We start from the raw sequence: 144,179 nt of genomic DNA on the forward strand, positions 1-144,179 counted from the left end.
GCCACTAAAACAAAAGTGGGTATACGGTTTATACCTGCGTATACCCTCCATTACACCCTTTTGTGTTTTATAAAAAAGTGCTATCCTACATGAGTGAGCTGGTATTGCGGTTGCTGTCCTTTCAGAATCACGAACCTGTCACATACTGAAGGCCTATAGGTTCGCCACTGCGCAAACATGTCTATAAAATATATAACGGCTGTTAAGATAATGTTTATGTTTTTCCTCCCCAATTTCGATTTTGTCTTATCGCTGTAACTGCCCACCAGACATTAAAATAATATTTTAAGAAAGGAGTGCATATATGGTCTGGCGAATAGGTTTAATGCGCTAACTGAATGGAGGCTGATAATCATGAGTTTTTTACTCGGCTGGTCTCGGGAAGAAATTACGAGTCCTGACTGTCCCGAGATCGAGTCAAGCCGAGCACAAATGTATCCGACACCGAGACACTCAATATATGGTCTCGAGACCCTGGAGACCTCTAAACCTTTTTTGATAACTCATAAACCAAGTACAGTCTTCTACAAGGGTTCTACCCACTCTGATTTGATACATGCAAGCCGTTGATTTAGATGAAGGTTGGGCACCCCCCTGTGGATATAAAAAATATATATATATTTCACCTTTTGCAGTTGTATTTTGCTTCGCATAGGACGTGTACTAATAAGGAAGCGCAGTGTAATTTTGGAGCAGTTAAAATATAGTACGCTCTTTCATAGTTTCAAACAACATTATTACATCCCCATTTACATTGTTTAGGATGATTTCAAGTCAGCCATTTTAGTCGCGTTGCTCACTGGGGATGACGTCGGATCGTCACTAGTTACCACATCCACAAAGTCAAAATAGGCTATATCGTAAAGATTCATTAAAATAAAAATGTGCTTTTTGGTCTTAATTTAATGTTAAGGTTAGGCATAATGTTAGCAGTTTGGTTGCGGTTTGGTTTAAAATCATTATAAAAAGAGACATTGTAGAAATAGGCGGGGTTTAGCCACAATTATGACTCTGTGACTGTAATAATTAGTGACGACCGTGACGTAGGGCTAGTTCAGAAAACGCGCCTACCGCTTGCCGGGGCAGGTTATGCTCTCATACCGAGGTTCAGACAGTCATGAGCTAAGCTGGCAACAGTTTTCCCACATGGTGATGAACAGGAATTACGGTAATATGATGGCCTTTTAATTGTTATTTTGGATAATCAAATAACGTGTTTTGATGTGTAGTTTAAAAAGTTTACTTAGCTAGTTGCCCGACGAATTTATTATTAATAACATGTTTTTTGAACTTTTTCTCTTTATTTAGCTACAGTAGTTAGCTAGGATGACGTTAAGGTTACTTCACTTGACAAGTTTTGTCACAAACATCTGCAATTAATATATACCTCGGTTATGTATATAGTTAAGTTTTTGTCTGGGTTTTGTTGATGGCTAACACAGTTAGCCAGCTATGAATGATTGGCAGTCACATGGCTAAACGGAAGTATTGCATCACAGCGCGCCTTTCTGGAAGATGTCCCGCCAGACTGGAATGTCGTTTGGATTTAACAATGGTTAACCCACTAAATTAGTTGAATATTTACTTTCAACGAATTATTGTCAGCTTGTATTCTGTTGCTAGGTAGGCTTTGCTTGCTACATAGTTCATGGATTTTGGAGATTAATTGATGGATGAAACCGCTGTTTCTAGGCTATTAACTTGTTTGTGAATTTACTGTTTCTGGTCAATTTGTGCTACTATTTCCAGAAGTTGGACCATCGTTACAGCACATCAGTGAAACATGATGAAAGAGATTGCAGCAGTGTTGTTTTTCCTGAAAAGACTGATCAAGAAGGTGGAAAGGTTGGATACCCAGAAAGTGGACTTGTTTGTGGAGCGGTTGACTGTTGCCCTGCAGGAGAAGTTCAGGGGGCATTGGTATCCTGACAACCCCAGCAAAGGACAGGCCTTCAGGTAACTAACTATGGATCAGATGCCTGTCTGTGGCCTTGCTCCCCCTATCTTGATTACCATATCAGTAGCTTTATCAACCTCTAGTCTAGGGCATCATGCCCTATGAAGAATAGGGTATGTTTTGGATATGCAGTGATTTGTATGATTGGAGTTATTGAAGGTCTATTGCATACTCTACTACTTTGCAGGTGTATTCGAGTGAACAGGTTGCAGAGGGAGGATCCAGAGCTGCTGCGGGCCTGCCAGGAGAGTGGCGTTCAGTACAAGGACCTTGGCCTGCCCAGAGAACTCACCCTGTGGGTGGATCCAGGGGAGGTGTGCTGCAGGTCAGTCTTATTTAAAACCATTGAATTGGTGTAAGCATTGGCTGGAGGGAGTGCACACTTTGGGAGATGGGCAGTCGCAGGGTTCGCACAAGGTGCTCGAAGTACTCTGAAATTCAAGTACTGGAATATCTTGAAAATCAGACATTTTCTCAAGTTGGTACTTGAATAAAAATGAGAGCAGGAAATCTTAAAATATGTTAATATGAATATTATTACATGTATTGGTCTTAAGAATTAATTTCCAGGCGTTTTTTTCCGCTCATGTGATTTGCGCTCAGGTTGCCAGGCGAGTTTGATCATTCCACTCACACTGCCACTCAACCAGGGAGGTACAGAGCTGACTGATGAGGCTCTGCCAAAAGGTCACATCGACAGCTAAAATGCCGGGCAAATATAGATTAAATTGTGCCTGGCAGGATATTGATGTTTTATGAATGGGTTTTGCCAGACCCAACCAACCCACATCATGCAAGGTGTGAAAAATGCATCAAAGATGTTGCCATTGCGAGCATGGGTGAATCTGCCCCGAAGAGCCACATGAAGGGGGAAAGACATAAAGCTGCAGCCCAGGCTGGCACCAGTTCTACATTGTGACTTTTTCTCTGCAACAACCTCCAGAGCTTTAGCAGCAATTGCACAACCAGACCAACCGGTAAAGAAACGTTTCAAACGTGAATTACTTCTGTTAGCTACATTTGAATAATGGAAAGAGCTAGCTAGCCTACTAGCTAACGTTAGCAAGCTAGAGTTTACCAGCTAGCTAGTTAGCTAATAAAACTAAGTGAACTGAAGCTGGAGTATTACAGAATTTATAGATAACTAGCACTTTATCTATGCCTCGTTCAAGGCTGTTGATATGGGATATTGAGTGTTGAATGATTTGGGCACAATGATGTTAGCCAACTTGGCTAAAATAGTGAGCTAACTAGCATTGAGTAGTCTGTTTGCAAGCTAACTAGCTGGCCAAATGTTTGCAAACTCTACCACTGTTAATTTCTAGATACAGGACTGTACATTTTTCCATCAAAGCCAGCCAAGATCTGCTGAACTAGGCATCATCATTCAGCACCATTGTTGCTGAAAGTAGTTTCTACAGCTGCACCTAATGGCAAGCTATAACGTTAGTCATTTAATACATTTATCTTTAAACCATGGTTTTCATTACCATTGTTCTATATGTTTGTTTAATGTCTGTTCGAAGGTAATATAGCTACAGGCATTGGTTTGAAGGGGACATTTAAAATGTATGTAGCATAGGCTATGTGTTTAAGGGTTGAAGATTAAATGTAAGAGGTAGTTGTATATACACTGAGCGTACAAATCATTAAGGGCACCTTTCTACTATTGGGTTGCACTACCATACCCGTTTCAAAGGCACTTATAGTTGAAGTCGTAAGTTTACATACACCTTAGCCAAATACATTTAAACTCAGTTTTTCACAATTCCAAACATTTAATCCAAGTAAAAATTCCCTGTCTTAGGTCAGTTAGGATCACCACTTTATTTTAAGAATGTGAAATGTCAGAATGATTTATTTCAGCTTTTATTTCTTTCATAACATTCTCAGTGGGTCAGAAGTTTACATACACTCAATTAGTATTTGGTAGCATTGCCTTTAAATTGTTTCACTTGGGTCAAATGTTTTGGGTAGCCTTCCACAAGCTTCCCACAATATGTTTGGTGAATTTTGGCCCATTCCTCCTGACAGAGCTGGTGTAACTGAGTCAGGTTTGTAGGCCTCACACACGCTTTTTCAGTTCTGCCCACACATATTCTATAGGATTGAGGTCAGGGCTTTGTGATGGCCACTCCAATACCTTGACTTTGTTGTACTTAAGCCATTTTGAAACTACTTTGGAAGTATGCTTGGGATCATTGTCCATTTGGAAGACCCCTTTGTGACCAAGCTTCGACTTCCTGACTGATGTCTTGAGATGTTGCTTCAATATACCCACATAATTTTTTTACCTCATGATGCCATCTATTTTGAAGTGCACCAGTTCTTCATGCAGCAAAGCACCCCCAAAACATGATGCTGCCATCCCCGTGCTTCACGGTTGGGATGGTTTTCTTCGGCTTGCAAGCCTCCCCCCTTTTCCTCCAAACATAACAATGGTCTTTATGTTCAAACTGTTCTATTTTTGTTTCATCAGACCAGAGGAAATTTCTCCAAAAAGTACGATCTTTGTCCACATGTGCAGTTGCAAACCATAGTCTGGCTTTTTTTATGGCGGTTTTGGAGCAGTGGCTGCTTCCTTGCTGAGTGGCCTTTCAGGTTGTTATGTCGATATAGGACTCGTTTTACTGTGGATATAGATACTTTTGTACCCATTTCCTCCAGCATCTTCACAATATCCTTTGCTGCTGTTCTGGGATTGATTTGAATTTTTCGCATCAAAGTACATTCATGCTCCTTCCTGAGCAGTATGACGGCTGCGTCCTCCCTTGGTGTTTATGCTTGCATACTTTTGTTTGTACAGATGAACGTGGTACCTTCAGGCGTTTGGAAATTGCTCCCAAGGATGAACCAGACTTGTGGAGGTTGACTTTTTTTTTTTGAGGTCTTGACTGATTTCTTTTGATTTTCCCATGATGTCAAGCAAAGAGGCAGAGTTTGAAGGTAGGCCTTGAAATACGAGTTTGAAGGTAGGCCTTGAAATACGAGTTTGAAGGTAGGCCTTGAAATACGAGTTTGAAGGTAGGCCTTGAAATACGAGTTTGAAGGTAGGCCTTGAAATACGAGTTTGAAGGTAGGCCTTGAAATACGAGTTTGAAGGTAGGCCTTGAAATACGAGTTTGAAGGTAGGCCTTGAAATACGAGTTTGAAGGTAGGCCTTGAAATACGAGTTTGAAGGTAGGCCTTGAAATACGAGTTTGAAGGTAGGCCTTGAAATACGAGTTTGAAGGTAGGCCTTGAAATACGAGTTTGAAGGTAGGCCTTGAAATACGAGTTTGAAGGTAGGCCTTGAAATACGAGTTTGAAGGTAGGCCTTGAAATACGAGTTTGGTGTTCGCCAGAAGGCATGTGGGAGAGTCCCCAAATATATAGACGGTACTCTGGTCAGACGTGACTAAAATTTGATCTTTTTGGCCATCAAGGAAAACGCTATGTCTGGCACCAACCCGACACCTTTCATCACCCCAAACACCATCCTCACAGTGAAGCATGGTAGTGGCAGCATCATGCTGTGGGGGTGTTTTTCATCGTCAGGGACTGGGAAACTGGTCAGAATTGAAGGAATGATGGATGGTGCTAAATACAGAGAAATTCTTAAGGGGGAAACCTGTTTCTGTCTTCCAGAGATTTGTGTCTGGGACAGGGGTTCACCTTCCAGCAGGACAATGACCCTAAGCATACTGCTAAAGCAGCACTTGAGTGGATTTAAGGGGGATCATTTAAATGTCTTGGAATGGCCTAGTCAAAGCACAGACCTCAATCCAATTGAGAATCTGTGGTATGATTTAAAGATTGCTGTACACCAGCGGAACCCATCCAAATTGAAGGAACTGGAGCAGTTTAGCCTTGAAGAATGGTCAAAAGTCCCAGTGGCTAGAGGTGCCAAGCTTTTGAGATATACCCCCAAGAGACTTGCAGCTGTAATTGCTGCAAAAGGTGGCTCTACGAAGTATTGACTTTGGGGGGGCGAAAGTTTATGCACACTCAATTTTGTTTTTTTGGGGTCTAATTTCTTGTTTCACAATAACAAATATTTTGCATCTTCAAAGTGGTAGGCATGTTGTGTAAATCAGATGATACAACCCCCCCCCCCCCCCAAAAAAAAATCTATTTTAATTAATTCCAGGTTGTAAGGCAACAAAATAGGAAAAATGCCAATGGGGTGAATACTTTCGCAAGCCACTGTTGGTACTTGAATTAAAATGAGAGGAGAATAGATAATGATGAAATGTTTTAAGAAATATTTTAGAAAAAATGTGTTGGTCTTGCAAATTATTTTCCTGTCAGACTACAGTTTTATTTTCCTTGTGTTTTTCACGCTGTGGTTACCAGTCGAGCTTGCGTATTCCATCCATACTGCCACTCAGCCAGGCAGGTACAGCACTGACTGATTAGGTGCCGCCAAACGTTACATTGATAGCTAATATGCTGGGCAAATTTAGATTCAATCCAGTCTTGTGCATATGGAAAATATCTTATTTTATTTCAGCACATGAAACACTACTTGTTTTATATTTGTGTTCAGTGTAGTTTATCTACTTTTTTTACCACTACATCACTGGACCCAAGCAACCCACACTGTAAGGTGCAAAAAATGAGTCAGACTTTGACATTGGAAGCATGGGTGAGTTGGCCCTGAAGAGCCACATGAAGGGGAAAAGACCAACGCTGCATCTTGCGCTGGCTGCAGTTATGCATGTGACTTTTCTTTTTCTCTGCAACAACCTCTAGAGCTTTTTTGCCGAATGCCTCATTCATGGGTGCCTACGATGTTCCGCTTTATCAAGTGGCAGCCATGCTCCTGCCGTTTACATTCCGTTTTCCTCACGTTGCCCATCCGACCGACACTGCTGCCAGTCGGAAGCAGGATGCTTTTTCGTAACTATTAAGTAGTAGATTCCCAAATGCCCAATAAAGTCATTGTGCTGTACTTGTGTTGAAATGTGAATAGGAAATGTGTTCACCACTAGGCAAAATCATCAGTATTGACTTACCACTCATGGTAGTGAAACAACATATTATTGAGTACAACTTGTAAGGTAGTGATGAATACTACGTTTTTTCCCCCATGAGGCTACTGCCAGCTGGTGACAACTAGAAACAATTTCATAGTAATATGAACTATTACAAACTAATGGGCCTTGAAAATAAATATTAGTGCTTGAAAAAATACGTAAGTCCTTGAATTTGACTTGCCACTGTCTGTACGAACCCTGCTCCAAGCAAAACAGATTTTCACATTTGTAGCCAAACACATTCAACGGTACCTTCAAAACTACCAAACTGACAGTCCCATTCCTGACAGCATACAGGGCAGACCTATTGACAAATGTCATGAGCAGAGTCTTTAAGAAAGAGGTGTGACACTCAGACTCCCTGAAATACACTGTGACAGAGGATGAGGCCATGGGCCCCTCCAAAGTTGACATTGGGTTTTCAAAATGTAAGGTGCTAAAACGAGTGTCTAGCAAAGTGAGTGGGAGAAGGATTTTTGCATTTGAGTGACAAAGTGCCTCTAGGTGTTGAGGCTGATTGCTCAAAACCCCAGTCAAGTCCAGTTTTGTGACGAAAGGCTACTTGTCTTGTCCCACAACAGATGACAAGGACTCCTGAAGCACGTGAGCGCAAATTCAAACGTCTCCTCACACTTAGTTGACCTGAAGAGTTTTTCTGTGGCATGTGACGACGCCCTGAGGCAGTTGAAGTTCTTCATACAGCAGGAGGTGTTGAGACATCACTGTCTGTTCAGTGAGTATGATCTGCAGAGAACTGCTCTGGACACCTTTTCTTTTTAGAGCGTCTGAAGGGTATAGAAAACAACGGAGACCTGTGGCCAGTAACTCAAATTGTCCTTGTGTTCTCCCATGGACAGGCCTCGGCAGTCAACTCCGCTCTCACTGTTGTCAAAAAAAAGGCGCAGTCCTCCACAGCACAGACTGGTGTATGACTCTTTTAGCGAATGCAGGAGGACTAAAGAATGTCAACATAACGCCACCAATTATCTTTCTGCAAATCAGCAAGGCAGAAATATCAAGACTACCTAGATGCACAGCAGGACCACGAAAAGGGAGAGAACAAGAGATGCCTGGAAAAGGACACAACTCTTGCAAAAATACATGGAAAGGGTAGCTGCAGAGGTGGAGACCTCAGTCCTGAGAATGCATAATCAAGTTCAACAGTTTCCAAAGTTCAATAGAAGATAAAAAGGCTGTGCTTACTGGACTGTTGTAAGCACTCACTTGCTCAATGAGTATGTTTACATGCACATAATAATGTGATTGTGGCTAGATAGTCAGCTTTATAATAGTTTGATTAAAACGTTTACATGCTTTGTAAGAATAACTTTCCATAATCTTGTTTACATGGACATATCTGAAGTCAGGCTACCTGATGGCACACTGATAAATGCAGAAAATCGTAATTCAAAATAAATGTTCTACCACAGAGTACGTTATTTTTGGGAAGCATATTTGATTGAGTTTGAAGACGATTTTGGTCTGTCCTACAATAAAGTAGTTTTATTGTTGTCATAGTTTAAAACTTACTCAATCATGTTGATCTCATTGACTCCTGATCTTTAATCCATAGCTCAATTTTTTTATGAATTTGATTTCTCCAGCAATTTGTGGCTTCAAATTATTGCTGCTACAGTTTATAAATAAAACGATTCACATATTGTGATATCAATTAAACATTGTGACATGGCATCTGTAAAGTTCTTAAGTAAAAATAACTACTTAAGTAGTACTTTAAGGTTTGGGGAGTATCTGTACTTTTATATTTCTGACAACTTTTACTTCACTACATTCCTAAATAATGTAATTTTTACTCCATTTTCCCTGACACCCGTTGACAGAAATGGTACAATTCACGCACTAATCAAGAGAACATCCCTGGTCATCCCTACTGCCTCTGGTCTGGCGGACTCACGAAACACATGCTTTGTTTGTAAATTATGTTGGAGTGTGCCCCTGGCTATTCGTCAATTAAAAAAAAATATATATATATATTTGTGCCCTCTGGTTTGTTTTTAATATAAGGAATTTGAAATGGATTATACTTTTACTTTTGATGCTTAAGTACATTTTAGCAATTCTATTTACTTTTGATACTTAAGTATTTGGTTTTAAGTATACTAAAGGCTTTAACACAAGTCATATTTTACTGGGTGACTTTCAATTTGACTTGAGTCATTTTATATTAAGGTATCTTAACTTTTACCCCAGTATGACAATTGAGTACTTTTCCACCACTGTTTCCACAACTAGAAAAAATTGCGTAATAGGAACTATTACAAATGCATGGTCCTGAAATAAATATTAGTGCTTGGAAAAAGTACTTATTCCTTGAATTTGACTTGCCACTGTCTACAAACACAGAGTCATTTTGAAGCCTTGTTGTTCCATTGTTTACCTCTTAACTACACCATTCATGTTAAATCCCTCTGGGTTACCAGTCGAGGCACTAAATTGTTAATATACATTCAGTGACAAAGAATTGTCTTGTTGGCTTCTTTTCCTCTCGTGCAGATATGGAGAGAGAAACCTTGCTTTCACTGTTGCCAGTTTCTCTGGTGACGACAAAGAGGATGTGACTAAGAAGGTGACCAGCGCTGTCGAGAGGGTGACATCTGACTACCACTCCTGTTCCTCCTCAGACGAGGATAGTGGCCTCAGAGAAACCCGTCCTCCACCTACCTTCCCTCAAAATCGCCATAAATACCAGGTACAACCAGTAACGAACATAGTCGTGTTCCATACAGTCTTGTCTGAATACCTCCTTGGTCGGCTCTGACAATGGGGGAAATATAATTGAAATTGACCCATGTTTTATTGTTCAAAGGTGATCTACCCAGCTACTCCTTTGTGGCGTCCTCCAGTGCCCAAGCAGAAGATGTGGCCGGGTAAAGGATATAATGGACGTCCACGTCCTCCTCACTATGACTTCAGAACCCAAGGTAGACCCACCCAGCCCTTCAGACACAACGACTGGGCCCCACCTGGCCACAGAAGGTGGCACGGATACTGGGGTGGCACTCCAGGCCTGGCTCACTGTTAGGGACCACTGTAGCAAGTGTTGCTGTTAGTGTTAGCCTGTTCCAGGTTCCCTGAGCTGTGAAAGGGTGACCACTAGAGCAAGCAATATAGTTCTTGTTGGAGGAGAATGAGAGGGCAAACTAAAATTCACTAACATGACTGACCACATTTTAAAAAACTATTTTAGTAGTTTAATAGTCACTCTGGAAACTCTTGAATTTGTTTAATTTTTGTTTGTTTGATAAGAACATTAACTCTTTGCACTTTAGACCATTTGTAATCGTGTGAGTAAAGGAATCTACAGTTGTAATGGAGAAGGAATTTGTATTTTCATGTATTTTATAGCTATGAAGATATATGTACTGTATTTATATTTGATGGATAATTGTCTGTTACCTACTGTACTGTCCATCAGTTATGTTCTAATGAGAATTTTTTATTTATACAGTTTACTCATGAATTGTGCCAACCTTAAATTATGAGACATTAAACAAATTTTCAAATCATACTCTGTTGCTGTTTTGAAATATTTTACTGCAGTGTAATTTGAATGCTTGTTGCCTTAATCCCATAGGCTTACAGTAAACACCATATTATATGCAAATACAATATGATTGTCTATGGCAGACAAAAATATTAATGTACATATTTGTATTACACCTGTTATTCAGATGTTCTGATCAAATGTGCGCACTGTCATTATAGACCTACATTGTAAAGCTTTTCACAACTATATTTTATAGCTTTAGCTTGTCTTGTTCTGTGTTTCAAAGTTGAACAGTAAATGTACTATTTCTATAACCATTGATTAGGAAGCTGTGTCCATTCAGTGTTGTGAACGCATGTAATACGACAGGGGGCGTGAGTGTCTTCGAAAACACGACTTTGGTACCCTCCGGAAATCACGTGTCTAGACTCCAGCTCTCCTAAATGCACCTGCTGAGGCGTAGAGGGATCGGAGAGTTTTGATGCTTCGGGAGAGTGCTCTGACAGTCGGAAGCACCGCATAAGTTTATTTTTCACCTGTGTTTTGAAAGAAAATTATTGGAATAGACCGAAAGTTATGGATTTCACGATACCCCACCTCTGCTGTGTATTGATTAGTCTTATCGCAGGTAAGTTTGGCGTCCACCGGCTACTTTAAAAAAAAATCCTACATTTTCATAAGCGCGGACGAAAATGGGAGTGCTGACGACGAGCAACATGCTAAAAAGTTAGATGTTTGAGAATAAAAGAACGAACTGGTTGTCTGTTCTATTGAATAACATGTAAAATAATGACTTTAGATTATACTAATTTGCTTACGCATGTTTTTACTTATAATATTGAAAATGGCTAGCTAGTTTACCATAGGAATTCAAACTAGCGTCAGCTAAATAACACTTGTCAAAATGTGATGACACAAATTATGTCCTTGAATTCTGGAATCCCAAATGTAGGCGCACTGTGCTTAAAGTAACGTAGATAGTTATTATTGAAATGACTGGAAATGCGTTTGACTTGAATAACGTATATGTTTCAACACATGGCTTATTGAACTCACATATTATGGATAATATGCTAGAACAGTTTACATTTTTTTTTACAGTAAACATAGTTGCTAAATTGATATAGGTTGCATCGTGGTGAGAATGTTTTTCCCTACACGCTGCAAAGCATTTTTTAACGCTACCTAGTTGTTTTTGTTTTGCAACTGGTAGTTAACACTCACACAATAGCCTGATCCGCCTTAAAACCTGTAAAGGGCTTCAAAGTGCTGCGTTTTCTGTCTGCCATCTGCCAAGACAATTTAAACTGTATTCCCCCCCCCGCAGGAGTCGAAGGTCTTTAAATGATTTGTAGGTGCTTTCTAAACCCAGACAGAAATTAATCTTAATCACATGTTGGTCGCTGAGTATCGACCAGATTTATGTCCCTGAATATATTGTTACTGTATGTGAGTGGGAACTTTTAGACCAACAGTAAGTGTAGCCCATTTGGTATTAGTTTTCTTTTAGTCTCATGGATGGAAAACAGAGGGCCTAATTAGTTTTAATTCACAATCCTTCACCAGTTATTTGTTGAGGACTCATGTAGGTGGCTCTGATTGAGGCGTGTTAGATGCTATGGTATCATAAACGCTGCTTGAACTGTCTGGGAACTGTTGAAATGCTTTTTGGCTCTCACATCATCTAGTTGGGATGGAAATCACCCTCTTATCAGCAGGTCAGGAGATTCAGATGGGTTGTTAACATTGATTACCTATAAAACTAAACAATACAGCTAAAACGTTTGTCAACTGGGATGCACTTTAGACAGTGTGTATTATTGCTATTGGGGAGCTCACTGCTACAGGGGAATTCAGCACTCCTATTATTATTTGTGTGTAGCTTGTCGCTCTCCTGGAATTTCCACTGAAACCAGCCCCTCCCTCTCTCACCACAGAAGTGAAACTATGGTACTGTAGATGGATTGTGTTACTGTTAGTATCAGCCTGTGTTCTGTAGCTCAAAGGTTCCCTGCTCTTTTAAAGTGTAGCTGCCACTGCGGATGGAGCCATGGTTAGGGCAATGATATTCCGCACCACTGGTTACTGATAAACCCTAGCAATAATGAATTGCTTCGTTGACACAGGCAGGCACAACTCTTTCTGCTGTGTTAAAGCCCTGGCACAGTGAGGGTAATGTTTAAAGGTCTGGTTAGGGCTGTTGTTATACTTGACCACCAGTGCATTTTTCTGTAATGCAATACGTTTTTGTACATGAGTAGAGGCTCATTACCATAATAATGGCTTCATGGGCTGATCATTTGGGGCGATGTCCTCTTCCCAATGGGGCGCATTTGGGGCGCTCATCCTCTTCCAAATGGGGATTCAATGCAACTAGGACATTTCTAGCCTATATGTTAAACTTCATGAAACTTTCATTATTTTATTAGGTCGACCTAAATGCTTCAACAAAAACATTTACAAGTAAATATCATACTATATAAAGCAAAGGATGTATAGCAGGTTATAGTTAGTTTCTGGAGATGTGATGTAACGGTTTCTTAAAACCCTTCATATAGACTAGCTTTGCCTACTGAAACAAATAAGCTTTTACAGGGAGCTCAATGTCAAAGGTGATTCTCCTCTTTCCGAGGCTTGTGTCAAGACTGTGTCCAAGGCGCTTCTGTGTTTGTCATGTCAGAGACACATTCTCTATATCTTCTCCATAGTCCTTGACAGCCCTGTCTAGTCCAGGCTGCATTAAGCAGATGCCAGTAGACATCCTCCAGCCAGTCAGCACTTTGATGTTTGTGTGGGGCCTGGAGTTGTGGGGCCTGGATGGTTATTTTCTCTGACACCTGAGGAGGTCTCCTGTAGAGCCAGCTCTGGTCCTCCTCCCCCTTCACCCCTGGCCTACTCTACCCCCCTTCATCCCTGGCTGTGGACTGGTCAGCGCTGAGTGAAGCTTGGGACATAGGGTAAGGTAAATGCAGAGCAGTGACTCAGAGTTCAGCAGACCAAGCATGTTGTTGTTACCTGATAAGCTTGCTGCACTCCACTCCCCTCTGGGAGCTCATTGCTAGGATACCTTTTCTAAACGTGCAAATCAATTATAATTTGTCACATGGTAACACAAAATAGTAACACAATAAAATAACAATAATGAGGCTATATACAAGGATTACCGACACAGAGTCAATGTGCAGGAGTACAAGGTAGTTGTAGGTAGAGGTAAAAGTGACAAGGCAATCAGGATAGATGATAAACAGAGTAGCAGCAACGTATGTGAAGAGTGTGTTTGTGTGGGGTTTTCTATTCTTGTGTTTGCGTGTGTGTGTTGAAGTGTCAGTGTAATGTGTGTGGGTAGAGCCCAGTGAGTGTGCAAGAGCCAGTGCAAAAAATGTAATTAACAGGTCAGTACTAATAGTCTGGGTAGCCATTTGATTACCTGTTCAGTAGATCCTGGGGCTGTCTCTGTTTATATTGGTCTGTCTGAAGGGATTCCTTTTGAGTCACTCATCAAATCAAAATTCTTAGAAACAAATGCATTTTTTAATGTTCACTTAGTCTATTGTTCGCTGATCATGACCAGGGTGAGATTCTTTTGACCTAACTTAAACTCACCCTTTCCGGTTTCGACTCAGAAACAAGCATATCATAATGTAGTATCTCTAAAAGTATTATGGGGTTTCAGGCATCCAGCCAGCCTAGTTTTCAGTTCTGCTGTCTGAAAGAAATTGAGATATATTTGTTCAGGTAATAACACAATTGCACAAGAACATATCATTTTATATTTGATGGTTTGGAAAGTCAGGCCCTTGGACAAATCTAGAAAGCGACACGGTAAGAGCGATAAGAGAAGGCATCTCGTGTACTGTTCAACCTGCGCTATTGTCATGCATGGACCCAATGTAGACAAGCAGCTTTGGCTTGAGGTCATGATTTCACATTCAGTTCTCGTGACATGGCTGAAACAGTCCCATCCCTCCTCTCGCTTCAAATACGCTCTGGTAGCAGCCAGCTTCCCCTCCAAACCAAAATCTGCCTGCCCGGCCCCACTCACTCGGCCCGAAGCCCCTTGCTTTATTAGAAAATAAAGCAAGAACACGTAGAGTCAGATTGCGCTCCAGGGACACCGCTGCTGTGTCCTCCACAATCGAATGATGAGAACAAAGGCACATGAATATTCAGAGACCCAGGCGGACCCTAAATATTTTAACATGCCGAGTCGTGCAGGCTCCTTGTCGAGTGACGACTCTTGTTTACTCGTCTGCATGGGAGTGTGAAACGATGCTGATCCCTTAACCTGAACACATCCGCTAACCCTGTTCCTTTTTCAAAAATATAATACATTTTCGATTTAGAGAGCGAGTGGACCATTTGAAGGTGTGCCGATTGCATTCCGGACAATGATAATGATTTAATAGTAGCTTGTGTTTTCAAGCTCTGTTTTTAAAGGCTGGTGGTGAGGCCAATGTTTTCTGAGTTATTCCTTATTCACAGGTACTGGGAGCAAATAATGCTGCCTGCCACTGGGCCGGCATCCGAAGCACTACACAGAGATGTTGGTAGCCCTTCACTTGAACCCTCCTGGTCATTTTATATTAACAGATGGTGTTAGTAGTCATACCAAACTTGTTTGAACTTCTGGCCAATTATTGAAGAGTTGGTCGTCTTGACCATCAATGTTTTAATGAGGGCATAAAGTGATGTGTCACTGAGATGTGATTGGTAAGAGAAGGTGAGATTGGAATGGGGTCGTGCCAGGACAACAACCTCAACGTGAGCAAGACAAAGGAGACGACCGTGGACTACAGGAAACGGTGGGCCGAACACGTCCCCATTCACATCGACAGGGATGTAGTTGAGCGGGTCGAGAGTTTCTTGCTGTCCACATCGCCAACAAACTATCATGGTCCAAACACACCAAGAAAGCCATGAAGAGGGCACGACAACGCCTTTCCCCCCTCAGGAGACGGAAAAGATTTTGCTTGGGTCCCCAGATCCTCAAAAAGTTCTACAGCTGCACCATCGGGAGAATCCTGACCGGATGCATCACCACCTGGTATGGCAAATGCTCGGCATCCGACCGCAAGGCGCTACAGAGGGTAGTGTGTACGGCCCAGTACATCACTGGAACCAAGCTTCCTGCCATCCAGGACCTATTATACTAGGCGGTGTCAGAGGAAGGCCCCAAAAATGGTCAGACTCCAGTCACCCTCCAATCACAGACTGTTCTCTCTGCTACCGCCAAGCAAGCCATACCGGAGCGCCAAGTCTAGGTCCAAAAGGCTCCTTAACAGCTTCTACCCCCAAGCCATAAGACTGCTGAACAATGAATTAAATGGCCACCCGGACTATTTACATTGACCCCCCCACCCCCTTGTTTTTACACTGCTGATACTCACTGTTTATTATCTATGCATAGTCACTTTACAAATGATCTCAACTAACCCCCACCCCCTCACATTGCCTCGGTACTGGTACCCCCTGCATATAGCCTCATTGTTATTTTATTGTGTTACTTTAGTTTATTTAGTAAACATTTTCTTCACTGCATTGTTGGTTAAGGGCTTGTAAGTAAGCATTTTGTGGTAAGGTCCTGTTGTATTCAGCGCATGTGACAAATACAATTTAATTTTATAAAACGTACTGAAATAGGGAGGGACTACCTGGACTAAAATAATCAGTCCTTTTATTTTTTGTAAAACGTTTATTGCTTGCCTAACGATCAAAATCCAGATGTGCTAAGTTGGTGGACGTGCACTTGTGAACGGACCAGGAGGCAAGAATTCTCCTGCTCTCTCCCCCTCCCATAAATAACAACAAGGCCACGGTGCTGCTGGTTCTCTCCACTCCCATCAGTCATCATCAGGCCGTCGGTCCGTTAAGACCATAAACACCCCACCACATGACTGGGCCACTCGATGTTCACATATGCACAGCCCCTCAACGCCCTCATCCCCTAATGAGGAATAATGGTCACCCTGACGGATAAATGGCTAACTGTGACAGAAATGGGATATTTCAAATAAATCTCTTTTGATATTTATCACACAAACTGCCCTACTGTAGATGAATGAATAGGCTAAAGGACCCAAGGAGCTTTCTCTTGCAGAACTTCTTTGCCAAATTTGGGCCATCTTTTGTTATCCACTTCTCTTTTATTTAAAGATGGCGCATGGATTTACTGTCAATGGCAGAATCCTGAGGTCAAATGTGCAGGTCTCTTAAAACCTTAAATATATCTGCCTATTTTTTCCTTTTATTCATTGATAGAATTTATGGTAGATTTTATCAAAGGGTGGGTCTAATGCTGATTGGTTAAAAGCGCATTCCAGCAGGTGTCTATTCCACAAGTTACCACCGGCGAAATCAATGGCGTTAATATGCCTATTTACTCTGTTCCATCTGACTGCGCAATCCACTGTCTCATCTGCCCAGGTAGGGAAGTTATAAACTTCATCTCCACTATAAAAAAACATCTAGACATTATCTCACATTTCTTTTCGACTAACATTTTTCAACAGCAGAGATTTGTATAAACCTTGCTGTCTCTCTCCGAAATTTCCCACAATGTTTCAATTCGATCTCCAACTGTCCCATAGTAATGAACGTGTAGGGGTCGGGACGAGAGGCAGGCATGCAGCGTTTCTCAGCCAGTCGAAATCATGATTCAGCTAGCATAATATTTATGGATATATACAAAGAAATGTCAATTGGAAAAAAGGTAAAACGAAACGAAGTGCAGCTAGTTTGCAGTCTTTCAAGCTTCAGTTTGACGTTGTTGTGTCCTAACTAGAGGTCGACAGATTATGATTTTTCAACACCGATACCGATTTATTGGAGGACAAAAAAAACGATACCGATTAATTGGGCGATTTTAGATTTTTTTATTATTATTTATTTATTTATTTATTTGTAATAATGACAATTACAACAATACTGAATGAACACTTATTTTAACTTAATATAATACATCAATAAAATCTATTTAGCCTCAAATAAATAATGAGACATGTTCAATTTGGTTTAAATAATGCAAAAACAAAATGTTAGAGAAGAAAGTAAAAGTACAATATGTGCCATGTAAGAAAGCTAAAGTTTAAGTTCCTTGCTCAGAACATGAGAACATATGAAAGCTGGTGGTTCCTTTTAACATGAGTCTTCAATATTCCCAAGTAAGAAGTTTTAGGTTGTAGTTATTATAGGACTATTTCTCTCTATACCATTTGTATTTCATATACCTTTGACTATTGGATGTTCTTATAGGCACTTTAGTATTGCCAGTGTAACAGTATAGCTTCCGTCCCTCTCCTCGCTCCTACCTGGGCACGAACCAGGAACACATTGACAACAGCCACCCTCGAAGCAGCGTTACCCATGCAGAGCAAGGGGAACAACTACTCCAAGTCTCAGAGCGAGTGACGTTTGAAACGCTATTAGCGCGCACCCCGCTTACTAGCTAGCCATTTCACATCGGTTACACCAGCCTAATCTCGGGAGTTGATAGGCTTGAATTCATTAACATCAGAGCTGCTGGCAAAACGCACGAAAGTGCTGTTTGAATGAATGCTTACGAGCCTGCTGGTGCCCACCATCGCTCAGTCAGACTGCTCTATCAAATCATAGACTTAATTATAACATAATAACACACAGAAATATGAGCCTTAGGTCATTAATATGGTCGAATCCGGAAACTATCATCTCGAAAACAAAACATTTATTCTTTCAGTGAAATACGGAACCGTTCCGTATTGTATCTAACGGGTGGCATCCATAAGTCTAAATATTCCTGTTACATTGCACAACCTTCAATGTTATGTCATAATTACGGAAAATTCTGGCAAATTAGTTCGCAACGAGCCAGGCGGCCCAAACTGTAGCATATACCCTGACTCTGCGTGCAGTGAACGCAAGAGAAGTGACACAATTTCACCTGGTTAATATTGCCTACTAACCTGGATTTCTTTTAGCTAAATATGCAGGTTTAAAAATATATACTTCTGTGTATTGATTTTAAGAAAGGCATGGATGTTTATGGTTAGGTACACGTTGGAGCAACGACAGTCCTTTTTCGCGAATGCGCACTGCATCGATTATATGCAACGCAGGACACGCTAGATAAACTAGTAATATCATCAACCATGTGTAGTTATAACTAGTGATTATGATTGATTTATTGTTTTTTTTTTATAAGATAAGTTTAATGCTAGCTAGCAACTTACCTTGGCTTCTTACTGCATCCGCGTAACAGGCGGGCTCCTCGTGAGGCAGCTGGTTAGAGCGTTGGACTAGTTAACCGTAAGGTTGCAAGATTGAATCCCTGAGCTGACAAGGTAAAAATCTGTCGTTCTGCCCCTGAACAAGTCAGTTAACCCACCGTTCCTAGGCCGTCATTGAAAATAAGAATGTGTTCTTAACTGACTTGCCTAGTTAAGTAAAGGTGTAAAATAAAAATCGGCTAAATCGGCGTCCAAAATTACCGATTTCCGATTGTTATGGAAACTTGAAATCGGCCCTAATTAATCCGCCATTCCGATTAATCGGTCGACCTCTAGTCCTAACGAGAGAACACATTTTCTATGCCAGGCGAAATCGTGCCCTATTAGCTCATTGTTATGGATGTATCCAAATTAATGCCTCCAGAAAACAGCTTAAACAAATGCAGCTACTGTTGTTATTGTCTGCACTGTTTGATGTGACTGTAACGCTTCGATCACACCGACAGCGTCATTGCATTTTGGTACACCAGAATTACATTGATTTCCAATAAACGCTGCGTTGCAGCATTGCGTTGCAGAGGCAGTTGCGAACCAATAGAACGAACCACCAGCCGGCTTGGGTAGCAACCCTAGATTTGTGTCGGGACTTTATCTTGTGGAAGGATGAAATAGGATGAATAATGTCAGTCATATGTTGGTAACCCGTTGTATAAAAGTGATAATGCCCGAGAAGCCGGTGTTTGGAGGATATATCGACTTTGTCTCTGGCCTAACAACACCTGTGCCACTATATCCTCCAAACACGGGCTTCTCGGGCATTATCACTTAAAGGTAGGCCTACACAATGGATCTGAAACTTAAAAGATGCTGTTAATAGCTTGTGGAGTGAGACAAACATAATCCTTTCTAGATTGTTTGTGTTCAGTCTGAGAAGACGGCAAACCTCAAGACAACACACAATGTACAGGTAACTGCCAACATAATGGAAACACTTGAGTAAATGAGGGATACAACATATATTGAATGCAGGTGCTTCCACACAGGTCTAGCTCCTGACTTAGTAAGTAATTAACATCCCATCATGCTTAGGGTCATGTTTAAAAATGGTGGGCAGGCCAATATTTTGGCAAGAGATGACAATGCCCCCATCCACAGGGCATGAATGGTCATTGAATGGTTTGGTAAGCATGAAAACGATGTAAGCCATATGCCATGGCCATCTCAGTCACCAGATCTTAGCCCAATTGAACACTTATGAGAGATTCTGGAGCGGCTCCTGAGACGGCATTTTTCACCAACAAAACACCCCTCCAATAGAGTTCCAGACACTAAGCCATAGACAAGTTGCATTGAAGCTGTTCTGGCTAGGGGCCCAACACCCTATTAAGATACTTTATGTTAGTGTTTCCTTTATTTTGGCATTTACCTGTACATTATTTTTGCCTATGAGAGGAGTGCTTTCACAAGCAAACAGATCAGTGAGGTCCCCAGCTGGCTGTCATATTAAGGCTCTTTGTGTTTGTTTAATCCTCTCAGGGAATGTTGCTTTTCTGAAGATGACGTTCATCAGTCCAGATGAAGTGTCTTCAGATGAGTAAAAGGAACAGGACTCACTTCTTTGGACAGGGTTAATTTCTAAACATAACTTCAGCCCAAAAGCTAAGGACAGCCCTTCCCGATCCGATTATTATGTAAACCATCATTCTTTCTTTGGTTTAACTGAGGTTATTTGGCTTATTAAGGACATTCATGTACATGATTCTAGTATTCTAGGTTAATACAGGTCTCTTCCTTCGCTGTGCATGTTGGACCACCTCAGTGTGATGGTACACAATGCGACAGGTCTTGCCCCAGGGTTCTGCATCTGCAGGTGTTTGTGAGCAGTCAGCTGCTCCCTACCTGCAAGCTAGATCCTGACCAGGTCTCTCTTGCTCAAAAAAAGACTAACCAGGAAAAATAAAGATGGAATAAAAATATAATAAAATAGGTTCCACAGAAGACTACCTCTAACTATTCCCTGGCATATTCAAAGCAAGAACCCCAGCCATGCAGTCATTGAGCAGCCTTTTAAGGTGTGTGTACTATTGTTAACATGTCCACACATTGTCTTTTACACAGCATAGGCTATTATATATAATATGATAATACTCTCTTCCAGCGGTAAGCCCCTCTCCCACTAAGAACAGCTAATTGCAAGTCTAATCTTAAAATATGGCTCAGAAAATAAGCAGCACAGGCAGGTGGGGCTGGATTAAAGAGGGGAAGGGGGAGTCGAAGCAGCTGTTGGAGGAGCCATTTTTAGCGCCTGTATCTCATTGAGAAACATTATGCATTGTTGACTGGCAGCACACGAGGGAGAAAGGCAAATATGCACAGACTAGGTCAAAAGCTTCTTCCTTGATTCAAAGCTCCCCCTCTACTCCTACCCTCTGGCATTGGTTTTCAAGTCATTTCTTGTCTAGTGTTAAATCGATGCAACGTGTATATATCTGTAAATGACCCCTGTTTTTATGCGAAAGTGATTTGTTTTCCCCAGATGACTTTTAATATGCTCACATTTCCTTTTTTGTCCTTTATTCTGAATACTTTCCACAAGTATGATTGCATTCACTCTTTAGCTGTGATTGCACAAAGCTGGCTAGCTGTATCATGACATTTTACAGTATAACCTTTTGTTAAGACCTCTAATCTGTTCTGACTTGGGAGTATAAATAAATCAGGCAGAGCTTTCATGTTCTGTCATCAAAGAGCATTACATTTCAATTTCTGATTTCTTGAATTCAAGGGAGGTTAGCTTTAGTGGCAGAGTGAGCGTGGAAGTACAAAGCCCTGGTATAAATGCTTAATTTCACCTTTTAATGGGTGTTCAGTGCATTTAAACAAGTTTCACTCGATTATATTAGTACTCTATGACCTTAATCACTTGCATGTTCTCTTGTTTTGTAATCCTAATAGTAATACATTTTATTGCAGACACTTGTCGAACACGACTAACTGTACAGTGAGTATGTGATCACTATGGAAATAAGACCTTGGCGTTGGTAGCGCCACACTCTTACCAATTTATCCACAATGTAATATGAAGGCACAAAGAGGTGACTGGGTGGGAAACTTAATGTGTGACTTAGCCTATGGAATTATTTACTGGAGTTGAGGTCAGAACAGAATTTGGTATATTCCAATTTGCTGGGGACCAAATGTTCACTCGCATCAAAACTAAAATGTTATTGTTCTTGGAATTCAGGGAGTTGCTATCGCAACATGGAACACTGTTTATTACGGTTAAATGCCAACCATGAATAAGGAGTATTTGACAGATATTTCCGTGAGTAAACTCAGTGTATCACTTCTGAAATGGGTAGAGACACATTCTTTTAGAATGTTTTGTCCATGTATTTATACGTGGGAAAAATAGCCAAGGTCAACAATACAATGGCTGATTACATGTGTTACACAAACATCACACGTGTTACACATACGTTACATTTCTTTAGATTGTCCAGGGTAACGTTACATAGTTTACAGAACATTGATAAAACAACTCGTGTTTGTTACATTCGGTAGCTACAGTGCTTTCAGAAAGTATTCACATCCCTTTACTTTTCCCACATTTTGTTGTTTCAGCCTGAATGTAAAATTGATTAAATTGAGATTGTCACACAATACCCCATAATGTCAAAGTGGAATTATGTTTTTAGACATTTTTGCTAATTTATAAAAAATGAATTAAATTGCTTGAGTCAAGTATTCGATCCCTTTGTTATGGCAAGTGTAAATAAGTTCAGGAGAGAAAAATGTGCGTAACAAGTCACATAAGTTCTCTGGACTCACTCGGTGTACAATAATAGTGTTAAAATGGTTTTTGAATGACTAACTCCTCTCTGTACCCAACACACAATTATCTGTAAGGTCCCTTAGTCGAGCAGTGAAATTAATACACAGATTCAACCACAAAGACCAGGGAGGTTTTCCAATGCCTCGCAAAGAAGTGCATCTATCGCTAGATGGGTAAAAAAAAGAAGCTGATATTGAATATCCCTTTGAGCATGGTGAAGTTATTAATTACACTTTGGATGGTGTATCAATACACAGAGTCACTACAAAGATACTGGCGTCCTTCCTAACTCAGTTTCCAGAGAGGATGGAAACCCCTTGGGATTTCACCGAGGCCAATAGCGATTTTAAAACTGTTAGAGTTTAACGTTTCTTGCCCAGGGGTTCTGCTAGCGGAACACCCACAACATTCCGCTGAAAAGGCAACGCGAAATATGTAACTTTCACACATTAACAAGTCCAATACAGCAAATGAAAGATAAGCATATTGTTAATCTACCCATCGTGTCTGATTTTTAAAATGTTTTACAGCGAAAACACAACATATATTTATGTTAGATCACCACCAAATCCAAATAACACACAACCATTTTTCCCAGCCAAAGATAGTCACACAAAAGCAGAAATAGAGCTAAAATGAATCACTAACCTTTGATAATCGTCATCAGATGACCCTCATAGGACATCATGTTACACAATACATTTATGTTTTGTTCTATAATGTGCAAATTTATATCCACAAATCTCGGTTTACATTGACGCTATGTTCAGAAATGCCTCCAAAATATCCGGCGTAATTACAGAGAGCCACGTCAAATAACAGAAGTACTCATCATAAACTTTGATGAAAGATATATGTTTTACATATAATTAAAGATACACTTGTTCTTAATGCAACCGCTGTGTCAGATTAAAAAAAAACTTTAGTAAAAAGCACACCATGCATTAATCTGAGACGGCGCTCAGATTTAACAAAATTTCTACGCCATGTTGGAGTCAACAGAAATATGAAATTACATCATAAATATTCCCTTTGATCATCTTCATCAGAATGCAATGCCAGGAATCCTAGTTCCACAATAAATCGTTGTTTTGTTCGATAATGTCCATTTACTTATGTTCAATTAGCAACTTTAGCTAGCATGTGTAGTACACGTGTCCAAACGCTGGCGCAGATGCAGGCAAACATCGGACCAAAACTTCAAAAAGTTATATTACAAGTCGAATAAACTGGCCAAACTTAGTAGAGAATCAATCTTCAGGATGTTGTTATCATATATATCCAATAACGTTCCAACCGGAGCATTTCTTCATGTCTGTATAAGTAATGGCACACATGGCCATTCCATGACTAACGCGCTGACCAGGAACTAGCATTCTGCCAGACCACTGACTCAAATAGCTCCCATCCGGCCCCACATCACACTAGAGGCTTCATTCCACGATCTACTGACTGTTGACATCTAATGGAAGGCGTAGGAAGTGCAAACAGATCCATATATTACATGGAATTGAATAGGCGATGACTTTCACATCGACCCTTCTCAGAATTCTCACTTCCTGTTTGGAAGTTTGCCTGCCATATGAGTTCTGTTATACTCACAGACATAATTCAAACAGTTTTAGAAATTGTTGTTTTCTATCCAATAGTAATAATAATATGCATATATTATCATCTGGGACAGATTAGGAGGGAGTTCACTATGTGTACCAATTCATCCAAAAGTGAAAATTCTGCCCCCTATCCCAGACAGGTTAAAGGTGCTACACACTTTTTGCACTGTAATTTCAGAAAATATCCATCGTATATGCTGCTAGTAACAGTGTTTCACAGTATTACTTACCTGCCAGTGAAGTGATTGGCTGCGATATTCGCCTATTTGATTTTTTGCATTTTAGTTTATGTAAGGAAACAAACACTGAATAGTGTAGGTAATCATTGTACCATCTACATTGCTGTGAAATATATTTTCAATAACACAAAATATTGTTTTTACAGATGTTTTGAAGCTGATGGATCAAAACAAAAGATAGACCTAAAGAATATTTGCGTTCTTCATTTCCCGTCACACAATATTTCATTATGAAGCTTACCCATAGTCCCCAGTCACGTGGTGTTTGTTTACAAGCAGACAACAACAAGAGACCAGAGTCTTGTCAGTCACTCACTGTTGTGTAGCACGCTCCAGATGATCTTATTGAATTACGGAATTCACAACTAAATGTTTGCCAGCTAGATATTTTATAAGTAAAAAGTTAACTGTCTAAAATGTGCTAAATGCGCTGCAGTTGTGCATTTGGTTTGCTAATTTAGTAGCTAGTTAGCGCTCTAGCTAAGTGGTTAGCTTCTTACAAAAAGTTCATTAACAAATACAAAATCAATCTTATTTTGGTAACAGCAGAGAATCCCCTCCTGGGTTGAGCCTTGCTGTCTAATATTTGTTTTGTGTGTGCAGCAAACTGAGTAGCATTTTTAAATTACTTGTATAACTTTGAGCTGGGATGTTGGTCCTGCAAGTACTTTAGGTCAGAACTGTGTAATCTCTGCAATGCGCTAGTTAGCATTTTCTATGGGATTTTACATGTACTTTATAGCACTGCTAACCTTTGGATTCCAGAGGCTGTGTGGTTTCAAAATAACACCCTTTGTGTTCAGTGGCAGTATTACAGAATATCCCGGCAACAAGGTTGTTATGAAGGTATGACAATCTGTATACCGTCCAAGCCTAGTGGTGGCTGCATCATGTAATGGGTATGCTTGTCATCGGCACGGACTAGAATTTATTTTATTTTATATAGGATAAAAGAAACAGTATAGACCTAAACACAGGCAAAATCCTAGAGGAAAACCTGGTTGTCTGCTTTCCAACAGACACTGGGAGACAAATTCACCTTTCAGCAGTACAATAACCTAAAACACAAGGCCAAATATACACTGCAGTTGCTAACCAAGACGACATTGAATGTTCCTGAGTGGCCTAGTTACAGTTTTGACTTAAATTGGCTTGAAAATCTATGGCAAGACTTGAAAATGGCTGTCTAGCAATGATCTACAACCAACTTGACTGAGCTTGAAGAATTTGTGCAAAGCCTTTACAGACTTACCCAGAAAGACTCACAGCTGTAATTGCTGCTAACAGTGATTCTAACATGTATTGACTTGGGGGTGTGAATACTTATGTAAATGAGAGATTTCTGTATTTCATTTTGAATACATTTGCAAAATTTTCTAAACATGTTTTCAGTTTGTTTTTATGGGTTATTGTGTGTAGATGGGTGAGGAAATAATCCATTTAATCCATTTTGAGTTCAGGCTATAACACAACAAAATGTGGAATATGTCAAGGGGTATGAATACTTTCTGAAGGCACTGCTACATGCTCTCCTCATACAGTTGTATAGTATGTTTATGCTCCTTTCCTACCTGATAACTAACTTACCAGACTGACCCATGGTGCTCTATAATCAGTGTAGTGTTGTCTGTCTGGACCACTCACGGCTCAGTCCTTTAAGATGTCATTAGACCAGGAGAGTTACCAGATTGTCTGGGAGTGTTGTGCTGTGTGCACCCAATGTTAAAGTAAAGCACTCATACCTGGCTGCTAGATTTCTTCTATAGTTTCAGATTGAGGCATAAAAATTCAAGGTTGATAGGTTAGCTGCACTGACCATGCGAATTTTGTTTCTGTTGTTGCTATCTAAGCTTAGGTATTTCATACAATGGAGTTTTTCTGCCTTGATTGATGAGTAGTAGGCTAACATTGTTGAATTGTGTTGGACAACAATGACCATCTCAGTGTGTGTTCCCTGGGATGTTTGACAACATTTGGCTAGTAGTAATTCAGGTCATGGCGGGTGTATTTTTAGTGAGTAATATTTCACTGTGAGGCTGTGAAAGATCAAGATTAGTTTTTCTTGGATAATGCAGCTTTGTCAGGCCATTGCATAGCCTATCCCTAGGTATGTCGTCACTTTCTAGGTCTGGCGACAGATTTTCATGCAAAATATTTAAAAATCTGCATAAAAATGATTTTCTCGTTTTCCTACCAGTGGTGTTTCCACCAAACAGTCTTGTTGCTGATAAAAATCAGTGTGTGATGACGTAGTGCACACCATGTATGTTTTCTCTTAAATTTTCATATGCCGAATAAAAATGTCAGGGTGTTTCCATCGCATTTTTAACTCTACCGATAGCTTTGTCACAAATTGTTGCGTTAAATGGCAAATATACCTACTGTGGTTTTGGCATGTACGCTCTAGCAACCGCTTGCAGATACAGTGTGGGTATAGCCTACTTGATGACACTATTATGGTAAAAAAAAGTAATATTTTTATTTGTCAAACGGCAGCCAAGCATCGATCATCATGTCACTAGAATAAGACCCTCGATATTCATGGGAAAGGAGCATCAAAATCACTATGCACTTTCACCACCCTGTGAAGTTCATAACTTATTTCATCTGTAGCCTAATAAACTGCATGGTTTCCCGAGTCGTAGTCGGAGGACCACACACCAAGTTTACTTCAATATGATGGTAATTATGCAGTGCATTCGGAAAGTTACCAGACTTGTTCCACATTTGTTAGGTTACAGCCTTATTCTAAAATTGATTAAATAAAAACAAATCTTCATTAATCTACACACAATACTCCATAATGACAAAGTGAGAGAAACAAACCCAGATACCTTATTTACATAAGTATTCAGACGCATTGCTATAAGACTCAAAATTTGAGCTCAGGTCCATCCTGTTTCCATTGATCATCCTTGATGTTTCTACAACTTGATTGGCACATTCAATTGACTGGACATGATTTGGAATGGCACACACCTGTCTATATAAGGTCTCACAATTGACAGTGCATGTCAGACCAAAAACCAAGCCACGAGGTCGAAGGAATTGTCGAGGCACAGATCTGGGGAAGGGTACCAAATTTCTGCAGCATTAAAGGTCCCCAAGAAAACATTGGCCTCCATCATTCTTAAATGGAAGAAGTTTGGAACTACTAAGACTATTCCTAGAGCTTGCTGCCCGGCCAAACTGAGTAATCGGGGGAGAAAGGCCTTGGTCAGGGAGGTGACCAAGAACCCGATGGTCACTCAGACAGAGCTCCTGAGTTCCTCTGTGGTGATAGGAGAACCTTCCAGAAGGACAACCATTTCTGTAGCACTCCACCTGTCAGGCCTTTTATGGTAGAGTGGCCAGATGGAAGCCACTCCTCAGTAAAAGGCACATGACAGCCCGCTTGAAGTTTGACAAAAGGCACCTAAATGACTCTCAGACCATAAGAAACAAGATTCTCTGGTCTGATGAAACCAAGATTGAACTCTTTGGCCTGAATGCCAAGCGTCACGTCTGAAGGAAACCTGGCACCATCCCTACGGTGAAGCATGGTGGTGGCAGCATTATGATGTGGGGATGTTATTCAACAGCAGAGACTGGGAGACTAGTCAGGATCGAGGGAAAGATGAACAGCGCAAAGTGCAGAGAGATCCTTGATGAGAACCTGCTCCAGAGCACTCAGGACCTCACACTGGGGTGAATGTTCACCTTCCAACAGGACAACGACCCTAAGCACACAGCCAAGACAATGCAGGAGTAGCTTCAGGACAAGTCTCTGTATGTCCTTGAGTGGTCCAGCCAGAGCCCGGACTTGAACCCGATCGAACATCTTTGGAGAGACCTGAAAATATCTGTGCAGCGACGCTCCCCATCCAACCTGACAGAGCTTGAGAGGTTCTGCAATGAAGAATGGGAGAAACTCCCCAAATACAGGTGTGCCAAGCTTGTAGCGTCATGCCCAAGAAGACTCGAGGCTGTAATTACTGTCAAAGGTGCTTCAACAAAGTACTGAGTAAAGGGTCTGAATACTTACGTAAATGTGGTATTTCAGTTTTAAAAAATTATCAATTCTAATCCTGTTTTGCTTTGTCATTGTGGGGTATGGTGTGTAGATTAATGAGGGGGGAAAAACAATTGAAACAATTTTAGAATAAGGCTGTAACTTAACAATGTGGAAAAGGCGTCTGAATACTTTTGAATGCACTGAATACGAATATTTGCGCATAAAGGCGTTTCCACTGACATTTCTGACACTGACATAATAAATTTGACTTTAATGGACAAAAAATTTGATTTTCTTTCAAAAACAAGGACTTTTCTAAGTGACTCCAAACTTTTGAATGGTAGTGTATATTCTACAGAGACTCATGCCCAGAAGGTGTTGCACTTCCAAATGTATTAGATTTTTTAGGCTTGGGTGCTTCACCTTTTTCTCCTTCCTTTATCCACTAGACTAGTGTCAGTTCTGCTTTGCTAGATCATAAAATGGCATTTCTACAGCTCCTCATTTCAGAGGCAATTCTAAGCAAATTTCATGCTCTGGAGTCCATTTGAAATGGCTACTGAATGTCAATGTATATTACTTTCTGTTTATTTGTCATGGAATATGTTGCCCCCTGCGGCTAAAGGGTAATTGCCAGCCTTTTACAGGGTTTCCACAGCGAGCCACTGGGATAGGACCGGCTGACCCTATAAAGTTTGTCAAGACTGGGATCAAAACCACAACCTATAACCGATTCACCGGTCATATCCTGGACCCTTGTGCTCCCTTCAGGCTCTGAGTTCTGCGGCTTTAAGGGTCTTACTGCATTTATCTCTGCCTTCCAGATTCTCCCGTCTCCTCTTTATATCAGTCTGACAAGCCTCATCTCACACACGCTGTAATACAACGCAACATCAAGAATAAATACCTCCAAGACTAGATGTCATGGCAGAATCACAGAGGGAGGGGGGAGCGGACAGTGGGTAAAAATCTTTAGCAATATCGCTTTGTGCAAGATTGCTTAATTAAAGCTCTTGCTGTTAAGATTGTTTTTCTTTCTCTTGCTTCTTGTCACTCACTCACTCACTGAATAAGCCAGGCAAGGGGGTGGGGGGTGGTACATTCAGGCTTTCTCATCATGTTCAGGCCGACAATGAGAGCTGGAGGAGGGATGAATATAACCAGTGGGCTCATCTATAATGGAACCGGACAGAATCTGTGGCTCTACGTAATGGGCCTGAACACTCAGGTGTGTTTAGTTTAGTCCACCTGGCTGGCTGGTGCCTTGAAGTCCACAGAGTGGGGATACTACGGTACTCAATAGCGTAACGGGAGCTTGAGTTTCCCTAACTGTGAAGAGAGAGGAAAGGGATACTGCTGGAGTCATAATGATTATCAGGACGGCATAAAGCGGGCCTGTTATCTTTTGACAGAGCTTATCTTGATGTCCTGTTGTATGTCGTCTCCTCACAGAGGACAGGAAGAGGGGGTCTTTTTAGTCCAGGTCCAAGAGCATGCATCCTCCTTGGTGGAGAGAGTCTGGGAAAGACCGGATGAGTGGGCTTTGAGAGGGAGGGATGCTGCACATCCATTTTGAGGTGATATTGATCTTTTGTGGTTACTAGGTATTTTATCAATAGACCATTTGCCAAAGCCCCATCATTGGAAATACATTTTTTTAATTGAATTGTGTAGGGGCCATTTCCATCTTAAAGGACCCATGAGAACCACCATGTGAAGTAAATAAGAGCATGTCAAATAGCAGAGTCTATATTTTTGAGAAATTAAGGCATATTTACATTTTCTACCATTTTCCATCCAAATAATTATGAATCAGGCTTTGATTTTTGGTCAAACAGATGGAAACAGGGTCTTAGACAACATCTACCAGAAAAAGTATTTAAAAGGTATTAGAAACGCATCAAAGCATAATAATGTAAGTAAAGACACATATTTGGTTTTGGAGAAATTATTTGCCTTCTGTAAGAAACATTGCCTTGTGCCTTGTAATTCTGTTACCAAAAACCGACATCTTAAAAGTAGGTACACCTACCAATTAGTTAGTGTTTTTACTGATATTGTTTATGAATTAAGTGATTTAAACTCATAATTATTTTACAAACTCGGTAATGGAATTACAGAAGAATCTGTAACAGAATTACTGCAGTTGAATTGTCATCTGGTGGTCAAAGCAGGACTGTTTTTCAGTCGGGACAACTCCATCCTCTCTCTCACACACGCTCGCTCTCTTGCTCTCTCTCTCTCTCTAACAAGCATCCTCACCCCCTGAGCACCGGACATCCATGGATGTAGAAATTTGGTCAGTCCGCCCTTGTCGGACGAGCTCTGACCCAATCATAGACATCTATCTATATTTCACAAGTTTGGAGAGTACAGTAGAACACATTAGACAACAGCACAGTGTACTGTACTGAATTTATGTGCTGTGATGTCCAAACGTGGGAAACAGATTACTATGATTTTGTCTGATCCGGACCAACCAAATGTGATCTTGTTTGGGGGCATTGTGCATTACAATAATAATGTGTAGGATAATGGCCAAATATGCAAAAGGTTATTGCATATTTCTGCCTTTGTGTATACATATTCACCATGAAGAGAAGGTTATTCATATCCATATTTATGCATTTCTGTATAGTACAGATCAGGGGCCCATGATGTCAAGTCTGTTAACGTAATTCCATTGCCAGATGTAAATCCACTTCACCTACTGTAGGTCAATAACAAGCTTTTTCCCCCCTTTTTTTAAACTAAAGGTGTCGTCATAGCTGACACCCCATTCTTTCTGCAGACATCTTTGATTCTTAATTCGGAGCAGATATTTAAGAGTTTTTGGAAAACGTGGTCGCCTAAAAAAACGATGGAGATTTTCCCTTAATTCTGTTTCCAAACTTTGCGCAGTTTCAGTAAATGTGTTTATCGCGGAATTGCCCTAGGCTATATGTTGCCAATACTAGTCGTAGACTACCTACCTAGCCTACATCACATGGACACACACATTCATGATGTTGTGTGTATTTTGTCTGAATATGTCCAGAGGACCACCATGCAACAACCTGGGGTGTGGACCTATATTTAGACCAGAATCTGGGAGGGGGGAAGCATGAGCAAGACGGACTCATCATTGACTGCTGCTAGCGAAACCAGCTGACAGTAATGGATGCTCCTGTGCGGTGTAAAAATAGGTTACTGTGTAAAATATGCATAGAATAGATGTTAATAGCTTAATCTGCATGAAATATGTACATCTGTGTTTTAACAACATGAAACAAATAAGATTTCTGTTGCCCTAAATATTATATAAAATTTAAATCAATTTCGTTAGACACCCTGGACCCACTCCAGTTCGTAAACTGCCCCAAGCAGATCCACAGATGGCTCTGTTGCACTCCACACTGCCTATGTAAAAAGGCTGTTCATTAACTACAGTTCAACATCATATTCCCATCCAAGCTCAGGACCATGGGACTGAACACCTCCCTCTGCAACTGGATTCTGGACTTCCTGACACGCTACACGCAGGCGGTGAGGGTAGGCAACAACAAATCCACCATGCTTACCAACACTGGGGCCCCTCAAGGGTGTGTGCTTAGTCCCTCCTGTACTCCCTGTTCACCCACGACTGCGTGGCTGCGCATGACTCCCAACACCATCATCAAGTTTGCTGATAACACAACGGTGGTAGGACTGATCACAGATGACGATGATGCAGCCTATAGGGAGGAGGTCAGAGACCTGGAGGTGTGGTGCCAGGACAACAACCACTCCCTCAACATCAGCAAGACAAAAGAGATTATCGTGGACTACAGAAAATGGAGGGGTGAGCACGCCCCCAAAGACATTGATGGGGCAGTAGTGGAGCGTGTCGAGAGCTCCAAGTTCCTCGGTGTCGACATCACTAATGAACATGGGCCACACCCACACAGTTGTGAAGAGGGCAAGACTGAGCCCAAGCATGTCTCTTCTTCTTTTTGGCATTCTTTAGTAGTGGTTTCAGTTGATGTTGAGATGTGTCTATTACTTGAAATCTGTGAAGCATTTATTTGGGCTGCAATCTGAGATGCAGTTAACTCGAGTGAAATTATCCTGTGCAGCAGAGGGGTCTTCCTTTCCTGTGGCGGTTCTTGAAATTTTCCGGATTGACCGACCTTCATGTCTTAATGTAATGGACTCTCATTTCTCTTTGCTTATTTGAGCTTTTCTTGCCATAATATGGACTTGTTTTTTTCTAAATAGGGCTTTCTTCGGTATACCACCCATACCTTGTCTCAACACATCTGATTGGTCAAACACATTAAGAAGGAAAGAAATTCCACAAATTAACTTTTAACAACGCACACCTGTTAATTGTAATGCATTCCAGGTGACTACTTCAGGAAACTGGTTGAGCGAATGCCAAGAGTATCTTTTTATCTTCAACTCTGCATTGTTGAAAAATGACCTGTAGTAAGCATTTCACTTTTAGTTTTTACTAAGCATGTGACAAATCAAATTTGATGTAAAAAAAAAAATGTCCTGGAAAACTGAAGTTCCATGTGTTCTTTAAAGATAGAAGTGATCCTGCCGTAGTTGTCTCTAGTTGAAGATTCCTCTTCTCTTCCCTTAGGGAGTATCCTTGTTACCTAGTAGTATTTGGATGGAACCAGTTGTGCTTAGTACATCAAGTCTTTGCATACCTCTGTATGGCACTCTTCACATAGCCTAGGCCTCCCATCCTTTGTGTTTGGCAACCAACCACCACCGTCTTTACCCCTCCCTTTGTTTGTGTGTGTTGACTTCCTCATAACTGGGCTTAAAGGGATACTTCGGGGTTTTGGCAATGAGGCCCTTTATCCACTTCCCCAGAGTCCGATGAACTTGTGGATACCATTTTTATGTCTGTGTCCAGTATGAAGGAAGTTAGCGGTAGTTTTGCGAACCAATGTTAACTAGCGTTAACACAATGACTTGAAGTCAATGGGTATCTGCTAGCATGCAGATACCCATAGACTTCCAGTCATTGCGCTAATGCTAGAAAATTCAGAAGTATCACTTTAAGTCAAACTGTAGGGTCTTAGTGGACACATGTAACCTGAAAGCCCTGTCTATAAGTATGCGTCATCTAGACAAACACTGCCGGCATGCCTCAGTTTCTATCATATCACGTAAAGGGAAAAACTAATCTCAAAAACTGACCTGCTCTGCTCTAATAGGCCTGATGCAATCTAACCAATTGCCTTTTTGCTGCTTGTTCTATCAGAGTAGATACCGTGGGGATGAGTAAAGGAGTTTGACTCATTTCAGACATGGCTGACCTGTGTCTGAGCTGCGGAGATGTCTGAGGTTAAGCCGAGACCCCTTTTCAGGCCAGCCAGCCCGTCGGTCTGTCCCTTTTTTCCTAAACTCACGTTATTAATAGGTTTGACAACCAGGCTTGTTATGGGTGCTAGCGAGGACTCTTAATCCTTAATTGAGCCCTGCATTGCAAGGATGAATGTTCTGGTATGATATTCACGCTTCGTCAGTCTAAGTTGGTTACGTCTGTTCTGCACCCTCCTCCCTTCGCCAACATCATTAGGGACTGTCTTGAGAAACGTTTTTCACAGCATTACATTTTCAAATGAACCCACAGATGGCACACTAAGTTTAATAGAAACCTATTCCTCTAAAGGGGTTCCGGAACACATTCTTAACCATCTGTACACTACAAATTGACCACAAGTAATCCCAAAAATATATTTCAAATACTATAATTTCATATCTTGATTGCATTGAGACACAATCACAAAAAGAACATGGAATCGGATATTTCAAGTCACATTTCAAACCACTTTTGTAGGTTGCTTGAAGTCAGATACAAATCTGATTCCTGGACATATGACTTGTGGCTGAATGGTCAAATCTGATTTATTTCCTCTTAAGACTGTTATTTGACATTTTTTGTTGCTTGCTAGCTGCTCTGTTGACAGCTACCGCATTCTTGTCAAACTAACTAGTTTCATTGTTTACAAGCAAATTAGTGAATGAGCTAAACACCTAGCTAGCTGGATCATCTTGTCCTTTTAACTATTCTTACACTATGATATTGAACATTCAGAGCAACTGGGAAACGTCTATGACAGGCATTGTTGTCACCTTAGCTTGCTACATAACTTCTGAGTCATAGTAACCACGAGCACCACCACCAATCAGTCTACACTACCCGTCATGACTATGACAACTAGCGTAGCCATATGACTGCTGTCGGAACACACACACATCCAATTTGGTCACTTGTAACATGCTGTTTAGACGGTCAGTATTCCAAAACCGATTTGAAAAACAAAACTGATTTGAGACCTGCAATGCGCACAAAGCTTTTGTCGACTGCCTGTTATTTTTACATCTCCCTGTCTGTTGTCTGCGTTTCCCTCTCTGATGTAGCGCTATGTTGTGTGACTCCATTGGCCTTCTGTCTGAATGAAGCGGCTGCGGTCAGCAGTATGGCTCTGTGTTTGAACAGTGACGCTGTCCCCCCCAATCAAAGGGGCATTGTGCCCTAAGGCCCGGACAAAGGCTAGGGGATAGAGCTGAAGGAAAGGGCTGGGGTGCAGAGAGTGACAGACCTGGGCCCTATCAGGGACTATTTGTTTTGGGGGATGGGAGGTAATCTAGGGTGAGCAGGGGAGGGATCTATTTTACCCCCTCTCCATAGCTCTTCCTGTGTCTGGAGAGAGCTATGGGATACAGGCCAAAAACACGTGGCTCTCATTTCTGCCCTAGTTTGAATTGTTGAAGCATGAGTCAGAAGGTGTCTCACCTCCTGGAAATTCTCTCTCTGCCAGCTTCCACTTCCCAAAAGTTGGTAGCCATGGATGCTAATTCTCTTGCCCCCTGTCTCTTTCACTCTCCTTTCTTTTTCTTGTTTTAAAAAAAAATCTCCAATAAAAATGGGATCCTTTACCAAACTTATACTGAACAAAAATATAAACGCAACAATTTCAAAGATTATATATATATATATATATATATATATATATATATATATATATATATATATATATATATATATATATATATATATATATATATATAATCTTTGAAATTGTTGCGTTTATATTTTTGTTCAGTATATATATATATATATATATATATATATATATATATATATATATATATATATATATATATATATATATATATATATATATATATATATATACAGTATATCACAAAAGTGAGTACACCCCTCACATCTTTGTACATATTTGACTATATCTTTTCATGTGACAACACTGAAGAAATGACACTTTGCTACAATGTAAAGTAGTGAGTGTACAGCTTGTATAACAGTGTAAATTTGCTGTCCCCTCAAAATAACTCAACACACAGCCATTAATGTCTAAACCGCTGGCAACAAAAGTGAGTACACCCCTAAGTGGAAAAAGTCAATATTGGGCCCAATTAGCCATTTTCCCTACCCGGTGTCATGTGACTCGTGACTGTTACAAGGTCTCAGGTGTGAATGGGAAGCAGGTGTGTTAAATGTGGTGTCATCGCTCTCACACTCCCTCATACTGACTGGTCACTGGAAGTTCAACATTGCACCGCATTGCAAAGAACTCTCTGAGGATCTGAAAAAAAGAATTGTTGCTCTACATAAAGATGGCCTGGGCTATAAGAAGATTGCCAAGATCCTGAAACTGAGCTGCAGCACGGTGGCCAAGACCATACAGCGGTTTAACTGGACAGGTTCCACTCAGAACAGGCCTCGCCATGATCGACCAAAGAAGTTGAGTGCACATGCTCAGCGTCATATCCAGAGGTTGTCTTTGGGAAATAGATGTATGATTGCTGCAGAGGTTGAAGGGGTGGGGGGTCAGCCTGTCAGTGCTCAGACTATACGCCGTACACTGCATCAAATTGGTATGCATGGCTGTCGTCCCAGGAGGAAGCCTCTTCTAAAGATGATGCACAAGAAAGCCCGCAAACAGTTTGCTGAAGACAAGCAGACTAAGGACATGGATTACTGGAACCATGTTCTGTGGTCTGTTGAGACCAAGGTAAACTTATTTGGTTCAGATGGTGTCAAGCGTGTGTGGCGGCAACCAGGTGAGGAGTACAAAGACAAGTGTGTCTTGCCTACAGTCAAGCATGGTGGTGGGAGTGTCATGGTCTGGGGCTGCATGAGTGCTGCCGCCACTGGGGAGCTACAGTTCATTGAGGGAACCATGAATGCCAACATGTACTGTGACATACTGAAGCAGAGCATGATCCCCTCCCTTCGGAGACTGGGCCGCAGGGCAGTATTCCAACATGATAACGACCCCAAACACACCTCCAAGACGACCACTGCCTTGCTAAAGAAGCTGAGGGTAAAGGTGATGGACTGGCCAAGCATGTCTCCAGACCTAAACCCTATTGAGCATCTGTGGAGCATCCTCAAACGGAAGGTGGAGGAGTGCAAAGTCTCTAACATCCACCAGCTCCGTGATGTCGTCATGGAGGAGTGGAAGAGGACTCCAGTGGAAACCTGTGAAGCTCTGGTGAACTCCATGCCCAAGAGTGTTAAGGCAGTGCTGGAAAATGATGGTGGCCACACAAAATATTGACACTTTGGGCCCAATTTGGACATTTTCACTTAGGGGTGTACTCACTTTTGTTGCCAGCGGTTTAGACATTAAAGGCTGTGTGTTGAGTTATTTTGAGGGGACAGCAAATTTACACTGTTATACAAGCTGTACACTCACTACTTTACATTGTAGCAAAGTGTCATTTCTTCAGTGTTGTCACATGAAAAGATATAGTCAAATATTTACAAAAATGTGAGGGGTGTACTCACTTTTGTGATATACTGTATATATATATATATATATATGTTTATATATATATATATATATGTGTTTATATATATACACACACACACAGTTGAAGTCAGAAGTTTACATACACCTTAGCCAAATAAATATAAACTCAGTTTTTCACAATTCCAAACATTTAATCCGAGTAAAACTTCCCTGTCTTAGGTCAGTTAGGATCACCACTTTATTTTAAGAATGTGAAATGTCAGAATGATTTATTTCAGCTTTTATTTCTTTCATCACATTCCCAGTGGGTCAGAAGTTTACATACATTCAATTAGTATTTGGTAGCATTGCCTTTTAAATTGTTTAACTTGGGTCAAATGTTTCGGGTAGCCTTCCACAAGCCTTCCACAATTTTGGCCCATTCCTCCTGACAGAGCTGGTGTAACTGAGTCAGGTTTGTAGGCCTCCTTGCTCACATGCTTTTTCAGTTCTGCCCACAAATTTTCTTTAGGATTGAGGTCAGGGCTTTGTGATGGCCACTCCAATACCTTGACTTTGTTGTCCTTAAGCCATTTTGCCACAAACTTTGGAAGTATGCTTGGGGTCATTGTCTATTTGGAAGACCCATTTGCGACCAAGCTTTAACTTCCTGACTGATGATTTGAGATGTTGCTTCAATATATCCACATAATTTTCCATTCTCATGATGCCATCTATTTTGTGACGTGCACCAGTTCTTCCTGCAGCAAAGCACCCCCACAACATGATGCTGTCACCCCCGTGCTTTACAGTTGGGATGGTGTTCTTTGGCTTGTAAGCCTCACCCTTTTTCTTCCAAACATAACTATGATCATTATGGCCAAACAGTTCCATTTTTGTTTCATCAGACCAGAGGACAAAAGTACAATCTTTGTCCCCATGTGCAGTTGCAAACCGTAGTCTGACTTTTTTATGGCAGTTTTGGAGCAGTGGCTTCTTCTTTGCTGAGCAGCCTTTCATGTTATGTCGATATAGGACTTCACACGGTCCTTTGCTGCTGTTCTGGGATTGATTTGCACTTTTCGCACCGAAGTACGTTCATCTCTAGGAGACAGAACGCATCTCCTTCCTGAGCGGTATGACGGCTGCGTGGCCCCATGGTGTTTATACTTGCATACTATTGTTTGTACAGATGAATGTGGTACCTTCAGGCGTTTGGAAATTGCTCCCAAGGATGAACCAGACTTGTGGAGGTCTACAATTTTTTTTCTTCTGGGGTCTTGGATGATTTCTTTTGATTTTCCCACGATGTCAAGCAAAGAGGCACTGAGTTTGAAGGTAGACCTTGAAATACATCCACAGATACACTTCCAATTGACTAAAATTATGTCAATTAGCCTATCAGAAGCTTCTAAGCCATGACATCATTTTCTGGAATTTTCCAAGCCGTTTCAAGGCACAGTCAACTTACACGGAACTCAAACCGGCTGCGCGCGTGTGCCATCGTGCATAAATTAATTTTGTCCACCTTCACCAAACGCGATCCCGGCACGCAGGTTAAAATATCAAAACATACTCTGAACCAATGACATTAATTTGGGTACAGGTCGGAAAGCATTAAACATTTATGGCAATTTAGCTCATTAGCTTGCACTTGCTAGCTAATTTGTCCTATTTAGCTAGCTTTGCTGTTGCTAGCTAATTTGTCCTGAGATATAAACATTGAGTTGTTACCTGAAATGCACAAGGCCCTCTACTCCGACAATTAATCCACACACAAAACGGTCACCCGAATCGTTTCTAGTCATCTCTCCTCCTTCCAGGCTTTTTCATATTTGAACTTATATGGTGATTGGCATCTAAACTTTCATAGTATCACTACACCGACCGGCAACACAGTTTGTCTTTCAATCACCCACGTGGGTATAACCAATGAGGAGATGGCACGTGGGTACCTGCTTCTATAAACCAATGAGGAGATGGGAGAGGCAGGACTTGCAGCGCGATATGTGTCAGAAATAGGAATGACTTCTATTTTAGCCCTTGGCAACGCAGATGATTGTGAGCAGTGTGGGTGCAATAATTGAATAACATAGATTCATAATTTTATTTTGCAACGCTCGCGCATGCGATGCGAGCGTTGTGGTCAGCCTGTTTAGTGTATGTAAACTTCTGACCCACTGTAATCGTGATACAGTGAAATGACCTGTCTGTAAACAATTGTTGGAAAAATTACTTGTGTCATGCACAAAGTAGATGTCCTAACCGACTTGCCAAAACTATAGTTTGTTAACAAGAAATTTGTTGTGGTTGAAAAACAAGTTTTAATGACTCCAACCTAAGTGTATGTAAACTTCCGACTTCAACTCGTGTGTGTGTGTGTGTGTGTGTGTGTGTGTGTGTGTGTGTGTGTGTGTGTGTGTGTGTGTGTGTGTGTGTAATCTCAGTCAATTTTTAAAAATTAATTAGGGCCTAATCTATGGATTTCACATGGCTGGGAATACAGATATGCATCTGTTGGTCACAGATACCTTAAACGAAAGTTAGGGGCATGTATCAGAACCAGTCAGTATCTGGTGTGACCACCATTTGCCCATGCAGCGCGACACATCTCCTTCACATAGAGTTGATTAGGCTGTTGATTATGGCCTGTGGAATGTTGTCCCACTTCTCTTCAATGGCTGTGCAAAGTTGCTGGATATTGGCGGGAACTGGAACCCGCTGTCGAGCCAGAGCATCCCAAATATGCTCAATAGGTGATATGTCTGAGTATGCAGGCCATGGAAGAACTGGGACATTTTCAGCTTCCAGGAATTGTTTACAGATCCTTGCGACATGGGGCCGTGCATTATCATGTTGAAACATGAGGTGATGGCGGCGGATAAATGGCACGACAATGGGCGTCAGGATCTCATCACGGTATCTCTGCATTCACATTGCCATCGATAAAATGCAATTGTGTTCTTTATCCGTATGCCTGCCCATACCATAACTCCAACGACCACCATGCCGCACTCTGTTCACAACGTTGACATCAGCAAACCGCTCGCCCACACAACGCTATATTCTCTAAAACAACATTTGAGGCGGCTTATGGTAGAGAAATGTAAAATTAAATTCTCTAACAGCTCTGGTAAATGTTCCTGCAGTCAGCTTGCCCAATTGTACGCTCCCTCAACTTGGGACTTCTGTGGCATGTTTGTGTGTCAAAACTTTTTAGAGTGGCTTTTTATTGTCCCCAGCAAAGGGTGCACCTGTGTAATGATCATGCTGTTTAATCAGCTTCTTCATATGCCACACCTGTCAGGTGGATGGATTATCTTGGTAAAAGAGGAATGCTCACTAACAGGGATGTAAACAAATTTGTGCACAACGTTTGAGTGAAATAAACTTTTTGTGCATATGGACCATTTCTGGGATCTTTTATTTCAGCTCATGAAACACGGGACCAACACTTAACATGTACTTTTTACCCCTTTTCTCTCCTCAATTTTGTGATATCCAATTGGTAGTTTCAGTCTTGTCCCATCGCTGCAACTCCCATACGGACTCGGGAGAGGCGAAGGTCGAGAGCCATGCGTCCTCAAACACGACCCTGTCAAGCCACACTGCTTCTTGACACACTGCTCGCTTAACCTGGAAGCCAGCCGCACCAATGTGTCAGAGGAAACGACGTACAGCTGGCAACCAAAGTCAGCGTGCATGCGCCCGGCTTGCCACAAGGAGTCGCTTGTGCGCGATGGGACAAGGACATCCCAGCCGGCCAAACCCTCCCCTAACCTGGTACGACGCTGGGCCAATTGTGTGCCAGTCATGGGTCTCTTGATCGCGGCCGGCTGTGACCCAGCCCGGGATCGAACCGGGTCTGTAGTGACTCCTCAAGCACTGTGACACAGTGCCTTAGACCGCTGCGCCACTCGGGAGGCCAACACCTTACATGTTGCGTTTTGTATTTTTGTTCAATTTAAAGATCAAAACACCAATTCTAAGAAGAATCGCTGCTTTAGCTGCAACTTTGCGTGTTTGGGAAGATTTTACTGTAGCCTATGTGGACAGATGTGAAGCCACAGGCTAGTGGTCAGCATCTACTGACCTTATACATTCAGCGGCTGCAATCTCCCAGAGGGAATGTGAAGATTTACAGCCTCATAAAACAGCCATCTGGGGTCTGTGCGTGTGTGTGGTTTTACTATCCTTGTGGGGACATTTCTCTGGTCCCCACAAGAACAAAGGCTATTTAGGGTTAGGCTTAGGGGTTTGTGGTTAAGGGTTGGGGTTGGGGTTAGGGGAATAGGATTTTTAGTGGGAATCAATTGTTTGGTCCCCACAAGGATAGTAAAACAAATGTGTGCGTGACACCATCGCACCGATCTCATAATGCCCCAGCCTCCACAGGACACGGTGTCGTTCTTACGCTGTTCAACTCCCCAGTCTTGTGACGTATTCACTCAGCTATTTCTAATGGGAATGTGAGATAACAAGTTTCCAAGACACCTGACCGACTGCCATTTTACCACTCCTTGTCAGTGACGTTGACCACTATGGAATGTGCTGGAGCCTGCTTACTAAAGTTATTTTTAAACTAACTTGCACCGTTCCACACTATTAGTTAAACTTTAACTCAAGGATCTATACCACTCCTCTGATTTTAAATGTAATTTGTGCCCTGCTTTCCACCAGCTTGAAATGTACTGAAGCGTAAAGCATTGTTGTAGTTTGAACTACTTCGACACATTCCATTCCATTACGATTCTTTTCAATCCATCCCCAGTTGGCGTTGTGTGTTTAGTAATCTGTCACAGGGAACTGTTTTTCACATTTTTCACAGGAATGAAGATGACACAATTTAGTAATTACTTCAGCAGTTAGCTCCCCTGACTGGAGAAAACACTCAATGTGTGTATGTTTTGTTTGCACCCCCTCTGCCTCCAACTAAATCTACAAAGACTTGTTTTTTCTAAACAAGGTAACATACTGGAGTCTCCAGAGATGCCTCTGGATGCTTTCATAATTAAACCCGCTCCTCTCCTTTGTCTTTTCCTCCTGTCCCCCACTGGCTGTTGTCTGTGTTTGTGGTTCCCATGGAGGTGTTATCAGGGCTCCCTGGGCTGGCCTGGCCTGCTGCCTATCAGCTCGTCTCAGAGTCTGCCTCCCCGTCCTGTCGCCAGCACACGGCACACACTGTCCCTAAGGTGTGTCTGTCTGTGTGTCCAATGAGAGCACAGGGGAGGAGGGACATGAGAGGGGGCGCTGTTATCTGACTGTCCAGGGTGTTTAGATAAATTAACTCACTTCTTTTTCCTCCCTATTTCATGATATCCAATTGGTAGTTAGTCTTGTCCCATCGCTGCAACTCCCCTATGGACTCTGGAGAGGCGAAGGTCGAGAGCTATGCATCCTCCGAAACACGACCCTGCCAAGCCGCCCTGCTCCTTGACACAAAGCTTGCTTAACCCCGGAAGCCAGCCACACCAATGTGTTGGAGGAAAGACTGTCCAGCTGGCAACCATAGTCAGCTTGCAGGCGCCCAGCCCGCCACAAGGAGTCGCTAGAGTGCGATTGGACAAGGAAATCCCGGTCAAACCCTCCACTAACCCAGACGACGCTCGACTAATCTTGCGCTGCCTCATGGGTCTCCCGGTCACGGCCAGCTGTGACACAGCCTGGGATCAAACCCGGGTCTTTAGTGATGCCTCAAGCACTGCGATGCAGTGCCTTAGACCCCTACGCCACTTAGGAGGCAAACTCAGATCTTCAAGGGATGGCAAAAGGAGAGAGGGATGGAGAGAGGGTGGGTAGTTAGGTATTGGTATTTTATTAGGATCCCCATTTAGGTATTGCAAAAGCAGCAGTATGTAGTGTTTTATCTCCAGAGCAGAGACCGAGGGGTAGACGAGCAGCAGCTGTTGAAAGCTGGCCAAATTGTAAGATGATAATGCAGAGTAGCTTATAAATAAGCATCTATTCCTCCCAGGGACATGGTTTTAGGGAGTCAAATGGAGTAAGCAGTCTTTCGCCTTTTGATTACTGGACCATTAAGGGAGTGTGTGTGTGAGAGAGAGGGCTAGAGGCGTCTTGTACTTTTCACTGCTTATTTGCTCAGCATATGCCGTTATCCAAGTCTGATTAGCATATTACCCCTTAACAAGAAAAACAGAAAACGTATTCTTAAGTGAATTAGGCTACATACGGCCGTGGCCATGCTACTACTTTATTAGCTACTGCTACTAGGCCTTCTTCAACACACACACACACACACCTATTTCTCAGGGCAGCAGATGGGCTGTTAATAGTAATAATTCCAGGCTCCTTGGTAAGGCAGGTCAAGGCTGTCACAGCTGAGGTCAGTGTCATGATGATGTCCTCCTAATGTCTCATTGTCAGCCCTGTAACGTAACCCTGGAAACATTGTCTGGATGTCTTTAATCCAGTGGGACTAAATGCATACACTCCCATAGGCATGCGTTCCTCAGTGCTCTGTTTAATCTACTGTAGTGGGGAAGTAAAACATATGTCATTTGTCAATTATGTCCAAACAGCCTTCAGGTCATTCACTCTGAGAATTGATGACATTGCCATGTTGGTACCTGACTAGCTGAGTTTCAGCCTGCATTATAGTGCATTGTGTATGAATCACCAATTAGCCAACACAAAACAAACCACAACCCACAGAACACTGAACACATGCAGATATGCTACAAATTGGATTGGCTTCACTCGCTGGGGAGATGTTTGGCGGTTGGTGGAGCAGCGTTCACGTTCAACAGTTCTAGTGCCATGAAGTCATGTCCGTAATGCACAGGCCAGGCGGAGGAGTTGACAGGCTTCAACAAGGTCACAGAGGGTCTGTGAGCACAGCGTTAATGGAAGAAGTGTTATCAGTAGCTGTTTAATTTGTTCGCTACAGGGGCCCCAGACTGCCATGAGAGCTTAATCCCAGCAGAGCAGCAACAGAACAGACTCAGCCCACCCAGGAAAAATAATGTGCCGCCAGCCACGCTCGCTATTCAAAAGTTCTGTCACTGAGGGCTCTGCTCAGCTCAGAAAGGAAGAAGCTCCTATCTATTGCGGCCCTAAAATAACTCCCTCTTTTCTTGAAAATGTTTCTTTATAAGAACGAAGACCAAATCTCAGTGTTTTTTAAAGTTTTTTAAATTACAGGCTCGTTAATTTCCCAGGCGGTATCTTGCTGTCTCAGCGTGAGGAGCAGGATGTTGTCTTCCTACCAGATCCACAAACATATTCCCCCTCCAAACACACACACTTGTTTGTTGTCAGTCACCCACTTTTCTTCTCAACAGAAGAATTGTAGCTATACATTTTTTCTAACAAGACCTCTCAAAGTAATACAGCTTTAACTTGGTGTTTTTACATAAACGGACGACATGTTCTTCATGAGACACTTTTGCAGACATACAAAGGCTACCTCAACAAAAGTAAACACATACTAGCAAACACTCTCTCACCCTGCCTGGCATGCTTCCGTTCTCTACATGCTTGTTTCCGCATCGTTAGCCATGGAGCCTGAAATAGCCTGGTCCTAGAGACCTATAGCCTCACAGTCTATAAGACCCATATACACACACTGAGGCTCTTTTGGGTCAAAAAGTGGGTTGAGAAAGAGGCTTATTGTCTGTGGTGGCCTCAGCCAGACAATGCAGCCAGCGGTTAATCGGAGGTCTTTATCTTGGCTAGCAGAGGCAGAGCAGGGCAGATAGAGAGACTGTCGTTGGGCTTTAGCCTCTAGGGTTTATTAGTGTCTGTTGGGTCTAGTGTTGCTGCTGCTACTCCCATTGCTGCACTGCTTCAACTCACTTCCTACTCTAAGACCTCTCAGGATCAAACCGGTGCAGTGACTTACAGATGCCAGCCAACGCCATTCTGAAATATTGTAAGTCGATAAGGAGGATAAGAGAACAGAACAATGTTACACCACTGATAGAATGTGTTCTACGGTGAGGACATGATGCTGCTCCAGTCATATCACGCCGAGACACTGGCATGTGTTGTCTCAGTATTTTATCTGTGTACGTGTGTAGGCACTGACAATGTGTGAGAATGTTATCTGTGCTAGAAAATGGTTTTCTTAGTATAGTAGCTAGCTGTGTAGAGTGCATAGGCACAGAACATCTGGAATATGCTGAATAATAGTCGCCACTTGACTGACATTATTTTCATCATGAATATATTTGAAGGACAACTGAACAACATGGTTTTAGTTGTTGTCACTGGCACTTCAATTTGTGGTTGCTTTCATTGGTCTCTATCCTCCAGGCCCCTGTTTAAGATCTCAGTTTTAATAAAGGCATCTCCCTCCCTTGGCTGGATTCCAGCCGATGATTCTTCCTTCCTTTTACCACAAAGATAATAAACCTCTGTGCAACATGTCATTCTTTTACAAATCCCCATTCTTCCTTCCTCCCCCTGCTTAGCCTTTCTCTCTTTCACCTTCCCCCTCTCCTCTGTCTCTCAAGTGTCATAGCGGCAGCAGCATTCTCGGAAGGATCAGTTGCCAGGAGACAGGATTCTCTCCCCATTGTGCTGTGATAAAGGGGGTCTACAATCAGCACGACTGGGGAGAATCTGGGGCCCTGGGGACCTACACTCCACTTTCAGGGGTGTAGGTGGGAGGACTGCTGAGGAGTGGAGGGGGTGTACAGGGTGGGGTTGGGGAGGCTCTGACACACAATTCCCATCAGCCAGTGCTGGTCGCCATGTAATCCTGCTGGGATGTGCTCTCAGACGGACACAATTTGTGGGGGAGAGGAGCCAGTCACATGGAGGGAAGCAGGCATGAATAGTCATTCGAATTGTTTTTAATTAGCTAATCAGTGTACCTCCGTTCCCACTGTTCGCTTCCCTCCCCCTCTACACACACACTCAACACACCGCAACAGGAGGCAGGCAGTTCCCAACTAATGTGGTCACAATTTTGCAAGGATTGTGTGTGCATTTACCCACATTTACCAACAGGTTCATCTTCATAGTGGTCCTTTTCTTGAGACTGTAGTAATAGATTCTCTGATCACCCTCTATTTGCCGTTAGAGACCAGAGTCGTTTCCCTGAGCCAGGCTGCCGTTACTCTGAATACAGACAGAAGGAAATCCCATATTATAAACTTGGTGGTTCGAGCCCTGAATGCTGATTGGCAGACAGTCGTGGTATATCACACCGTATACTACGGGTATGACAAAGCATTTATTTTTACGGCTCTAATTGGTAACCAGTTTACAATAGCAATAAGGCACCTCAGGTGTGTGTTGCGGTGTGCCTGGATACAGCCGCTAGCCATGGTATATTGGCCATATACCACACCCCTCGTGCCTTATTGCTTAAATATAACCCATTGATTACGTGCACACACACACACACACACACACACACACACACAGAGCACTAACTCACTGGGCCTCAGTCACAGCACAGTGGAATAAAGGCCATTTCCCAATCACTTGCCTGTGTGTGTTCAGTGTTAATCAGTAACCACCAACCTCCCTGTCTGTCTGTGTCAGTGTTATACAGGGTAGGCTGTTTTGTTATTCTGGTGTAAGTGGGTGTTGTAGCGAGGTGATTATAGCTTTGACTAATTATATTGAAATTATGTTCCAGCTGTTGGAACATCCACATGTCATAGAACCATAGAACGGTTCTCTCTGGCAGCGCTGGGTTCTACCTACTTAGTAAGAATTGTTGTCCTTCATTGTTATGGCTCTAGTTGCCGCGTGAAAGGATCTAGCATAATCTATCCGCCACTACTTTCATTGTCCATTTCCCATTTCGCGTTTCATCGTTATTTACTTCCCAGGAATTGATTTCCCATCGGCTTATCTAGCAGATCATCTTTGGTCAGAGCTCATTGTCATGCTACACCATGTGATGCCAGTTAATTCCCATTCTATTGTTTGTTTATTCAAATGATTGTTTAGTGTGCTCATATCTCCAATCTCCATTACAGTCATTTGAATAGTCTATGAAAAGCCACAGCCATCTGGGTGTTTTATATGTAGTGTGAAAGATGTCCTGAATGTCTTTTCACTACATTAATTAATGAAGGGACTTGAACAGTGGAGAATACAGATTGGCTCATAACCCATTAGCTTCACTTGCATTTTTATGTGGCTATTACTGGCTAATCAAAAATCAGACATGTCCCCCGCCTTTCTGCCCAATGGTTTTAAGTGGAGTTCAAAGTGTCTGTCTGGTGGTTGAGCGAGAGGGGGGGGGTGAGACTTTTTAATGTCAGTTGACTACTTTCCTTTTTACTTCTGTAGTTTGAGGGTACTGTATAGGCTCGTTTTCGAGCACTGGGAGTAGGCTATTACCCAAGGGAGAGGGGAGAAGAGAAGGGGAGAGGTAGTGGAGGTAGCATACTTATCAGAATTGCCAACACCGGGTATATCCGGTTTTCAGGGATACAGCTAATTCAATCTAGATTCCTTTTCCGCTGGAAACCTGATGTGGGAACTCCGCTCAGGCTTTTTCTTTTACGCCTGCTACGTTAGGTTAGGGAGCTAGTGTTGGTCATAAATTTCACTGCACTTTTCTCATCTGAACCCTCATAACATGAATGGCAGATTTACTGGAAAGCTTAATTGTGATCAGATGATGGCATGAAATATCACTTTTCACCTAGTGTGCGTGTGTGTGGTGGTTGAGGGGGAGAGACGTCCGTGAGTATCAACTGTAATAAAGACAAAAGCAGCCCAAGGTCATCGAGGTCCCAGACTCATCAATTAGATAAAATTAAAAAAAACATTGGTGCCCCCTGATAAAACGTCAGAGAAAACAATTCCCTGATAAACAATTCCAGGTGAATGGAATTTGTTTTGAAAATGTAATTTTCATTTTTTGCATGTAGGCTGTTTCTCTGGTATTCACCGATGCCTGACGATAAATTCATACATAGCTCTGTCACATAGACGTCAGGCTCTCTGTGTTGACTTTGATAGACATTCATCTTACTTTGTTTCTATTGCTCTCATTTCACTGGCGTTGTTGTCTGCTGCTCAGGGCTGTGACTGAGTCGCTGTGAACAAGGACGTCTGTCAGATCCAATGGACAACAGAATCAGCTACCGCAGCAATGTGGGGTTCATGGCTGTTAGACCTTAGTGTTCTGTGACCATATAAAATGCTCGGAGGGCCTTCTCGCTCTCCACAATAGCGGGTGTGACTGAGACTGGGCTGTGTGGTGTGATCCCAGACTGTCATGCCCCAGAGGGAGGTGAGGCGACGGGGTTGGAGACTGAGATGATGAGGGTCTTGAGAGCAGTGAGGGCGGTGCACCTGTATCACTAACTAGGCCTAACCTCCAGGACTCGACAAACAACACTCTCACCACAAACACAATGTGTCTTCAGTTCAAAGAATGACACAAGGGATGTTCCAAGGGTAATTTAAGGGAATTCCACTCCTATTTGCATTGTGCTTTTCATTCTTGTTCAACCTCCTGTTGATTGTGAACCATTATGTAATGGGGACTATACAGTATTTGTGTGTGTGTATATATATGAATGCTTTATGATGAGAACTCTAGTTTTCTCATCACCATGGAAATTATAATTTGGGAGCTTGTGTATGTGTTATGATATCCTTTGGCTGTCTAGGGTGGAGAAACATCTGCAACACACAACATCCCTCCACATTGCAGACAAACGAGGGGAGAACAGAAAACGGACTTTCAGCATAGGCTTCATAAAGCATTCATATAGGCTTCATAAGCACTGCATACATGGGTCACAAATCATCTGTAACCATATTTCATGCTCTATAAAAGATGAATAAATGTGAAAAATGTATTGATGGTTGTCACATAGTTATGCCACATGAATCTTTATAGAGCGTGATATAGTTATAGGTTGATTTGTGAAGCATCGATGTAGTGCTTTATGAAGATACCCTTCAAATAAAGCAGGACTGAAAATTCTGTGTCTTATGTCTTCAGTAGGGGTTTTTGGATGCTGCGTGCCCCCTAGCACGACAGGCTCCTACATTTATTAAAGTGGCCTGTGATTCCACATTTATGTAATAAGGGCAGCAGCCTCTATGGTGCAGGGTTGAGTAGCTGGGTGGTAGCCGGCTAGTGATGGCTATTTAACAGTGGCCTTGAGATAGCTGTTTTTCAGTCTCTCTGTCCCAGCTTTGATACACCTGTACTGACTTCTGGATGATAGCGGGGTGAACAGGCCGTGGCTCAGGTGGTTGATGTTGTTGATGATCATTTTTGGCCTTCCTGTGACGACAGGTGCTGTAGATGTCCTGGAGGGCAGGCAGTGTGCCCCCGGATATGTGTTGGGCAGATCGAACCACCCTCTGGAGAGTCCTGCGGGTGGTGCAGTTGCCGTACCAGGCGGTGATGCAGGCCGATGGGATGCTCTCAGTTGTGCATCTGTAAACGTTTGTGAGGGTCTTAGGGGCCAAGCCAAATTTTTTTCAGCCTCCTGAGGTTGAAGAGACGCTATTGCGTCCTCTTCACCACACTGTCTGTGTGGGTGGACCATTTCAGATTGTCCGTGATGTGTACGCCGAGGAACTTGACGCATTCCACCTCCACTGCGGTCCTGTCGATGCGGATGGGGCGTGCTCCCTCTTCTGTTTCCTGAAGTCCACCATCAGCTCCTTTGTTTTTACGTTGGCACCACTCCGCCAGGGTCCTCACCTCCTCCCTGTAGTCTGTCTCGTCATTGTTGGTAATCAGGCCTACTACTGTTGTGTCTGCAAACTTGATTGCGTTGGAGGTATGCATGGCCACACAGTCATGGGTGAAAAGGGATTACAGGAGGGAGCTAAGCATGCACCTTTGTAGGGCCCCTGTGTTGAGGATCAGCAAAGTGGAAGTGTTTCCTACCTTCACCACCGTCAGGAAGTCCAGGACCCAGTTGCACAGGGCGATGTTCAGACCAAGGGCCCCGAGATTAACGATGAGCTTGGAGGGTACTATGGTGTCAGTGTTTGGCTTCTGTCTATTTGAGCTCATCAGTCTGTTGGTAATCCTGTCGAACGCGGCGTGTATTGTGTAGTGGAGCTGCATACCGGTTGCTTTCCACTTTCTGGCGGATCAAGTTTTGAAATCAGTGGAATTGGAGTATGTTAGCTGAAGAGATGGAGAAAACACCAGTGCACATTGAACGTGGTTTGTTAGCTCCCAGCACTGTGGCATTGTTGGCACTGTGTTTGTTGTTTAACTATCTAATGTTAGCTGACTGGCTCGTTAGCTAACATTACGTGACGTGTGTGAACTTACACTTTGTTTACTTAGCTAGGTTCATTGTGAACCTAGCTAGCTTATGTCTTAAGCTATAGTGTACTGTTAGCTAGGTAGCTAACATTAGCTGGCTGGCTCCCTAGCTGACGTTATTCGTATCCCATCTTGTTACTTTTCTAGTTACAGCCTAGCTAGCTAACATTGAACCTGGTTGGTTAGCTCCCAGCACTGTGGCATTGTTGGCACTGTTCATTGCTGTTTAACTAGCTAACGTTAGCTGGCTGGCTCGTTAGCTAACGTTACGTGATGTGTGTACAACACCCGTTGAATATGGCCGGTGTCAGTAAACGTCTGCAAAAAGAGTCATGAAATTGTTGCCAGCAGAGCTGGTAAGGCTGTTTTCATGTTATCAATGGGTAAATAAATCATTGGTCAGAGCGTCAAGTGCGTGCTCCGAGAGCGTAATGAGATGGGTGGGGCTAAAGCTTAAGAGAATGATGCCGAATGGGTGTAGATAAAGAATAGCTCTTCACTAGATACCAAAACATTCAAAGGCCATTTTCTCAAAAGGGAGTTTACAAGTTCATCAACTTTCAAAGTAGAATTACTTTCCCATTGTTCCTCAAATGCAGTGTGTGATATACTATTTTGTAGTCTCTACTTTTATCCAATGTATTAAAAAAAAAACACAATTTCAAATTTTGCTACATTTTTTAATTTATTTTTATTTATCCGTTATTTTACCAGGTAAGTTGACTGAGAACACATTCTCATTTGCAGCAACGACCTGGGGAATAGTTACAGGGGAGAGGAGGGGGATGAATGAGCCAATTGTAAACTGGGGATTATTAGGTGACCGTGATGGTTGAGGGCCAAATTGGGAATTTACATAGGCCGAATCCAGGTGGTTAGTCACAATTGCTCTGGGGGGTATGAACAAAGAATCCAATTCAGGGAAATTTGTAATGCTGGTGACTTACTGCCGCTCTGATATCCCAAAGTTATTACCGGCTGTATGTAATAACACAAAAAACATTCTGGGCTAATAATGTAAGAAATAACACAAAAAATACTGCAAAGTTGCTTAGGAGCTAGAAGCAGAACAGCCGTGTCTGTCGGCGCCATCTCCTTATCTCCCTACCACCAAATGACACACAGATTACTTTAAAACATTGGGCTGGCAGAACATGCAGCAGAGGCGTACGTACGATTGATGTAACTCACTCTGGGTCTGAACTGCCCATGGCCCGCATCCAAAACCTGCTCCAGCTCCCTGCTTACTTTTCGATTACAGAATGCAGTTTCAACCCAGGCTCTGGTCTTGTGTGTGTGTGTGTGTGTGTGTGTGTGTGTATGTATGTGTGTGTGTGTGCGCGCCTGTGTGTGTGCACAAATTCAGATTTGTTTCACCAGGTTGTAGTAAAAATGTATTTTCTGTACACAGTATCATTTCAATGCTATTGAATTATACACAAATAGTAATCTGTGAGCTACATCGAGGGGATATAGCCTAGCAGACGAGTTTTAAAAAAGCTGCATTTTTAGTTTTGACAGTGGAAGGCGACTAACTGTCAAAAGGATTTTTCTATGTGGCGGCAGCATGTGACAACTCCATTCTCTATGGACTGTGGTTCCATGCTGAGGGTTTAAAAGCTCTTATTGAATTGAATGGAGAAAATCTTTAGCTCTGTTGATGTCACCAGGAAAATGTTTATTCATTCTAAGAATAACTCCTTGAGAAATATGATGCTCCATTTGGGTGATGAGCAGAGCTACACTTTATTTTTATTTTTTTATACATAACCTATTCGGTCTGCTTTATTATAAACCTCTTCCCTGTGTAGTTCACATTTTACAAAGATGTGTTTTGCCTTTATTGAAGTAGCTCTTGACCTCATAATAATATGTCATTTTATGAAGTCTCTGTTTCAAAGATTTGAAATAATCCAGTTAACCAAAATACTGATTTTAAACCTTAAAGATCTGACTTTTTAAATGTTATTATTCTGTTAACTCATATACAAATAATGTTGTTTTATCATCCTATACTCGTATTTGTGGCCAAAGCATAAATTGGCGAAAAACCCTACCTCAAAGTAGGGCTGGGCGATACGGCCTAAAACTCAAATCTCTATTTTTTTTCAAACCGTCATGATATATAGCTCGTTTAAATATATATATTTTTCACTCTAAAAAAGATTTGTTGTACAATTTAAAGGTCAAATAGACTACATTTAAAACAGTCAGCAATAATCGAATGAATTTAGGGTTTGTGAAATTATACCTAGACTGAATATACGCTTCCCACAACCATAAGACTTTTACATTTGAGTCATTTAGCAGACGCTCTTATCCAGAGCGACTTATCATTTGTTTTACCTGGTCAGCTCGGGGATTCGAACCAGCGACACTTTGGTTACTGGCCCAAAGCTCTTAACCACTAGGTTAAATAGTTGTACCTGCTTTTTTTACAATAATCACTGATCTGGCTTTCGGGTCTGTCTATAAAAATGCCGTTTTTTGTTACAAATTTAACCAGAACCATGCATAATGCACATTCATTAATAATGTAGCAGGTATTATAGAAAATGAACACAGGTCTCATAAACAATCTCTCAAGCACCATCCCTCATGCTAGTAGTGTTTTCTCTGCTTGTTTGAGGAGATGAAATATGAACTTCTCTATTACAGTAAAATAATGTCTCAATGTGTTTTGGTGTCCATGTGAATGATTCTGTAAGACCGAACCTCAAATGCAGATAGCAATTTGAAATCGCTTGTCAGAGACGAATAAGTGATCTCTCATCTTTGTTGTGGTAGAGGGAGGGGCTTTGGGTGTGTATGTAAACCATAGAGAAAGAGACAAAACGAGAGGTTTCTCTCACCAAAATATGTCCAAAATAACCCCAATGCGTTTCTATGTGCTTATTTTGAACATAAGCTTGTCGCTTGCCTTCCTGCCTTTTGGGACAACAACTCCTATTGTTAGGGTGGAGACATGAGCATCTCGTCATTATATACAGATCTCTGGTGTAAATGGTAAGGTGCACAGTACAGAAGGAGCAATCGAGACAACCAAAAAGACAACAAGTGGAAATAAATGCTAATAAAAACAAAAAATACAAAAAACCTTGATTTTGAGATAAAGTCATTTGGAATAACGCGAGAACATTTTAATTAATTTTATGTATCGCCCAGCCCTACCTCAAAGTTGCATCTACATTTTAGTCATATAGTAGACACTCTTATCCAGAGTGACTTACAATTAGTTAATTAATTTGAGACACACATATCAGTCGTAGCAAGTATATTTTCCCCCTAAAATAGTTAACAGCAAAGCCAGTGCTCTTTTTGTTTCTTTTTTTTTGTGGGGGTGCCGTGGGATTCATTTAAGATGTTTTCGGAAGATGGGCAGCGACTCTGCTGTCCTAGCTTCAGGGGAAACCTGGTTCCACCATTGGAGTGCCAGGACAGTGAAGAGCTTTGACTGGGCTGAGCGGGAGCTGACCCCCATAGAGGTTGGAAGGCCAAGAGACCTGAGGTGGCAGAACGGAGTGCTGTGGTTGTGGAGTAGAGTTTGAGCATATAAAAAAACTAAATGAAAAAAGTGTATCTCAAACAGAGCATTTCAAAAAGGCTTGCTATTTCCTCAAATAGGATGTCATCCTTGTGAGCAGGATGAGCTGGCCAATCGGCGGTCTACTCATATTAATATTTCTTATGACTGGTATACGCCCAGACAATTGTGTTGGGGTACGATGACACCATTCCAAGACACGAAAAGCTGCTTTTTTTTAACATAATTGAAAAAAATATTTCACTCGTATTATGATTAATTATAGATCATATTTCATAGAAATCTGGTAACACTGGACAGTTACTTTTAACTGAAACATAAGATGGAATCCTGATTTGTTTTAGAAGTAACATCATAGACTTAGTCATTCTAATTCGATCCCAACCATGAACCAAGGTGCTAATGAAGGGAATGCCATGCAATCAGTGTGTTCTATGAACTTCCTCTCCCTCCCTCTCTGTGTCCAGGTGTAGCCCATGGCCTGGAGATCACGTCCCAGGGACCCACGTCCATAGAGAAAGCCAGCAGTGAGAGTGTCAAGCTGGATTGCCAGTTTTCTCTGGCCCCCGTGGACTCTGGCCCCCTGGACATCGAATGGAGCTTGCTGGCCTCCGATAACCAGAAAGAGGACAAAGTGGTGTGTGTTTAATGGGGTCCTTCCGAGTGGTGTTTGTTCTTTCATCCATGAAAAAGGGTTTGGGGGTTATTCCTGCTTTTGCTATGTCATAATTCATCATATTGTGTCGGAACTATCCAGTGTTTCAACAGAAGTGTTATGTGAGAGCTGGGACAATAAACCAAAAATTACCGACATTGGCTTCCTTTTAGAGAAGTAATTTTAGTTGATTTTGCTACACAACGTTCCTGTAGATTATTCTAAAACCATTATTTGGTCAACAGTAATAGTCTATGCATTATGTTGATTCTGCTATGAATGTATCTGCCTGTCCCTCTTTCACTGTCGGCTGCTGATTCTCACTCCCCCTCCCCACTGTGTGCACGGAGGAGGGCGAGATGCATTCTGAGAAGCACAAGATGCTATTGAGGGAAAAATACTGTTCTCTTTACAGAGAGGAGAGTCGCAGCTTTCTGTCAGTGTCTGTATATATAATGTATTTCTCACCTCTGGTTTTGATGCGCCTGCGGACCGAATAGGCCTACATCAACTAGCCTAGCAATGGAACGTCTAGCTAAGTGTTAGGAATTCCCACTTCCTCAGGTGGTGAGTAATGTAGCCTATAGTCCAAATGCACAAAGATGACGGCAAATTCTCTGAAGAGCCAAAAATATATCTGATCATTCTGGATCCTATTTTTTGACAGGTTGGACATCAAAATGCATGTATTTCCTGGACATGTTCGATGAAATACTTTTGGTCATGTATTGTATGTGGCCACCTGCTCGTCGAACATCTCATTCCAAAATCATAGGCATTAGTATGGAGTTTATTCCCCCTTTGCTGCTATAACAACCTCCCCTCTTCTTCAAAGGCTTTCCACTAGATGTTGGAACATTGCTGCGGGGACTTGCTTCCATTCAGCCACAAGAGCATTAGTGAGGTTGGGCACTGATGTTGGGCGATTAGGCATGGCTCACAGTCGGCGTTCCAATTCATCCCAAAGGTGTTCGATGGGGTTGAGATCAGGGCTCTGTGCAGGCCTGTCAAGTTCTTCCACACCGATCTCGACAAAGCATTTCTGTATGGGCCTCGCTTTGTCCATGGGGCATTATCATGCTGGAACAGGAAAGGGCCTTCCCAAAATTATTGCCACAAAGTTGGAAGCACATAATCGTCTAGAATGTCATTGTATGCTGTAGCATTAAGATTTCCCTTCACTAGAACTAATGGGCCTAGCCCGAACCATGAAAAACAGCCCCAGACCATTATTCCTCCTCCACCAAACTTTAGAGTTCGTACTATGCATTTGGGAAGGTAGCGTTCTCCTAGTATCCGCCAAACACAGATTCATCCATCGGACTGCCTGATGGTGAAGCATGATTCATCATTCCAGAGAAGGCGTTTCCACTGCTCCAGAGTCCAATGGCGTTGAGCTTTACACCAAACCAGCCAACATTTGGCATTGCGCATGGTGATCTTGGCCTTGTGTGCGGCTGCTCGGCCATGGAAACCCATTTCATGGAGCACCCAACAGTTATTGTGCTGACATTGCTTCCAGACTTCGTTTGGAACTTGGTAGTGAGGGTTGCAACTGAAGACAGATGATTTTTACGTTCTTCAGCACTCGGCGATCCCATTCTGTGAGCATGTGTAGCCTGCCACTTCGCGGCTGAGCCGTTGTTGCTCCTAGACATTTTTACTTCACAATAACAGCACTTACAGTTGACCGGGACAGCTTTGACGAACTGACTTGTTGGAAAGTTGGCATCCTATGACGGTGCCACGTTGAAAGTCACTGAGCTTTTCAGTAAGAACATTCTACTGCCAATGTTTGTCTATGGAGATTGCATTGTTGTGTGCTCAATTTTATACACTTGTCATCAACGGGTACGGCTGAAATAGTCAAATCCACCAATTTGAAGGCGTGTCCACATACTTTTTTATATATATACAGCTTTAAGTTTACATACACTTAGGTTGGAGTCATTAAAACTAGTTTTTCAACCACTCCACAAATTTCTTGTTAACAAACTGTAGTTTTGGCAAGTCGGTTAGGACATCTACTTTGTACATGACACAAGTAATTTTTGTTTACAGTTTACATTTTTGTTTTTGTTTACAGACAGACTATTTAACTTATAATTCACTGTATCACAATTCCAGTGGGTCAGAAGTCAACATACACTAAGTTGACTGTGGCTTTAAACAGCTTGGAAAATGACAGAAAATGTAATGGCTTTAGAAGCTTCTGATAGGCTAATTGACATCATTTGAGTCAATTGGAGGTGTACCTGTGGATGTATTTCAAGGCCTACCTTCAAACTCAGTTCCTCTTTGCTTAACATCATGGGAAAATCAAAAGAAATCAGCCAAGACCCCAGAAAATAAATTGTAGACCTTCACAAGTCTGGTTCATCCTTGGCAGCAATTTCCAAACGCCTGAAGGTACCACGTTCATCTGTACAAGAATAGTACGCAAGTATAAACACCATGGGACCACGCAGCCGTCATACCGCTCAGAAAGGAGACGCGTTCTCTCCTGGAGATGAACGTACTTTGGTGCGAAAAGTGCAAATCAATCCCAGAACAACAGCAAAGGACCTTGTGAAGATGCTGGAGGAAACAGATACAAAAGTATCTATATCCACAGTAAAACGAGTCCTATATTGACTTAACCTGAAAGGCTACTCAGCATAAAAGCCACTGATCAAAAACCGGCATAAAAAAGCCAGACTACGGTTTGCAACTGCAAACCATTGGGACAAAGATCGTATTTTTTGGAGAAATGTCCTCTGGTCTGATGAAACAAAAATAGAACTGTTTGGCCATATCGACCATCATTATGTTTGGAGGAAAAAGAGGGAGGCTGGCAAGCCGAAGAACACCATCCCAACCATGAACCACGGGGGTGGCAGCTCCATGTTGTTGGGTGCTTTGCTGCAGCAGGGTCTGGTGCACTTCACAAAATAGATGGCATCATGAGAAGGACAATTGTGGATATATTGAAGCAACATCAAGACATCAGTCAGGAAGTTAAAGCTTGATTGCAAATGGGTCTTTCAAATGGACAATGACCCCAAGCATACTTCCAAAGTTGTGGCAAAATGGCTTAAGGACAACAAAGTCAAGGTATTGGAGTGGCCATCACAAAGCCTTGACCGCAATCCTATAGAAAATTTGTGGGCAGAACTGAAAAAGCATGTGAGCAAGGAGGCCTACAAATCTGACTCAGTTACACCAGCTCTGTCAGGAGGCAAATAATTCACCCAACGTATTGTGGGAAGGTTGTGGAAGGCTACCTGAAATGTTTGACCCAAGTTAAACAATTTAAAGGCAATACATTAAATTAGTATTTGGTAGCATGTAAACTTCTGACCCACTGGGAATGTGATGAAATAAATCATTCTCTCTACTATTATTCTGACATTTCACATTCTTAAAATAGTGGTGATCCTAACTGACCTAAGACAGGGAATTTTTTACTAGGATTAAATGTCAGGAATTGTGAAACACCTTAGCCAAATACATTTAAACTCAGTTTATGTGAACTTCTTACTTCAACTATATATATATACATATATCTCATCAAAAAAAGAAGCGTCCTCTCCCTCTCAACCAGATACTATTTTCTGCAAACTTAACATGTGTACATTTTTGTATGAACATAAGATTCAACAACTTAGACATAAACTGAACAAGTTCCACAGACATGTAACTAACAGAAATAGAATAATGTGTCCCTGAACAAAGGGGGGGTCAAAATCAAAAGTAGCAGTCAGTATCTGGTGTGGCCACCAGCTGCATTAAGTACTGCAGTGCATCTCCTCCTCATGGACTGCACCAGATTTGCCAGTTCTTGCTGTGAGATGTTACCCCGCTCTTCCACCAAGGCACCTGCAAGTTCCCGGACATTTCTGGGGGAATGGCCCTAGCCCTCACCCTCCGATCCATCAGGTCCCAGACGTGCTCAATGGGATTGAGATCCGGGCTCTTCGCTGGCCACGGCAGAACACCGACATTCCTGTCTTGCAGTAAATCACGCACAGAACGAGCAGTATGGCTGGTGGCATTGTCATGCTGGAGGGTCATGTCAGGATGAGCCTGCAGGAAGGTTACCACATGAGGGAGGGGGATGTCTTCCATGTAACGCACAGCGTTGAGATTGCCAGCAATGACAACAAGCTCAGTACGACGATGCTGTTACACACCGCCCCAGACCATTACGGACCCTCCACCTCCAAATTGATCCTGCTCCAGAGTACAGGCCTCGGTGTAACACTCATTCCTTCGACAATAAACACAATGCCGACCATCACCCCTGGTGAGACAAACTGCGACTCATCAGTGAAGAGCACTTTTTCCCAGTCCTGTCTGGTCCAGTGACGGTGGGTTTGTGCCCATAGGCAAAGTTGTTACCGGTGATGTCTGGTGAGGACCTGCCTTACAACATGCCTACATGCCCTCAGTCCAACCTCTCTGCCTATTGCGGACAGTCTGAGAACTGATGGAGGGATTGTGCGTTCCTGGTGTAACTCGGGCAGTTGTTGTTGCCATCCTGTGCCTGTCCCGCAGGTGTGATGTTCGGATGTACCGATCCTGTGCAGGTGTTACACGTGGTCTGCCACTGCGAGGACGATCAGCTGTTCGTCCTATCTCCCTGTAGCGCGGTCTTAGGCAGTATGTACATTGCAATTTATTGCCCTGGCCACATCTGAGGTCCTCATGCCTCCTTGCAGCATGCCTAAGGCACATTCACGCAGATGAGCAGGGACCCTGGGCATCTTTCTTTGGTGTTTTTCAGAGTCAGTAGAAAGGCCTCTTTAGTGTCCTAAGTTTTCATAACTGCGACCTTAATTGCCTACCGTCTGTAAGCTGTTAGTGTCTTAACAATTGTTCCACAGCTGCATGTTCATTAATTGTTTATGGTTCATTGAACAAGCATGGGAAGCAGTGTTTAAACCCTTTACAATGAAGATCTGTGAAGTTAGATTTGTAAAAATTCAAATTTCTTTGAAAGACAGGATCCTGAAAAAGGGACATTTCTTTTTTTGCTGAGTTTATATGTAGCATTTAATCACAGTCTAAGACTACCATCTGTTGTCTTTCTTGGCACTGGAAAAAAAACTGTCTAGCCAGGGTTAAGCAACTAGATTCAGCCGCGGGACGATTGTTTTATTCTTGATTGGATGGTCGGGGGGCCGGAACATAAATAAAATCACTGGCTGCCAGTTGTGGAACCCTGGTCTAGAGCCCTGCCGCTAATGTAAAGTAATCTTCCATTAAAACATTTTCTTTGTTGTTGTATTTGTTATCTTCATCACTTTTTGTCCATATCGGCCAGCTCTAGCACCCCCCTACATAATTTCTCTTTTAAATCGTTATGGCACAAAATATTTCTATATATCACTAAATGGATTTGTGTCCTTAACGCCCAGCTCTGTAATGCCAGTGTTAGTGTTATTTCATAAGTAGCAACCTTAACTCTATGGTTAACCGGAGCCATATACCATATGTGTTGCTCTATGGCGCTGTGGTTAACTATCTGTTTTTAATGAAACACTATCATGTCAACTTTGATACAGTGCCTGTCAGTTGAGAAGTAAAAGGGAGATGTCAGGTTTTGTTCCTTTTTGTTAACTGTCGATGGAACCCTTCAGTTCTCTTATATGTGTGGGAAGGGAAAACTCCCACACAACCCCCATGACTATAAAAACAGCAGTTCATCTTTTACTTGGTGCATGTTTTTAAAGCGTTATAAAATATCCCACATGGGTTTGAGTGTGTGGCATCGCTCTCTGTGTGTGCAAGCGTGCACTGTGCACGCTCGTTAGTGCGTGAGAAGGGGTTTGTGGGGGTGTGTCGGTTGGCTCTCGTGACCTCACCCACTTGCTCTCTGCATGGTACCTCTATTGAGAGGAATGCCACCTTCCAGCCATGCTGTGAGAACCCAGCAGCCCCTGTGTACAGGCCGCGTCATCCCTCTGTAGTCTGGAGGTATGGGGTACACAGGGCTGCTGAGAGAATAGACAGATCCACATAGCCCATGCATTGCCTGAGGGCATGTAGCTAGAAGCTTATAGAGGGATAGATGGCCTTACTCCAGGCCTCTGAATGGTGGGGGAGTCTCTCCTGTGTCTCTCCGTTCCACTCCTCCGCTGGTGATGCCTCTGCATCCTCTCTCTCTCTCTCTCTGTCTGTCTCTCTGTCTGTCTCTCTCTCTCTGTCTGTCTCTCTGTCTGTCTCTCTCTCTCTCTCTGTCTCTCTGTCTGTCTCTGTCTCTCTGTCTGTCTCTCTGTCTGTCTCTCTGTCTGTCTCTCTGTCTCTCTCTCTGTCTGTCTCTCTGTCCCCCATGACCTGAGTTTTTATGTCCAGGGCTAGAAGAAGATCAGTAAGAAGATCAGTAAGAGCCCTTCATTAGCTGTCCCTCTCACCATTCCTCCCTGGCTCCTACTTCCAGCCCAACCCTGCTCTCTCCTCTCCCTCCATTGTCTCTGCTAATAAAAAATATATAATGTAATTGGGGAGCAGTGCCTCAGGAGAGCTCTATTTGTTTTTGACCTACTTAATTTTATTTAGAATGGGAACCACTGATGATTAATTGGGAGGGGTGGGGGTGGAAGAAGTGGCGTATTTCCCCAAAAATAACATTATTATTATAGAGCCGTCATTGTACTCCCCAGGTTTGGCGTTTCTGTGTAAAGACTACAATGCTCATGTGGATATAACTGTAGAAGCCAGTTGTGGGTGGTTTTCCATTTGTGGTCTACCTCCTCCTCTCTAGTTGTACTCAGCTGTAAACATGTTTTGAATGTTCCATACTCAGAGTTTAGCTTCACTGCTCATTATTTTTGTTTTGTCGTTCATTGCGCCTCAAACCGTCTCCAATCTTTTACAAGGGTCACAATCTCACCAGACCAGTTCTTCATCCACAACGGCCAAGTTTCTATCTTCCTCTGAGCGGGTAGATATTAATTGACCAATCAGAGGGACACTCAGTGCATAGACAGACAAACACACGCACACAGCCTACTTGCGCCCTGGTGGGGTGATGTCATGTGTATTATCAGTAATTAGTGGCCTGTTAAGTTCAGTGGCTGCAGGGCTGGCTTGGTGTATGTGACAGTGCCCAGTGGGATTAGTGCTGGCAAACCAGAGCTGGGGCTACACTGTACTGGCAGGCTGGACTACTGGATGTCCAGAGAGCGAGAAGGGGAGGGGTGATGATGGGGCTGGGGCTACACTACTGGCAGGCTGGACTACTGGATGTGTGGTACTGATCTACTCTGCTGGAAGGGGGGAGGAGATGGAGGGAGAGTAGAGGATGGGATTTATGACAAAAGGAGATAAGGGGAAGTAGCAAAGGAGAGGGAGTGGAGGAGAGCGTGGGATGAGAGTGGAGAGGATGGAATGGGAGGTGTGAAGAAGATATTGAGTGTAGAGGTAGACGGGAGGGGGCGGACCCTTTACATACCACTCCCTATGACAGACTACTTTGAGTTTGCACAGTCAGACTGGCATTTTTGTATTTCTGAAGTAGGGAAACAACAATGCACTGCTTGCATCAGATCATTCATTTAGAGATTTGGGAGTTGTGGTCTGTATATCCCTACATATCCCAATTCAGGGAATAAGTGAACCATAGCTAATGCACCTCTTTGTTGGCCTGAAATGAAGAAATGCCATGCCTACAGTAAGAGATAATTAGCATTTAGCGCTCATCACGGGGACATTACAGATAGGCTGGAAACAGGGTGCGACCTGAGTATTGTATTCTCAACTACGATAAACTACAGTCATGAAAATACATTAATGATAGTTGCCTTCAGCGCTATATTCTCAAGGTTAGCTGGGAGAATGGAACGGTAGCTAGCTGCTTCAAATTCCTGGTGGACTGATAAAGGTTTGTGTCCTTGAGGAAAGCAGTAGAGCTTTGTTTACTGAAGAAAATCTGACATGAAAGTGTAGTGGTTCAGGTTAAACCTTGAGATTCAATTTGGAGCCAAGGTACATTTCTGAAACTGACTATAGGGGCATGGCTGAGTCAGGAGAAAAGCCCGACTTTACCAAAGACGCAAGAACAATGTCGACAGAGTCAGACAGACCGGGACATTGAGTGTAGTGTACACAGGTGATGCCACTCCCTGTTTTGCCTCTCAAATTAGCCCCACCCTCTCCGTGCAGGGGAGTCACATGACGATGACCTCATCTTTAAATGGCCCCATGTAAGTAACCGAACCTTTGTCTCACTCCTGGTGCTGCTACAGCCAGTATAATAGAGGTTGTTTCCCTTTTGCGCTTTTTTACTATTTTCTTTATTAGTTCAATACTATTTAAGGTGACTTTAAATGTCCACAAAGGTGCCACCCTACAATGTACTATTATAATTATGTGAAGAGGTCCCTTAATATTTGTCCTCAGAGACTTTCAGTCTGACCTCACCAGATGGATACTGTAGTACTGGTCTACCTGTTCTGAATCAGAACTCAGGAATGAACGTGTCCTTGTTTTCAAATCCGCTTGTCTGGTTCTCTTCTCACTAACGTCTGCCCTTTGATTTCCAGTACGTAGGCCCTCTTGGAGTTTTTATAGGATTTGTTTTATTGAGCCACGTTATTACATGTGGTATGTACAAGATTGTAGTCTGTGTGTGTCTGAGATTATGTCTCAGTGTGAGAGGGAGTGCTTGTTGCCTGTCTACCCCAGTGCCTCAGGCAATTTAATTTCCTCTCCTTCACCTTCTCTCATCGCTTTGTTATTGCTGCCGTTGCTCTGATCCCAGTGAAGTTAGTTTGAGGGCTCCATGTCTCTCCTGGGATCCAGGTGGAATGCATTACGGTTTACGTGGCTAATAGGTACAAGATGTAGCCTTGGCAGCCCTGCCGTGGGGTCAACAACAAGGCTCCCCAGCCGAGCTGTTAGACATCTCACAGTCCACCATCCCTCCGGTTCTCTTTCTCTTTGTTTTCTTTTCGCTCGCTCCCTCACAGCCCACCGTCTTTCCGTTCTGTTCGTCTCTCTGTTTTCTCTTCCCTTCCTCTCTCCCTTGGCGCTTGCTGCTGTGTTCATTAGGAGGCCTACTCAGTTTTTCCTCTACTCTCCTCCAGTGCGTGTGTATGATGGTGATCACTGCACACAACACAAGCCCCCGTCTCTGACAAGCTCCATTGAAAATGTTGAATATTATGCCTACCTACGTGTATGTGTTGTCTGCCTGCGATGTGAGAGAATTGTTTGACCCTCCCTCCTCCTTTCCCTCCTTCGTGCCGTGGTTGTGGTGTTTTGTTTACTTTGCCTCCGTGCTGCTCGTGTGCGGCTCGTTGTCCGTTGGCTCCACCTTGACTCCATCTTCTGGCTTCTCCTCTGAGCGCTTTGTTAGAGGGGAGGGGGAGAGACAGACGGGGGTAGGGGAGGTGAAGGTAGGGCTGGGGGCTGCTGCTGAGCTCAGGTCATAGCAATGTCTCTGTTGACACAGCAGGTGTTACTTTGACTCCACAGTAGGGCTTTGTTTGTTCCATGCCATACCTCAGCAGCACAGAAAGGAAAGGTCAAAAACAAGCCAGAGCCAGGCATAGGACATTAGGGAGATAACAATACACTGACTCTTCATTTCAGTGTCTGTTGTTTTAATAAACAGAGACGGGGGTGGGCTTTGCACTCACTCTTAATAACCAGCTTTGACTTGGATTATTCATCCAGGCTTGTTTTTCTGAAAAGTTTGAACTCCTTTACACCCAGCTATCTCCCTCTAATTCTCGGTCTATTCCCTCTCTTTCCCTCCCTCATTTTCTCTTCCTCCCTCCACCCCCAGGTGATCCTGTACTCTGGGGACAGGGCCTATGAGGACTACTACCCTGCAGTGAAGGGGCGGGCCCACTTCAACTCACCCGACCCGAAGAATGGCGATGCTTCCATCAACCTGACTGGTCTGAAGTCCTCAGACACGGGGACCTACCAGTGCAAGGTGAAGAAGGCCCCGGGCATCCGCAGCAGAAAGATGCTACTGACCGTCATGGGTGAGTGGGTTGCCATTGGTGACATTTTTACTTTTTAAGCAGCCGCTACTCTGCTATCTACAGTTGAAGTCAGAAGTTTACATACACCTTATGCCAAATATATTTAACCTCAGTTTTTCACAACTCCTGACATTTAATCCTAGTAAAAATTCCTTGGTTAGGTCAGTTAGGATCACTTTATTTTAAGAATGTGAAATGTCAGAATATTAGTAGAGATTATTTATTTAATCACATTCCCAGTGGGTCAGAATTTTACATACCGTAATTTCCGGACTATAAGCCGCTACTTTTTTCCCACGCTATGAACCTTGCGCTTTATACAATGACGCGGCTAATTTATGGATTTTTCCCGCTTTCACAAATTCATGCCGCCAAAAAACTGAGCACCGTCACATAATGTGACGTAAATCGAGCGCGCTCAAACTTTCCATCATTCTGATTACGGTAGTCATTTTGTCACCCTCATCATGGCAAAGACACGGAGAAATGCATATGATGCAGCTTTCAATTTGAAGGCGATCGATCTGGCTGTTGGAAAAGGAAATAGTGCTGCTGCACGGGAGCCTTAATGAGTCGATGATAAGACGTTGGAAACAGCAGCGTGAGAAACTGACTTAGTGCAAAAAGACAACAAAAGTTTTCAGAGGAAAGAAAAGCAGATGGCCCGAACTAGAAAATGAGGCTTGGATGAGTTTGCCTCCGGATGAAAGTGAGGAGAGCGCAATGAAAACGATCCAACATCGGATGAAGCAATTCTGAGGCTATTCAACTCCGACACCAAAGGAGATGACTTCAGTGGTTTCAGTGCACAGGAGGAAGATAGTGACCAAGGACTTTCTTGGTAGGCTATTGTTTACTGCTATTTAAAAAAAAAAATATGTTACAAGCCTGTTACGTTAAAGCCTATTTATTTTTGTTACAAGCCGTGTTTCGTTAAAGCCTATTTATTTTTGTTACAAGCCGTGTTTCGTTTAAAGGCTGTGTAAAGTTAATTTGTTTCAATGTACCGGTAGGCACCTGCGGCTTATAGACACGTGCGGCTTATTTATGTACAAAAAAAAGAAGTAAAAAAAAATCAGTGAGTGCGGCTTATATTCAGGTGCGCTTAATAGTCCAGCAATTACGGTACACTCAATTAGTATTTGGTACCATTGCCTTTAAATTGTTCAACTTGGGTCAAACGTTTCGGGTAGCCTTCCACAAACTTCCCACAATAGGTTGGGTGGATTTTGGCCCATTCCTCCTGACAAAGCTGGTGTAACTGAGTCAGGTTTGTGAGCCTCCCTGCTCGCACACGCTTTTTCAGTTCTGCCCACATATTTTCTCTGGGATTGAGGTCAGGGCTTTGTGATGGCCACTCCAATACCTTGACTTTGTTGTCCTTAAGCCATTCTGACACAACTTTGGAAGTATGCTTGGGGTCATTGTCCATTTGGAAGACCCATTTGCGACTAAGCTTTACCTTCCTGACTGATGTCTTGAGATGTTGCTTCAATATATCCACATAATTTTTTTATCTCATGATGCCATCTATTTTGTGAAGTGCACCAGACCCTCCTGCAGAAAAGCACCCCCACTACATGATGCTGCCACCCCCGTTCTTCACGGTTGGGATGGTGTTCTTCGGCTTGCAAGCATCCACCTTTTTCCTCCAAACATAATGATGGTCATTATGGTCAAACAGTTGTATTTTTGTTTCATCAGACCAGAGGACATTTCTCCAAAAAATACCATGGTGTTTATACTTGCGTACTATTGTTTGTACAGATGAACGTGGTACCTTCAGGCATTTGGAAATCGCTCCCAAGGATGAACCAGACTTGTGGAGGTCTACAATTCTTTTTCTGAGGTCTTGGCTGATTTCTTTTGATTTTCCCATGATGTCAAGCAAAGAGGCACTGAGTTTGAAGGTAGGCCTTGAAATACATCCACAGGTACACCTTCAATTGACTCAATTAGCCTATCAGAAGCTTCTAAAGCCATGACATCATTTTCTGTCATTTTCCAAGCTGTTTAAAGGCACAGTCAACTTAGTGTATGTAAACTTCGGACCCACTGGAATTGTGATACAGTGAATTGTAAGTGAAGTAATCTATCTGTAAATAATTGTTGGAAAAATTACTTGTCATGCTCAAAGTAGATGTCCTAACCGACTTGCCAAAGCTATAGTTTGTTAACAAGAAATGTGTGGAGTGGTTGAAAAACGAGTTTTAATAACTCCAACCTAAGCGCATGTAAATTTCCGACTTCAACTCCAAGCATAATGCCTTTTAAATGGTGCATGTGGCTGACTAGATAAGTGTTTATGTAATACCCCTCTAGAATGACGTGGTGATATGTTTAATATTCCTAGTAGTGTGTATTGATCTAGCATTTTCCTTGATATTGCAATCCCATTCGATCCATATACGGTAGGAAAATGGCTGTCAATATAGATGACATCAAAATAGCCTACTAAATGTAGTAAAGTGTTGTAAAATGTACATTAATGCTACCTTGTTCTGAAATGATGTATGCTAAGTGTTTTGCTTTGCCATTAAGTGATGGTGTGATTGATGAGCATCAAACATAATGTAATGTCGCCTCAGCCAGCTGTTTCGTTGTTGCTAAGTGACAGTAAAGTAGTGTAAAATGAAGTGATACGGGCCTTATGACAGCCACTCAACTAGCCAACCGCGTATCATACATGACAGTGGGTATAGAATAGGCAGAACATTCATAGTGATGTCTGCGCAATCAGACTTGCCGTGTATGGCTGCTCGGTGAGTCAACTTTACTCTGAACATACAGAAACTCTGTCACTCAACCAGTCAGCATATTTACATATGAAAAGCGGTGTGGGCTGACGGCTGTGGTCAAACAACATATTATTATTAGAGCCCTGCACTGATGAAGGATTTCTCATAAACGATGTGTTTGCCTGAATAAAATGTGATTAGGACACGGTTGTTTTCCTGGTTAACCACATCTCTCTACTGAAAAACTGGTTTTGTGACATGATCTGTTGGTGTTATATTTACCTTCCTTTACCTTGAACTAGACAAAAACAACCTGTCTTTTTAGCCATTCCTTTACACCAGCAAGGCTTGCTCGAAGCCTCTCTCAGGTCTACAGGAAAGAAGGTTAGATTTGTTCAGTGTACCTGAGCCAGCCAAGGAGAGATGGGCTTGAGCAAATACCTAGGCAGGCCGATGGTGATGGTCCTTAGGGAGCTGTGCAGAGGAATTTCTTGGCCACAGAGCTGGTCATCTTGTGTCTTTACTAGTTTAGTGCCGCCGTCTTGTAGTGGGTCTGACAGGCCTAAAGGCATTGACCCCTGCGGCAGAGCTATTCCTGTTCTAGAGGAGAGCAGTGTGACAAGGAGACAGGAAGACATCTTGCCTGCGCCGCAGTTTACCTTCAGGTCAATATCGTCACCAGAACGTAAATGCTCCCGAGCGCATTGGCAGGGACGGACACGGTCACACACTCTCAGGAAGTAGACACACACACAGGGGCATTTGTCCTGAGTTCAGGTAACGTTAGGAGCTGTGTGCGTGTTGTGTCCCTGTATGAAGATCGACAGTGAAGGTAACAGAAGGAGAGGGCACACCTGCAGTCAGTACAGCACACCTGCAGTCAGTACAGCACACCGGACAGGCATGTCAGCAACCCTCGCAACCGATCAGTGTCTGCCGCTACCTCACTACAGCTTTCGGCAGCCAATCACAATTCCTCTCTCCCTGGCCTTAGTCCCAATCACTATCTCATTAGCCATACGTCATTACAGTATTTAACATGCCAATCGCTCCCTGACCTGAGTCCAAACAACCAATCAGCCCTGCCTAGACCTCTCTAAAGCCAATCTTTCTGTCTCCCTGGCCTCAGTCCCAACCGATCCCTCATTGTCTTTATAGCCACCCTATTGTGGTCTACCACAATGTATCACTCTCCCTCTATCTGTGTCCTATCAGTACCTCAATATAGTCCAGCACAGCCAATACATCTCCTTATCTTCAGCACTTCATATTACACCACATCCATATAGTCCACCACAACCAATCTCACACTCTCTACAGTATCTGTCTCAATACATTATTTTTCTCTTTTTACCTCCTCTCGTTTGTATCACCCCCCCGGTCCATCAGCACTTCCATTTCTCCTCCCCTCTCTCGTTCTGTCCATCCTGACCCCTGCCTTTTAGTGCAGCGCCCAGCCCATACTAATCTATGTGCTGCCGTGTCCCACAGGACAGGGCTGTCTGGTGTTAATCCACATGGTTCTGCCTGATAAGTCCCTGTCCCTGATCTCCCCTCCCTCTCCTCTCTCTCCCCTCCCTCTCCCTGGGCTTTGTTGTTACAGCGCCCATTAGCAAACCATGATGTCAGCGCTCTAGCACAAAGCTCTATCCGAGAGACACACGGCGAGAGCGAGAGATGCACACAGAGAGCGACAGAGCGATATACACACAGACGCACACACACATTCACACACGGCCAATCAGGCTTCCTAAAGACGACAATATTCAGAATGCCCCTTCACCTTCCACCTCTGGCTTAGTACCCATACCTCATCCCACCCCCATCTCTCCTCTCCAGCAGACAGACAGACAGTGAGTTCAGTTGGTCTGTTCATCTTTGACTTACACTGGATCCGGCCTGGTTTCAATTTGGAGCTTTGTTTGCTTTTGAATTCTCATCTCATCTCCTGCCAACAGACTGAGGAAATTGTTTGCGTACCCTTGGCTTTCCCAGAGAGGCCCTACCCTGTGTGTGTGTGTGTGTGTGTGTGTGTGTGTGTGTGTGTGTGTGTGTGTGTGTGTGTGTGTGTGTGTGTGTGTGTGTGTGTGTGTGTGTGTGTGTGTGTGTGTGTGTGCACGTCACTCTCCAATCTTCATCATCTTTAGTGACAGCACCTGTAATGACAGCAGCTGTATCAATTACCCTGATTACTGCTCTCATTATGCTGATGACTGCTGCTATGAAGGACACACACACACACACACACACACACACACACACACACACACACACACACAGAGCTCAGCAACCTGCCAGGGGGGTGTGCATTGGAAAATCAGGAAGGGTTTGTGTAGCTTCAAGCTAATTTCTGTTTTCCGCCATGTATGCCATCTCTAATAGCTTATGCCCTCTCCCCCTCCTCCCTCTCCCCTGGCAGTGAGGCCGTCCAAGCCCAGATGCTCTACTGAAGGCCCCACCCAGGAGGGTAAGGACGTGGTGCTGAGGTGTACATCCAGTGAGGGGACCAACCCCCTGCAGTACACCTGGGAGAAGACCAGCGACAGCAAGATTCTGCCTGCCTCAGCCGTGCTAGGTAACACACACAGGATGTAATTATACACAGAGTATACCAAACATTAGGAACACTAATATTGAGTTGACCCCCCAAGTTGGCTGGATGTCCTTTGGGTGATAGACCATTCTTGATACACACAGGAAACTGTTGAGCATGAAAAACCCAGCAGCATTGCAATGCAATATTTGACACAAACCGCCGGGCACCTACTACCATACCCCGTTCAAAGGCGCTTACATTTTTTGTCTTGCACATTCACCTTCTGAATGGGACACAGTCCATGTCTCAATTGTCTCTAGGCGTAACAATCCTTCTTTAACCTGCCTCCTCAATCAGCTACACTGATTGAAGTGGCTTTAACAGGTTACGTTTAAAGGGATCATAGCGTTCACCTGGATTCACCTGGTCCGTCTGTCATGGAACGAGGTGTTGTTAATATTTTCTATACTCAGTGTATTTATTGAAGATTTTCACAGAACACAATGTGGTTACACAAGTTTTCTCCATCCTCAGATGGGACAGATGATTTCAAACAGAATGGATATTTACTGCCAACTCAAGTAAATGGACAGAAATGTTTCTGAAAGGTTTTTGGCTACTTGAACGTGCCCCTGTAACCTCTCCCCCACTCTCTGTCTGTAGACCCTGTGGGAGGCACCATGAATGTAAGGAACGCGTCCACCAGCTCCTCAGGAACCTACCGCTGCACAGCTAAGAACCGCGTGGGCATGGAGGAGTGTATTCTACAGCTTGGCATCACTCCCCGTGAGTCCCTCAACGCCCCCTGATTCACCTTTATCTGGTCTTTAATTGAAGACTATTAAAAAAATATCTATTTTTCAGGTGTGGATTTGTGCTTGGACCTGTATTGGCTGTAGTCAAGATGGTAGAATTGTGTAATTTTATCATGTATTTTTTTTTAATGATCTGTGGTCTAGCACCCAACACTGCTGGTATCATAGCTGGAGCCATCATCGCTGTGCTGCTGGCCCTCATCATCATCGCCATCGTCCTCTTCTGCTGCTGCCGCGCCCGCCACAGGAAGAAGTACGAGAAGGAGATCTCTTACGAGATCAGGTACGGGCAGTGCATTATTCCACCATTGTACAGCACTGGCATTAACTGCATCCAACTGCTATTACATTAGATATGTGTTTGACATTTGCTTGACAAAAATGCACTGCGATAGAATGGCCAGACATAGTAAACATACACATTAATGAAGAACAACAGAAATGACAGCTTAATGACTTGACCCCTCCCTTCCCCATAACATAACTACCCCCCGCCCTCATATTCTCAATATGGCACATCCCCTTGGTGTCCAGGTCACTGAGCATTGCACATAATGTCATTGCACAACACTAACTTTCAATGTCCATGATTCCACATATAACAGTGTCGTATACAGTACATTACAACTATCGTAATAGCATTGTGGGAAGAGTGTATAGGTTCCTCTAAAGGTTGTCTTTTATTTCGGTAATTTGGCTGCTGTAGCTTGCAATAAATCAAAGCAAGCGTGACCGTGCCACGTTCTCTGGCCCCAGCTCCTCCCCATCCGGTCACGCACACAGCAGAACACACAGCAGAACACACAGCAGAGCACACAGCAGAGCACACAGCAGAACACACAGCAAAACACACAGCAGAGCACACAGCAGAACACACAGCAGAGCACACAGCAGAGCACACAGCAGAGCACACAGCAGAGCACACAGCAGAACACACAGCAGAGCACACAGCAGAGCACACAGCAGAACACACAGCAGAGCACACAGCAGAACACACAGCAGAGCACACAGCAGAGCACACAGCAGAGCACACAGCAGAGCACACAGCAGAGCACACAGCAGAGCACACAGCAGAACACACAGCAGAACACACAGCAGAACACACAGCAGAGCACACAGCAGAGCACACAGCAGAGCACACAGCAGAGCACACAGCAGAGCACACAGCAGAGCACACAGCAGAACACACAGCAGAACACACAGCAGAGCACACAGCAGAGCACACAGCAGAGCACACAGCAGAACACACGGGGAAAAGGTTGTCACACCATCAGCGCTTTTCTCTTTTTTCCCCTTCCTCAAATAAACGTCTGTGTTAATCAGTTTGGGTGGTTTATTTGTTCTGGGAATCCTGTGTCTGTACTGCCCAGCCCCCCTGGACACAGTGTTTCATCCACACAGCATCCTCCCTCTCTCTCTCTCTGTCCCTCTGTCTTTGGGTCTGCAAGCATCAGCCTGGACACTGTCTATTTGCCTGGCAGCACAGTGCAGCACCATAAGAATTAGCCCAGTGAACTCTGTGTCTGTGTGCCCAGTCCTGACACACACACACACACACACACACACACACACACACACACACACACACACACACACACACGGCGGCACGCATACAGACACTAAAACACGCTTAGGGATATTAATGCACACACAAACACTTGTGCCCCTCAGGCTCAGTTTGATTGAGCTCTTTAATGGATTATTGCAGGTTATTATGTGTTAATTGTGTTGCTCTGGGAGTAGAAAGGGGTTGGTGGGAATGAATGTTGCTTAGTTACCACTGTTGAGAATCTTACTGTGGCTGATCAGAGCTGGCACAGCTAGAACTACATTCCATCGTCACTAGCTATAATCTTTTTCACTACCTTTCACCCACTTTGTCTGTCCCTTCTCTCTTTCTCTCTCTCTCTCCCCTCCCTCTTTCTGTCTCCTGTCTCTTTCACCCGACTCACCCTCTCTCTTTCAGTCAGTCAGTCTGTCCTCTCCCTTTTTCTGCCTGTCTCCTCTCTCTGTTTGTCTGTTTCTCTCTTTCACCCTCTCTTTCTGTCTCCCTATCCCAATCTGTCTCTCTCGGTCTTTCTCTTATATCTCATTGTTTATCTCTCTGACTCTGTCTAGCTGGACACCTAGGTGAAATACCAAGTGAATGTGAAAGGGGAGTGGAAAAGCTTGTCTCTTGTTGTTTACATGCCCATCTCACTCTCTTCCCCCCCCCCTCAGAGAGGACGTTCCCCCTCCGAAGAGCCGCGTGTCGACGGCTCGCTCTTTCACCAGCGTGGGCAGCCAGCGTTCCTCCCTGGGCTCCATGTCCCCCTCCAACCTGCACGAGTACGCCCTCAAGCCCCAGTATGACAAGATCCCCTCCGTGGAGGAGTATGAGAGGCCCCCCAGCCACACACCCCTGCCACCGCCTGTCGCCAGCAAGATAGCCGGCCGTAACCTCAGCCGCATGGGCGGCATCCCCGTCATGATCCCCGCCCAAAACAAGGACGGCTCCATTGTGTAATGGAGAGAGAGAGAAGGAGAAAGGGAGGGGTGGGACTGGGGGACACTAGCCAGAGAGGAGGTGGGGGGGCTGGTCTGGCAACTGGAGAAATGAAGGGGTGGGACTGGGGGACACTAGCCAGAGAGGAGGTGGGGGGCTGGTCTGGCAACTGGAGAGATGGAGGGGTGGGACTGGGGGACACTAGCCAGAGAGGAGGTGGGGGGCTGGTCTGGCAACTGGAGAAATGAAGGGGTGGGACTGGGGGGACACTAGCCAGAGAGGAGGTGGGGGGCTGGTCTGGCAACTGGAGAAATGAAGGGGTGGGACTGGGGGACACTAGCCAGAGAGGAGGTGGGGGGCTGGTCTGGCAACTGGAGAAATGAAGGGGTGGGACTGGGGGACACTAGCCAGATAGGAGGTGGGGGGCTGGTCTGGCAACTGGAGAAATGAAGGGGTGGGACTGGGGGACACTAGCCAGAGAGGAGGTGGGGTGGCTGGGCTGGGGACTGGGCTGACTGATTTTATGTCCTCCACCACTCATCAGCTGTGGTGCCGTACTGAGGAGAAAAGAGATGCAGTACTGTACCATATCACATCAGGCCCACTATGAACTATTTACTGAAGGCAAAAAACAACAGAGCCTTTTATGAATTTTTCTTCCTGATCTTTCTGACAAGCAGACACAAAAATACTAGGGTGGCTAGCTACATTTTAATGGTCAATTCAGAAAGGTTGCTTTGTACATAGTTGAATGGATGGTGATTTTTAATCTAGCTGGCCCTGTCCATAGAGATGTGTGCAGAGCCGACCAAGGTCTCTGATTGGCCTATGGTGGGTTTGTACTGTGAAAGTATGACAGCTGTATGCGTGTTTTTCTGGGCGTGGGAAATGTACAGTCCTACTCCACAGTCTTTGAATGAAATGCCAAAAATATAATCAGACAAAAGTTTTTATCAAATCTCTCAGTAACATTTTTAAAATAATTTTGCATATTTGACAATAACCCCTCCACACACACATTTGTTAAATCTATTTTAAGAATAGGGGTTGCTGAAGGGATTTAAAATTTCTGCTTTTCAAATGAGTTTGTTGTCATGTGGTTACCTTTATATAGATGTTCATTCCACTGGTTGGACTGGCTGGTGTAATGGGCATGTTTGCCAGCCCTGAGAACACTTGACCAGTTGAATGGTGCAGCTTGGGCTGGGAGGGACGGACGGTCAGGGTTGGTTAAAGGCACGGGAGGAGGGAGTCACCCCATCTTGTTAAGCCACCCCATCTTGTGATTGGTGGATTGTTGTTTCTTTGCCGGGCTTACACCCCATCTTCTCCCTTTCTCCCCGCCCCTCTCTACAAGTTCCTAGAACAGGCAGTGTTTTGGAGAATAGGGGTGTGTGGCTTCACTGAACAATCATATTTGATTGTGTTTGACTGCCACCAGCTCAGGCCCCCAACCCTTCTGACCCTACCAGTACACCCCTCCCCCAACACACATTTCTTATTAGCAGGATGACCGCGGTTACACTGTTCGCTATTATTAACCATGTCTGTTGTTTAACCATCCAACCCAAAGGTCTCCCCACAGTCGTTCCCAGGAAACATTCTGGATTTGGGACCGCATACCTAGGATTCAATATCACAATGAACCACCTCTTTCAATGGTCATTATTCAGTTTAGTGGTTCATTCATGCGTCACCATTTGTGAAGGATAAATGAAGGATGTACATGTTTGTTACAGTATGTTACATGATATATGGAAGGAAGTGGGTGTTAAGGGGAAGAAGTAAACATTAGAATACTGAGTCACAGGTGTTCACGGGTTTAGGCTACACCTACAGTAGAGTAACTGTTCTCTAGGGTTCCCATGCTGTAGCTCTATCAGTCAGTCAGTCACAACAGGCTGGTCCCAGTCTTACTCACAGCCCAAGTGCTTCTGCTCAGCCCAGATGACTTGTTTCTGTGATTGACATCACTGTGCCTTGTTTGTACTGACTTGTATCACACACACATACTGTTGTTGCCACAGGCCCCTAAGTAGATGTCTGTGTCTCAGTGGACACAGACACCTCTCTGGTTGTGTGCTAGCCTTTTATCGTTGATGTGCGCCATACATGTATGTTTTGTAGCCAACTATCATTGCCATGTATGGTGCTTGGCACAATAATTGGCTTCAGTACATATAGTTTGGCTATAATGGAACTGTAGTCCCAGGCCTACATCAGGCATAATAACCAGTCCACTTTACATGGTTCTGTATCCTGTGTAATACTGCATTGCAGTTTACATTAGCTCTGTATTTAAACTCTTGCAATGTTTTAAAACATTTCCCAAACATTGATTCATACAGTTGTTGCTTCTTTTTTAATTCATTATTTAATGTTTCTGTTTTATTTGTATGAAGGATTTGGTTGTATGTGTAAAAGTGACACTCTCTAGAACTTAACCCACCACACTTACTCTAATGCTATGTATGATGCTCTGCAGTACTTTGCTTGGTTAATGTGTATCTATAACATGATCTCTGGGCGTTATCAATAACAGTAGAGGGTGAAACGCCTGCTCATTCAGCTTGGCACTACTGTAGCTCTGTTTCAGGATCCACATTAGCATCTTAGTTAGAATGAAGATTAATGATTATTTGATGGATCAGCCATGTTATGGATTGTATAAGTTTGACATGGATGTGTGTGTGTCCAGATTCTAAATAGTATACTAGCATGGTTATTGTAACAGAGCCCAATTCTGTGTGTGAATAGAATGTAGTAGATTTGGGGTGGAGGTGATGGGTGTAGAGCGCTTTCTGAATTGTACAGTAGCCCCGCGCCTCTCCTCATTGTGGCAGGTGTAACTTCACACCCATGGGACAGCAGCCACATCCTCCTGCTGCACTGAGGCAGGATGTGAAGTAAAACCCACCCCATACACTACCCCAAGGTGGAAAAGCTGTCAGTTCTCTCCAAGCCCAGGGAACTGTGTGTGTGTGTGTGTGTGTGTGTGTGTGTGTGTGTGTGTGTGTGTGTGTGTGTGTGTGTGTGTGTGTGTGTGTGTGTGTGTGTGTGTGTGTGTGTGTGTCTGGAGGGGGCCCAGATATATATAGATAGTATTTTAGTAGAATAGACTTTCAACTGCTGACAAACTGTACAGAGTCATTAGGGAGTCATATTGTACAGTCCCTCAACTCTGGAAATTAATGATTAGAACTACTAACATGATATTTACTGTAGCTTTTAAAAGAAGTATACTAATATTGTATGAATATTTTTATTTCGGGGGTTTGTTTGCACATTGTGTGATCAAACCTGTTTTAATTTTTCTTGGTGTGTCATTTTTGTGCTGTATTTTTAAAATAATAAAAGGACATCAAATGAAAAAAAGAGTCCTTTCTTTTCCATAGCAGCAGCTGTTGACTTTGTCTTAAATCATAGTGCTTTTCTCTAACCAGGTCTCAGCAGCCAGCCTATCTTTATCCTCTGGAGCCCTGGCTGGCCTCCTGCAGGCTTCCACTCTGATTCATTTTAATCAGGCAGTGATTTTCACCCCTAACGCCAGTTGAGGTGACTTTCTAACCTCTAATGACTATAATTAATCAATGAAGCACAGAGGCACTACGATCAGAAACCGCCTGGCAAAAAGCCACAGCTCCATTGAAACAGTCAGCACTAGAGCATTACGTATACTAGCCTGATTCATACTATAGGGCGAGTTGTACCGGACTGGCCTCGGTACGCATCCACCAGAGTTGTTTGAGCCATGCTGGAAAGGATAATGTGAAAATAAAATATCAGAGCCAGCACAGCCTGGTTCGTGTTGGGCATATCGTTTGAATCAAAACTGTGTAGGGGAGCCCGGTGGAAATTGTAACAACTTGAATTTCTCCAAACAGAAATAAGCTTAGAGTAATGAAACTCACTCAGTACATGCCTGTTTAGGTTCTATCCCTACTAGAAAGGTTTTTGCCAAATATCTACATTTGCTCGTTTTATATGCAAATGTTTGGTTTTTAGGGGTGAACTTAGTTTTTTCCACCGGCTGTATATATTTTTTGTACTGTCCAATATTTCAAACTAGCATAATGTTCATCACCATGTTGGCTAAATGTCACAACTCTCTTGAGTTTGACTGCTAAGGTTGGGGGCAATTGTAACGGAGTGTTAAAATGGCCCTGAGCCAAGCAGCCAAATAATTTTTTTAAACTATTTTAATTGTAAGATGATATGAATTATACCAATAATAACTTTAAATAGCCTGGGGGTCCTGTAGAGTGCCAAATAATTTGTAAACAGATATGAACTGAGAACCATCAGACTGTTCAAGATGTTTTGAAACTGAATGGCCATGCACAAATGGGTGTAACTGGAAATATTGGTCAGGTACATAGAAATACATATTTCTCGCAAAATCATTACATACTCTGATATAATTCATAAACAATTTTTTTAAAGGTAAGTGCGCTAAAGTGTACAAATTCCTCTTCTTTCCTGCCTAGCAATTCTCTTCCAGCCTCTAGCTAACTCGACGGTTAACCCATCAACTTCTAGTGAATTTTTTGTTTTCATTTCAACAACTTTCTTTCTGTGATGTGCTAGATAACTTGAAAAATCCACAGGCTGATATCCTTGATCCATTTTTGTTGCAGCTCTCTGCCCCCCTGATTGCTGAATCATTCACCCATATTTTTAACCTGACGGTTATATCTGGTACTTTTCCCAAGATTTGGAAGGCGGCCCATAAAATATTAGAATCCTTGATTCATTCTCAGCTGAGATCTTTCTTATCTTTGAAATGTATTTCTAAATGTACATCGGTTGAGTTTTATACAAGGTCATAGTACTATCTCTGCTGCATCCCTAGTTATAAATTATGTGTTTAACTGTATGGATATAAGGCAACATTGTTTCATTGTTGTTTCATTTCATTGACCTGATACTGTTCATCACTCACTGCTAATTCAGAGGCTTTCCTCAATTAGCCTGGAGTAGGCTGCATGTAACTGTTAAACAAATTACTTGACAGATCGAACTCAATGTGTATTGACCGATGGTGTTAAATCAGGTTTCCTGGATATTACAAAAAGGTGTACCGCAGGGGTTGATTCTGGGTCCTGTACCTTTTACTGTTTACGTTAACAATATTGGCTGTAAAAAATTGTAACCTGTAAACATATGCCGATGATACTGTGGTGTATGCTATTGCCCCCGCGGTTGACCAGTGTTACGTGACTAGGAGTAGTGGGCCAATTACGCACGGCCTTCACGCGGTCACACTCCATCACCACCACCGAGGTGGAAATGCGATAACCGAGGAAGGAAACGGCTGGTTTGGAGAACACCCATTTCTCAGCCTTAACGTACAGGTCATGCTCCAGCAGTCGCCCAAGTACCTTGCGCACCAGAGACAGATGCGTGGCGCGGAATAGATCAGGATATCATCAACATACACCACCACACCCTGCCCGTGCAGGTCCCTGAGAATCTCGTCTAGAAAGGATTGAAAGACGGCTGGAGCATTCTTTAACCCATACGGCATGACGAGGTACTCATAATGGCCAGATGTGGTACTAAATGCGGTTTTCCACTCATCTCCTTCCCGAATACGCACCAAATTATACACGCTCCTGAGGTCCAGTTTAGTGAAAAACGCACTCTGTGAAATGATTCTACCGCTGTAGCGATGAGAGGTAGCGGGTAACTAAACGCCACTGATGGAATTGAGACCTCGATAATCAATGCACGGACGCAGACCTCCCTTTTTTTTCACAAAAAATAAACCCGAGGAGACGTGTGACGTGGAGGGCCGAATGTACGCCTGTCCCAGAGATTCAGTGACATATGTCTCCATAGCCAATGTCTCCTCCTGTGACAATGGGTACACGTGACTCCTGGGAAGTGCAGCGTTTACCTGGAGGTTTATCGCGCAATCCCCCCGTTGATAAGGTGGTAATTTGGTCGCCCTCTTCTTACAGAAGGCGATAGCCAAATCGGCATATTCTGAGGGAATGCGCACAGTGGAAACCTGGTCTGGACTCTCCACCGTCGTCGCACCGATGGAAACTCCTATGCACCTACCTGAACACTCCTCTGACCACCCCTGGAGAGCCCCCTGTTTCCATGAAGTCCTAGGATTGTGATTTGCCAGCCAGGGAACCCCCAGCACCACCGGAAACGCAAGTGAATCGATAAGGAAGAGACTAATCCGCTCCCTATGATCCCCCTGCGTTACCATGTCCAGTGGAACCGTGGCCTCCCTGACCCTAACGGTCGGCTATCTAAGGAGTGTACGGAGAAGGGTGGATCTATCGGCACCAGCGGAATCACTAACCTACGGGCGAGTCCGCGATCCATAAAGTTCCCAGCTGCACCTGATTGCTGGAGAGGGAGAAAACAGGAAAATAAATTAGTAAAAACATGTGACCAACAGGGAGCTCTGGGTGAGTTTGGTGCTGACTCACCTGGGGTGACCGAGAAGTGTTCTGCCTGCCCTCTCGACTCCCAGACGAGCTCTTCCAGCACCGGTCGGAAGTGTGTCCTCTCCGACCACAGCTGGTGTAGGAGGAGCCTCCTCCTCCGGTTCCCCTCAATGTGGCCCCCCCTAACTCCATAGGTATGGGAGCGGGAGGGCCAGGAGGTGGAACTGACAGGGCCCTTTCTGAACGCCCGCGGGCAGCCAGCAGATTGTCCAGTCGGATCAACATGTCTATGAGCTCATCGAGGGAGAGAGTGGCGTCCCGACAAGCTAGCTCCCTGCGGACATCCTCCTGGAGGCTACACCGGTAGTGGGCCATCAGGGCCCTGTCATTCCACCCCGCCCCAGCGGCCAAGGTCCGGAACTCCAGCGCAAAGTCCTGCGCGCTTCTCGTCTCCTGCCTAAGGTGGAACAGCCGTTCACCCGCCGCTCGGCCCTCCGGAGGGTGGTCGAACATGGCCCGGAACCGGCGGGTGAACTCTGAGTAGTGGTCCCTTGCAGAGTCTGGGCTATTCCAAACTGCGTTTGCCCACTCCAGGGCTCTGCCCGTCATGCAGGAGACGAGGACGCTCACACTCTCTTCACCAGAGGGAGTCGGCCGAACGGTAGCCAGGTATAGCTCGAGCTGGAGCAAAAATCCCTGGCACCCAGCCGCCGCTCCATCGTACTCCCTTGGGGCGCGAGACGAAGTGCGCTGGGGCCGGACGCCGCCGGAGGAGTGGGTTGAGCCGTCGGAGGAGCTGGAGGCGAGATAGGCAGACCACTCCTCTCCATCATCTGGTCCATCGCTGACCCGATACGATGGAGGATGGCCGTATGATAGAGGACGCGTTCCTCCATAGATGGGAGAGAGGTTGCCGCTGCTCCTGCTGACTCCATGCGTTGGTGCGGGCTTCTGTTACGCGACTAGGAGTAGTGGGTGCGGAGTCGGGCGCAGAGGGTTAAGGACAACCGTATTTATTCCGGTGAAAGAAAGGTCACGCCAAAACACCAGGTGCATAAAATGACCGGCCCAAAAACAGGACACAAACAGTCCGGAGAAATACAAAAATAACACATCCACAAAACCGAACAGAGGAACAAGCCCGCACAACAGCAGGCGGGCATAACCGGCTTAAATAGCACTAAACAAACCACAAACAAGAAACAGGTGTAACCAATAAGACAAAACCATCAGAAAAGGAAAAGGGGATCGGTGGCAGCTAGTAGACCGGTGACAACGACCGCCGAGCGCCGCCCGAACAATAAGTGGAGCCACCTTCGGTGGATGTCGTGACAAGCAGGCTCTATCTGAACTACTGTCTGACTTCATTCTATTACAGAAAAACTTTGATCTGAAATGAATATTGAATGCAGGTAAAACTAAGTATATGTTGTTCTCTAAGGCGCATAAAAATATCTGATTTAAGCATATGTACTTTGGATCATGTCCATATTGATCTTGTCCCTACTTAGCTTGACATCTATCCAGATATTTGTGTCTTTTAAAAGCATATTGAGAAGTTGAGGATAAAAATGGGCTTCTTCTATAGAAATAGGTCTGCCTCTCACCAAATAGAAAGCAGATTATTCAGTCAACAGTCCTATTGGTCCTAGACTATGGCGACGTCATCTATATGAACTCAGCTGCCACTTCATAAAAAGCAATTAGATGCAGTTTATCATAGTACACTGCGCTTTATTACAGGCAACACTTTTTGCACTCATCACTGCATTCTCTACCAGAAAGTTGCTTGATTGTCACGTAGGTTATTACATTGCTATGTTTTCATTATAAAGCCCTTTTATAAAAAGTCCCCCTGTACCTAACATCATTGCTGAGACCATGGTAACTCGTAACATACCACACTCGGTCTCAGCGATGTTAACTCTAGATATTCCTTTGGTCTCTACTGAGTTAGGTATATCAGCTTTAAAATGTTCTTGTTTTGGTGCCTCTAGGCTCAGAAAGCTGATTGAGGACTTTTTTAATGATGAATGTGTTTGTTTTTTATGACTGTTTTTCTTTCTGCTTGCATTTTGTATTCATATTGATGTGTGTTCTTTCTGTAATTTATGTACAGTATTAGTCAAAAGTTCGGACACACCTACTCAGGGTTTTTCTTTATTTTTACTATTTTCTACATTGAGACACGGTGGTTGGAACCAAAAATCTCAAATTTGGATTCATCAGACCAAAGGACATCTTTCCACCGGTCTAATGTCCATTGCGCATGTTTCTTGGCGGAAGCAAGTCTCTTCTTCTTATTTGTATCCTTTAGTAGGGGTTTCTTTGCAGCAATTCGACCATGAAGGCCTGATTCACGCAGTCTCCTCTGAACAGTTGATGTTGAGATGTGTCTGTTACTTGAACTCTGTGAAGAATTTATTTGGGCTGCAATCTGAGGTGCAGTTAATTGCCCATTTCTGAGGCTGGTAACTCTAATTAACTTATCCTCTGCAGCAGAGGTAACTCTGGGTCTTCCTTTCCTGTGGCGGTCCTCATGAGAGCCAGGTTCATCATAGCGCTTGATGGTTTTTATGACGGCACTTGAAGAAACTTTCAAAGTTCTTGAAATGTTCCATATTGACTGACCTTCATATCTTAAAGTAATGATGGACTGTCATTTCTCTTTGCTTATTTGAGCTGTTCTTGCCATAATATGGACTTGTTTTTTTACTAAATAGGGCTATCTTCTGTATTCCACCCCTACGTTGTCACAACACAACTGATTGGCTCAAACGCATTAAGAAGGAATGAAATTCCACAAATGAACTTTTAACAAGGCACACCTGTTAATTGAAATGCATTCCAGGTGACTACCTCAGGAAGCTGGTTGAGAGAATGCCAAGAGTGTGTAAAGCTGTAATCGAGGCAAAGGGTGACTACTTTGAAGAATCTCAAATATAACATATATTTGGATTTGTTTAACACTTATTTGGTTACTACATGATTCCATATGTGTTATTTCATAGTTTTGATGTAAAAAAATTAAGAAAAACCCTTGAATGAGGAGGCATGTCCAAACTTTTGACTGGTACTGTAATTCAGGGCTTATCTGTAAAATATACATTGGTATTAGTATTCTCTGATAAAATACAGATAAAATCAAAAATAAAAGTGTGTTTATTTTATACATTTTTTAAGTGTTACATTTGACCCCAACTACTGTTTGGCACGGGGCCAAACGTAAAGTCTGGACTATTCAGATTTAAATCAATATTGTGATTCAACCGTTTTATGTACAGAGATTTAAATGGTATGAATGATTAGGAGACAGGTGCAAATTTCTTCTATAAAAAAATGACTGGCCTAGTTCAAGCAGTCTGAGCAATAGAGTAAAAGGCCAAACATATACAATTGCCCCGTCTCCCCCTACTCCAGGCCTGGTTTGACTTTAGGGAACAGGGGAGTAATGCCTTTGCTCTGTGTTTCACCCTCTGACTTGTCCTATAGCCCTTCCTGACTCATTGTTATTCCTCTGCTATAGTGTAGCACTTTGTCCTCTCACAACACGTCATCACTCTACTCTGTCAAAGGACTGAGGGAACACTCAAAGTCAAAATTTACTTAGCCACTTTCAATTATAGACAATTTCCTGTCCTAGTTAATGTGGTTGCTATTTATTGGCATGGCGAGTCACAGCTAATAAGCAGTGTGGTACAAATGAGCTCCGATAGCAGCTCAATAGCAGCTCAACTGAGCTGGATACAGTGGAGTAACTAAGATTAATGATTTGGATGGATCAGGCATGTTATGAATTGTAAAAGTTTGACTTTGATGTGGGTGCGTGCGTGCGTCCAGATTTTTAAAATCTATTTTTATGTTGCCCTCTTGCTCATGATCTTGACATATGGATGGCTGGATCAATAGCTCTGAGTGTCTGTTGTGTCTGTCTGGGTAGGCAGGCCGAGTGTTTCACTGGTGGCCAATAAACCGACTAAAGCAGAACGTCCATAACTATAATTGGGTGCTTGTTAATGGATAGGACCCCAGACCATTGATCTGATCTGCGGTGAGTGAAATCAATCATGGACCCTAAAGACTGGACCCGATAGCTCTCTAATTACACACACGTATGCACACACACACACACACACACACACACATTGGGCTATGCAATGGGTTTGTTTATCTGGCCTTGAATTATCCCAGTCATAGCCATCATCATAATAGTCCATATGGATTGTCTACTGGCATAATAATTACACTTTTAGAACTGTGTATTCACAACATTCCTTCAAAAGGCATTCAGTAGCTGTCGCCTATGTTGCATGTGGGATTGGATTTATGGGGTTATGTATGCACCATTCCATTCTCATTTAATTCCCTAGTCCCATTCTGTCTTTAATATATTTTATTGAAATGTCTTTTCTCATTCCATTTTCAATATGTGACTAATTCATACAACGAGAGAGAGGGAAAAGACTGGCATTTGTTAAGCACCTGGGGATTTGTGCAACCTACCTCCCCATCTCCCTCCCATTTGCCTGCTAGTCAAGGTATTAACTGTTAGCACATATCGGGGTTTAGGGGGGAGAGGGAGAGAGTGCTTATTGGTTCTCCAGGAGGGTTTCCTTGGCAACGTTATCTGGTTGTACACAGTCTAAGCCGGCTGCGTAGCTGGATGATTTATCCTGTAATCGTAATTGCTCCCTGCTAACAAAAGGACCCTCTAAAAGCATTGGTCTAATCAAACTTACTCTCCTCCAATTTGTCACTGCTTCACCTGCTGCTGCTGCAGCAAAGCCGTGCAGGTTTTAGCAACAGTAATGTTGGAGGGAGAAACAATTCTACGTTATGTAATGTCTGTAGAAAACCTCCCTTTTTAGACCAGAATCATAGTCACGGTCACTGTGGTAGAGGGAGGGAGTCTACACCACCACCCACTCCCAACATATAGCATTTAGAATGGTGGTGATTTTCCCAGCTGCTGAACACTCATTAGTCATATCCTCCCTCTTCCCAGTCATTCCTCCTATTTTGTCTCCTATTCCCAGAGGGGGAGCACATCACCCCACTACCATTTGGCTACTAATATCATCTAGCTTAGCTAGATCAAGGATCATGTGTTATTAACTGAAGCTCATTAACTAAAGTCACCTTTGACATAACCCTTAGTAACTAGACATTTTGGTGACCGATATGCAACTTATAAAGAATGACATCCAGGTTGCTTTTACAAGTGTTTCCTGTAGTTACTGTACTGTATGGAGGACTACAGTGAAGTCAGGAACAGGGAAGTTAGGAACCAATATACACAGGCTGTTAGGAAAGCAAAGGCTAGCTTTTTCAAACAGAAATTTGCATCCTGCAGCACAAACTCCAAAAGGTTCTGGGACACTGTAAAGTCCATGGAGAACAAGGGCACCTCCTCCCAGCTGCCCACTGCACTGGGGCTAGGAAACACTGTCACCACCGATAAATCCACGATAATTGAGAATTTCAATAAGCATTTTTCTACGGCTGGACATGCTTTCCACATGGCCACCCCTACCCTGGTCAACAGCTCTGCACCCCCAACAGCAACTTTTATTTTATTTATTTCACCTTTATTTAACCAGGTAGGCTAGTTGAGAACAAGTTCTCATTTGCAACTGCGACCTGGCCAAGATAAAGCATAGCAGTGTGAACAGACAACAACACAGAGTTACACATGGAGTAAACAATAAACAAGTCAATAACATGGTAGAAAAAAGAGAATCTATATACAATGTGTGCAAAAGGCATGAGGTAGGCAATAAATCGAATAATTACAATTTAGCAGATTAACACTGGAGTGATAAATCATCAGATGATCATGTGCAAGAAGAGATACTGGTGTGCAAAAGAGCAGAAAAGTAAATAAATAAAAAGCAGTATGGGGGTGAGGTAGGTAAATTGGGTGGGTAGTTTACAGATGGACTATGTACAGCTGCAGCGATCGGTTAGCTGCTCGGATAGCAGATTTTTAAAGTTGTTGAGGGAGATAAAAGTCTCCAACTTCAGAGATTTTTGCAATTCGTTCCAGTCGCAGGCAGCAGAGAACTGGAAGGAAAGGCGTCCAAATGAGGTTTTGGCTTTAGGGATGATCAGTGAGATACACCTGCTGGAGCGCGTGCTACGGGTGGGTGTAGCCATCGTGACCAGTGAACTGAGATAAGGCGGCACTTTACCTAGCATAGCCTTGTAGATGACCTGGAGCCAGTGGGTCTGACGACGAACATGTAGCGAGGGCCAGCCGACTAGGGCATACAGGTCGCAGTGGTGGGTCGTATAAGGTGCTTTAGTAACAAAACGGATGGCACTGTGATAAACTGCATCCAGTTTGCTGAGTAGAGTATTGGAAGCTATTTTGTAGATGACATCGCCGAAGTCGAGGATCGGTAGGATAGTCAGTTTTACTAGGGTAAGTTTGGCGGCGTGAGTGAAGGAGGCTTTGTTGCGGAATAGAAAGCCGACTCTAGATTTGATTTTGGATTGGAGATGTTTGATATGAGTCTGGAAGGAGAGTTTGCAGTCTAGCCAGACACCTAGGTACTTAGATGTCCACATATTCTAGGTCGGAACCGTCCAGGGTGGTGATGCTAGTCGGGCGTGCGGGTGCAGGCAGCGAACGGTTGAAAAGCATGCATTTGGTTTTACTAGCGTTTAAGAGCAGTTGGAGGCCACGGAAGGAGTGTTGTATGGCATTGAAGCTCGTTTGGAGGTTAGATAGCACAGTGTCCAGGGAAGGGCCGGAAGTATACAGAATGGTGTCGTCTGCGTAGAGGTGGATCAGGGAATCGCCCGCAGCAAGAGCAACATCATTGATGTATACAGAGAAAAGAGTCGGCCCGAGAATTGAACCCTGTGGTACCCCCATAGAGACTGCCAGAGGACCGGACAACATGCCCTCCGATTTGACACACTGAACTCTGTCTGCAAAGTAGTTGGTGAACCAGGCAAGGCAGTCATTAGAAAAACCGAGGCTATTGAGTCTGCCGATAAGAATATGGTGATTGACAGAGTCGAAAGCCTTGGCCAGGTCGATGAAGACGGCTGCACAGTAATGTCTTTTATCGATGGCGGTTATGATATCGTTTAGTACCTTGAGCGTGGCTGAGGTGCACCCGTAGCCGGCTCGGAAACCGGATTGCACAGCGGAGAAGGTACGGTGGGATTCGAGATGGTCAGTGATCTGTTTGTTGACTTGGCTTTCGAAGACCTTAGCTAGGCAGGGCAGGATGGATATAGGTCTGTAACAGTTTGGGTCCAGGGTGTCTCCCCCTTTGAAGAGGGGGATGACAGCGGCAGCTTTCCAATCCTTGGGGATCTCAGATGATACGAAGGAGAGGTTGAACAGGCTGGTAATAGGGGGTGCGACAATGGCGGCGGACAGTTTCAGAAATAGGGGGTCCAGATTGTCAAGCCCAGCTGATTTGTATGGGTCCAGGTTTTCCAGCTCTTTCAGAACATCTGCTATCTGGATATGGGTAAAGGAGAAGCTGGGGAGGCTTGGGCGAGTAGCAGCAGGGGGGCGGGGCTGTTGGCCAAGGTTGGAGTCGCCAGGTGGAAGGCATGGCCAGCCATTGAGAAATGTTTGTTGAAGTTTTCGATTATCACGGACTTATCAGTGGTGACCGTGTTATCTAGCCTCAGTGCAGTGGGCAGCTGGGAGGAGGTGCTCTTGTTTTCCATGGACTTTACAGTATCCCAGAACTTTTTGGAGTTAGAGCTACAGGATGCAAATTTCTGCTTGAAAAAGCTGGCCTTTGCTTTCCTGACTGACTGCGTGTATTGGTTCCTGACTTCCCTGAACAGTTGCATATTGCGGGGGCTCTTCGATGCTATTGCAGTTCGCCACAGGATGTTTTTGTGCTGGTCGAGGGCAGTCTGGTCTGGAGTGAACCAAGGGCCATATCTGTTCTTGGTTCTGCATTTTTTGAACGGAGCATGCTTGTCTAATATGGTGAGGAAGTAACTTTTAAAGAATGACCAGGCATCCTCAACTGACGGGATGAGGTCAATATCCTTCCAGGGTACCCGGGCCAGGTCGATTAGAAAGGCCTGCTCGCAGAAGTGTTTTAGGGAGCGTTTGACAGTGATGAGGGGTGGTCGTTTGACCGTGGACCCGTGGCGGATACAGGCAATGAGGCAGTGATCGCTGAGATCTTGATTGAAGACAGCAGAGGTGTATTTGGAGGGCAAGTTGGTCAGGATAATGTCTATTAGGGTGCCCATGTTTACGGATTTAGGGTTGTACCTGGTGGGTTCCTTGATGATTTGTGTGAGATTGAGGGCATCAAGCTTAGATTGTAGGACTGCCGGGGTGTTAAGCATATCCCAGTTTAGGTCACCTAACAGAACAAACTCTGAAGCTAGATGGGGAGCGATCAATTCACAGATGGTGTCCAGGGCACAGCTGGGAGCTGAGGGGGGTCGGTAGCAGGCGGCAACAGTGAGAGACTTATTTCTGGAGAGATTAATTTTTAAAATTAGAAGTTCGAACTGTTTGGGCATAGACTTGGAAAGTATGACAGAACTTTGCAGGCTATCTCTGCAGTAGATTGCAACTCCTCCCCCTTTGGCAGTTCTATCTTGACGAAAAGTGTTATAGTTGGGTATGGAAATCTCAGCGTTTTTGGTGGCCTTCCTAAGCCAGGATTCAGACACGGCAAGGACATCAGGGTTGGCAGAGTGTGCTAAAGCGGTGAGTAAGGCAAACTTAGGGAGGAGGCTTCTGATGTTGACATGCATGAGGCCAAGGCTTTTTCGATCACAGAAGTCAACAAATGAGGGTGACTGGGGACATGCAAGCCTCCCCCATTTCTCCTTCACCCAAATCCAGATAGCTGATGTTCTGAAAGCGCTGCAAAATCTGGACCCCTACAAATCAGCAGGACTAGACAATCTGGACCCTCTTTTTCTAAAATTATCAGCCGAAATTGTTGCTATCCCTAGCCTGTTCAACCTCTCTTTCGTATCATCTGAGATTCCCAATGATTTGAATGCTGCCACGGTCATCCCCCTCGTCAAAGGGGGAGACACTCTAGACCCAAACTGCTACAGACCTATTTCTATTCTACCCTACCTTTTCTAAGGTCTTCGAAAGCTAAGTTAACAAACAGATCACCGACCATTTAGAATCCCCCCGTACCTTCTCCGCTATGCAATCTGGCTTCCGAGCTGGTCATGGGTGCACCTCAGCCACGCTCAAGGTCCTAAACGATATCATAACCTCCATCAATAAGAGACAATACTGTGCAGCTGTATTCATAGACCTGGCCAAGGCTTTCGACTCTGTCAATCACCGCATTCTTATCGGCAGACTCAACAGCCTTGGTTTCTCAAATGACTGCCACATATTCTAAGTCAGAGGCGTCCAGAGTAGTGATGCCCTCCGATTTGACACACTGAACTCTGTATGAGAAGTAGTTAGTGAACCTGTTGGGCCTGTTGTCTGGACCTATGGCAGTCTCTATGGGGGTGCCACAGGGTTCAATTCTTGGGCCAACTCTTTTCTCTGTATCCATCAATGATGTCGCGCTTGCTTCTGGGGATTCTCTGATCCACCTCTATGCAGACGACACCATTCTGTATTCTACCAGCACCTGCCCACCAGTCCAGCATCACTACTCTGGACGGCTCTGACTTAGAATATGTGGACATCTACAAATACCTAGCTGTCTGATTAGACTGTAAACTCTCCTTCCAAACTCACATTAAGCATCTCCAATCCAAAATTAAATCTAGAATCGGCTTCCTATTTCGCAACAAAGAATCCTTCACTCATGCTGCCAAACATACCCTCGTAAAACTGACTATCCTACCGATCCTTGACTTCGGCGATGTCATTTACAAAATAGCCTTGAACACTCTACTCAGCAAATTGGATGCAGTCTATCATAGTGCCATCCGCTTTGTCACCAAAGTCCCATATACTACCCACCACTGCGACCTGTATGCTTTCGTTGGCTGGCCCTCGCTTCATATTCGTCGCCAAACCCACTGGCTCCAGGTCATCTATAAGTCTTTGCTAGGTAAATCCCTGCCTTATCTCAGCTCACTGGTCACCATAGCAGCACCCACCCGTAGCACGCGCTCCAGCAGGTATATTTCACTGGTCACCCCCAAAGCCAATTCCTCCTTTGGCCGCCTTTCCTTCCAGTTCTCTGCTGCCAATGACTGGAATGAATTGCAAAAATCACTGAAGCTGGAGACTCATATCTCCCTTACTAACTTTAAGCACCACAGATCACTGCACCTGTACATAGCCCATCTGTAAATGGCCCATCCAACTACCTCATCCCCATACTGTTATTTTTTTGTTTGTTGCTCCTTTGCACCCCAGTATCTCTACTTGCACATTTGTCTTCTGCACATCTATCACTCCAGTGTTTAATTGCTAAATTGTAATTATTTCGCCACCATGGCCTATTTATTGCCTTAACTCCCTTATCTTACCTCATTTGCACACACTATATATATATTTTTTTCTATTGTGTTATTTACTGTATGTTTGTTTATTCCATGTGTAACTCTGTGTTGTTTGTGTCGCACCTCTTTGCTTTATCTTGGCCAGGTCGAAGTTGTAAATGAGAACTTGTTCTCAACTAGCCTACCTGGTTAAATAAAGGTGAAAAAAAAGGGAGAGAAAAAAAGTGCTTGGGGTGTAGACTAGAGGACGATGGTGGTCAATGGATCAGTATGACATTATAATTACTACCAAGAACATCATTAGGCCACTCACACCACAGGAATGGAGAATGCACTGTGTGAGGGGAATTATTTTAATCAGAGAGCTGCTCTTCACTTCTGTTCCATATGGTTGTGAAGGAGAAAATAATGTTTAAGAATCCGGAGAGGAGAGGAGGAGATGAGGTCAGCGGCAGAAATACTGGGAAGTGAGGGTGGGTGTGCTGGTTTAATATCCTCTCAGTGGTGTGAATCACAGCAGGCATGCAGGGAGAGATCGCAAACGCTCTGATCTCCTGCCAGTGAGACAGAGCTGCTATCTGTACATCTACATCCCACAGCAGCAGCTCAGCTTCATGGTGTTATGTGTAACTTAACATTTACAACTCCTCTCCTCCCACTAATCAATCAGTTTACTACTCCTCCCATCACCAATCAATGCCTGTATATACACTCACCCTACCCAGTTCCTGTTATTATAATATTTTGTTGCATTTCGCACCCACTCCCATCAGGTCTTGTTCACTAAACCTCTACCTCTTGTTTCTCGCTGTTGATATAATAATCTGTTATGTAAAAAACAACACTTGTTCTTAGTTAAGGCTGACGTTTATCTCAACGAGTAGCATCTCAAAATACAACGGAAATAGAACCCCCAAATCACCTAGTAATTTCCGACAAAAACATATCAACAAAATACACTGTCCAAATCCATTATACGAATCATGGATGCTATACTAGACAATCTGTGGAACACAACACTCGCATCACGGACTAGCAAGCTTCCTGCCTTCCTGACTATTCCTTCCCGCCAAACCGGCCAGGTCAGGTTTGAAGACATTATTCACCTCCGCGCGTCTGCGGCCTATTCTCAAGACTGCTCTCCATAGGCAGCCTAGCAATGAAGAGCGCTGGATCAGTAACCGAAATGTCACTGGTTTGAATCCCAGAGATGACTAGGTGAAAAATATGTCGATGTGCCCTTGAGCAAGGCACTTAACCCTAATTGCTCCAGTAAGTAACTCTGGATAAGAGTGTCTGCTAAATGACTCAAATGTAAATGTAATGCTTCCCCAGCGCTCTGCCTCCGACTCGGCCCCACTAGTCTTTGTCCCAGCCTTTGAGCCAGCCTCATAAGGCTTCGACCCAGCCTTCACTTGTCTTTAACCCAGCCCGGTCGGCCATCGACCCGGACAATATTTTAAAGCCATAAATCAACAGAAGCCTACAGCTTGGATCTCCAAATTTCCTCCCAACAAATTATGAGGGCATACAATTAAAACACTGAATATAGGCACAGCTATTTATAGCCTACTTCACTGTGGAAAAATAGCCTCAATACATGTCATGTTGATATGACATTCAGTTTGCTTCCATATGACTGGTTTCACAGTGTTCTCCAGGGATCATAAGGAAAAATCATCGAAAATCAAATCAAACTGTATTAGGCACATGCGCCGAATACAACAGTGAAATGCTTACTTACGAGCCCCTAACCAAAAATCCAGTTTTTAAAAATATGGATAAGAATAAGAAATAAAAGTAACAAGTAATTAAAGAGCAGCAGTAAAATAACAATAGGGAGACTATGTACAGAGGGGTACCGGTACAGGATCAATGTGTTGGGAAAACAGGTTAGTTGAGGTAATATGTACATGTAGGTAGAGTTGTTAAAGTGACTATGCATAGATGATAACAACAGAGAGTAGCAGCGGTGTAAAAGGGGGGGGGGGGGGGCAATGCAAATAGTCTGGGTAGCCATTTGATTAGATGTTCAGGAGTCTTATGGCTTGGGGGTAGAAGCGGTTTAGAAGCCTCTTGGACCTAGACTTGGCGCTCAGGTACCGCTTGCTATGCAGTAGCAGAGAGAACAGTCTATGACTAGGGTGGCTGGAGTCTTTGACAATTTTTAGGGCCTTCCTCTGACACCGCCTGGTACAGAGGTCCTGGATGGCAGGGAGCTCTGTAGTGCCTTGCAGTTGGAGGCCGAGAAGTTGCCATACCAGGCAGTGATGCAACAGGATGCTCTCGATGGTGCAGCTGTAGAACATTTTGAGGATCTGAGGACCCATGCCAAATCTTTTCAGTCTCCTGAGGGGGAATAGGTTTTGTCATGCCCCCTTTCACGACTGTCTTGGTGTGTTTGGACCATATTAGTTTGTTGGTGATGTGGACACCAAGGAACTTGAAGTTCTCAACCTGCTCCACTGCAGCCCCGTTGCTGAGAATGGGGGCGTGCTCGGTCCTCTTTTATCTGTAGTCCACAATCATCTCCTTTGTCTTGATCACGTTGAGGGAGAGGTTGTTGTCCTGGCACCACATGGCCAGGTCTATGACCTCCTCCCTGTAGGCTGTATCGTCGTTGTCGTGATCAAGCCTACCACTGTTGTGTCATCTGCAAACTTAATGAGGAGTCGTGCCTGGCCGTGCAGTCATGAGTGAACAGAGAGTACAGGAGGGGACTGAGCACGTACCCCTGAGGGGCCCCTGTGTTGAGGACCAACGTGGCGGATGTGTTGTTACCTACCCTTACCAACTGGGGGCGGCCGGTCAGGAAGTCCAGGATCTAGTTGCAGAGGGAGATGTTTAGTCCCATGGTCCTTAGCTTATTGATGAGCTTTGAGGGCACTATGGTGTTGAACGCTGAGCTGAATAGCATTCTCACATAGGTGTTCCTTTAGTCCAGTTGGGAAAGGGCAGTGTGGAGTGCAATAGAGATTGCATCATCTGAGGATCTGTTGGGGTGGTATGCAAATTGGAGTGGGTCTAGGGTTTCTGGAATAATGGTGAGCCATGACCAGCCTTTCAAAGCACTTGATGGCTACAGACGTGAGTGCTACGGGTCGGTAGTCATTTAGGCAGGTTACCTTAGTGTTCTTGGGCACTGGCACTATGGTGGTCTGCTTAAAGCACATTGGTATTACAGACTCGGACAGGGAGAGGTTGAAAATGTCAGTGAAGACACTTGCCAATTGGTTAGCGCATGCTCGTAGTACACGTTCTGGTAATCCGTCTGGCCCCACGGCCTTGTGCATGTTGACCTTTTTAAAGGTCTTACTCACATCGGTTGCGTAGAACGTGATCACACAGTCTTCAGCTGGTGCTCTCATAATTGTTTCAGTGTTATTTGCTTCGAAGCGAGCATAGAAGATGTTTAGCTCATCTGGTAGGCTTGTGTCACTGGGCAGCTCTCGGCTGTGTTTCCCTTTGTAGTCTGTAATGGTTTGCAAGCCCTGCCACATCTGACAAGCATCAGAGCAGGTGTAGTACGATTCGATCTTAGTCCTATATTGATGCTTTGCCTGTTTGATGGTTCGTTGTAGGGCATAGCGACATTTCTTATATGCTTCCGGGTTAGAGTCCCACTCCTTGAAAGTGTCAGCTCTAGCCATTAGCTCAGTGCGGATGTTGCCTGTAATCCATGGCGTCTGGTTGGGGTATGTATGTACGGTCACTGTGGGGACGATGTCATCGATGCACTTATTGATGACGCCAATGACTGATGTGGTGTACTCCTCAATGCCATCGGAGGAATCGTGAAACATATTCCAGTCTGTGCTAGCAAAACAGTCCTGTAGCTTAGCATCTGCTTCATCTGACCACTTTTTTATTGTTCTAGTCACTGGTGCTTCCTCCTTTAGTTTTTGTTTGTAAGCAGGAATCAGGAGGATAGAATTATGGTCAGATTTGCCAAATGGAGAGCTTTATATGCGTCTCTGTGTGTGAAGTAAAGGTGGTCCAGGTTTTTTTTGCCTCTGGTTGCACATTTAACATGCTGACAGAAATGTAATAAAACGGATTTAAGTTTCCCTGCATTAAAGTCCCCGGGCTACTAGGAGTGCCGCCTCTGGGTGAGCGTTTTCTTATTTGCTTATGGCGGAATACAGCTCATTCACTGCTGTCTTAGTTAGAGGTCGACCGATTAATCGGAATGGCCGATTAATTAGGGCCGATTTCAAGTTTTCATAACAATCGGGAAATCAGCATTTTTGGACACCTATTATGGCCGATTACATTGCACTCCACGAGGAGACTGCGTGGCAGGCTGACTACCTGTTATACGAGTGCAGCATGGAGCCAAGGTAAGGTGCTAGCTAGCATTAAACTTATCTTATAAAAAACAATCAATCTTAACATAATCACTAGTTAACTACACATGGTTGATGATATTACTAGTTTATCTAGCTTGTCCTGCGTTGCATATAATCGATGCGGTGCCTGTTCATTTATCATTGAATCACAGCCTACTTCGCCAAACAGGTGATTTAACAAGCGCGTTCACGAAAAAAGAACTCAAATCAAATCAAATCAAATTTATTAGTCACATACACATGGTTAGCAGATGTTAATGCGAGTGTAGCGAAATGCTTGTGCTTCTGGTTCCGACAATGCAGTAATAACAACAAGTAATCTAACCTAACAATTCCGCAACTACTAATATGTACATAAAGATATATGAATGAGTGATGGTACAGACGGCATAGGCAAGGTGCAGTAGATGGTATAGAGTACGGTATATACCTATGAGATGAGTACTGTAGGGTATGTAAACATAAAGTGGCATAGTTTAAAGTGGCTAGTGGTACATGTATTACATAAAGATGGCAAGATGCAGTAGATGATATAGAGTACAGTATATACATATACATAAGAGATGTGTAATGTAGGGTATGTAAACATTATATTAGGTGGCATTGTTTAAAGTGGCTGGTGGTACATTTTTACATAATTTCCATCAATTCCCATTTTTAAGGTGGCTGGAGCTGAGTCAGTTTGTTGAACTGTCGTTGCACCAATGTGTACGGAACTATAAACATCAACGCCTTTCTTAAAACCAATTCACAAGTATATATTTGTAAACCTGCATATTTAGTTAATATTGTCTGCTAACATGAATTTCTTTTAACTAGGAAAATTGTGTCACTTCTCTTGTGTTCTGTGTAACAGAGTCAGGGTATATGCAGCAGTTTGGGCCGCCTGGCTCGTTGCGAACTGTGTGAAGACCATTTCTTCCTAACAAAGACAGCCAACTTTGCCAAACGGGGGGTGATTTAACAAAAGCACATTTGCGAGAAAAAAAAGCACTATCATTGCACGAATGTACCTAACCATAAAAATCAATGCCTTTCTTAAAATCAATACACAGTAGTATATGCCACCCGTTAGATAAAATACGGATCTGTTCCGTATTTCACTGAAAGAATAAACATTTTGTTTTCTAAATGATAGTGTCCGGATTTGACCATATTAATGACCTTATACCTTGACCACACTGCTCACGTTGCAAAATAAATGTATGTTATTCAATTATTGCACCCACACTGCTCGCGCGCGCCAACGAGTGTCTGCGTTGCCAAGGGCTAAAATAGGAGTCATTCCTATTGCTGACGCAGATCACGCTGCAAGTCCTGTGTCTCTCATCTCCTCATTGGTTTATAGAAGCAGGTACCCACGTGTGTCAGAGTCTATCTAGAAGATAGCGAAGGAGTCAGGCGTAGGACACAGGTAAGAGTAAAAGAACACTGTATTTACTCAATCCAATAACGTAACGAAAATCCCGTACAAAACAAGGACAAAACAGGACATCGAACTCCAACACACGAAAGACAATCACGCACAAAACAGAAAGGAAAACCAGAGGGTTAAATAAGGAACATAATTATGAGATGGGAAACAGGTGTGTAAACAGACAAAACAAAAGGAAAAATGAAACATGGATCGGTGACAGCTAGAAAGCCGGTGACGTCGACCACCGAACGCTGCCCGAACAAGGAGAGGGAACAACTTCGGTGGAAGTCGTGACAATGTGCCATCTCCTCATTGGTTATACCCACGTGGGTGATTGAAAGAGAACTGTTTTGCTGGTTGTCATGGTAATACTATGACATTTTTGATGCCAATCACCATATAAGTTAAACGATAAAAAAGCCTGGAAGGAGGAGAGATGACTAGAAACGATTTGATTGACCCTTTTTATGTGTGGATTAATTGTCGGAGTAGAGGACCTTGTGCATTTCAGGTAAAATAACAACATAATGTTTATATCCCAGGACAAATTAGCTAGCAACAGCAAGCTAGCTAAATAGGACAAATTAGCTAGGAAGTGCAAGCTAAATTGCCATAAATGTTTAATGCTTTTCGATCTGTTCCCAAATGAATGTCATTGGTTCAGAGTTTGTTTTGATATTTTAACCTGCGTATCGTGATCGCGTTTGGTGTAGGGGGACAAAATAAATTTATGCACGATGGTGCATGCATGCAGCAGGTTTGGGTCCATGTAAGGCTCGTATTTCTGTGTGTTATTATATTATAATTAAGTCTATGATTTGATAGAGCAGTCTGACTGAGCGGTGGTAAGCAGCAGCAAGCTCGTAAGCATTCATTCAAACAGCACTTTCCATTTGCCAGCAGCTCTTCATTGTGCTTCAAGTATTGTGCTGTTTATGACTTCAAGCCTATCAACTCCCGAGATTAGGCTGGCAATACTAAAGTACCTATTAGAACAACCAATAGTCAAAGGTATATGAAATACAAATGGTATAGAGAGAAATAGTCCTATAATAACTACAACCTAAAACTTCTTACCTGGGAATATTGAAGACTCATTTTTAAAGGAACCACCAGCTTTCATATGTTCTCATGTTCTGAGCAAGAAACTTAAAAGTTAGCTTTTTAACGTGGCACATATTTTACTTTCTTCTCCAACACTGTGTTTTTGCATTGTTTAAACCAAATTGAACACGTTTCATTATTTATTTGAGACTAAATTGATTTTATTGATGTATTATATTAAGTTAAAATAAAAGTGTTCATTGTTCATATATTACAAATATATATATATATATATAAAAATCGTCTGATTAATCGGTATCGGCTTTTTTTGGTCCTCCAATAATCGGTATCGGTGTTGAAAAATCATAATCGGTCGACCTCTAGTCTTAGTGCTAGCCTTAGTCTGTGGTGGTATGTAAACAGCTACAATAAATACAGATAAACTCTCTAGGTAGATAGTGTGGTCTACAGCTTATCATGAGATACTCTACCTCAGGCGAGCAATAGCTCGAGACTTCCTTAGATATTGTGCACCAGCTGTTACTTACCAAAATACATAGTCCTGCCGGTACAGCATATAACCAGCCAGCTGTATGTTGATAGTGTCGTCGTTCAGCCACATCTCCGTGAAGCATAAGATATTACAGTTTTCAATGTCCCGTTGGTAGTTTAATCTTCCGTGTAGGTCATCTATTTTATTCTCCAAAGATTGCACATTGCTAGCAGAATGGAAGGAAGTTGAGGTTTATTCGATCGCCTAGGAATTCTCAGAAGGCAGCCCGCCCTCTGGCCAATTTTTCTCTGCCTCCTCTTCACGCAAATCATGGGGATCTGGGCCTGTTCCCGAGAAAGCAGTATATCATTCCGCGTCGGGCTCGTCAGACTCATTAAAGGAAAAAAAAGGATTCTGCCAGTTCGAGGTAAGTAATCGCAGTCCTGATGTCCAGAAGTTATTTTCGGTCATAAGAGACGGTAGCGGCAACATTATGTACAAAATAAGTAAAAATAATAAGTTATAAACAAAGAAACACAATGGGTTGGGGACACGTAAAACGTCAGCCTTCTTCTCCGGCGCCATTGTTACAATTCTAAAACAATTGCTATGTGTATTTACAATCCACTTCTTCAAATGGATTACTCATTTACCTAGCTATTATCATTAGCTTTTATCAATTTATAAATTACAGTGCATGGAGAATGCTGTTGTTTCTATCGGATAAAAGAAAGTTGCTTTTTCCACTTGGAAACAGTAGGTTCGCTCGACCTTTTTCATCGTGTGTAGACACACCTCCACCACGCCTCCATTTCTTTGATCTCCTCACTGTCAGGTTTTGGCCAGGACTGTTCAGGTTTTGGTCACTAGATGTCCCCATTGCACCTTTTTTGTACCTTTTGTTTTTCCTTGCTCTAATTATTGTTTGCACCTGTTTGTCGTTCCCTTGTTAGTATTTAAACCCTGTGTGTTCCTCAGTTCCTTGCTCAGTGTTTGTATGTTAGCACCCAGCCCCAGCCCAAGCCTTGTTCTGAACATATGATTCTCTTATTGGATTTTCCAGAGGTTCTCTGGTTTAGTTCTTGTGTATTTTTGAGTAGTCTTTTGAGGTTTGTTTTTTCCCTGCTGTTTTTACCACTTTGTGGAGTTTCTTTGTATTTTGGAGGATATCCATTTTGTGCTTCTTGGCTTTATGTTTGGACATTGTGGATTTAGATTCTTTGCCTGAAGATTTTGTTCTTTAATTAAACCACCATCTCTAGTACTGCTGTGTCTGCCTCATCTTCTGGGTTCTGACGATTATTAGTGACTGTTTCTCGCACCGGATCCTGACACTCACCAAACGTGCATCTTGCTGGCACTGATCATTTCCCCATGCTTAAATTCAAGGTTAGATTACTGGTAAAGAGAAAAGTGCAAAAAAAGGAATAAAGTTACATTTACACATGCTTAACTCAAGTCTGAATTTCCTCCCTAGTAAATCACAGATTGGAAACTCAAATTAGCCCTGGCTGGCTACTCACCCTGGAGATCCCAGACCCAGACATTAGACCAGACCTGCTGGGTTCAAATAGTATTGGTTTTCCTTCAGTTTCTTTGACATTTTAATTGATTGAGCCTGTCTGGCCGGGCTGGGTGGGTTTGTTCTTTTGGGGTCTATTTCATTGTTTCCATTGTGCCCAGGCAAGGTCAATCAAGTTCAGATAAAGTAATTGAAAGAAAACCGATCCTATTTGTTAACAGGTTCCCTGAACCCTGACAGACAGTGCCCTTCCCATTACAGTCTTTTACACAGTGATTTGTGCTATTAATCTGCACCTCTGCTGGACTCAATTACAAGTGATCAACCTCCAATGCCATGTAATCAGGAGGGTACAATGGCAAAGGGAATAAAATGTAGACTTGGCGACGTGATGTGTTTCCTTTTTCCTCGCCTTGATTGGGGTCATCTCTGTTATTACCATGGTGATGTCAATGATAAATCTGTGTGTTTATGTGTGTGTGCGTGCGTGCTTGTCTGTGTGTGTCCATACACTGTGCAGTACCATCACCCTAAATCGCCACAGTATGGGTCGTAGGTCAGGGTGTTGATTTAGTCATATGGGGCCATCCCTCTCCCTCCACTGCCCCCTGGAGATGAGAGCAGCCCACCCCAGGCTTTTTCCAACCAGGAAATTCTTCCTTCCTTCTCCATGCCGCACACGTACTGCTGTCCAGCATCACAGATTGAGACCTCCCTGGTCCCCTCAAGCTTACCCATCAGGGCTCGATCGGACACGATACAAAGGGTGATGGGGGTTGGAGGATCGCAAGGTGATTTTGCTGCCCTTAGGAGAAAGATTGTATAAATTGTTTTCATGTACTGTAGGACCCAGTGGTTCCAGGGGACAGAGAGGGGTAAGAGAGCAGACGTGATCAGAGGGAAGATGAGACTGGGGCACTAGACCATTAGATCTGACAGACAGAGAATTTGATGGGGTGGAGGGATCAAGGAAAGGAAGAGTTACTCTGCAGGAATCTGCACTATATACAAAAAATCTGTAACACTTAATTTTAATGTGTAATTACACTAACAAGTATTGTAATTAATTGTAATAATTAATTGTTACACTGTACTGACAACAAACTGGTGGTAATTGCAGTCTGTAATTACAGAGGTGAAACAACGAATGCTTTACACCATACTTACAAATGCTCACATTTCCGATGGCATCTGAATGCACAATTTTTCAGCCTGCATAAACCATGTTACATGTGTTAGCTAACTGAAAAACAAGGTTTTGTGCAAAATCCAGACATTGACACTAAAGAAACATTGTTGTAGATGAGACAAAAAAACATCCACACAGGAGAGAGAAGGTAAGTGCTATCTAGCTAACTGGATAACACAACAACTAGGTAGCTAGGCCTAGCTACTGTATAAGCCTAAACCCTAAATGATAGATATCATGATAGTGATGATGACTAGCAGAGATATCGGAGGTAGGCTTCTATACCGTCTCTGATGATAACTAGATATCTAGCTAGTAGGCTAATTGTAGAGCGGCTTTGGTAAATTGTCATACATTCTTCTTCTCTACCACAGATTCCCACAAGGTCTCAGACTCCAGGATGGGAAAATTCTTACAAGAAAAACAATTATGAAGACAGACGTTGTCGATTTCCATTGTTCCTTGTAATGTTAAAAAGTGGAGAAAAGACAATCCCGTTTTCTCTGAATTAGCTAACGTTAGCTAGTTATGGTACTCACCATACTTACTATAGCCCTCAGATTTGTCACCAAATAGTTATTTTATGTTATTGAGTAGGCCTATATCTTGGTTTAATCTAATTCATCAAGTTATTAATCCAACAATAAAACTCCTTATTAAATGTAAGGTCTTTTTACATGTTGCAATAAAGTTGGGTAACGTTTAAGCTCATCTTTTGTTTGTAGGTATATTCCCTTGGTAATGAGTAGAACAGTTGTCACCTCTCTGGCCTCTAGGTCACCAGGCTGCTCGTTATGGTGCACACCTGTCACCAGCGTTATGCGCATAATGACACTCACCTGGACTCCATCACCTCCTTGATTACCTGCCCTTTATATGCCACTCCCTTTGGTTTCTTCCCCAGTCGTCATTGTTTCCTGTATCTGTTTCATGTTGGTGCGCTGTTCGTGTTTTGTTCATTTATTAATTAAATGTATTTACTCCCTGAACTTGCTTCCTGACTCTCAGAGTACATCGTTACAGAATGAAGACTCAACAAAGGGAAACATCAGGGAGTGTTTTTTTTCTTGTTTGTTTTGGTGTTGGAGGTGATGTCGGGTCCGAGTGTCCGAACCGGAGCTACCTGGGAGGCCTCAGCCTGTTTGTCGGGTTCCCCTGCCTCAGCTGGCCCGACAGGTTTCCATACCACAGTGGGATCGATAAGCTCCCATGCCTCAGCTGGCTCGACAGGTTCCCCTGCCTCAGCTGGCCCGACAGGTTTCCATACCACAGTGGGATCGATAAGCTCCCATGCCTCAGCTGGCTCGACAGGCTGCCATGGCTCAGCTGGCTCGACAGGCTGCCATGCCTCAGCTGGCTCGATAGGCTCCCATGCCTCAGCTGGTGAACTGTGTCCCGTGCCTCAACCGAGGCAACCGGGGAGGTCTCAGCCCGCTCATCAGGCTCTCACGCCTCAGCCGGTTCCTCAGGTTGAGGCGACCGGTCCGCTCTGTATCCGCGGGATCGTCCCTTTGGTTGGCGTCCTGCGGCTGGAGTCGAACGCGCCGGGGAGAGGGTACTGTCAAGTGTGCTCTCTTTGCGGCGCACTAGGTCGTCATGCTCCCGCGCCTCAGCCGGATCGTCAGGTTCCCACGCCTTAGCAGAGGTGACCGGTCTGCTCCGGATCCCCGGGATCATCCCTTGGGTTGGTGTCCTGCGGCTGGAGCCGAACGCGCCGGGGAGAGGGTACTGTCAAGTGTGCTCTCTTTGCGGCGCTCTAGATCGTCATGCTCCCGCGCCTCAGCCGGATCAACAGGTTCCCGTGCCTTAGCAGAGGTGACCGGTCCTCTCCTGATCCCCGGGATCGTCATCTTGGTCGGCATCCTGCGTCTGGGGCTGCGCATCGGGGAGGGGGTACTATCACGTGTGCTCCCTCCGGCCTCTAGGTCACCAGGCTGCTCTTTAAGGAGCACACCTGTCACCAGCATTACGTGCATAATAACACTCACCTGGACTCCATCACCTCCTTGATTACCTGCCCTTTATACTATATGTCACTCCCTTTGGTTCTTCACCAGTCGTCATTGTTTCTGTTTCATGTCGGTGCGCTGTTGTGTTTCTTGTTTTGTTCATTTATTTATTAAATGTATTCACTCCTCTGAACACCCCTGAACTTGCTTCCCGACTCTCAGCGTACATCGTTACAACAGTAAGTATATGGTAATTGCTCATAGGTCAATATGCTGGGGTACATTTAGGTAGGGGTAAAAATGATTGTGCAATCAGGATATAATAAACAGATTGGGAGGGGGGGGGGGGGTCAGTGTGTGTGTGTGTGAGCGTGTGTAGTCTGTGTGTGTTGGAGTGTCAGTGTAGTATGTTGGAGTGTGTGGGTAGAGTCCAGTGAGTATACATAGAGCCGGTGCAAGAGTCAGTGCAAATTAAAAGAGGGTCAATGCAAATAGTCAAGGTAGCCATTTGATGAACTGTTCAGTAGTCTTTTGACTTGGGGGTAGAAGCTGTTCAGGAGCCTTTTGGTCCCAGACTTGGCACTCTGGTATCGTTTGCCGTGCGGTAGCAGAGAGAACAGTCTATGACTTGTGTGGCTGGAGTCTTTTACAATTTAGGGCCTTCCTCTGACACCGCCTGGTATAAAGGTCCTGGATGGCAGGGAGCTTGGCTATGCAGGTAGCGTACTATATAGGTACACAATAATTACAAGTAAATACCCCTCAAGATACACTTCATTTTAACTAACTACAACCTGTGTAACATCTAGTAATTACCTTGTACTTAGGCAGATATTACATGTACTCTATGTTGTACTACTGATTATCATCCCACTTGGATGGCGCTTCCAGAAGCTCTAAAATGAGGGCCAGACTGTTAGGATGGGAAATGTAATACTGTATATAAATACATATTATTACAAGTAAGTACCCCTCAAGATACACAGGATTTAGCTAGTTAAAATGAAGTGTAACACCTAGTAATAACATTGTACTTAGGCAGATGTTACATGTACTCTATGGTGTACTAGTGTGTATATCCTCTCACTTAGATGGCAAGGAGGTACAGGTTGTCATAATGGTAAAGTGTAAATTTTCTTGTAATCTGGGATGAAACTGGTATGAGCCTATTGAGCCTCCAAACTTTGTGATCTTGGACATCCAGCACATCTGTCAATACAAGATAACCTTGTGACAGTTGTAACTGAAGCGAATGCAGCTGAGAAGAAACAAAACACAAAATTGATGAATTTTGTGTAAACTTGCACTCCGTAACAAGCATGGTAACAAGCATTATTCTTGTCAGCTCCCCTAGCTATTTTTGCCGAATCTAGCATCTGCACCAAATAACCAGTACCCTAATGATGCAGCATCCTCCGTGTTCCGTGTGAAAAAGGTTTTTTTCTGGTCTGGAATGACCCCTATAGCCTACATGCTAGAAACTGTAGAAAAATAAGTCTCTTCAAACATTGTTTTCATGGATGAAGAATAATTCCTACTTTGAAATTACATTCACACTTACAGCTGACATGCAAGCTTTCACAATATGCAAGAGCTAGTGCTCCACCTTGTAGAAACAGCTCCTCTGCTCCTCTAGCTGCTATTCATGAATCTCATGAGGAACTCATAACAGGTAAGAAAAGCTAAATCATTGTGAACACTACACACATTTTCCCTCTCCTCTGCCTATTCTTTCTTACACGACCGCTTAATGCAACTTCATGAATAAAGAATTGTTTGCTTGGCACGGCTGAGGAGTGATGTCATGCAAATGAATGTGCCTGGCGACGATCAATAATTGATGTATTAAAGCCCCTCGTCTCGTCAAGGCTGGAATGAGTCTATCTGCTTAGTATTGGCTAGTTGTATAAGGACCAACTACTGCTGCTAAGTTAATTCATCAAGCAGGAATCTAATTACAAGACCTGAAGAAAATACAAGTGTTTGCTAGTCTACCACAGCATGCTGTTGTAGGTTTACTGGCATTGAAATGATTCAAACCTTAAACATTTACAGAGAATGATTTGGAAAGGCACACACCTGTCTATATAAGGTCGCACAGTTGACAGTGTATGTCATAGCAAAAACCAAGCCATGAGGTCAAAAAAAATTGTCTGTAGAGCTCAGAGACAGGATTGTGGCGAGGCACAGATCTGGGGAAGGGTACCAAAAAATGTCTGCAGCATTGAAGGTCCCTAAGATCACAGTGGCCTCCATCGTTCTTAAACGGAAGAAGTTTGGAACCATCAAGACTCTTCCTAGAGCTGACCGCCCAGCCAAACTGAACAATCGGGGGAGAAGGGCCTTGGTCAGGGAGGTGGCCCTGACAGAGTTCCAGAGTTCCTCTGTGGAGATGGGAGAACCTTCCAGAAGGACAACCATCTCTGCAGCAATCCACCAATCAGGCCTTTATGGTAGAGTGGCCAGACGGAAGCCACTCCTCAGTAATAGGCACAAAAAAGGCCCCAAAAAGACTCTCAGAACAGGAGAAACAAGATTATATGGTCTGATGAAATCAAGATTGAACTCTTTGGCCTGAATGCCAAGCATCAGGTCTGGAGGAAACCTGGCACCATCCCTACGGTGAAGCATGTTGGTGGCAGCATTTTTGCTGTAGGGATGTTTTTCAGTGGCAGGGGCTGGGAGACGAGTCAGGATCGTGCAAAGTACAGAGAGATCCTTGATGAAAACATGCTCCAGAGAACTCAGGACCTCAGAGTTGGGCGAAGGTTCACCTTCCAACAGGACAACGACCCTAAGCACACAGCCAGGACAACACAGGAGTGGATTTGGGACAAGTCTCTGAATGTCCTTGAGTGGTCCAGCCAGAGCCCGGTCTTGAACCCGATCCAACATCTCTGGAGAGACCTGAAAATAGCTGTGCAGTGACGCTCCCCATCCAACCTGACAGAACTTGAAAGGATCTGCAGAGAACAATGGAAGAAACTCCCCAAACACAGGTGTGCCAAGCTTGTAGCGTCATACACAAGAAGTCTTGAGGGTGTAATCACTGCCAAAGGTGTTAACAAAGTGCTGTGTAAAGGGTCTGAATACTTATGTAAATGTGATATTTTCATTTATTTTGTATTTTTATACGTTTGCAAGTAGGCAGTAGGCAATAATTTCCTTTCTTTTTCAGCATCAGACATGCCTAACTCACTTGAAACATTGTTTTTGTATTTAACAGGCTAAATGACACATTATGTTAACATACTGTATGAACCCAACGTGACCTGTTCTCCCCGGGCGCCGAAGACGGGGATGTCGATTAAGGCAGCCCTCCGCACCTCTCTGATTCAGATGTGTTGGGTTAAATGCGGAATACACATTTCAGTTGAATGCATTGTTGTACAACTGACCAGGTATCCCCCTTTCCCTTTCTCTTTTCATGCAATTTGTAGTGTAAAACATTTCAGATTTAAATGATAATTTTGATGTATAGAAATACTTTTTCAAAGTAACTTTAGTTAAGTAAACTATATTTTTCTGAATGGTAGCTTAACTTCTTTCAGTGTAAAGTAATTGAAAGCTTGGTAAACTGTATTTTCAGTACAGCTTTCCTGCCACTGCACAATGAACATAGTGTTATACAGCATCTCCCACATACAATATCTTTTGTATTTTTCCACATCAACTGTCACCGTCCTGCCCATCCTTTCTCAAAATATGCAGGCAATAATACAAAGGAATTCCTATTGTTTTAAACTTTGGGCCAGATTCCAATTGAACCTCCCTTAACAATGTTTATGCAGTGTTTGTTTGCTCAACTACACAGATATATGCCATGTCTTATTTCTGAAAACGGACTGCATTTAGGTCTAGTGTGAGGTGAGTTTGGCATAAAAAAAGAAATAGCCAATAGTACCTATAGCAAAGAGGTAGGTTGACTACAGTTCCTAATGGAAAAAAGTATGTTAAATGCTATTGTGCGAACAATGAAATGCATGCTGATTTGAATACTGTCTTACAATCTCTGTTATGCATTTTGAAGTCAAAATGCATAACATTTTCCGTGCACATGTAACAGTATAACTTTAGTCCGTCCCCTTGCCACGGGCGCGAACCAGGGACCCTCTGCAAACATCAACAACAGTCACCCACGAAGCATCGTTACCCATCGCTCCACAAAGGCCTCGGCTCTCTACTTCAAGGTCTCAAAGCGAGTGACGTAACCGATTGAAACGCTATTAGCGCACACCACCGCTAACTAGCTAGCCATTTCACATCCGTTACACTCACCCCCCTTTCGACCTCTTCCCGCAGCAACCAGTGATCCGGGTCAACAGCATCAACATAACAGTTTAACTTTATGGCGTCCCCTCGCCCCGACCCGGGCGCGAACCAGGGACTCTCTGCACACATCAACAACAGCCACCCACGAAGCATCGTTACTCATCGCTCCACAAAGTCCGCGGCTCTTGCAGAGCAAGGGGAACCACTACTTCAAGGTCTCAAAGCGAGTGACGTAATCGATTGAAACGCTATTAGCGCGCACCACCGCTAACTAGCTAGCCATTTCACATCCGTTACACACACATTACCACATGCCTCTCCTCTCTAGTGATTTAAGAACTGTACAAAATAAATGTCTTTCTAGCATCACTTTCATTTTAATAGCTGGAGCGCCAGCCGTAATAGAGCTCAGATTAATGAGAGTGTTCTGTTTATAGCCTGTTTCTCTGAGGGGTGAACAAACATCAGGGGAACATTACCATGAGACTGCCAGGGATATTTGACCATTTATAAGAAGGGAAGTATTTTTAAGAGAGTTGGAAGGAGCGTGTTCGTTTGGATGTGATTGGGATTGTTGTCAGGGGAAATATTCTGTGTATTCCCACCTAATTGCCTTTTCTATAGATTTATTTAGGCTGTTATGGGCAGTCAGTGCATAGGATAGAAATCGGCTACAGATTATGCATCTGAGGGGTAGAGGAGGGGTAGTATATTTTAAACATGTTTAAGTTTTTAGGCTCTTCTGAGGTTCCTATGGGTTATTCTGGGCCCCTCCCCTGCCACAGAATATCACAATCAGAAACCACTATAATGGCAACCTATGAAGAAGGAGGGAAAAATAACTCCTAGTGAAGCTTATCACATGGCCTCCACACAAATGCCTGGCTAGCTCTACTGCTGTAAGTACTACCAGTATGGTTAGTGGTATGGCTAGCTCTACTGCTGTTAGTACTACCAGTATGGTTAGGGGTATGACTACCTCTACTGCTGTTAGTACTACCAGTATGGTTAGTGGTATGGCTAGCTCTACTGCTGTTAGTACTACCAGTATGGTTAGGGGTATGACTACCTCTACTGCTGTTAGTACTACCAGTAGGGTTAGTGGTATTGTAAGAAATTGTAATAGGGACTGGAAACTAGTAATAACTACATTTCAACATAAGTCATCTTTTATACATAAGTCATCTTTTATACAAAATACACATACTCCTCATTTCTCTTGAACATATGCTGGACTTATTAAGACACCAACTACAGACACACATAATTCCCCTCCCCCATGATAACCACAGACACACACAACTCAGGGTTGGAGCTCAAGACAAAGAACTATCTCAGGAACCAATGGAACGTGGACACCAGGCCTGTTCAGGACTACCCAAGACCCAGATCGACCAATCGGAAGGCCAGACTCGCAGATCTACCTACTTTGCTTGTTGTCTATATAAAACTGTACCAATTGTTGAAACTACCTCTTTCCGGACGATTTCATACAAATCAGACAGAAAGAGCCGTGCCGCACTCTTTGCCTAATATCTTTACACTTGAATAAATCTGCCTTATTATAAAATTATACACCTTGTCATATGTCTCCTCTTGTTCTCCTGTCTCCAGTAAAACGAATTATCAACAGTATGGCTACCTCTACGGATGTAAGTACTACCAGTATGGTTAGTGGTATGGCTAGCTCTACTGCTGTAAGTACTACCAGTATGGCTAGCTCTACTGCTGTAAGTACTACCAGTATGGGTAGTGGTATGGCTAGCTCTACTGCTGTGAATCCCATGTATTACTAGTTTGGGGTTAGGATTAGGGTTATGGTTATGGCTAGCTCTAATGCTGTAAATCCCATTTATTACTAGTTTGGGGTTAGGATTAGGGTTATGGCTAGCTCTACTGCTGTGAATCCCATGTATTACTAGTTTTGGGTAAGGATTAGGGTTATGGCTAGCTCTAATGCTGTAAATCCCATTTATTACTAGTTTGGGGTTAGGATTAGGGTTATGGCTAGCTCTACTGCTGTAAATCCCATTTATTACTAGTTTGGGGTTAGGATTAGGGTTAGCTAGCTCTACTGCTGTAAATAGTAGGCCTAGTATTACCAGTCAAGGGTTAGGGTTAAGGCTTGGCTGTGTGTGCGTGTGCACGTATGTCCATGTGTTTATGCTTTTATGTGTGTATTGTATTATCTCAAGATTCTCTGTTTACTTCTCACCAAAGTCAATGTAAGGTAAACACTTTTTCCCCCCTTTCTCTGTTTGCCATACTGCTGCTCTTCCAGTTTGACAGCATACATCGTTGCTGATGACAGTGGTGTACATTTCCACTTGAACAAAATACCTGCCAGACTGGTTCTTTCTATTTATATGAAGGAGATGAGGTGGAAAGACATGAGCACAACTCTACAGCAAGTAATTATATTCTGGGAGCTCTCTGCCTTATTGTCCCTCTGTCTGCGCTCATGACATCATTTTTTATAATACTTTGTCTCCATCTAGTGTTCCAGCAGGAGAGCACGCATTTTCAATGAAACCATTTTCTGAACTCTTCTCCATACATACTAAACTTTTCAGAGATCAATATGCCCCATGCCATGGTGTTTAAAACTAAACAAAATTATACAAACAAATATATATTGGCTGGTTTAGTCATGTGATTAAGAGGAAGAATCCTACAAATAAGACTGTCTACGCTTCCAAGAGAGCTGTCTGTCTCTCCGACATTTGCAACATTGTTTCAATATTAAAATTCGATCTCCAGCTGTCCTATAGTAAGGAACGTGTCGGGAGTCAGGACGAGACAGACAGCTTCTCTCAGCCAGTTTTGAATCATGATTCAGCTAGCATAATATTTATGGATATATACAAAGAAATGTAAATTGAAAAAAAGGTTAAACGAAACGAAGTGCAGCTAGTTTGCAGTCTTTCCAGCTTCAGTTTGAATTGATTGTGTTAGCTGTGTTGTTGACTAGCTCCTCTGAACAACAGTGTCCTGACGAGAGAGCACATTTTCTATGCCAGGTAAAATCACGCCTCATTAGCTCACTGTTATGGATGTATCCAAATAAATGTCACTAGAAAACAGCTTAAACAAATGCAAATGCAGCGACTGTTATTCTGGCTGCACTGTTTGATGTGACTGTAAATTAGCTGTAGTTGACTGGCTAGCAAGCAAGGGATAAGAACGTTGGCAGCCAGTATGACAAGGGTACATTTAGAACGGAAAACTGGGTCGCGTCCATAGATACAGAACAAAAAGACTGACCGACTGGTTCGCATCTCTGGCAACCGAATCGATATAACGAACAGCCGGCTTGGGTAACAACCCTAGATTTGTGTCGGGACTATATCTTGTGGAAGGGGGAAATAGTATGAATAAATTCATCAAAATAACAGTTTTAATGGAATTATGTATATCATTATTTGAATATGTTGGTTAACCCGGTGTATGCCCTCAATATTTTGGCAGGTTTGCTGGCCCTGGACTTTGCTGGCCCTGGGCCTAACAACACCCGTGCCAATATATCCTCCAAACACCGGCTTCTCGGGCATTATCACTTAATTATTCTATCAGCATTGTGCAAATGGGGATAACAGTTCTAACTACATATAGCATTCTGTACAGTAGGGTACATACATGTATGACATTGGTGCAGATGTTGACTCAAGCGTAAATTAATCATACAAAATACTTTCTGATTTTATTGAACAAATAGAAATAGAGGATGAAAGTGGGGAAAGATAAGAGATGTTGTGTTAAAGGGTAGTAGACAAGATCCGAACCTATGCCCATACCGTCGACATGTGTTGGAGGCTGCGGCATTACCTCAAGACCCATCAGGCCAGGTAAATTACATTTAAAGGTTACTTATCAACAATGCACATTTGATTGAATCCCAGCCTGAATTGAGGCATACAGTACAACGGTTTACAGGATAAGCACTAATGTATAAACTTCACCTTGATGAAAACCACAGTCTTATCTTGTTGCATTATAGCACCCTCTGCTGAGCAAACAAACTTGAGGGTGATAACAGTGTGGAAATGCAAAGCTCATTTCCCAAATCTGGTGCATTAGTCTTGTAAACCGACCACGTTATGGAAGTCAACAAGTCTGTCCTGGGAGACTACTTGGCCATCACAGGACAATACCTCCATATTGATAAATATGAGAAACTTGGCTATAAATATCTATCATAAGGTTGTAATTCACTTCAGGAAATGTGAAAGCCATAGTGCTGTGAGTAACTGCTGATTTAGAGTGATGGAGATATTGATGGATTGTCAGTGCTCTCCAGTCCTTCCCCTGTATAATCAGAGAGGAATAGGCGAAGCGAGAGGGTTTACTCCGTCCAAAATAAGACCACAAAGTGTAGAATTTGGTTGACTAAAAATGTAATTGCTAATTTGCTACGTGAGGCTTATTTGATCGAATAGAAGTTTCCTAATGGTTAGGTTGTTATGAATGCACTGATAGTGGACGCACATAGTATTTACACAACTTTGATTTTTTTAAATTTTTTTTTTTAATATTTGAGTTCTGCCTGTTGTTCACATGCATATCTGCTCTATCATTGGCTAGGATGGTCCCATCTGATCTTGCCTCCTCCCGCCTGCCTTCCGTATTTGGGGATATGTATTTCCATTGTTAAAGCAGTCACTCAACTATCTTGTCAACATAATAGCTCATCTTTGGTATAATGCAAAGCACCATGCCCCTTAGCCCGACATCCACCTGGCACAGGTAGATTTAAGTGTCCTCCCCAAGTCCCTCCCCATTAGTACCCGCAAAACACCAGTCTCAACGTCAACAGTGAAGAGGCGACTCCGGGATGCTGGCCTTCTAGGCAGAGTTGCAAAGATAAAAAGCCATATCTCAGATTGGTCAATAAAAATAAAAGATTAAGATGGGCAAAAGAACACAGGCACTGGACAGGGGAACTCTGCCTAGAAGGCCAACATCCCGGAGTTTCCTCTTCAATGTTGCCGTTTAGACTGGTGCTTTGTGGGTACTATTTAATGAAGCTGCCAGTTGATGACTTGTGAGGCGTCTGTTTGTCAAACTAGACACTCTAATGTACTTGTCCTCTTGCTCAGTTGTGTGCCTCCCACTCCTCTTTCTATTCTGTTCAGAGAACGTTTGTGCTCTTCTGTGAAGGGAGTAGTACACAGCGTTGTACGAGATCTTCAGTTTCTTGTCAATTTCTCGCATGGAATAGCCTTCATTTCTCAGAACAAGAATAGACTGACGAGTTTCAGAAGAAAAGTTTTTGTTTATGGCCATTTTGAGCCTGTAATCAAACCCACAAATGCTGATGCTCCAGAGACTCAACTCGTCTAAAGAAGGGCGTTTTATTGCTTCTTTAATCAGACAACAGTTTTCAGCTGTGCTAACATAATCGCAAAATGTTTTTCTAATGATCAATTAGCCTTTTAAAATGATAAACTTGGATAAGTTAACACAACGTGCCATTGGAATACAGGAGTGATTGTTGTTGATAATGGGCCTCTGTACGCCTATGTAGATATTCCATAAAAAATCAGCAGTTTTCAGATACAATACTGCTTTACATCATTAACAATGTCTACACTGTATTTCTGATCAATTTGATGTTATTTTAATGGCCAAAAAAAATAGCTTTTCTTTCAAAAACAAGGACATTTCTAATTGACCCCAAACTTTTGAACGGTAGTGTACTTAAGTATCAGAAGTATTTTTTCTTTGTTTAACCTTTATTTAATTAGGGAAGTCAGTTAAGAACAAATTCTTATTTACAGTGACAGCCAAAAACTAACCCCGACGACGCTGGGCCAATTGTGCCCCGCCCTATGGGACTCCCAATCACAACCAGTTGTGATACAGGCTGTAATCGAACCAGGATCTGTAGTGACACCTCAAGCACTGAGATGCAGTGCCTTAGACCGCTGCGTCACTCGGGAGCCCAAAGTAAATGCTATAAATCATATATTAAGCAAACCAGATGGCACAATTTTTTTGAAATTTACAGATAGCCAGGGGCACACTCCAGCACTCAGACATCATTTACAAACAAACAAAGCATTTGTGTTTAGTGTGTCTGCCTGATTAGAGGCAATAGGAATGATCTCCTGTTCTCTTGATGAGTATGTGAATTGGACCATTTTCCTGTCCTTCTAAGCATTTGAAATGTAAGGAGTACTTTTGGGTGTCAGGAAAAAATGTATGGGAGTAAAAAGTACATATTTACTTTGGGAATGTAGTGGAGTTAAAGTAAACGTTCTCAAATCTATAAATAGTAAAGTTGGGGAGAGCTGGGGTGAAAGTAACACGCCCATTTTCTCAGATAACACAGAAGCTGGAATGACGAAGTGAAGTCAGCAAGTTCCTAATGTGGAGACAAGCTCCCTGTAAAAAAATGTAGTTATCAACAAAAAGTGGTTTTGAGCCATGTAGGTTAAAAAAACAGACCCAGGAGTATTTTTCAGTCGTAGTGTTGTGTTTAGTTGTTTAAGGTTCCAAACATGTCATTTTCTTAACCCATCTAGTGACTAAATGACAGAATAGGTTTTAAGTATCATGCTAGATAGTCTTGGGTGTTAGCCTGGGAGAAGTTACAGGAGAGATGGGTGGGACGAATGTAACACAACTTAAACTGATGACCTGTAATAAAAAATACAATTGTTTAAGCACAGGCCATTGTCTCCCCTAGTTCAAATTGCTTTTATAATGTTAGCAAAATATCAACAAATGACTGAATGTTTAAAAATTATATATAACGTCATTCGAATTATGCCTTGATCAATTGCCTTAACGGATCAGCTTCTCACATAAGCTTTTATCGGCAGGTAGCCTAGTGGTTAGAGCGTTGGGCCAGTAACCGAAAGGTTGCTAGATCGAATCCCCGAGCTGACAAGGTAAAAATCTGCTGTTCTACCCCTGAATAAGGCAGTTAACCCACTGTTCCTAGGCCGTCATTGTAAATAAGAATTTGTTCTTAAACTTCTTATGGCTGCAATCCCGTTAACGGGATGATATGACAACAGCCAGTGAAAGTGCAGGGCGCCAAATTCAAACAACAAAAATCTCATAATTAAAATTCCTCAAACATACATGTATCTTATACCATTTTAAAGGTAATCTTGTTGTTAATCCCACCAAAGTGTCCGATTTCAAATAGGCTTTTCAGCGAAAGCACCACAAACGATTATGTTAGGTCACCCCAAAATCACAGACAAACACATTTTTCCAGCCAAAGACAAGAGTCACAAAAAGCAGAAATAGAGATAAAATTAATCACTAACCATTGATGATCTTCATCAGATGACACTCATAGGACTTCATGTTACACAATACATATATGTTTTGTTCGATAAAGTTAATATTTATATCCAAAAACCTCAGTTTACATTGGCGCCATGTTCAGAAATGCCTCCAAAATATCCGGAGAAATTGCAGAGAGCCACGTCAAATAACATAACTACTCATCATAACTTTTGATGAAAGATACATGTTTTACATAGAATTAAAGATACACTTGTTCTTAATGCAACCGCTGTGTCAGATTTCAAAAAGCTTTACGGCAAAAGCACAATATTCAATAATCTGAGAACAGCGTTCAGCCACAAAAGCAAGCCATACAGTTATCCGCCAAATTGTGCAGTCAACAAAACTCATAAAAAGCATTATAAATCTTCACTTACCTTTGCTGATCTTCGTCGGAATGCACTCCCAGGACTCCCACTTCCACAAGAAGTGTTTGTTTTGTTCGGTAATGTCCATCATTTATGTCCAAATAGCTATTTTTGTTAGCGTGTTTGGTAAACAAATCCAACGTCAGGAAGCGCGTTCACTAAAAGCAGACGAAATATCAAAAAGTTCCGTAACAGTCAGTAGAAACATGTCAAACGATGTATTGAATCAATCTTTAGAATGTTTTTAACATAAATCTTGAATAACGTTCCAACCAGAGAATTACATTGACTTCAGATGTGTGATGGAGCATAGCTCCCTCTCATGTGAACGCGCATGGTCAGAGCATGGTCAGGTCATGATAGACCTGACTAATTCCTGTCTCCTTCGGCCCCACTTCACAGTAAAGGCATCAGACAAGGTTCTACAGACTGTTGACATCTAGTGGAAGCCGTAGGAAGTGCAAACTCATCCATATCTCACTGTGAATTCAATGTCTTGGTTGAAAATCGACCAGCCTCAGAATTCCCACTTCCTGTTTGGATTTTTTCTCGGGTTTTTGCCTGCCATATGAGTTCTGTTATACTCACAGACATCTTTCAAACAGTTTTAGAAACTTCAGAGTCTTTTCTATCCAATAAGAATAATAATATGCAAATATTAGCAACTGGGACTGAGGAGCAGGCAGTTTACTATGGGCACCTCTGGGCACCTTTCATCTTAGCTACTCAATACTGCCCCTGCATCCATAAGACGTTTGACTTGCCTTGCCTAAGCATGATGAGTTTACCGTTTGTGAAGAGAATAAAGATGTTTATTCTGTCAAGAACTAAGGAGCACGTAAAGGACAGCTGACGCGCACCTGATTGCTAGCGCTAAGCATGACTAGTCATTGCAAATGGTGAAAAACATATCCTACTACATTCCCATTAAAGTGAGATGAGAAATGATGGTTAATATCATAGTCTGATTTTAGTATGACAAAATATAGTGGTTGCTCAACATTGCGATGTTGACGCATGGTTCATTTTTATACATTTCGAACTCATAGCATTAATTATTCAAATCGTCACAAACATGAAATTATGTCTGATAGTACATTTGTTGAAAGCAATGAGCATTACAAACCAGAAACATGGAGATAAGATTTTGTGCACTTCTCGCCAGCTGTTACTTCTGTCCCATGGCTGTCTTACTCCCTTCCCTTACAGCAGGTACAAAAATAACATTTTGGTAGTTCTGTTCTCGGTTTATTTAATTTCAACTCATTTACCCCAAGAAATTCAATTACAGTTCCTAATGGTAGAGGACATACACTACATGGCCAAAAGTATGTGGACACCTGCTTCTCCAACATCTCATTGCAAAGTCATGGGCATTAATATGGAGTTGGTCCCCCCTTTTGCTGCTATAACAGCGTCCACTCTTCTGGGAAGGCTTTCCACTAGATGTTGGAACATTGCTGCGGGGACTTGCTTCCATTTAGCCACAAGAGCATTAGTGAGGATGGGCACTGATGTTGGGCGATTAGGCCTGGCATGCAGTCGGCGTTGCAATTCATCCCAAATGTGTTTGATGGGGTTGAGGTCAGGGCTCTGTGCAGGCCAGTCAAGTTCTTCCACATTGATCTCAACAAACCATTTCTGTATGGACCTTGCTTTGTGCGGGGCATTGTCATGCTGAAACAGGAACGGACCTTCTCCAAACTGTTGCCACAAAGTTCGAAGAACAGAAACGTCTAGAATGTCATTGTATGCTGTAGCATTAAGATTTCCCTTCACTGGAACTAAGGGTCCTAGCCCGAACCATGAAAAACAGGCCCAGACCATTATTCCTCCTCCACCAAACTTTACAGTTGGCACTATGCATTGGAGCAGTGAGCGTTCTCCTGGCATCCGCCAAACTCAGATTCGTCCATCAGACTGCCAGATGGTGAAGTGTGATTCATCCCTCCAGAGAACGTGTTTCCACTGCTCCAGAGTCCAATGACGGGGAACTTTACACCACTCCCGCCGATGCTTGGCATTGTGCATGGTGATCTTAGGCCTGTGTGCGGCTGCTCGGCCATGGAAACCCATTTCATGAAGCTCCCGGCGAATAATTATTGTGCTGACATTGGTTCCAGAGGCAGTTTGTAACTCGGTATTGAGTGTTGCAACCAAGGACAGTGGATTTTTGCGCACTATGCACTTCAGCACTCGGCAGTCCCGTTCTATGAGCTTGTGTGGTCTACCACTTCACGGCTGAGCCTTGTCGCTCTTAGACGTTTCCACTTCACAATAACAGCACTTACAGTTGACCAGGGCAGCACTATTTGACTAAATGACTTGTTGGAAAGCTGGCATCCTATGACGGTGCCACGTTGAAAGACGGTAAACTCATCATGCTTATCTCTTCAGTACGGGCCATTATACTGCTAATGTTTGTCTTTGGAGATTGCATGGCTGTCTGCTCGATTTTATACACCTGTCTGCAACGTGTTTGGCTAATATTAAAGGGTGTCCACATACTTGTAGTGTATATAAGTTGTTTGTCAATACATTTGGTGTCTCTAGCTCTATTGATCTCTGAATAATTAGGGGAAAAAACTGGTGTTCTCCGCTACAGATACCCCAAAAACCTACATTAATAGTATTTCAAAGTTGTTTTACTTATACTGAAAAAATATATAAATGCAACATGCATCAATCATTTTTTTTTACTGAGTTACAGTTCATATAAGATAATCAGTCAATTAAAATACATTCATTAGGCCCTAATCTATGGATTTCACATGACTGGGAAAATAGTCATGTGGGGGCAGGTATCAGAAAAACAGTCAGTATCTGGTGTTTCCACCATTTGTAGTGCAACACATCTCCTTCGCAAAGAGTTGATCAGGCGGTTGATTGTGGCCTTGGGAATGTTGTCCCACTCCTCTACAATGGCTGTGCGAAGTTGCTGGATATTGGCGGGAACTGGAACACGCTTTTGTACACATTGATTCAGAGCATCCCAAACATGCTCAATCGGTGACATGTCTGGTGGGTATGCAGGCCATGGAAGAACTGGGACATTTTCAGCTTCCAGGAATTGTGTACAGATACTTGCGACATGGGGTTGTGCATTATCATGTTGCTTCATGAGGTGATGGCGGCGGGTGAATGGCATGACAATGGGCTGCTTCATGAGGTGATGGCGGCGGGTGAATGGCATGACAATGGCCTTCAGGATCTCATCACGGTATCTCTGTGCATTCAAATTGCCATCGATAAAATGCAATTGTGTTCGTTCATTGTCCGTAGCTTATGCCCACTGCCACCACGGGGCACTCTGTTCACAACTTTGTCATCAGCAAACAGCTCGCCCACACGCCAACGTTCTCTAAAACGACATCAGAGGCGGCTTATGGTAGAGAAATTAACATTAAATTCTCTGGCAACAGCTCTGGTGGACATTCCTGCAGTCAGTATGCCTCAAAACTTGAGTCATCTGTGGCCAAAACATTTTTTTCAGGGTAGCCTTTTATTGTCCCCAGCACAGGGTGCACGTGTGTAATGATCACACTGTTTAATCAGCTTCTTAATATGCCACACCTGTCAGGTGGATGGATTATATTTGTCACTAACAGGGTTGTAAATGAATTTGTGCAAAAAATAATGCTTTTTGTGCGTATGGAACATTTCTGGGATCTTTTATTTCAGCTCATGAAACATGGGACCAACACTTTACATGTTGCGTTCATATTTTTGTTCGGTGTAGTTATTTTACACCACTGATGTCGGATCGGACATTATGTTTACATTTCTAGTGCCGACCGCAATTATTTACCTCTCATGATCATAAAAAAGCCAGTAGACATTTTTAGTTCACATTTTTTAATAACATGGCACAATTTACATAACACAAGTTTAAATGAGGAGCATGCTGAAGATTCAGTCGCTTCTTTTTTTTGGTCTTACATTTTTTTTTTGATTCTAGAAATACTTTTTTTTACGTACATGATTAACAGCAAAAAACGTTTTTCTTGTTAACAATCTCTCTGCAATACGCATTGACTAACCACTACGGCTCTAGTGGACGTTTTTAATGTGTGGTTAAAAAAAAACACTGCACAACATCTGGCTCTCACAGAGTTTTGAAGCGCACAACTAACCCTTCAGTGGACTACTAAAATAGATCTCTGCTCATTAGAAACAAACTATCCATAGTTTAGACTGGCTTTTTTGTCTTTTTTATTTTTATAGATACAACAACTTAGGATAGCACTTTAATACACTGTTAGATAAACATAACTTATTTCCAAACACATACTTTACACTCCTTTAGAAGGGATAATGTGGTGTATTTTTGTAAATGTGCTGTATTCTCTCCAAAACAAGACTAGTAGTGGGAGTAGTGTGAGTTGAGTTGTTGGGGTAACTGATAAGTAAGGGATCTCTCTCACTTTAAACTGTCTGTTCGGCGACTTCAGGCATTGAATTCCTCTGAAAATAAAAATAGCTCTATAATAGACATTTTAAGGATTGTCACCACAACTTTGTATAATTTTTAAGAAAATTGTTTTACGTTTGCACAACCGTTGTACGGTATAGTGTTTTTCTACGAGCACTATTTCATTTCAGTGATATATACATTATTATGGTTTTGTGAGATCCTGGTTGTGGAGAGAATACAGTGTTGTCAGAGTTAGTTGGGGTGGTGACCAGGCTGGCTTGGTAAGCCCAGACATTTGTTGCATAGTTGAATGGTGGGTATGGTGGTCTCTGGTACAATGCTTTTTCCGCCGCGTCAAGCAAAACCCAATCTGCAAAAAGCACATTCTACCCTTCCTCCTTCTTAATAATAGTCCTCTATTTACATTTGTTCAAAGTAAAGCTTTCAAAACACCCTTTTGCATATTTGTACCTTGATTTGTTCCTTAAGGAGTGAGCATGTTGACTGTACACATATCTACACACTTTGCTGTCTGTCAATGCATTGAAGTACCTGTACATTCCAAAACGTCTTTGTGAGGGATCCGTTTCTATTAACCTACACACCTTCAGGGTATTCCAGGCCGCTTTCTATACAAGACAAGAATACACACAAAAAGCAGGAGCAAACTGGAAAAAAGAGTTTAGTAAATTCTCATTTTTTGTATACATAATTTCAACCCCCTTTTTTCCCCTTAAAAAAAACAAACATCATCTGTGGGTGTTTTTTAACCACATATTATTCACAGCTATGGTACAGTCTAGTTTTCCCAAAGCTAAGTGCTTGGTGTGAGTTCAGTGTTAGTAATTGTGTCAGACACAGGGTATGGGGCAGAATCTGCCTGTAGTCCAGGGTGAGGCTAGGTTTGCACCCCGCTCCGTTCACCGTGCCTCTATGTCTTTGTGGTTGTGGGCTGACGGTCTGTCTCTGATGTCTGTGGTGAGGGGCATAGTCCGTCTGGGGGAGCCCGGCCTGGCACCCAGCGTGGGGATAAGGGGGGGTGGGGCGCTCAGGGAAGCCGTTGGCGGTGTTTTGTTCAGGATACCATTCTGGTGGGCTGCAGCTGCGGCAGCGTGGGCGGCATACGCTGCAGCGGCGGCCGAGGGGCTGACCCTGGAGTAGTGCATGCTGGGTAATCCGGGGGCCATGAGGCCGGGGTGGGGGTGTGGCAGGTGGCCTTCCAGGGCCGGGTGGTGCATGGCGACGTGCAGGCGGCCGTGCTCGTAGTCCTCTCTGAGCATGTGAAGGCGCTCGCGCTCCTCCAGGTGGGCCCGGGCCTCCTGCTCCCGGCGCTGCTCCAGGGCTAGAGGGTGGTGGTGGTCACGGTTAAAGTCATGAGACTCTCGGTCCCTGAAGGAGCGTTCTGCTTCGTAGAGACGCTGCCCGGCCAGCCGGTGCAGGGGATCGTTCCTCAGCAGCAGTTCCCTGGTCAGAGGGTCCCGTCTGTGGATGTCAAGGCCCCTGTACGGGTCCCTCATGGGGTCCCAGTGGAAGGCTGGGTAGGGGAACCTCTCTGCCCCTGGGATGGGGCTAATGCCCATGAAGGGGGCCACCATTCGAGTCCTCTCCAGGCCGCTGATGCTGTTCATGGGGTGGACGCCCGCCATGCCCATGGGCATCGCCATGGAGGAGGCGGGGTGGGTGTGGAAGCTGGGCGTGGGGGGCACCTGGTGCGGATGTGGTTGGAGGTGAGGGTGAGAGGGGGGCCTGTCCCTGTCCGTAGGGCTGTCCTGCTCCTCTTTCCTCTCCTCCTTAACCTTCACCTCGTTGTTGTTCTTCTTGTGGTGCTCGTAGGGAGAGGGCAGCTCTCCCTTCTTCTCCATCAGGGCCTCCCTCTCCCCCCTCCCCAAGCCCCCGTTGGGCCGGTCCAGGCTGGTCTGGCGGATGTAGGGTGAGGTCGTCCCTCTGCCATTGGCCTTGTCCTCAGTCACCCGCCCGTCGTGGATGATTGGCGTTGTGTCCTTGTCGCTGTGGTGATTTTCTTTGAGCTTGTGCTCGTCTGTGCCGTTGTCCTTCCAGGAGTCGGGGTGCTCCCTGTCTCGGTCTTTGGGCTTGTCCTTATCCCTGGTGGGTTCGCTGGGGGGCAGGTGGTTCCTTGGGGGCTCCGGGGGACGGCTGTGACCCAACAGGCTGATGGGGACTGGGGACGGATGGGTCTGGTGACGCTTCTCCATGGCTTCCCTGGATGGACACAAACAACAATGGGCTTTAAAGTCATATTTCAATTTGTATCACTAGTTCATTGTTTGTCAGTGGTATAACTTTAGGGTACATTCAGAGTTGTCACTTCATAACACCCACCTCTCCTTGTCATCTTTGTTGACAGAGGAAGTGTCTCGCTTATCTGAGTCTCGGTCTCTCTCGTGGGAGCTGACTGAGGCGCTCCTCTCCGAGTCGCCAGGTTTGAGCCATGGTGGAGGGGTGGGGAAGGAGGGCGGCGTGCGGTGCAGCCGGTTCCACGGCTCGTGATTGTTGCTGAAGTGCTGCTGTGCATTGGGGCTGTCTTTATGGCCAAACACAGAGTTAGGCGCTGTTAGGGATTCAACACACGGAAAGAAGAAAAGACCAAAACACCAGTTAAAAGGCATATCTCCCTGGTGTGATGGTCGGTTAACTCTAGCGTTAGAAGTCCATGAATACCCCATGCAACGTTCGTTTTTCACTTTCAGAATCTGACCGGAAATCCAAATGATTGGTTGTCAAATACACATATACATTGTTGTCATGGAGATGAAACTCACTTAGTGCTGGGTTTCCAAGCCCACCAAAGGCTGCTGTGCTGAGAGAGGCGAGTCCTCCAAATGAGGGAGGCCTACTGAATGGCTCTGAGGGAGGGAGAGAGAGACAGGCAGACAGAGAGAGAGTGAGGGAGGGAGAGAGAGACAGGCAGACAGAGAGAGTGAGGGAGGGAGAGAGAGAGAGTGAGGGAGGAGAGAGAGCAAACACAGTCAGCACCCTCTCTATATTGCTCCTTCACAGTGTCATTTCAATCAATTGAAATGCTACATTTTTATCTCTTTAAATCAAGTTTGACTTGACTCAGTGTACTGTGTGGGCTGCGCCTTACCTAAGTGAGGTGCAGGGGTGAGGAAGTTGCCAGGGTGGTGGGACGGGTGGCCGAACGGGCCGGCTGACGGGTGTGTAGAACCTGACACGGGAAAGGGTTGATGTAAGACATCTTCATGATAGAAAAACTAGATATTCATCTCCCTTAGCTTAGACATGTGTAATGTAGCTCAAATATTTGATTGTAGCATCATAGATTTTGAACTGAGATACAATGTAGGAAAGATAAGCAGGATGCACCCCTTTTTAGAGGCAAGAGCATTGATCTCAACATGTAATCTATAACCTATGTGGAGACCGGTGCTTTGCCTTGACATGCCATGTTAAAAATAGACCTCTCCATGGGGCCAGTGGGATTGATCTAGCTCTGTGGGAAGAGAGGAGGTCCTGGAGATATTGTGTCAATCATAGAAATACAATGACCCATGAGTGTTCCAGTCAAATTGTTCTGGTCTGAAGAGCTTTGTCCCTTCTGGTAATCCAATTTCTATGGTGTCAATCTACCTCTACCCAGGACACTAACCAACTCGCACTCACCTGCTGCTGAGAAGAGCGTGGCGGGACGCGCTAAGTCGTGGGGGTGGTGCATCGCGCCAAAGAGGCTGGGGCCGGGGGGTCGACTCAGGAACTCCGGCTTGAGCCCGAAGTCCAGCTTGTGTGGGTCGACCTGCATCTGCTGCTGGAAGATGCCAGACAGGGAGAAACAGCACATGAAAAACCCATCGCCAGCACAGCAGCAGCAGCAGAAGGGGTCTGAGAGCTCAGGCATGAAGCTGATCTCCGTATGCGAGTAAAGTAACATTTCCTAGACTTTCATTGCATATCTGCAAAAGATGGGTCAACGCGCGTGCAAATAAACAATATGTGTAAACGGCATTTACCCTCCAGTACACCAGTGAAGGTACCACAAGATGGCAGTCCTCTTATAAGACTCTCTCTCTCTCTCTCTCTCTCTCTCTCTCTCTCTCTCTCTCTCTCTCTCAATACTGTCTCTCCAGGAGGGGAGCTGGATTATACTACCAATTTAACTGGCTTGGGGCTTAGATGATAAAACATTGGGGTTTAGAGAACCACACTATAGTGAAGCACAACAGACAGTGTTTCTCTACAGTCTGTGAGTGGAAGGAAGTGCAAAGGGGCGGCAGCGTAGCCTAGTGGTTAGAGCGTTGGACTAGTAACCGGAAGGTTGCAAGTTCAAATCCCCGAGCTGACAAGGTACAAATCTGTCGTTCTGCCCCTGAACAGGCAGTTAACCCACTGTTCCTAGGCCGTCATTGAAAATAAGAATTTGTTCTTAACTGACTTGCCTAGTTAAATAAAGGTAAAAAAAAAAAAAAAAAAAAAAAAAAAAGGGGAGGTCTCACCTTGACTTTCTGCTGGTGGTGGTAGATCTGCCAGGCCATATGGACATGCATGGCACACCACTTCCCCGGTTTCTGGACAAACGCAAAACAAGAAGATATGGTTAACCTCAAAGGCAGGATTCTCAAGGACACATTACGGGATGTTTCTTTTTAGATTTATGTTAGGGGAGAGAGAACTAAAGCATTCCTACCCTGAGAATGGGCCGAAATGGATCCGTTAGCTAGAGGAGAAAAAGAGCGAGAGAGAGGGGATAGAGAGATGTGGGGGGGGGGTTGGAGAGAGAGAGGGGGGGGGGGCTCAGTTACTTTCATGTCTCTCAGGGGTTCTTAAATAGCAACTATGCGTGGCTTCACTATTGAATGAGTGAGTGTGTCCAGGCAGGGTGCTTACCCTGGGGTCCTTCTGTAAGAGTGTGTGTGGGACTGCTCCAGGTCTTGAGGCCACATCCAGTGGGTTAGAAGTCTACAGAACACAGAGAGAGCTCATTGTGAGAGGAGGTATGGGGAGCACCGTCTCTGTCTTTAGTGTGTACATGCACGTTTCCCAAGTCCACTCCCTATTCTGATAACGTATGTTAAGCTGTGTGTTGGCCGTCAGAGAGCACCCTCTACAATGAAGATGTGTTTGTCCTGGTCACTCCTTGTGTGTGTGGTGTTGGCCTGTGGCCCCTACCTTGGGCTGGAAGGCCCCCTGCAGCGAGCCGAATGGCCCGTTCGGAGGGATCACTGGAGGAATGCCGGACACGCCCGGGGGGTAGGAGTGGAACAGCTGAGAACAGAAGAGAGTAGTGAGGATGGGTGTGGTTGTTCCGACAGAGGAGAAGGACAGCAGCTGTATGAACACTGAGATGAAGGAGGGAGGGGCCATGATGACATGACAGGGTACAGGGGGGCTGGGGAGGGAGGGAACAACATGACAGACATGATGATGTCACAACAAACCCACCATAACTAGGGATCAACATCCAGACCGCCGTCAGTCAGGTAGCTACAACTGTCACTGTTCTTAGTGCCTCAAAGTGTTTAGCAAAACTAAAACAGTTACACTTTTATAATGGTACTGAAATTACCAGGTATTTACTAAGCACTAACATGGAAATTACACAGTAATAACCTATGAGTTACTTATTAGCCACTAAAACAAATCTACAGTTATTGGCAAGTCATAGCTAGTGTTGAGAGTAAAACTGAACTCTCCCACCAGAAAGAATCCTCCTATACAATCACAACGGGTGTCTGTCTGTTGAGGCTTGCATAATATACTTCCACATTAATGAACTCATTTTAAAGTGGGGTTACCCAGCCTAACGGTGGTGATAGTAGTGAGATGAATTAAGACCAAACTCTGACTAACATGTAATTGCTACTCTGATTCACAACATGCACAACAGTTGAATGCCTCTGAATAGCAGAGCAGTAATTGAAGGCAGAGGTCAAGTGTGGTGGAGACAAAAGCATTTAGCGGCACACACACACGCACGCACGCACGCACGCACACACACACTTGGTACAGCCATTGAACTAAATTGAGAATTTGTCCTATTCACTTGAATAGGAAGGGGGTTGCAATGATTCAGCCAGGTTCCATCGTGTGAATGGTACAGTAGTGAATGAATGAGCAAGCAGACAGTCGTGTTAGCAGACAGACACATTGTGATGGGTAAGACAAAAATATAGCATTCCCGGATCGCCAGGATGCTGTATTCTCTCAGAGCAGAAGCAGAGGTGGAGGCATGGGAGCTACTGTATAAATACACACAGAACCACAACAGCATGGATAGATGGGTGGAGAGGCACGTACTGAGTGTACCAACTACCCCACAAACACAGAGAAACTCACGCTGTGTCTGTAGAAGGGGTCAACTTTTGTTGGGAATTTTTCAAACTGTAGAAGGAAGGAAATAAACAGAACTAAGAACAGGGAAAGAATATTCCAGCAGCTAAAGAGGAGCTTAATGATCTACATGTCAGACTGGGCTGTTTAGTGAATCAAGAACACAGAGGAGCCATTTGACCACATCGTTATCCTCAGCCTTAACAGCCCTTTCCCTGCCTCTCGCGCTCCCATTTCGTGAGCGACTGAAGAGCTCATAAACTATGCAGCTCTGTGTATCCCTGTGTCTCATTTGGGGAGGTTTTAGTGGTTTAATGTGGACCTAGGGAATACATTTCCCCCAGTCAAGTATAAACACTTTAATGTCCTCATTAGCTGTCAGAGTGCTAGCCAATCTGCCTTTGAGGAATATCTTCAGAGCAATGTACAATACTCTGCGGTTACAGTAGGCGTGTGTGTGTGTGTGTGTGTGTGTGTGTGTGTGTGTGTGTGTGTGTGTGTGTGTGTGTGTGTGTGTGTGTGTGTGTGTGTGTGTGTGTGTGTGTGTGTGTGTGTGTGTGTGTGTGTGTGTGTGTGTGTGTGTGTGTGTGGTTAAGGTTAGGGTAAGGTTTAGGGAAAATAGGATTTTGAATGGAAATACATTTTAGGTCCTCACAAGGATAGAAAAACAAGTCTGTGTGTGTCCGTTTTCTGGGACCATGGGTGTGTCTGTGTATGTTTGTGTGTTAGAGAGAGGGCTGGTGAGCAGGCCTGTATCAGAGGGACAACACAGTGCCTTTGGCCCCAGACAAACAGCGGGGCTCCAAACCCAAAGCATTCTCCTATAATGAAAACTCAACTAACTACAGTACATGATGTCATTTAAGACAGAATGATTAAACTGGTATTATGTTCTCAAAGCTGGCCCAGAATTATACAACTCTGCCTCGGAGGCAGTTATTGCCAATTTAGCAAAAGCTGGATTCAAGTTTGGGGTGCCCAAAATATTCCAGAGAAAACACTAGAAAGAGTTTTTGGGAGAAGAAAGGCATCATTGTGGTAAAGAATGGAGAAACACATGGTTACTATTAGAAGGCACACCACAAAAAAACAATTTTCCTCCAGCAAGACTAGGACTACCTTATAGTACCAATACTGTATTAAAACAGCCGTGTTCAAAAACACTACTCTTTCCACCCCATTGTTAATGCATATACACCAAGCATTTAGAGGTTTTTGCTGTAAAAGCTTAATAAAATAAAACATCATCAAACATTGCTATCATTACACCCCCCCCCCCCCCCCCCCTCACCCCCCAGTCCACCGCCCCTCCTCCCCAAAACCCCCAACCCTCTCCGGTGTTCTACTTATCCTCACATTTCTGGCTGGGGTACGCACCATGGGGGGTGCAGGGGTTGGCATGATGGCGTGGGAGAAGGGAGTGAAGGTGTGCTGGTGGGTGTGCTGGTGCGTGTGTTGGTGCTGGTGCTGGTGCTGGTGTTGGTGGTGCTCGGTGCGCAGGTAGGGGGGCGGGCCCAGGGAGGCCCCGCGGTCGGCGCTCTGCGAGGCGAGGAAACGGTTGTTGAGCTCCTGGCGCAGCAGGTCTTGTTCTGGAGGAGAGAGAAAGGAGAGGGAGAGACGAGGAGGAAGAGGAGGAGGAAAGAAGAAGATTCATGCTCAGGACCTGTGTCTGTGTGTCTGTGCCAGATCTGTTCTATAACAGCTAAGGATAAGACGAGGAAGAATACCCATGATAGCGAAAGTGTCTGTTCCAGATCTGTTTTAAGTGAGAGTAACAATCTCCATGGCGGTGCAGTACAACCACTACAGAGGCTCTATGGTGTTAGTCACGTGTCACATTAAAACCAAGATAGAGACTCAGGATGATCCGGATGACAAGGTCCTTGTATCGTCTTCACTATGGGAGTCACACAGGACATTCCTGAACTGTGCGTGCTGCTTGAAGAGTCAGCCACGTTACTGCAATTATATGAAAACCTCAACCCCAGGTTGAGACAAATGCATTTTACATGCTTTTCACAAAAAAATGATTCTGTATTGACTGTTTTGATTTTCGGTGAGATGAACACATTTCCTTGTGAAAGTGAGAATTGCTCAGAGCGATACCGTTACTAAATCATGATCACATTTGATCACAGTTTGGCACGACAGGAGAGGGCATAAGCACTTTCATCACATGGCCTGATTGGAAAGATAGGGTGTGTTGTTTGAGTAACCAAATCAATCAACAGAATATAGACAGAGGGAAGGACAGGACGCCTGTCAGCACCCACTGCACTACGATAGACAAACACAGACGGCACGCAGCTAACACAATCCTGAGTCGTCAGTCTCTGTCTCCTATAAAGTAACACCCCGGTAAGCGTATGTCCGTCTCTCTCGCTCCCGGTCACAGTTTGACACATCTTGTGCTCCACACGCACCCATCATGCCACAAATGACCTGGTTTCTGCCACAACAGCCATGAGAATGTACAGCTTTGCACATTGTTGTTGTGGTGCAGTTCTCCTGCCTGTCCACGTGGGGGGCAGCCTGGTACATGTGCCTACCTGAGTAGGGTGTCCCAGCGGCGGGGTGTCCTCCGGGGACTGGCAGGATGCTAGACGTCAGTGGCGGAGGTGGGGGCAAGACTGCTGGAGGCGCAAACATATTGGGGTGATGGGGGTGTGGCGAGGACTGCAGGGCGGGGGGGAAGCCGTGGGGAGCAATCTGATTGGCTGGGATGGGCAGGGGGAAGGCGGTGGCTGCTGCTGCAGCGACTGAGCCGGGTGGCGGGTGATGGGGTGGGTGTGGGGACGGGCCTGCAGGGCCGTGGGGCTTGGTACCGCCCGGGGTACTGCTCCGACTGCTGCTAGAGAAAGAGAAGGTCAGAGAAGGGGAGAGAGAGAGAAGGTCAGAGAAAGGGAGAGAGAGAGAAGGTCAGAGAAGGGGAGAGAGAGAGAGAAGGACGTAGAAGGGGAGAGAGAGAGAAGGACAGAAAGGGGGAGAGGGAGAGAAGGTCAGAGAAGGGGAGAGAGAGAGAGAAGGTCGGAGAAGGGGAGAGAGAGAAGGGCATAGAAGGGGAGAGAGAGAAGGTCAGAGAAGGGGAGAGAGAGAAGGTCAGAGAAGGAGAGAAAGAGAGAGGTCAGAGAAGGGGAGAGAGATAGAATGTCAGAGAAGGGGAGAGAGAGAAGGTCAGAGAAGGGGAGAGAGAGAGAAGGTCAGAGAAGGGGAGAGAGAGAGAAGATCAGAGAAGGGGAGAGAGAGAGAGGTCAGAGAAGGGGAGAAAGATAGAATGCCAGAGAAGGTCAGATAAGGGGAGAGAGAGAGAAGGTCAGAGAAGGGGAGAGAGAGAAGATGAGAGAAGGTCAGAGAAGGGGAGGGAGAGAAGGTCAGAGAATGGGAGAGAGATAGAATGTCAGAGAAGGGGAGAGAGAGAAAAGGTCAGAGAAGGGGGGAGAGAGAGAATTTCAGAGAAGGGGAGAGAGAGAGAAGGGGAGAGAGAGAGAAGATCAGAGAAGGGGAGAGAGAGAGAAGGTCAGAGAAGGGGAGAGATAGAGAAGGTCAGAGAAGGGGAGAGAGAGAGGACAGAGAAGGGAGAGAGAGAGAAGGTCAGATAAGGGGAGGGAGAGAAGGTCAGGGAAGGGGAGAGAGAGCAGGTCAGAGAAGGGGAGAGAGAAAGAAGGTCAGAGAAGGGGAGAGATAGAGAAGGCCAGAGAAGGGCAGAGCGAGAGAAGGTCAGAGAAGGAGAGAGAGAGAGAAGATCAGAGAAGGGGAGAAAGAGAGAGAAAAAATGATACCACTTCCACATGTCAACTCTTCCCCTTGTTTATAGTAGATATGAAGCTCTAACAGACAGAAAGGTTTCACATGCCATTAAATGTTTTGTCATACCTGTGGTATATGGTCTGATATATCAACGGCTGTCAGCCAATCAGCATTCAGGGCTCAAACCACCCAGTTTTTAGTGCAATTATAAACTGGGTGGTTTGAGCCCTGAAAGCTGATTGCCTGACAGCTGTGGTATATGAGACCGTATACCACGGATATGACAAAACATTTATTTTCACTGCTCTAATTATATTGGTAACCAGTTTATAATAGCAATAAGGCACCTCTGGGGGATGTGGTATCTGGCCAATATACCACGGCTATGGGCTGTTTTCCAACCTCCGGGTTGCGGCGTGCTTAAGATCAGCCCTTAGCCGTGGTATATTGGCCATATACCACACCCCCTCGGGCCTTATTGCTAAAATAACCACCACTGGCAAACATTATAGAACAGCATCAGTGTTTGAACGCTTCTCTAGTTGAAGGGATACTTCGGGATTCTGGGCATGAGGTCCTTTATCTGCTTCCCCAGAGCCAGATGAACTAATAGAGACCATTTTTATGTCTCTGTGTTCAGTATGAAGGAAGTTAGCGGTCGTTTCATGAGCCAATCCTGCTAGCTTTAGTGCAATGAAGACTGGAAGTCTAGGATAACTGCTCGCATGCTAGTAGATACCCATAGACTTCCAGTCATTGTGCTAACACTAATTATCATTATCAAACTACCACTAACTTCCTTCATACTGGACACAGAGACATAAAAATGGTCTCTATTAATTCATCTGACTCTGGGGAAGCAGATAAAACCCCAAATTATCCCTTTATTCAGCTCCAGAGGTACATGCATAAAAAAGGAGAGAGAGAGAGAGAGAGAGAGAGAGAGAGAGAGAGAGAGAGAGAGAGAGAGAGAGAGAGAGAGAGAGAGAGAGAGAGAGAGAGAGAGAGAGAGAGAGAGAGAGAGAGAGAGAGAGAGAGAGAGAGAGAGAGAGAGAGAGAGAGAGACCAGGCAGAGAGTCTGTTGTTGTGTGTGTGGGTTTCTCCCTCTGAGACTCATGTAGCAGTATCTTAACAAGCTAAGCCCAAAAGCTTATTAGCAGCTGCCGCCTGTCTCCGTAACCACCATGTGATTATTCACAGAGGCTGCCAGACCCGTTGGCACACTGGCAGAGGGTTCCAGACACAGAGCCAGCTCCTCCCTGAAACGGAGAGTGGGGCGGCTATCCTGGAGCGCTGAACTAAAGCACAGTATGCTGCTTGACTATGGGTGGTGGAACAGCTAGCTGATCCATAGAGATGGGTAAAGAGATGTGACTGGTAGGTAGAGAGCTGAAGGCTACTATCAGCGGATGACAATGTGGGTGGTAAATAAATCCAAGCACTTATCGCTCAGCTGGAGAGGCGGTGGTTTAACTACCCTGGTGAGCGTCAGCGGTGTTATTTGGCTGGAGGGTTTCAGCGTATTACTAACTCAAGGTTTGATCTTGCCAATCATTTACACGCTGACATAAGATAAGAGTTTGAATACTCTGGATAAGAGCGTCTGCTAAATGACTAAAAATGTAAAAAAATGTAATACTTTCAGGTAAATAGACTTGGAACTCACCTGAGGCCGTTGAAGCTAAGGCTATTGCTGTAGGCAGACAGGGGGCGAGAGTGTGGCCCACAGCGTGAGGGAGGGCGATGAAGCCCGACCTGGCTCTGGCTGGGGTGGTGGGCCGGTAGGGCGGGAGACGGGGGGTGTGGGTGCAGGCTGGCAGTGGGCGGAGGCCGTGGGTGGGGCAGGGGCTCAGGCTGGTGCTGGGGCCGGGGTTGGGGGGGCTGCGAGGGCTCTTGACCCTGAGCGAGAGGCAGGACTTCGGGGATCTGAGGCCTGAGGGAAGCCTCTGAGCGTGGGGGCTGGTGAACAGGTACCTGGGCCAGACGGGAGCTGGGGGGAGATGGCTGGGCCTGGGAGGTGGGTAGGCACAGAGGCAGGGGGCGGGCAGCCGCACGGGGTTGCGGGGGTAGGGGCTGCTTGGGAGCACTGGGCGCGGGGGGAGGCACGAGGGCTTCCCTGCAGCTTTCCAGGCTCTTCTCCTGGCTGCGCTCTAGGCCTGACACCTTGGAGAGGCCCAGGCCGCCACGCTCCTGGCTGTCATTGGTGGAGACTGCATTGATGCTGAAATCTGGAACTGTGGACAGAGAGAGGGAAACACAAAAAGAGAGACGGGTCAGTACTTCAGTCACAGACACGGTTCAGATTGACTCACGCAGACTGCTCACTCCAACAAATAAGAACTCCACAAGAGCTTCCAAACACTAGACAAACTCTGCTAATTTTTACAGAACAGTCCATTGATAAAGTCCATTAATAGTACGATATACAGGATGCAAGACCTCAACAGTGCTGCTACATGGCAGGTAGGTCCTACTCAGACAGACACTGTGCTGTACATCAGCAGTCAGCTCCCTGCATGGTGTATGAGCTGGAGCAGGAAGACTAATGGAGGATGACAGTGCATACACAACCAGTAATTAACGTTTCTCTCTGGGCTTCTGGGGGCACGCATGCACGCACACACTGGCTAAATCTCTGCAGAGCTGATGACTGGGCCAGTACCCCAGGGCCGTGGCAGTGAGGCAGGCAGGCAGCCCTCTGGAGCTCCATTATAGCAGACTAAGGCCTCTGAGATGGCTCCCTCTGTAGTATTGTTGCTAGGCTGGTCCCAGGGGCCCCTGGCCTCATAGAGGAAGACCCAAGGGCCCCAGGGACTGGCCTAGCAGTAATATGACAGAGAGCCAGCTTACAGACAGAGAGCAGACCACGCCTGGTCACCTGTCTCTCCGCCTGCCTCTCTCTCTCTTGGGCTCCATACAAAGCCATCCATTACCAGTAGAATGTTAAACAGGGATTTAAGCACCAAGGCGCATGTGACACCATCATTAGGGGTCAGGCCAGATAATGCCTGGCCAGCAGCAGATAGACCAAGGGATCAATATCTATTATCTGCTGTAACAGCTATTGACCACCGCTGCTCCCCGGAGAGATGAGACAAGACATCTGTCAGCGGGAGAACACAAAAGACACACACGCTTTGCAGATAAAGTGTATCCTTCTGAACTAGCACACTTTGTCAGATCATTACCACATTTCAACATAGCCTATATCAGGGTTCACCAATTGGCAGATTTTATTTTAATAAGTGTTCTGAGCAACAACATAGACAAGTTCATTTGTATGTTTTGTTTTTACATAATAGACTGTAAAAACAGCAGGAAATCCGCTCCAAGTGATTTTCATTGTGGAAGTCTGTTCAGAAGTATTCCCACTCATAATAGAGTGATACACTGTATGAGATCGTATACAAATGTAAGCAAGGTTTGAAAATAGTATGCTTTTGTCAAATATATTATCTGTTTGGCGTTCCAGTCTAGAAATGATTTGTAATTATGTTCCGGCCCCCTGACCATCCGCTCAAGAAACTAAATGTCCAGCGGGTGAATCTAGTTGATGATCCCTGGGCTTTATAATACCTATTAAATACAACGGGAAGGTCAATCCAGCAGAAAAATCCTCCGCAAAATGTTTGATTCTAAAACGTCAACCAGGCCACAATAAAATGTGCACAATGTCTGTTTTCTGTAGTCTAATATGGTACTGACTCACACCACTCAGGCTGGCTCTAACACACACTAACACCAGTCAGTGTCCGTCTGTATTCAGACCAGATCCATGCCATAGTCCACGCCAATCTGCCCCGCTCGCCCACGCCATCACCTTCTACAGAGGCTCCTTCTAGATAGAAAACATGGCTGGCGTAAGAGATGGACAGATGGAGGGCGAGCTTCCTAATTCTCCATCCCCCCCTTTTTTCCCCCTGAGGTCCCTGGGCTTGTTTTGACAATGTGCTAATAGGAAACGTTGAAAAGAAGGTGTCTCTTCTCCTCGTAATGAAGACTCCCGGGCCAGGAGGAGGAGAGGAGCAGAGGAGATGTGTACACCTCCTCCCATGAGAGGTCATTTGTCAGTCTCCTTGATCCCTGGAAACAAATACAAGAACTAGCCCTGCTGTTTTCCTATCCCAACATGTCATTATCTTGTGTTTTTAAGTAGTAATGGGGCAGTGGGCCCATGAATGTGCTGGTTTATGTCACATTAGAATGGGGAAGAAATGAATGAGGCCTGTTGGAGGTTATTTATTCTTACGGTTTGAGGTGGTGGTGATGCCAAGGGCTGGATTTAAGGCTCAGGGGAACTGAGGGGCCTAGAGCGGGGTCAGCCGGGTGGTGGGCGAGCAGAGAAAAGCAGAAAAGCCATTCATTAAGACGGGTGTCTGGGGACAGAGGCGAGGGGTTTAAGAGCACCGCTCATTATCCAGGGGTGAGCCCCCTGTAACCCCCTCTAACCACTTACAGAACATTAACTACCCTCCCACTGCTGCCACTGGGACTACATTAGACGAGGGGGGTATGGATGTTCAATAAACAACATAGAGAATGCAATACTAGGAAAAGGGGTGAGTGAGTGGACTAGCATTTCAGAATTTATTTTAGATCTGATTGCGACAACCGCACCCTCCCTCTCTGTCGTGTAGCTGGAGACTGTCCTGACAGATTTATAGGGGTACAGATCTCTGGGGGTACAGACCTCTGGGGCGTCCCAACACTCAGTCCCTGTCCCCTTCTCCCTGTCTCTCTGTCCCATTCCTCCCCTAAATAGCCCCATCACACATTCTTAACCCACACGTCATCCCTTCACCCACAGGATCCAATGGAGTCAGGGGTTACATCACTTCAATCCACAAAACCATTGCAGCAAACAGCCTAGCTATGAGCTATCGGCTCCAAATGTCCGGATGGACATCCTCACTACGTCTGTCTCTCTGTTGGCCCGGGGATAGCCTAGTCCCAGATCTGTTTGTACGGTCTTACCAACTCCAACTCCTAATGTGCGACAATGCTCATAAGAGTTGACAAGACAGTACAAACAGATCGGTCGTCAGGCTAGCCCAGGGATAGATTGTGGTCTGAGACACACAGTGAGGGAAGACAATGATGAGAGCTGAAGTGAAGCTAAGAGGCTATATATCCTTATCCAAACTCCATGATGCAAGAGACAGGAGCCTCAGAGGACACCAAACTGTCCAGCCTGCTCAGTGTCGAACTCCCAGCATCCAACAGTCGTTAGCAGCAGCAGCCGGTGTGCTCCAGTGATGCTGAGGCCTACTGAGTATGACCCTCGTGGTTCACAGAGGACACAAAACATTCTCATTGAACAAACATAACTCTACAACACTTAGGGTTCAAAGACCAGAGATAGCAAGCTAGAAGGAAGGTGATGATTTTCATTTAACCGTTCATTTAACCATCCATCAAGCCAAGAGCTCGGTTGGTTAGAGTAACTAGAGAGTGCTGTGCTGTGCTGACATCTGTGCACCTGTTGAGAGGTGGAAGGAAACAGGTGCTACTGAAAGGAAACACGCTGCCAGGAAATGTGGGGGAAAAACTGAGCCAACTCTGGTTAACCCTGCTTTGTCTGAGAGAGAGAGAGAGAGAGAAAGGGGGAGAGGGAGAGAGTGGGAGAGAGAGAGTGGCAGAGAGAGAGAGACAAAGAGAAAAAGGGGGAGAGAGAGTGCAGAAGGCGATGCAACAGCAGGTAACCTGTGGTGCGTGCTGCACCATGTTGCAACACACCTGCTCCTTCTTCCCTCTGTCTGTTGGGGGAAGGGGAACCTAAAAGACCGTGGCCATGACTCTGCGGTTTCAGGAGGATGGTAAAAACAGCCCACCTTGGGAGAACCGCTGACAACCATAATCCCAGCTGTCACAGCTGACAGAGACCTTCAAAGGCCTGGACTCACCCCCCCTCCCCTCTTCTCTCTTTCTCCATTTCTCTCCCCCCTCCCTCCCTCTCTCTCTGTCTCTCTTTCGACTCCCTATATCTATCTCCTCTCTCTCTCCCTTTCTCTCTCAATGCCTTTCCTTTTTCTTTCTCTTGGCATCATTAGCAGATTCTGCCCCACTCACTCAGTCAGTCAGTAACATTGCTTCAGGGTTAACACATCACTCTGCATCCTGCTTAGAGTTGCAGCCAACCAACGCAACTTTCCGCAAGGACTGCAATGCACTTCAGGGATCAGTCACAGTCATAAGAAACAGATCAATGCGGTCTAGACAAGATCGTGGGCGTTTTCTCTCTCCATTTCTCGCCTTCCAGCCGGTCCAACAATTATGCACTTAAACAATGGTTGTGTTGTTTCGAGAGACTGCCGCTCTTTTCCCCCCCGACACCTTCCATTTCCAACCACTCCCCCGCTCCGCCTATCCCTGCTTCCTCCCTCCAAAAACAGACAAATAAAATCCAGGAAAGCTGTTTCAAATCAATTAAAGTACATACAGAGCTGAATACCACCGACTACAGCCCGGCCCTCCTCGAAAAGAAAATTACATTTCGCATTTGTCTTCTGTGTAAACATGAATTATAATCAGAGACCCCATGCCGAGGGGTCTGGGGAGAACTCAAACTACTCTGTGTTTTCAGTTGCACTCTGAATCATTTATTCTACTTCAGAAACACTATTCTATAAGACTTATGAAATGCCTTTCCTATGCACTTCTCAGTAGTTGGTATCAGTGACATGTATTCATGGTTGCCAAAGGAAAACAGGCTTCCCCCCAAAAATTACCAAGAAAAATCATATTTTATTAATTATGTATTTTTCATCTCTGTATTTCAGAAATGTCCTAAAATTCGCAATAGACTGACTGTATCTCACCGGAGAAAGAATCCGAACGGACGAAACAGCACCCGTCTCAGTATGTGTAGCTCATCTATCTGATGCTGTCTGGTCAAAAAGAGTATGACACTGTTGCCACCCACAGCGTTGAATGCAAGGGAAGCCAATGAGCAAGTCAATACAAGTCAATAACACAATAGAAAAAACAAGAAACTCTATATACAGCGTGTGCAAATGGCGTGAGGAGGTAAGGCAATAAATAGGCCATAGTAGCAGAGTAATTACAATTTAGCAAATTAACATTGGAGGGATAAATGAGCAGATGATGATGTGCAAGTAGAAATACTGGTGTGCAAAAGAGCAGAAAAGTAAATAAAAACAATATGTGGATGAGGTAGGTAGATTGGGTGGGCTATTTACAGATGGGCTATGTACAGCTGCAGCGATCTGTTAGCTGCTCAGATAGCTGATGCTTAAAGTTAGTGAATCGTTCCAGTTATTGGCAGCAGAGAACTGGAAGGAAAGGCGGCCAAAGGAGGTGTTGGCTTTGGGGATGACCAGTGAGATATACCTGCTGGAGTGCGTGCTACGGGTGGGTGTTGTTATCGTGACCAGTGCGCTGAGATAAGGCGGAGCTTTATCTAGCATAGACTTATAGATGACCTGGAGCCAGTGGGTCTGGCGACGAATATGTAGTGAGGGCCAGCCGACTAGAGCATACAGGTCACAGTGGTGGGTGGTATAAGGGGCTTTGGTGACAAAACGGATGGCACTGTGATAGACTGCATCCAGTTTGCTGAGTAGAGTATTGGAAGCTATTTTGTAAATGACATCACCGAAGTCGAGGATCGGTAGGATAGTCAGTTTTATGAAGGTATGTTTGGCGGCGTGAGTGAAGGAGGCTTTGTTGCGAAATAGGAAGCCGATTCTAGATTTCATTTTGGATTGGAGATGTTTAATATGAGTCTGGAAGGAGAGTTTACAGTCTAGCCAGACAACTAGGTATTTGTAGTTGTCCACATATTCTAAGTCAGAACCGTCCAGAGAGTAGTGAAAACGGTTGAAAAGCATGCATTTGGTTTTACTAGCGTTTATGAGCAGTTGGAGGCCACGGAAGGAGTGTTGTATGGCATTGAAGCTCGTTTGGAGGTTAGTTAACACAGTGTCCAAAGAAGGGCCAGATGTATACATTTCAATCAAATGTATTTATAAATCCTTTTTTATATCAGCAGATTTCAAAGTGTTAAGCAGAAACCCAGTCTAAAACTCCATAAAACCCCAATGGAGACGTAGAAGCACGGTGGCTAGGATAAACTCCCTAGAAAGGCAGGAACTGGCTTCCCCAGTGGTTTTCCCCACATACCGCTACAGGTTGGTATTCAGACTTACCTTATGCAGTCGCGTAACGGGCTTTGCAGGCGCGGTTCGCTTGCGCTGGCTGAATACAAATCTCCCATTTTCTGGCCAACAGAGTTTTCATTCAATAGAGTTTATTACATTTATCTTAATCTATCCAGTTAATTCAATTTTTGTCGACAGACTCACTAGAATACATAGAGAGAACTGGTTCAGAACATTAGGGATCAATGAAAGGAAGCCATCTAAATATATGCACATTTGTCTCGGTTTCAGCACCAACTGGTTTAAAAATACTCTGATCTTGTAGATTATTTAGACACATTTTAGGGTTAGGATAGTATGTATGACTCATAAAAAACTGGTTTAGAGAGCCTTTCCGCACTAAATATGTTTTATTCATCCTAAAAGTTGCATATCAAGTTAAATCCATTAAATATTGGAAGGTGAAAAAAGGTGTACAATAAGGTTTGAACAATAGGCGAATCCTATAAACCTAACCTAATCCTCATGAATCATGGAATCCTATAAACCTAACCTAATCCTCATGAATCATGGAATCCTATAAACCTAACCTAATCCTCATGAATCATGGAATCCTATAAACCTAACCTAATCCTCATGAATCATGGAATTGTAATGACAACGATCCAATCGTGAACCGTGCGCCAGGCTCCAGGTTTAACCTGCTATGTGTCGTCTAGGTTCCATAATGATTCAAATAAGCTACAAGTCCCAAGTTATTGCACAACGTTAACCTAATATGATCCACTAATGCTAGTGACCCTCAGGAACAACTACACGGACGTGACAAAGAAAGAAATGTAAGCAGAATGGAATGATGCAAAACGTAGGCTACAAGTTGAAGGAAACTAACACTAAAGATATAGTTATAAATGTATGTTGTTATTACTGAGTGTGACTCCTGACAGGGGCTAATATTTTACATGATACAAATGGTCAAATAAAGCTGAGAAAAGCCTGGGCATATAATTAAAACATTATAAAGCACATAAATCAACTTGGTAGGTTCGGCGCTACAGAAGCCTGTAGCTTGGGTCTCCAAATTTCATCCCCACAAATTATGATGGCATACAATGAAAATGTGGTATAACGACACAGGTATTTGTAGCATACTTCACGGTGGAAACGGGGCCGCAATACAATATCATGTTGATATGAGTTTCAGTTTGCTGCCATATGAATGGTTTCACATTAGTCTCCAGGGATCATAAGGAAAGAAACAAGAAACTAGTTGCACTTTCAGCTTCGTATTTGTTTAGACAGCAGAATTGGGTTCTAATTTAGCACCAAGTGATCTAAATTTAGTGCCCTCATTTCCAGCTTTGTGGACTGGTGTTTCCCCGGGGCACCCTGAATCAGTTAGTAAGAGTAGATGTGTTTATTTGTTCTTAATGAAGACTGTATTCAAGGCGAACGGCAGACATCGTTAACACCTCCCTCTCATATGGAGCAGGAGCAACAAACAACCAGACAGCCTCATACACTCCCAAGCCTCACACAGAGCCACACTGGCCCCCAGTCCCAGCTAAGAACCCCTCTGAGCCGACACACACACACGCAGTCTCGAGCTACATCTCTCAGGATACCTTACTTCTTTGAGCTCTCTGCATCTCTCTCAGGACCCGCTCTTTCTCCAGGAGCTCATATTAGCAGACGGCTGCTGAGTCCAACTCCCCCACTGAGCTCTCTGGTGCTCCTAAAGTACTTCACTATGTTAGACTATAGGGAACCCTGGCGCCACAACAGCCTATCCAAGCTGAGAGAACACTTCCTGTTTCGAGGATCAGCATCTGTAGGACGCAGTACTGTACTACACTTTTGTACAGTTACATATCGCAATATTACATGGATACTTTGACTCCAGGTATCAATAAAATAATATATATATACTAAACAAAAATATAAACGCAACATGCAACAATTTCAATGATTTAACTGAGTTACAGGAAATCAAATTCAATAGTCCCTAATCTATGGATCACACATGACTGGGCAGGGGCGCAGCCATGGGTGGGCCTGGGAGGGCACTCATTGGGGAGCCTGGCCCAGCCAATCAGAATGAGTTTTTCCCCACAAAAGGGCTTTATTACAGACAGAAATACTCCTCAGTTTCATCAGCTGTCTGGGTGGCTGGTCTCGATCCAGACGATTCAGCAGGTGAAGAAGCTGGATGTGGAGGTCCTGGGCTGGCGTGGTTACATGTGGACTGCGGTTGTGAGGCCAGTTGGATGTACTGCCAAATTCTCTAAAACAACGTTGGAGGCAGCTAATGGTAGAGAAATAAACATGAAATTCTCTGGCAACAACTCTGGTGGACATTCGTGCAGTCAACATGTCAATTGCATGGTCCATCAAATCTTTTATTTCAGCTCATGAAAAATGGGACCAACACATTACATGCTGTGTTTTATTTTTGTTCAGTATACTGTATATAGTGTATACTATTACTTATTTTTTTGCTAGGTAGCGTTAGCTAGCGCTAGTCGGCTGGTCCTGCACCGAAACGTATTAGATAGTGAGCCAACATGTTTTCAGAGGTTCTATTTTCATGACTGATCAAAAATCATTTTCTCATGCTCTCTCATTCCTCTGCAGCAGACATATAGTGAGCAATATGTTTGGAACATCAAATCGCAATAAAACTGCAGTATCGAATCGCAATACATATCGTATCGGCATCTAAGTATCGTGATAATATCGTAACGGGAGGTCTCTGGCAATTCCCAGCCTCACTACACTTTCACTGCTGCTTTAAAGTCAGACAGATCACTCAAATGTTTACAAGGCCAACCACTGTAAGCCAAAGAACTCGTAACTTGTACTTGTAATATCAACTTACTGAAGTCTATGTCAGTAACCTTATCAGAAGGCAGTTGGTTGGCCTAATCTCGTGGTCTGTGCCAAAGCAGGCAGCCAGAGAATCCCGCAGACAGTATCATCCCCTCGGCTTTAAAGACTTTAACGGCATTAGAGGGGATGACTGTGGTAACACCGTGCCTCTGATTCCTTATCCTCGTCTCTAGAGTGTCCTGGAGCACCCAAAGCTATGTGCACACTTCACCCAGGCATGCATGTCCTACATGCCCAGGATGGGGGCCCGCTGTTGGGCCTGACAGTTATGGAGGGTCCCCTGGCTGGCCCCTGCTGGCCTGGCTGTGCTCCGTTATGTCAGCAGGGCTCTAAATGCAGGGCCAGAGGGGGGTTACACCCCGCTGGGTGCCCAGAACTGTTAAAGCCGTGGGTAAGGAAGAGCACAGGACAGCTATTCTGGATATGCGTCTTGGGAAGAGTGTGACATGTGTTGTGTTGCAGTGTGAATACCAAACAGATCCATGCATTCCTCGGTAGTAAGGCACACCCCAATATTAAGGACCAGCGATGATGATCAGGCAAAGGGCAAGATGTGGAAAAGACATAAAAGCTGAAACTGTAACTCATGTAATCCATCAATGTCATAAATGAAAAATGAATGTAATGGACACGGATGTCATGTAAGTGGATATTCCTTGATGTGTGTATTAGTGATAACGTGTGTGTGTGTGTGTGTGTAGTATTAGCACTGTGCGTGTGTGTGTGTGTTTGTACTTGTTAATATCAACTTACTGAAGAGTCTATGTCAGTAACCTTATCAGAAAGCAGTTGGTTGAAAGTATCACCCCCTCAGCGTTAAAGACTTTAAGAGCATTAGAGGGGGTGACAGTGGAAACACCATGCCTGTGCTGTGTGTGTGTGTGTGTGTGTGTGTGTGTGTGTCTGTGTGTGTGTGTGTGTGTGTGTGTGTGTGTGTGTGTGTGTGTGTGTGTGTGTGTGTGTGTGTGTGTGTGTGTGTGTGTGTGTGCGTGTGTGTGTGTGTGTGTGTGTGTGTGTGTGTGTGTGTGTGTTGAGGAAGTTAATTCCCTGGGTGAGAGAGTGAGGCTCTCCTCTCATCTCCTCTGATTCTGACTGATGATATAGCTGTCATTCCCTGGGAGTGAAAAGGCATCAGCAATCTAGTGTAATTGGGCCTATTAACCCACTGACTGTTGTTCTAAGCTCTTGGGACAGATGCATGGCCATGCGAAAGGCCTAGTGGCCTGAGGGGCTCAGAGGACAGACACTCACACTGCCAGAGAGAGAGGGAGGAAGGGAGGTAAAGGGAGAGCACCGACAGACAAATCCGACAGAGAGATCCAGAGCAGGGAATGCTCACTCACCCACCTTGCCTAACAGTTTCTATTCACACATATAATCTCTTGACACAAACGATCAGTCTCAGTCCTCATCATCGTAATGCAGCCATTACCATTACCAGCCTTCTGAGAGTCAGCCACCCACAGTTCAATTCTGATTACTCCAACTCATAACGGCTCTGTCTGGTGGCTGCCTGCCTGTCCACTTCTCACTCCAGCAGCATATGGGATATGTGCTGGCTCCACTGTTGGCAATTTTAACACCGCAGGTCTGAGTACGCTGCCCCCCCCCCCAACCCCTCCCCCCCCCCAGGTGTGAGGATGGAGGGGTGTGGGGATGAAGTAGGAAGACGCTGGCCTCGGTGGCAGTAGTGGGTATCTGATTTCCAGGCCCGGTGGTGAGGACAGTGTTCATCCTTTAGAGAACAAATCTTTATATATCCCATGGGGGGTGAGGTCAGGCTCTGGGGCTGGGAGGGTAACTGGAGGGGGCTGCTAGCCTGCCACAGGGCCCTGATGATGGGCACACTGGCACAGGTGGTGGTGCCCACAGGGCATACTGCGACTGCTCTCCTCTCGCTAGGGGGCACTGGGCTAGGGGACTTCCCTAAGGGGGGCAGAACCAGAAGGGGTTGGATGTTCTCACACATAGAAATAGGATGTCAAAACATTGACTTGAATGGGAATGTCTCGGGTCTAGTAATTATATTTCTAGGTTCTCACACACAGCATGGCCTGGCTGACAGATCTATAGATCTCCAACCTGCTGTGAAATAATACCATAATCACTGCCACCATCACACTAAGTGGATTACAGTGCTACTTACTGGCTGTCACAGTGGAGTATAACTACACCGCAACACAGAGCAGCTGTGGAGCCAAAGAGAGTGTTGGACCTGAAAACAAGGCAGCTGAGATGTCTCCTTCAAGGCCCTGATATCTTTGCAAGTGAGGAGTGAGAGATGGTAGGTGGCCCTATCCCTCTTTTTCTCTCTCTCTGTAAACCTTGTATCTCTCCTGGGAGAGAGGAGTTGCTGAGAGAGAGGCCCTCACCACCACAGAACAGTCCAGTCCTGTCAGTCAGCGGTGGGCTTTACCTCTCTAGCCACCCATGACGCTTCTGTCACTCCTCAGCCCATTCACAGCCTGGACCCCAGAGACAGACACCCAGACTGAGACAGGACAATACACCTCCATTACCAGAAAGCAGTCTGAGGGTTCAACTCCGGTTATAGGGATGTCCTGTCTTATCATTCTCGCCATTAGTGTAATTCCAGAAGCTGCCAGTTGACTTTTACCACAGCTGCATTTTCACTGCCTCAACATGAACAGTTAGGTGAGATCCCAATCACAACACAGCCTGTCATGTACTGTTCACAACACAGCCTGTCATGTACTGTCCACAACACAGCCTGTCATGTACTGTCCACAACAAAACTGTAATGTACTGTTCACAACACAGCCTGTCATGTACTGTCCACAACACAACCTGTCATGTACTGTTCACAACACAGCCTGTCATGTACTGTTCACAACACAACCTGTCATGTACTGTTCACAACACAGCCTGTCATGTACTGTCCACAACACAACCTGTCATGTACTGTCCACAACACAGCCTGTCATGTACTGTCCACAACACAGCCTGTCATGTACTGTCCACAACACAACCTGTCATGTACTGTCCACAACACAACCTGTCATGTACTGTCCACAACACAACCTGTCATGTACTGTTCACAACACAGCCTGTCATGTACTGTCCACAACACAACCTGTCATGTACTGTCCACAACACAACCTGTCATGTACTGTCCACAACACAACCTGTCATGTACTGTCCACAACACAACCTGTCATGTACTGTCCACAACACAACCTGTCATGTACTGTCCACAACACAACCTGTCATGTACTGTCCACAACACAACCTGTCATGTACTGTCCACAACACAACCTGTCATGTACTGTCCACAACACAACCTGTCATGTACTGTCCACAACACAACCTGTCATGTACTGTCCACAACACAACCTGTCATGTACTGTCCACAACACAGCCTGTCATGTACTGTCCACAACACAACCTGTCATGTACTGTCCACAACACAGCCTGTCATGTACTGTCCACAACACAGCCTGTCATGTACTGTCCACAACACAGCCTGTCATGTACTGTCCACAACACAGCCTGTCATGTACTATCCACAACACAGCCTGTCATGTACTGTCCACAACACAGCCTGTCATGTACTGTCCACAACACAGCCTGTCATGTACTGTCCACAACACAGCCTGTCATGTACTGTCCACAACACAGCCTGTCATGTACTGTCCACAACACAGCCTGTCATGTACTGTCCACAACACAACCTGTCATGTACTGTCCACAACACAGCCTGTCATGTACTGTTCACAACACAGCCTGTCATGTACTGTTCACAACACAGCCTGTCATGTACTGTCCACAACACAACCTGTCATGTACTGTCAGCTGGGTGTGTACATTCAAAGACATACACATGAAAAAGGCTTCTGAGTTTTAACTTGCAACATGTACTTTCTGTCTGTCGACACTAAATAGATACAGCTATTAGCTATTAGTATCACAGTAACAACTTATCTGCCTCTCTCTCTTGCTCACACACATATCTCTGAAACACACACACACACACACACACACACACACACACACACACACACACACACACACACACACACACACACACACACACACACACACACACACACACACACACACACACACACACACACACACACACACACACAGAGAGAGAAACCCTACCGGTCTACAGGTCCAACTGCCACCTCAGTCGTGTGCTTTGTCCTGCCATATGTCCTCTATGTGTCTCTATTCTCCTATTCTCTGCAGACAGACCAAGGCTCCTCCAGCTCCACAGCCCAAATGGGTTCCCAGCAGCCTGTCAGCTTAGACCCAGCCCAGCAGGTCATACCACACACACAACCATGGGGGTGACCCACCCAGCCCAGCAGGTCATACCACACAGACACAGCCACGGGGGTGACTGCCGTGTGTCCTTAGAGCAGGGCTACTCTAGCAGGGCAGACGGCTCCCTCTGTCTTTCTCTCTCTCTCCAGCAGGCAGCACAGAGGGGCGTTTAAACTTGGCTCGCCTGTGGTGTCGAGTAACAGTCCCCCCCCCCCCCCCTCTCTCATACTCTCACTCTCGCTCTCTCTCAATTCAATTCAATTTAAGGGCTTTATTGGCTTGGGAAACATATGTTAACATTGCCAAAAGCAAGTGAAGTAGATAATAAACAAAAGTGAAATAAACAATAAAAATGAACAGTAAACGTTACACTCACAAATGTTCCAAAAGAATATAGACATTTCAAATGTCATATTATGTGCAAATAGTTCAAGTACAAAAGGGAAAATAAATAAACATAAATATAGGTTGTATTTACAATGGTGTCTCTTGTGGCAACAGGTCACAAATCTTGCTGCTGTGATGGCACACTGTGGTATTTTATCCAATAGATATGGGAGTTCATCAAAAT

The 144,179-nt window shown here is 44.1% G+C and overlaps 3 protein-coding genes across 10 annotated transcripts in view; 2 read left to right on the forward strand and 1 right to left on the reverse strand.

Moving 5' to 3' along the window:
* Positions 1–1,044: 1,044 nt before the first annotated feature.
* LOC129813184 (protein BTG3-like) lies at positions 1,045–10,504 on the forward strand. 2 transcript variants are annotated; one of them, XM_055865454.1, is made up of 5 exons: positions 1,045–1,168; positions 1,750–1,956; positions 2,145–2,282; positions 9,490–9,685; positions 9,803–10,504. In XM_055865454.1, exons 2-5 carry the CDS (start codon positions 1,784–1,786, stop codon positions 10,016–10,018), a joined length of 723 nt encoding a protein of 240 aa, XP_055721429.1. In that variant the 5' UTR covers positions 1,045–1,168; positions 1,750–1,783; the 3' UTR covers positions 10,019–10,504. The 2 variants fall into 2 exon arrangements, with proteins under 2 accessions (XP_055721429.1, XP_055721437.1); XM_055865462.1 differs by lacking the exon at positions 1,045–1,168 and adding an exon at positions 1,245–1,623.
* A 438-nt stretch (positions 10,505–10,942) lies between these two features.
* On the forward strand, positions 10,943–76,474 carry LOC129813201 (coxsackievirus and adenovirus receptor homolog). The gene is made up of 7 exons (XM_055865473.1): positions 10,943–11,111; positions 54,361–54,530; positions 64,321–64,525; positions 69,683–69,838; positions 70,463–70,585; positions 70,759–70,897; positions 72,835–76,474. The coding sequence occupies exons 1-7, from the start codon at positions 11,060–11,062 to the stop codon at positions 73,118–73,120; spliced, it is 1,131 nt and encodes a 376-aa protein (XP_055721448.1). The 5' UTR covers positions 10,943–11,059; the 3' UTR covers positions 73,121–76,474.
* Positions 76,475–117,683: 41,209 nt separating this feature from the next.
* The window catches only part of LOC129813209 (autism susceptibility gene 2 protein homolog), a 407,283-nt gene continuing 380,787 nt past the window's right edge, over positions 117,684–144,179 (reverse strand). For 2 of the 7 annotated variants that reach the window (XM_055865485.1, XM_055865535.1), the window contains exons 5-17: positions 129,976–130,543; positions 127,112–127,413; positions 125,919–126,151; positions 124,569–124,613; positions 123,402–123,497; positions 123,120–123,191; positions 122,920–122,949; positions 122,729–122,800; positions 121,902–122,043; positions 121,366–121,446; positions 121,040–121,123; positions 120,600–120,840; positions 117,684–120,479 (exon numbers count right to left, since the gene is read on the reverse strand). In XM_055865485.1, coding sequence (XP_055721460.1) covers positions 119,180–120,479; positions 120,600–120,840; positions 121,040–121,123; positions 121,366–121,446; positions 121,902–122,043; positions 122,729–122,800; positions 122,920–122,949; positions 123,120–123,191; positions 123,402–123,497; positions 124,569–124,613; positions 125,919–126,151; positions 127,112–127,413; positions 129,976–130,543 — 3,266 coding nt within the window. In that variant the 3' untranslated portion in view covers positions 117,684–119,179. The remainder of the gene's footprint in view (positions 120,480–120,599; positions 120,841–121,039; positions 121,124–121,365; positions 121,447–121,901; positions 122,044–122,728; positions 122,801–122,919; positions 122,950–123,119; positions 123,192–123,401; positions 123,498–124,568; positions 124,614–125,918; positions 126,152–127,111; positions 127,414–129,975; positions 130,544–144,179) is intronic. The other 5 variants (XM_055865511.1, XM_055865494.1, XM_055865527.1 and 2 more) reach the window with 5 other exon arrangements.

This window comes from Salvelinus fontinalis, chromosome 2 (genome assembly GCF_029448725.1).
Source record: "Salvelinus fontinalis isolate EN_2023a chromosome 2, ASM2944872v1, whole genome shotgun sequence".
NCBI classification, from domain to species: domain Eukaryota; kingdom Metazoa; phylum Chordata; class Actinopteri; order Salmoniformes; family Salmonidae; genus Salvelinus; species Salvelinus fontinalis.

Excerpts from the sequence above, each read along its gene's own strand:
- LOC129813184 (XM_055865454.1), top strand. The coding sequence starts at position 1,784 with ATGATGAAAGAGATTGCAGCAGTGTTGTTTTTCCTGAAAAGACTGATC. Across the intron at positions 2,283-9,489 it reads CCAGGGGAGGTGTGCTGCAG|ATATGGAGAGAGAAACCTTG; the intron begins GTCAGTCTTATT and ends CCTCTCGTGCAG. Across the intron at positions 9,686-9,802 it reads AAAATCGCCATAAATACCAG|GTGATCTACCCAGCTACTCC; the intron begins GTACAACCAGTA and ends TATTGTTCAAAG.
- LOC129813201 (XM_055865473.1), top strand. The coding sequence starts at position 11,060 with ATGGATTTCACGATACCCCACCTCTGCTGTGTATTGATTAGTCTTATC. Across the intron at positions 11,112-54,360 it reads ATTGATTAGTCTTATCGCAG|GTGTAGCCCATGGCCTGGAG; the intron begins GTAAGTTTGGCG and ends CTCTGTGTCCAG. Across the intron at positions 70,586-70,758 it reads ACAGCTTGGCATCACTCCCC|CACCCAACACTGCTGGTATC; the intron begins GTGAGTCCCTCA and ends TCTGTGGTCTAG.